The 144179-nt window shown below is 41.1% G+C and overlaps 1 protein-coding gene across 2 annotated transcripts; it reads right to left on the bottom strand.

The window, feature by feature from the left end:
- Positions 1-38849: 38849 nt before the first annotated feature.
- SESN3 (sestrin 3) lies at positions 38850-124701 on the bottom strand. 2 transcript variants are annotated; one of them, XM_088842898.1, is made up of 11 exons: positions 124467-124701; positions 94843-94944; positions 68162-68227; positions 65370-65567; positions 62150-62332; positions 59306-59542; positions 58543-58717; positions 53939-54057; positions 52923-53113; positions 49303-49447; positions 38850-46712 (listed from the first exon to the last, which is right to left on the bottom strand). In XM_088842898.1, the coding sequence occupies exons 1-11, from the start codon at positions 124542-124544 to the stop codon at positions 46626-46628; spliced, it is 1581 nt and encodes a 526-aa protein (XP_088699024.1). In that variant the 5' UTR covers positions 124545-124701; the 3' UTR covers positions 38850-46625. The 2 variants fall into 2 exon arrangements, with proteins under 2 accessions (XP_088699024.1, XP_055278891.1); XM_055422916.2 differs by lacking the exon at positions 94843-94944.
- Positions 124702-144179: the final 19478 nt, after the last annotated feature.

Here is a 144179-nt window from a genome sequence, read left to right as displayed (position 1 = left end):
CCTATTTTGAAAAGCAAAATGATTTTTTAATGCAAAATCATTACTAAACAACTTGTTTTTAAGAAAGGGCTGGTTTATAAATGCCTTCAACCACTCTGACTAGAGGTGAGGTTGTAGAATGGGGTTCTACTGGTTTCAGTTTCCCGCTGTGAAACCCCCATCATTGTGGACAGGTGCTTAACTCCTGCCTTTTTCTCTGAGCAATTCTAGCCCCTACATTTGAGTTGTTTGATTTCCAAAGACCATGAAGAGTCCTCTGCAGGAAAACCAAGGTTGAGTATCTCTGATCATAAGTATTGTGGGGACCCAATGTATTAGAACTGGATTCCATCAAAAGAGAGACTGCCCCAGGTCATCTTGGGGCAAGAGACTTGCCAGACATGTGCCCAGGACTGTGCTCATAGCCTTGCCAATTTGCAGCAAAATGGTACAGATGGAAAAATCAGAGAAACTGTGGAGAAAAATCCAATCTCCCTTTGAGAAAGACTAAGGACTTTGGCTCAACTGGCAGCCTGTGTTGTCGCCTAAGCCCCTTTGGTTCCCTTCAGCCTGGAGGCATGTTTAACCTGCCCAGAAACTGTCCTGAGTCTTCCAGTGTTGCAGTCTGCAGGGATTAAACTGAATCAGATGAGGGACTTCCCTGGTGGTCCAGGGATTCAGAATCCACCTTCCAATGCAGGGAATGTGGGTTCCATCCCTGGTCAGGGAAACTGAGATCCCACACGCCAAGAGGCAACTAAGCCCACACACGCCACAGCTAGAGAGTCCTCATGCCATAACTAAGACACCACACAGGCAAAAAAAAAAAAAAAAAAAGAATTGCTTTCTTTAAAAAAAAAAATTGAGTCAGATAAGGAATTCATCCTCAAAGAACTCACGGTCAGGTTGATCGACCAGTTCGTCAAGAGCCCCTGCCTCCCAGCCTGTTTACTTACGTGTTACCAGAACAACGTGACCCTGGAAATTTATTCATTTACTGCCAGCTAGTATTGCATTGTAGGAGTGAGAAAATGGATGAAAAGTGCTGAACCCATTGCTGGACACATAGAAAGTGTTTCCAAAACAGCCTCTGTTATGCCAGAGGAGTTGCGAGCAATTATGCCCTCCTTCCTAACTCCACGGTAGGCCATGGACGCCCGGTGTGAAGTATAGCTTTGGAGTCCTGTTGCAAGTGGTCACACACCACAGACCTTGAGCCATTCTCTTCCTGGGAGAGGCGTTCCACGCTACTCCATGCAGGGCTCCAACTTCCAGATGCTGGATTGAACAAAGAAGACAAAGAAGGTGATCCAACCATCAACATACGTCTCTCTAGTACACTTACCTAACGACTGAATTTCAGAATCACTTATTTTGAGAAATTCAGTATTCTGTAGAAGTTTCTCCAAATGCTAACATTATGTAAGGACACACCATTGCTTTCTTTGCAAGGGAGAGTTAAAAACAACTTTAAAGGGTTGGTTTAGATGGAGTCAGTGAAAAGAGCAAAGAAGAAATCAACTTTCAATAATGAGAAACTATGTGTATCCCCAGGAGGGAGCTAGTGTTTTAATGAAAATGCAAACTGATCAGTGAAGAAACCCTCACAGCCTATCTGGATTTAATTACTGAACAATGTAAGTGGATTTTATCCCTGAAAACCATTTTACTCCTCATCACACAAATATTCTTTTTCTTGAATGAGTATCTCAATCAACTGGACAATGACAAATACCTAGTCAGGCTTAGCTGGATGTAAGTAAATACTGTAATCATGGCTAAACATCTTTTTAAATTGAAGTTTAGTTGATTTACTATGCTGTGTTAATTTCTGCTGTACAACAAAGTGGTGAACTTATATATTTATACATGCACATATATACAGACACACACATTCTTTCCTTATGTTCTTTTCCATTATAGGTTATCATAGGATATTGAATATAGTTCCCTGTGCCATATGGGGGGCTTTCCTAGGGGCTCAGAAGGTAAAGAATCTGCCTACAGTACAGGAGACCCAGGTTTGATCTCTTGGTCAGAAAGATCCCCTGGAGAGGGGACTGGCTACCCACTTCAGTATTATTACCTGGAGAATTCCATGACAGAGGAGCCTGGTGGGCTACAGTCCATGGGGTCACTAAGAGTCTGACATGACTGAGGGACTAACTCACTCACTGTGCTACATAGTAAGACCTTGTTTATCCATTCTACACATAATAGCTTACATCTGCTAATTCCAAACTCCCAGTCCATCTGTTCCCCCGAGCCCTGCCTCCTTGGCAACCACAGACCTGTTCTCTATGTCTGTGAGCCTGTTTCTGTTTTGTAAATAGATTCATTTGGATCAAGGCTACGCTTGATCCCATTATATGCACTGCTTAACAAAATAGAGATGATCCTCTTAGGGACTGCAGGAGGAGTTTCCTGAAGCCCTGGGGTTCAGAGTGGACCCCGTCTGCTGCATTCCCCTTAGGGCTCTCTACATGCACCATCTCGCCTGGGGACTGAACACTCTCCAGTGTGTTTTCTCTTCCCTGCCTGTTTAAGCACAGGAGCCTGACATGCTACCACCCTGTCCAGGGCCTTACTACTCTCAGCGGTCATGTATTGGAAGTGTCACTTGTATCTAAGAGATCGCTGGGCTCAGTTGTAAGTATTGAAACAAGCAGCTGGAGTCTGGCAGGGCCAGTGGGGGGAAGATGAAAGTTGTGGACCATTATGTAAGCTGATCATGGTGTGGACTGTCTTCATCATTACACTGGGGAGGGAGGAAGAGGAAGATGATGGAGACTTGCTTCAGGGGAATGAGACAGATGGGGAAATAGGTGGAGGCCTTTTGGACCAATAACAAAAGTAAGCAAGAATGAAAGTGGAAAGTGTTAGTCACTTGGTCATGTTCAACTCTTTGTCCCCTCATGGACTGTAACCTACCCGGCTCCTCTGTCCATGGGATTCTCCAGGCAAGAATACTGGAGTAGGTTGCTCTTCCCTCCTCCAGGGGAACTTAGTGACCCAGGGAATGAACCTGGGTCTCTTTACCAGGCTGATTCTTTACCATCTGAGCCAACAGGGAGGCCCAAGCAAGAATGAAGTTCTGACTTTTCACAGACCTTCTTGCTATGACTCCAGGGATCCATCTCTCTAGCGGGGGTGGCACAGTTTTCCAGTTCCTTCCCATTCTAGGAGGCCTTATAAAAAGCATCTCAGACCAATCTCCCTCAAAGGGGGTCCACCAGGGCCCTCTAGACACATGTCTGTCTGAGAGGGCTCTTGACTCCTCAGAAACAGTGTGAACTGGGAGAACGTATCAACATTCCCCAGATGCCTCTCTTAGGAGAGCTAATGGTGACTTCCCAGGTCCATCTCTGTCTCCAGAAGGACCTATCATACTATCCAGACACATCTCAATCCAGGAAAGTTCGTGACTCCTCAGACACTTCCTTGCAAGTCAAGGGGACCTACCATGATTCCCCAGTTTTGACTTTTCATGTCCATCACTTTCTGCCCCAAACTAAAAGTGGTGAGATACTAGAAAGAGCCTCTAGCAAGTCCTTTCCACACTGGAAGAGCCAAGGACTCTCTCATCAGTCACTTCCAAAGGAGAGTAAATATAAATACAATAGGGCTTTCCAGGTGGCACTAGGGGTAAAGAACCCAGCTGCCAATGCAGGAGACCCAAGAGACATGGGTTTGATCCCTGGGTTAGGAAGATCCCTTGGAGGAGGGCATGGCAACCCACTCCAGTATCCTTGCCTGGAGAATCCCATGGACAGAGGACCCTGGCGGGCTACAGTCCATAGGGTCACAGGGAGTTGGATACACCTGAGCAACTGAGCATGCGTTCCAGGGTGGGAAAAAAGTAAGCAAAATCCTAATCTGCTTCCCACCATAATGAGAGCAGGATGGCCTCTGACCCAGACCCCTCTCCAATGTGGAATAGACCTTAACTATGGAGCTTTGATTCTGACTCCAAGAGGAAACAGAAGGCCAGCTCTTCTGATTCCAGCTGGACATCCTTCACTCCAAATGGGTGTACCTCCTGGGCACAGGTTTTCTGGGGCCCAAATAGACTTGGTGTTAACTGACACACAAGGACAGTCATAGAGACTGAAGAAGCGAGATGACGAAAGCATGGAGTTTGAGGCTGATTCTAAATTGCCAGAGTCTAAGATATGGCAGAAAGTGAAGAGGAACTCAAAAGCCTCTTGATGAAAGTGAAAGAGGAGAGTGAAAAGGTTGGCTTGAAGCTCAACATTCAGAAAACAAAGATCATGGCATCTGGTCCCATCACTTCATGGGAAATAGATGGAAAAACAGTGGAAACAGTGTCAGACTTTATTTTTTGGGGCTCCAAAATCACTGCAGATGCTGATTGCAGCCATGAAATTAAAAGACGCTTGCTCCTTGGAAGGAAAGTTATAACCAACCTTGATAGTATATTAAAAAGCAGAGACATTACTTTGCCAACAAAGGTCCGTCTAGTCAAGGCTATGGTTTTTCCCGTGGTCATGTATGGATATGAGAGTTGGACTGTGAAGAAAGCTGATCGCCGAAGAATCGATGCTTTTGAACTGTGGTGTTGGAGAAGACTCTTGAGAGTCCCTGGGACTGCAAGGAGATCCAACCAGTCCATTCTGGGGGAGATCAATCCTGGATGTTCATTGGAGGGACTGATGCTAAAGCTGAAACTGCAATACTTTGGCCACCTCATGCGATGAGTTGACTCACTGGAAAAGACTCTGATGCTGGGAAAGGTTGGGGGCGGGAGGAGAAGGGGACGACGGAGAATGAGATGGCTGGATGGCATCACCGACTCTGGACATGAGTTTGAGTGAACTCCGGGAGTTGGTGATGGACAGGGAGGCCTGGCGTGCTGTGATTCATGGGGTCGCGGAGAGTCGGACACGACTGAACGACTGAACTGAACTGAACTGACTGAAGATAGGCCCAGACAGGTGGGGAACTTGAGACTGGATTGTTTGTGTTAAGAAAGGGAAGCAGGGAAGATGGGGCATTTGCCACGTGGGGAAGGGGGCCAATCAGAATGAAAGAATGCAGAGGGAAAAATGACGGAGATGCGGAAGGCACTGGAATGTTCCTTTGATTGGATGCTCAGGGGAAACGAGGGGGATCCATGGCCAAATTCATTGAGAAGAATAAGACCAAGGAGAACAGGAATAGGGATGGGAAGCTCTGTAGCAGTGGCCTGGCACCTCTTCCCAAAAGATTTGAAATCTAGCCTGGGTGCCACAGAATGGAGTTGACAGATCCAACGCATTTGAACTAAAGCATTTTGCAAGCTTGTAAGCAAGAAGGTCGGGAAGATCCCTTGGAGAAAGAAATGGCAACCCATTCCAGTATTCTTGGCTGGAAAATCCCATGGACAGAAGGAGCCTGGAAAGCTATAATCCACGCGGTTGCGAAGAGTTGGACACGACTTAGCAACTGAACAACAACAGCAACAGGCAAGAAGGTGGTGGAAGAACTCAGCGGTAAGGCGAGCGCTCAGTGCAGCCGCCCAGTCGTGTCCGACTCTGTGTGACCCCATGGACTGCAGCACGCCAGGCCTCCCTAACCATCACCAACTCCCGGAGTTCACTCAAACTCATGTCCATTGAGTCGGTGATGCCATCCAACTCGGCGGTAAGGCGAGCGCTCAGTGCAGCCGCTCAGTTGCGTCCGGCTCTTTTTGACCCATGGACTGCAGCACGCCAGGCCTCCCTGGAGCTTGCTCAAACTCTTGTCCACTGAGTCGGTGATGCCATCCAACCATCTCATCCTCTGTCACCCCTTCTCCTCCTGCCTTCAATCTTTCCCAGCATCAGGGTCTTTTCCAGTGAGTCAGTTCTTTGCATCAGGTGGCCATAGTGTTGGAGTTTCAGCTTTAGCATCAGTCCTTCAATGAATATTCAGGACTGATCTCCTTTAGGATGGACTGGTTGGATCTCCTTGCAGTCCAAGGGACTCTCAAGAGTCTTCTCCAACACCACAGTTCAAAAGCATCAAATCTTTGATGCTTAGCTTTCTTTATAGTCCAACTCTCACATCCATACATGACTACTGGAAAAACCATAGCCTTGACTAGACGGACTTTTGTTGGCAAGGTAAGGTCTCTGCTTTTTAATGTGCTGTCTAGGTGGGTCATAGCTTTTCTTCCAAGGAGCAAGCATCTTTTAATTTCATGGCTGCAGTCACCATCTGCATTGGTTTTGGAGCCCTCAAAAATAAATTCTCTCACTATTTCCGTTATTTCCCCATCTATTTGGCACGATGTGATGGGACCAGATGCCATGATCTTAGTTTTCTGAATGTTGAGTTTTAAGCCAACTTTTTCACCCTCTTCTTTTACTTTCATCAGAAGGCTCTTTAGTTCTTCACTTTCTGCCATAAGGGTGGTGTGTGTTGAGGATATGTAACTCTTGTGGCTGAAGGTATGGTCATAGGGAGGAAGACACCCAGCTGCTACATCTGTGTCAGCTAACAATCAGGGATCTCCGGAATCAGCAGCAACTTCTTGGGCATCTAGTTCTTCTACAGACTGGCGCTCTTAGAATCTGTATCCTCAGTATAGAGGAAACACTGATTTTTCAATAGGACATCTATAATTTGTTATGGTTAGGGTTTTTCTCTCTTTTACTTTTCTTAATTAAACAAAGGCACATTTATAAGAGAAAATAATCACAAAGGCCGTCAACTTGTGCTTCTGGCATCAGTGAGGGGCTAGACTCAAAACCAGAATTTGGAGCTATCCTCCTCCTTAGAGAGCACAGAGAATGTATCTGGAAGTTTGCTATAAAGAGCATTGATATTAAACAAGTTCCACATTTTATGAACAATAACTTGGGCTCATATGAATGCAAACTCAATTGGACCCTTCGTAACAAAAAGGTGAGTTACCTAATACATCAGGAAAAAAGCAAACCAAATTGGTATAGAGATGAGCCAAGAGATCTGCAGCTCAGCTAGTGCTGAATAAGGTCAAGGTGATGAAGAAGTTAATGAAAATCAGCACTTTGGGCTATAAGAGAACCACACAGAGATGTTTAATGGTGTTTCAGTCTCCCCTTCCAGACTGACTATCTAGAGCTTGCCAAGGGCACCATACTCAGTCGTTGCTTCCTTTTGCTAAGGAACAGAGGATTGAACCCCCAGAAGGGTACCAAAAGTACCCACTGATAAGGTCTCACAAGACCATCACCTTCAAAGTGATGAGCAGAGAGAGGCGGACTAGGCAAGTTTTGGACACTCTGGAACTATTTTCCTCCTACTTCCCCTTTAAGAGGGAGGAGCCACCGTTGGAACTCCTGGTGTGAAGTGGCCCTGCTTCTGCTGATAAACAGGTTTCCCCCTTGGCCATCACTGCACCCATGCTCCCCATCACCGGTGAACTCCTCTGTTACTGCTGCAGCTCCCTGGAGCTAATCTTGGCATCAGGAATTCACCGCCAACTTCTGGGATCTCTTCCCAGGTCCTGGGTGCATCAGTGTTCACACCCAGGCCCCAAAATCCCTCCACCAATTCTTTCAGTGCACTCCCAGGCCCTAGAGGTCCATCAGCTTTTGGGGTTTATCTTGGGCCTCTGTGGGTGGGTCACCTCAGCCTCTTAGAGGGCATCCCACTGACCTCAGACTACAAAGTGATTACCAGCTCTCCAGTCACTGCTCACTGAAGAGGAAACATTCCTATTCTTCTTCCTAATGAGAAGTTCTGCCCTCTCCTCACCCCAAACTTTCATTTTCTTCTGATTTCCTGTGTTTTCCTCCATAGGAAAGTTTTGGTGATTTTTGTGGAGGAGACTGCATTATCAACAGAGCTGAGGATATAGATTCTAAGACCCCCATAACTCCCACCAGGATATGAATACATTGTAGCAACAAAAATAGAATAAGTTGCTAAGTAAAAGAGGCCTGTGGTATGTTTTATGTAAAATAGAATTACAGCCATGCAGAGACACAATACAAATAAAGAAGTACAGATGGCTAACAAACACATGAAAAGATGCTCAATACCACTCATTATCAGAGAAATGCAAATCAAAACCACAATGAGGTACCATCTCATGCTGGTCAGAATGGCTACTATCCAAAAGTCTACAAGAAATAAATGATGGAGAGGGTGTGGAGAAAAGGGAACCCTCTTACACTGTTGGTGGGAATGCAAACTAGTGCAGACACTATGGAGAACAGCGTGGAGATTCCTTAAAAAACTGGAAATAGAACTGCCATACGACCCAGCAATCCCACTGCTGGGCATACACACCGAGGAAACCAGAATTGAAAGAGACACGTGTACCCCAATGTACATTGCAGCACTGTTTATAATAGCCAGGACATGGAAGCAACCTAGATGTCCATCAGCAGATGAATGGATAAGAAAGCTTTGGTACATATACACAATGGAGTATTACTCAGCCATTAAAAAGAATACATTTGAATCAGTTCTAATGAGGTGGATGAAACTGGAGCCTATTATACAGAGTGAAGTAAGCCAGAAAGAAGAACACCAATACAGTATATTAATGCTTATATATGGAATTTAGAAAGATGGTAACGATAACCCTGTATGCAAGACAGCAAAAGAGACACAGATGTAAAGAACAGACTTTTGGACTCTGTGGGAGAAGGCAAAGGTGGGATGATTTGGGAGAATGGCACTGAAATATGTATTTTTATTTATTTATTTTTTGGATGCTTTTTAAAAATTTTTTATTGGAGGCTAATTACTTTACAATATTATATTGGTTGGTTTTGCCATACGTTGACATGAATCCGCCCCGGATGTACATGTGTTCCCCCTCCTGAACCTCCCTTCCACCTCCCTCCTCATATCCCTCCCCATGCACCAGCCCCGAGCATCCTGTATCATGCGTTGAACCTGGACTGGTGATTCGTTTCACATATGATAATAATGTTTCATGTTTCACATGTATATTATCATGTGTGAAGTAGATTGCCAGTCCAGGTTCGATGCATGAAACAGGGTGCTCGGGGCTGGTGCACTGAGATGACCCAGATGGATGGGATGGAGAGGAAGGTGGGAGAGGGGTTCAGGATGGGGAACACATGTACACCCGGGGCGGATTCATGTCAATGTATGGCAAAACCAATACAACATTGTAAAGTAATTAGCTTTCAATTAAAATAAATAAATTAAGTTTAAAAATACGTTAAAAAACAAACAAAACAAGTAATAACATTTTCAACTAAGGAGGGAGCTAGTGAGCAGGAGTATGACTTAGGATGAATGGAAACTATACAGCAGTGAAGCAAACTGCTTCACTGGTCTGCTGGTGTCTTCATGCCCAGGGTTATGGGTTCCCCACACCTGTGAGGTATGGGCGGGACTCGCAACAGGTGAGTTAGGCTGCAAAGAGAAGGCCCAATCAGGTGCTGAGCGCTCCGCCCTGGTTGGTATAGTGTTCTCTTCCTGTTTCTCAAGAGACCACAACATTCTCAGCTGTGACACAGAACTTGTATTTCTTTTAGAATTCAAAACAAATTCTAACCTGCGTATTTGTGTAAAGTTCCTGGCTGGTAAAGCATTGTCTAAAGATAGTTTTATGAAGCCATAAAACAGGGCTATGTGTGGGAAACAGTGACGGCTCATAAATTGCAGCAGCTATTAACTACCTTGTTGGAATGAACTCAAAGTGAACTTTTTTAGAGTTTTCAAAAACTGGTTTCACCTGACTGTTAAAACCCCAGCCTATTAAAAACGTAGATGCAATTGTGGAGCCTGAGAAAGCAGCTTATACTGGTAATTCTCCCTGATGTTCTTGCTTGAAATGCGCTTGAATTAAAGGAATTTTTGGCGTGTTTCTGAACCCACACATAACAGGATGCATTTTGGCTTGTTGTGGCTTTGTTTTCTTTTCTCCCCTTCCCTCTCCCCTTCTCCCCTCCTCTTTCTTCTTTCCTGGCCGCTCTAGGAGCTGGGGCCCCAGCAACGAACAAGACCCAGGCACTGGCCTCAAGGAGCCCACACTGGTGTTCAAGTGCCAGGCGAGCCCTGCCTTCCTTGACGAGAGTGAGCGTGCGCAGAGGTGAGTAAGTGGGTGTGTAAATAGGCGACCTCAGGATGTGAGGCAGGAAGGCAGAGTCTGAAAACCGCCGTTCAAACTACAGACTGAGACGCAGAAAATAAGCAGCCGGAGCCAGCACACCGGGAGGTGCGCTCAGCGCGGGCACGCATCCCGCGTCTCTGCGGGTGGCACCCCGTGCACGAACTGCCCAAGCGTTTGCTTCTGGCCCTGCTCTGGGTGTTCCCTATCTCTGTCCGACTTCCCAGCATTACCGTCTACCGCCCTTCCTGGCCAGGACCAGGCGTTAATAAATGCTGGGTTAAGCAAACATTTAAGAAGGACTATCCCACTCAGTGGGAGGTGGAGCTAGAAGATACCTTCCTACTCCGAGATTCTCTGCTTATAGAGAGGGCCTGGCATGTGGCAGGTGCCCACTAAATATTGAGTCACATGATGCCTGCCTAGGATTGAGTTCATGTGCACCTGTGTTTTATCTTTCCATGTAAATCAGCTTACCTTTTCTGTAAGTGTAGGAATCCTTTCACAAGCACTGTGCTAATCAACTTGCATGCATTACCTCATTTACTTTTCACAACAACCCTAGGAGACAGGGCTTTGTTGCCATATAACAAACTGCTCTGTAATTTAAACAACAGTTTATTATTATCCATCATGGTTTGTGGGTTGACTGGGCTCAGTGGGGGTGAAGGGGTCACAGTCAGATGTTGACTGGGACCACATGCATTTGAAGGTCCAGTGGGGCTCGACGTCCAAGATGGCTCATTAACTTGGCTGGCAGAGATGCTGGCTGTTGGCTGGGATATGGTGAGCAGATGCCTACGTCATGACCCCTCCAAGGGCTTGGGCTCCTCACAGTAGCTGGCTGGGTTCCTCCAGGGCACATTATAGCAGACCCAGAGGTAATGACTTACTGTCATATGCTCTAACCTTGGAAGTCCTAGAAATTGGTTCTTTCCACATTCTCATGGTCCAGCAAGTCACTGAGGCCAGCCTGGAGGCAAGGGGATGAGAAGTAGACTTCATCTTTTGATGGCAAGATCATTTCAGAAGAGCAGCAGGGATGGGCAACACTGTTGTAGGAATTTAAGAAAGATACCATCTGCCCTTTGCTGTTATTGTTCAGTTGCTCAGCTGTGTCCGACTCTTTGTGACCCCACGGACTGCAGGACACCAGGCTTCCCTGTCCATCACCAATTCCCGGAGTTTGCTCAAATTCATGTCCACTGAGTCAGTGATGCCATCCAACCATCTCATCCTCTGTCATCCCCTTCTCCTTCTGCCTTCCATTTTTCCCAGCATCAGGATCTTTTCAAATGAGTCAGCTTTTCCCATCAGGTGGCCAAAGTGTTGGAGCTTCAGCATCAATCCTTCTAATGAATATTCAGGATTAATTTTCTTCATAATTGATTGGTTTGATCTCCTTACAGTCCAAGGGACTCTCAAGAGTCTTCTCCAACACCACAGTTCAAAAGGATCAATGCCTTGGTGTTCAACCTTTTTTATGGCCCAACTTTCACATCCATTGGAAAAACGGACTACTGGGAAAAGCATAGCTTTGACGATACAGACTTTTGTTGGCAAAGTTAATGTCTTTGCATTTTAATATGTTGTCTATGTTTTGCCATAGCTTTCTTCCAAGGAGCAAGTGTCTTTTAATTTCATGGCTGCAGTCACCATCTGCAGTGATTTTGGAGCCCAAGAAAATAGTCTTTCACTATTTCCACTGTTTCCTCATCTATTTCCCATGAAGTGATGGAACCAGATGTCATGATCTTAGTTTTCTGAATGTTGAGCTTTAAGCCAACTTTTTCGCTCTCCTCTTTCACTTTCATCAAGAGGCTTTTTAGTTACTCTTCACTTTTTGCCATTTGGGTGGTGTCATCCATATATCTGAGCTTATTGTTATTTCTCCTGGAAATCTTGATTCCAGCTTGTGATTCATCCAGCCTGGCATTTCTCATGATGTACTCTGCATAGAAATTAAGTAAGCAGGATGACAATATACAGCCTTGATGTACTCCTTTCCCAATTTGGAACCAGTCTGTTATTCCATGTCCAGTTCTAACTGTTGCTTCTTGAACTGCGTACAGATTTCTCAAGAGGCAGGTCAGGTGTTCTGCTATTCCCATCTTTCAGAATTTTCCAGAGTTTTTTGTGATCCACACAGTCAAAGGCTTTTAGCGTAATCAATGAAGCAGAAGTAGATGTTTTTCTGGAATTTTCTTGCTTTTTCAATGATCCAACAGATGTTTGCAATTTTATCTCTGATTCTTCTGCCTTTTCTAAATCCAGCTTCAACATCTGGAAGTTAATGGTTCACATACTGTTGAAAGCTGGCTTGGAGAATTTTGAGCATTACTTTAGTCGCGTGAGAGATGAGTGCAATTGTGTGGTAGTTTGAACATTCTTTGGCATTGCCTTTCTTTGGGATTGAAATGAAAACTGAACTTTTCCAGTCCTGTGGCCATTGTTGGTTTTCCAAACTTGTTGACATATTGAGTGCAGCACTTTAACAGCATCATCTTTTAGGATTTGAAATAGCTCAGCTGGAATTCCATCCCCTCCACTAGCTTTGTTTATAGTTCCTAAGGTTCTGTAAGGCCTACTTGACTTCGCATTCCAGGATGTCTGGCTCTAGGTGAGTGATCACACCATTGTGGTTATATGGGTCATGAAGATCTTTTTTGTGCAATTCTTCTGTGTATTCTTGCCACCTCTTCTTAATATCTCTGCTTCTGTTAGGTCCATACCATTTCTGTCCTTTATTGTTCACATCTTTGCATGAAATGTTCCCTTGGTAGCTCTAATTTTCTTGAAGAGATCTCTAGCCTTTGCCATCTATTCTGTTCCTCTATATCTTTGCACTGATTGCTGAGGAAGGCTTCTTATCTCTCCTTGCTATTATTTGGAACGCTGCATTCAGATGGGTATATCTTTCCTTTTCTCCTTTGCCTTTAGCTTCTCTTCTTTTCTCAGCTCTTTGTAAGGCCTCCTCAGACAGCTATTTTGCCTTTTTGCATTTCTTTTTCTTGGGGATGGTTTTGATCACCACCTCCTGTACAATGTCACAAACTTCTGTCCATAATTCTTCGGGCACTCTGTCTAGCATATCTAATACCTTGAATCTATTTGTCACTTCAATTGTATAATTGTAAGGGATTTGATTTAGGTCATACCTGAATGGCCATGGGACTTCCCTGATGGCTCAGTTGGTAAATAATCCACCTGAAATTCGGGAGATCCCAGTTTGATTCATGGGTCAGGAAGATTCACTGGAGAAGGGATAGGTTACCCAATCCAGTATTCTTGGGCTTCCCTTGTGGCTCAGCTGGTAAAGACTCTGCCTGCAATGCGGGAGACCTGAGTTGGGAAGATCCCCAGGAGAAGGGAAAGGCTACCCACTCCAGTATTCTGGCCTGGAGAATTCCTGCCCTGAAAATAGGTTCATTTGTACCATTTTTCTAGATTCTACACATATGCGTTAATATATAATATTTGCTTTTCTCTTTTCTACTTACTTCACTCTGAATGACAGACTCTACGTTCATACATATCTCTACAAATGACCTGACCCAACTCAATTTTGTTCCTTTTTATGCCTGAGTAATATTCCATTGTATATATGTACCACATCTTCTTTATCCATTCATCTGTCCATGAACCTTTAGGTTGCTTCCATATCCTGGCTATTATAAACAGTGCTGCTATGAACATTAGGGTACATGAGTCCTTTTGAATTATGGTTTTCTCAGGGTATATTGGAGAAGGAAATAGCAACCCACTCCAGTATTCTTGCCTGGAGAATTCCATGGACAGGGAAACCTGGTGGGCTGCAGTCCATGGGGTCACATAGAGTCGGACATGACTGAGCAACTAACACACACAGGGTGTATGCCCAGGATTGGAATCCACAGTCTCTCTGATTTCTTTACCATGATGCTTTACCTAAGACAGTGTTCTAAAACTTTGATAACAAAAGAGTCACCCCTCTCAAAGATGCAGTGGTATTTTCAAAAATGTAAAAACATAAATTCTAGTAAAAATTTATAAACTAGAAATATAGTCTATCAGAAATATAGTTCTAGTGGGCTTTGGGATGTTATGTTTGAGAAATACCATTGAAAGAAGGACTAACATTTGTTGAGTGGCTTCAGTGATCCAGGTTCTTACACACTCTTTATAAACTCAATTAATTCTCACAGTAATCTTTTTCTCTCTGAGGAAAAGTGAAATTTTGGGAGGTTAAATAACGTGCCTAAAGTCACACGGCCCCTCAGTGACAGGCAGGGTTTAAACACATAGTTCCTTTTCTATGTGCTTTCCATGCAGCTCCACAGTACGGCACCCAGCAATCAGCCTCTGAGATGAGATGCGTGAGAAGGAAGTTAGCCTAGGAGTGCTCAGGGGTCACACCCATGAGGGAAGGTAAAGACGCAGGACCAGGCACAGGAGAAGGCGGGCTGTGGTGTGGCCAGAGAGGAGAATGCAACAGGCCCTTCAGAGTCGTCCCAGGTAGAGGGAAGGGGTCGGGACCTTTGTTACCCCCCAGCCCCCATGGCAGGCATCGCGGTAAATGGTTGCAGAATAAGCAAATCCATCAGTGGCCAAACCAGACAGAACTATCAAGGGAAGTGCCAGGCAGAGGGGAGGCCCACAGGGGTAAGGGCAGCCTGCTACATTTTTAATGTTGTTGAGTTTAGGCCCCACATTGAATCAACTTACAGTATTGAATTTATTCACTGGAGGATTCCAAGTGGTGATACACACCCACTGAGGAGTTCCTAAAAGTAAATAATTCAGGAGATGTTCACTCAGAGAGGCCAGTGCTGGGAGATGTTTGGCTGATAAGAGATTAACAGCCAGTCACAAAGAGAGGCATCTTCAAAGGCCGCCGCTAATGAGGTTGGGATGGAAGAAAGGAAGCACGTCTTTCCTGTCCTCTGTCTGATCCAGCCTCACCTTCGATCTCCATGGCAAAGGGGAAGAGGAGAGTGGGGAGGTCAGAGGTCAAGAGGGAGGAGGAGAAATGAGGCAACTTGAGGGAAACAGGACTGGTTTATCGAATATATGTTATCTCATTTAATCCTTATTGTTGCTATTTAGTCGCTAAATTGTGTCTGGCTCTTTTGCAACCCAATGACCTGACAGCTCCTCTGTCCGAGGGATTTCCCAGGCAAGAATACTGGAGTGGGTTGCTGTTTCCTCCAGGGCATCTTCCTGATCCAGGGATCGAACCCAGGGAACTGCTTTGGCAGGTAGCTTCTTTACCACTGAGCCACCAGGGAAGTCCTTAATCCTATTACAACCATGTGAGCTACTCTTTTTTAAAACATTGTTAATGGAGTATCGTTGCTTTAAAAACTCTGGGAGATGGCGGAGGACAGAGGAGGCTGGGTGCTACAGTCCACGGGGTCACAAAGCGTCAGACACGACTTAGCAACTGAACAACAAATAGTTGCTTTACACTATTTCTGCTGTACAGCAAAGCGATTCAGTTATGCATATACATATATTCACTCTTTTTAAGATTATTTTCCCGTATAGGCCATTAAAGAACATGGCCTGTTCTGTACAGTTGGTCTTTATTAGTTATCTACTTTATATTAACATATAATAGTGTGAGTGCCTGTCAATCACAATCTCCCAGTATATCCCTCTCCTCATGTTCCCCCTTGGTAACCATAAGTTTGTTTTCTACATCTGTGACTCTATTTCTGTTTTGTAAATAAATTTATTTGTACCATTTTTTTTAGATTCCACATATAAAGTGATATTATATGATAGTTGTTTTTCTCTGTCTTACTTCACTTAATATGATAATCTTTAGGTCCATCCATGTCACTGTAAATGGCATCATTTCATTCTTTTTTATGGCTGAGTAATTTTCCATTGCATATATGTACCATATCTTCTTTATCCATTCCTTTGTAGATGGACATTTAGGTTGCTTCCATGTCCTGGCTATTGTAAATAATGCTGCAATGAATATTGGGGTGCATGTACCTTTTTGAATTATTATTTTCTCTGGATGTATGCTCAAGAGTAGGATTGCTGGATCATGTGTGTGTGTGTGTGTGTGTGTGTGAGTGTGTGTGTGTTAGTCGCTGAGTCGTGTCTGACTCTTTATGACCCCATGAACTGTAGCCCTCCAGGCTCCTCTGTCCATGGGATTCTCCAGGCAAGAATAGTGGAGTGGGTTGCCATTTCCTCCTCCTGCTGGATCATATGGTAGTTCTATTCTTAGTTTTTAAAGGAACCTCCATACTGTTCTCCGCAGTAGCTGCACAATTTTACGTCCCCACCAACAGTGGGGGAAGGTTCCCTTTTCTCCACACCCTCTCCAGCATTTAATATTTATAGACTTTTTGAAGATGTCATTCCAACTTGTGTGAGGTGATACTTCATTGTAGTTTTGATTTGCATTTATCTGATAATAAGTAACATGCAGCATCTTTTCACGTGTTTTTGGCCATCTATCTTCTTTAGAGAAATGTCTGCTTAGATCTGCCCGGTTTTGGATTGCGTTGTTTGTTTCACTGACATAGAGCTGCATGAGCTGTTTGTATGTTTTCGAGATTAATCGCTTGTTAGTCACTTTGTTTGCAAGTATTTTCTCCCATTCTCTGCATTGTCTTCGTTTTGTTTATGATTTCCTTTGCTGTCCAGAAACTTTTAAGTTTAAGTAGGTCCTATTTATTTATTTTTGTTTTTATCTTCATTAGTTTGGGAGGTGGATCAAAAATGATATTGCTGTGATTTATGTCAGAGTGTTCTGCCTATGTTTTCTTCTAAGAGTTTTGTAGTGTCTGGCCTTATATTTAGATCTTTGAACTACTCATTACAAACTTTTTAAAGGAGGAAATTGAGATTCAAAATGACTAATTGAGATCTCACACATGTGGGAAGAAACAGAGAGAGGAGAAAGGAGTGATGGATGGAGGCAAGAGAAGAGACTGGAGTTGGGCACGTTGATCAGAAAAGGGGGACAATTTTCCAAATGTTGCCAAAACATACTCATGCTGCCAAAACACCACGCTTCCTGCCTGTGCATCCAAATTGGGAAGCTGAGAGGGAAGTAAGTCCTTGAAGTCCAGGCTTCATTCTGCCTTCTTCCTCTGCAAGTAAGCCGATCCTGCTCATGGTGCCCTGAGACCTCTGATGGCCTGTCTTTCCAGAGGTTCTAAACATGTGATCACAGAAATCAGTTTTGGTTTCAGTTCTAATAGAATTTTCAACAATGAAATGAATGCTTTCTGTAGGATAGGAACTTTCAAAGGATTTAATTTCATGTTTATTTCATTTACTCTGCACAATAATGCGTGCGTGCTCATTCGTGTCTGACTCTTTGTCACCCCATGGACTGACTGTATCCCACCAGCCAGGCTCCTCCGTCCATGGGATTTTCCAGGCAAGAGTACTGGAGTGGGTTGCCGTTTCCTCCTCTAGGGGATCTTCCCGATTCAGGAATCACACCTGCATCTCTCGCATCTCCTGCATTGGCAGGCAGATTCTTCACCACTGCACCATCTGAGAAGCCCAATAACCCTGCCAAAATAAAGAATTCTTTCCATTTTTGTAGAAGATGAATCTGAAACTCTGAGAGGTTGAGTAACTGATCCAAGATCACACAGCTTGTGCCAGAACCAGAATACTAAGCCAGGTTTTTGCCCACACAGTCTTTTCACTTAATCATCCTGCTTCAAAGTTACTGAGGTCTATGAATCCCACATATATCACTCTGGCCTTACTTTTGGTTGATCCGCACATTCAGGGTCCATCAGGGGGTGCACATTTTGCATGAATCAGTTACCCAATATTGGGCATTTTATTCTTATTTGGCAGATTTAATTTTTATTTTTTGGGTGGGAGGGGGTGACTGTTGGTGCCCAGATAGCATACTGGCCTCCCTCAAATAAATTAAACTTCCCATCTGTACTGAATCATTTGGCAAGAAGTGGTCCATAGCCTGGAGAAGGGAATGGCACCCCATTCCAGTACTCTTGCCTGGAAAATCCCATAGGCGGAGGAGCCTAGTAGTCTGCAGTCCATGGGGTTGCGAAGAGTCAGACACGACTGAGCGACTTCACTTTCACTTTTCACTTTCATGCACTGGAGAAGGAAATGGCAACCCACTCCAGTGTTCTTGCCTAGAGAATCCCAGGGACGGGGGAGCCTGGTGGGCTGCCGTCTATGGAGTCACACAGAGTCGGACACAACTGAAGCGACTTAGCAGCAGCAGCAGCAGCAGTCCATAGCCAGTGCAAATATAAGAAGAGTGAAGGAAAGGGTGGTTGGGGGGTACTGGGGAGAAGTTTATAATATGTGGAGCGGACTGCAAGGAGATCCAACCAGTCCATTCTAAAGGAGATCAATCCTGGGTGTTCATTGGAAGGACTGATGCTAAAGCTGAAACTCCAATACTTTGGCCACCTCATGTGACGAGTTGACTCACTGGAAAAGACTCTGATGCTGGGAAGGATTAGGGGTGGGAGGAGAAGGGGATGACAGAGAATGAGATGGCTGGATGGCATTACTGACTCGATGGACATGAGTTTGAGTGAACTCCGGGAGTTGGCGATGGACAGGGAGGCCTGGCGTGCTGTGATTCATGGGGTCGCAAAGAGTCGGACACGACTGAGTGACTGAACTGAACTGAACCGATGAAAGCTTCCCAGGTGGCGCAAATGGTAAAGAATCTGCCTGCCATTTCAGGAGGCACAAGAGACTCTGGTTAGATCCCAGGGTGGGGAAGATCCCCTGGAGGAGGAAATGGCAACCCACTCCAGTACTTTTTGCCTGGCGAATCCCATGGACAGAGGAGCTTGACAGGCTACAGTCCATAGTGTTGCAGAAAGTCAGACATGACTGACCCAACTTAGCAGGCACGCGTGAGTGAAAACATCTCATCTTTGCCTCCCACTAAAAAACAGCACTCCCACATCACTGTTTGCCCAAGGAACAATTCTTTCTCTACTTTGAACCTGTAGTTCCTTAGCAACCCCACAGCTAGCACCCCTGCCCTGTGCCTTTGGCAGTCATCCTGAGTCCGGGAATGACTATCTCCTGTGTGGACACCTGTGGATGCTGCCCAGAGTTCCTGAAAGGAGGATGGATGGTTAACCACGGCCCACAGCTCCTGGGGGGCTCTGCACTTCTGTAAGCCAGCCGGGAGGAACCGGGGGCTCCTGGGTCCTGGCAGTGCACTGAGAAGTCAGAGCTGGAGGGAAAAGGACCATTCTGGAAGCACACCTAAGAAAAAGGAACTGTCCTCTCAGAACCCAAGGAGAAGACAGAGGGCCCCAAAACAGTCACACTGTGACCAGTGCTGCCAGGCAATCAAGGAGGTGGGCGAAGGAAGGGATGGAGAGATGTTATTTCTGAGGCAGATGGAAGAGCTCTGACAAGCAAATGCCAGGGTCAGTGTCAAAATGACATTCATCTTCAACCCTTGGTGGTGAAAAAAAATGTATATATAGTTTCTCTGAAACAGCACTGAGTTTGAGATCTCCTGTGGTTCAGTGGTAAAGACTCTGCCTGCCAAGCAGGAGATGCAGGAGACGCGGGCCGGATCCGTGGATCGGGAAGATCCCCTGGAGAAGGGAATGGTTACCCACTTTGCTGTTCTTAAGCCCAAAGGGTTAGGAAAGATGCTGGGTTTTCTTCCCAGGTCCAGAGTTCGAGGAGGAGCCAAGCTTGAGAAGGTTTTTGGAATTCTCTAAAGGGAGGGCCCTGGGTGTGGAGGGCAGTTTCTGCCAGAGGCACGCTACAAAGAGGCTTTGTTCCGGGAGGCCGCGCTGGGGCGGGCCTGGGAGAGGGCAGGTTTGGTCCCACCCAGAAGCAAACACTGTGGCCAGCCTCCAACAATAGTTTTGTTAAAAATCAGGAATGCAGGAATGTGCCGGAGACCGTTTATTTTCCTTTGGGGTGGGACAGAGGGAAACCCGCTCCCTTTCTTGAGCCGGCCCGAGTGTTGTTCCTGCTTGCAGCACAGTGTTCCCAGGTCTCCAGGGAGGAGGCCAGGTGACCACCCGCCCCTTCCCTTCGGAGACCGCGCTCCTTTCCCAGCCGCGATCATTTTCTCTGGCGCTAAAAAGAGACGCTCAAGACTCCCAGGCCCGAAACCCGGATAAACAGCCCACATGGCTGCGTGGGCGTTCAGGCTTGGCTGACTCTTTGCGACCCCATGGACTGTAGGTCGCCAGGCTCCTCTGTCCATAGAATGTTCCAGGCAAGAGCACTTGAGTGGGTTGCCATTCTCTTTTCCAAGGGATCTTCCTGACCCAGGGATGGAACCCGCGTCTCCTGCATTGGCTGGCGGATTCTTTACCACTGGGCCACCTGGGAAGCCAATTCTTACCCAACTCTGGTATCGAAAGATGGAGCGATGGTTGGTCTCCAGAGCAGGCAATCCTGCAGCTGCTCCCAGAGGAGACAGACACAGACGCACACACAGACACACACACACTTTGGGAAACCCCGCGCCCCCTTGTGGTGCAAAGAGCTTCTCCGCTCGAAGGAGGACTCCTGGGTTCGCCGCCCAGGTCTCCGTTTGGGGGTCCACTGCTGTCTCCAGGAGCCTCGTCCATGGTCGGGGCTCGAAAGAGAAGTGGAGCGAGGTTTGAGAGACCCTTTCTTCCCTGGGATCGCTGTCCCCCATGCCCGCCTCCAGGTGGCTCTGTCAGCCAGAGCAGGGGACCAAGTTGTAAGGCGACAGCCCCAGTTTGGAATCCCATCCCAGGCGGCCTCCCTGGTGGCTCAGACTGTAAAGTATCTTCCCTGCAATGAGGGAGAAGCGGGTTTGATGCCTGCGTCGGGAAGATCCTTTGGACAAGGGAATGGCAAGTCACGGCAGTATTATTGTCTGGAGCATCCCAGGGACAGAGGTGCCTGGTGGGCTACAGTCCATGGAATTAAGGAGCGATCAACACTTTCAGCGTTAACACGAGCCAGGAACACTTTCGGTTTCCCTGTGACGCCCTGGGTGTCCTAGCGCCGCCGGCTGCATCCACCACACCCGCCACCCACCCGTTCCCTGCGTCTCTGGTGACATTCGTTAGGAGGATGAGCTCAAAGAAGTAGACGGAGTGAAGCCGGGATAGCCAGGTTCCCTCCCGGTGGCCGGATAGGGTCTTTCCTCCCCTCCGAAGGCTGGGGGCTTTTGGGCTTCTGAGGGCAGCTTCAGACTCTCCTCGGAAAGTTGCGCTCGCATCCGTCCAGTTCTGCGTGAACCTCGGGGCCTCCCTGGACCCGCTGACGCCGAGGGTGGGGAGAGAGAGCAGCCCTGGAGGGCGCGCCGGCGGCCAGAGCGTGCCGCAGGACCCGGGCGCCACAGTGGCTCAAACGGTGAAGTGTCTGCCTACAATGTGGGAGACCTGGGTTCGATCCCCGGATCGGGAAGATTCCCTGGATGAAGGCATGGCAACCCACCTCAGTATTCTTGCCTGGAGAATCCCCATGGATGGAGGAGCCTGGCGGGCTACAGTCCATGGGGTCGCAACGGATCGGGCGCGACTGAGCAACTTCACATTCACGTTCATTCACTCGCCCTCACTGGCTCCAGTGCGCGCAGTCGCAGCGGTCCCTGCCCGGGAGCCATCTGGAAAGGCCGCGCGGCGCTCCCCGCGCGCAGCATCCTTCATTCCCGGACGCCGGGAGGGGAGGCAGCGCCCGCACCCCTGCATCCTCTCGCAGGTGCGGCTCCTCGGGAAACCCGCGGGGGAGGCGGGAGCCGGAGAATTGCTGGAAGTCGGTGAGCCCAGAGCGGTGGCAGACGGCTCCGACCCTCCGCTCACCCACCTGTCCCCACGTGACCAGATCTCCTGTGAGCCCCGCGAGGCGCGTCCCCACCGAGACCCGCGTCGGCTTCCCCCCTTCTCTGTGCTGCCCCCGCGCTGAAAGACACGCACTCGGCTTCCCGTGCGCTCCGTCCCTCCTGCACGCGATCTGGGCACGCTCCCGCGTGGGCTGACTCCACAGGGTCGCCGGCAGAGGGCAACCCCCTTCCAAGTTCCTGAGGACCCCAGCCCTGTCTCTGTTCTCCACCGGCCCACGAGGTGGGACTTCCGTCTTGCCTGTTTACAGCCGTCCTCATCCCGGTCTCCCAGAACATTTCCCCCAGCAGGCCTTCCTCACCTGCCGTAAGGCCGAGAGGAGAGGGTCCCAGCGCGTCTGCGTCTCTAGCACAGTATGAACTGCCATCTGTCCCGATGACTGTGCTTTTATTCTTCCCCTTGCCACTCGTTTTTGGGTTTCCTTGGCGGCTCAGGGGGTTAAAAAAAAATCTGCCTGCAATGCAGGAGATCCAGATTGTATCCCTGAGTGGAGAAGAACCCCTGGAGAGCGGAAATGGCTACCCACTCCAGGATTCTGGAGAATTCCACGGACAGAGGAGCCTGGAGGGCTGCAGTCCATGGGGCCACAAAGAGTCGGACACAACTGAGCCACTGACACTGAGACCTGTTGACGTTGGAAGGAGCCACAGAATCGCCGGCCAAAGGAAAGCAGGCCTGGGAAGGCAGGGAGTGTGGTCGGGTGCGCTTGGGTGTGGGCAGAGAGACAGAGGAGGAAGGCTGGGCAGCCTCTGACAGAGGGTGAGCCAAGGCTTTTCCTGCTTTCTGACATTCCCTCAGTTTCCAGTTTTGTTGGTGTGTGGGAGCCCCTGCTGTGCCCCAGGCATTCACTTGCCCACTGTCTTCCTTAGTGGAACAAGCTCTGGGCTTGGAGCTGTGAGATCTTGACTGGATTCTGGCTCTTTCTCTCCCTATGAATTTCCTTCTAGAGAAGCACCTCTTATTTATTGAACTCCCCACTATGCAATTAAGCACATCAGTTTATCCATTCAAGACATATTTCTATGTGCCAATATATGTCCCCTTGCCGAGCTTGTAGTCAGACAATAAGCAATAAATACACTAACTATACTGTGTGTTAGAAGGGGGTTGGTTGTACAGGGCTTTGCAGACATTTTATGAGCTTTAATGTGAAAGAAGTGGTGAGCCATTTGTGCATTTTGCTCAGCAGGTAGGTACTTACTCTTCACAAGGATTGCATTTGGCTCTGAATAGGGAGGAACAACAAAATGGGGACCATGGTGGTGATCCGGGGAGCTTCTTTAGGGCCACGGGTGAAGAGAAGTGCTCAGATTCTGCATGTGGTTTTCAAGGTAGGAGAAAAAAGATTTTTGCCCTCTTGTGTTTGATCCCTGGGTGGAGAAGATCCCCTGGAGGAGGGCATGGCAACTCATTACAGTATTCTTGCTGGAGAATCGCATGGAGAGAGGAGTCTAGTGGGCTACAGTCCCTAAGGTCGCTAAGAGTCAGAAATGACTGAAGCAACTTAGCATGCCCTCCTGTGGGATGTGAGGGAAATTGAAGATGACTCCATACAGCTGGAAGGATAGACCTGCTGCTGGGACTTGAAGACTGTGGAGGAAACGGGGAGAAAAGTTCAATTTTGGACATATTCAGGGTGCTGTGTCTTTTAGAAAAGTGAGCAGAAAGGTTGGCTAGGCAGACACTCATGTCTTGGGAGGGCTGGGCTGGGGATAGAAATGGGGGTGGATGTCGGGATGCATGCACGCCGTGCTGAAAGCCCTAAGGCTGGAGAGAGGAGTGTGAGGATGAGTGGGGTGCAGGAGTCCATGCCTGGAGCCTGGGCTGTCATTGCACACATCACAGGGGAACCTGTTCGTGTCTGGCCCCAACTCCCATGAACCCACCTGGATCGCGGCTCAGGCACAGATCTGCTCAGAGAGCATCCGTTAAATGGACAAGCCTAGCCTCTCTGACTGGAGAAGGCAATGGCAACTCACTCCAGTACTCTTGCCTGGAAAATCCCATGGATGGAGGAGCCTGGTAGGCTGCAGTCCATGGGGTCTCGAAGAGTCAGACACGACTGAACGATTTCACTTTCACTTTTTACTTTCATGGATTGGAGAAGGACATGGCAACCCACTCCAGTATTCTTGCCTGGAGAATCCCAGGGACAGGGGAGCCTGGTGGGTTGCCATCTTAGGGGTCATGCAGAGTTGGACACGACTGAAGTGACTTAGCAGCAGCCGCAGCCGCCTCTCTGACTCTTGCCATCACATCTCAAATGAACATAAACCTGGGACCCACTTCATAGGGTTGTCCTTGAAAAGTTAAATGAGGTAATGAAAGGGAAAATGCCTTACAAGTAGTAGGCACTCCATTGTATTTTAAAGATACAGGTTTGAGGACCTCATTGTCTCTATTTTTGGAACTCAGTTTTGTATGAACTTTACGATTTATATCTCTTGATGGTGTCTTCAAAATTATTCATAATTCCTGATGTGTGCATGGTAAACACTGTTACTGTCATTTTATGGATGAGGAATGTAGGTTTGGGAAGGTAGTGATTTCCTGAAGGCTCACCTCTGATAGCGACTCCAGCAGCTAGTGTATCTGGGCATGTCTGTGCAGGCACTGGGTTGACGATCTTGCTTGCATCTTGCAACAACACTCTGAGGTGGGTATTTTATCCTCTTTTGTAAATAAGAACACTGAAGCCTGAAGAGGATGGTGCGCTTAGTCAAGGCCATGAGGTAAGTGGTTGGCAGAACCAGGTCATGAAGCAGACCTCCCGGTCCTTGCCTTGAAGGATCTGTTCGCATCCTTGGAGGTCCTTTTTGTGGTTGGCATCCTAGACTCCAGCCAGAGCAGGGCCTCGCCATGGGCAGCAAGAGTGGCCGTCTCCTGGCTTTGGGATTGGCCAAATCCTCTCTCCTCACACTTCTCTCCTACCAAGCCTGCTGCAGGATGTGGAAGTTCATTCACTTCTTGGGAACTTCCTTGAGCAAGCTAGGGCAAAGCATTTTGGTTCATTGCTCCCTCTCTTTGAAATGTTCTTTCCCTTTTTGATGTGTGGTCTTTCGAATTCTGGGGAACTCCTGGGTGTTTTTCCAAATCCAGCTCTACTGTGATGCCTTCTCTGCCTGTACCAGAGTTAGTCACTGCTTAGTTCCCATGACACTTTGTTCATACCTTTGTCCCAACAGTTAAGAGTCTTCTATGCATTTGACTGATACCACCGTAAGATTGTGATCTTATTTTTTTTTTAGGAGAACTTATTTTTTCATGTCTTTGTATCTGATGTGGTCTTTGCTTCTGAAACACATAAATGAATGAGTGACTTTCAGTAATCACCATCAAAATGATTTTCTGGATATCAAATACTGTTGCAGAGATGAGGAAATAGACTCACAGAAGTGACTGCCCAAAGCCATTCAGCTAATTAAATATTGGAGCCTGAGCGCCAGAGAGGTGATAAGGTTGTGCCTTGTGAAATCTCTTGACAACTGGTGAAGCCCAAAGGTTCCACACCAGCCTTGCTTTCTCTTTGTGATGCCATCCAGGGTCCTTGAACTCTCCCCCAAATGAACCTGCAGGTGGCAACAGAAGCTAAGGAAAGGTGCTGTATCCTGGCCTGAGCTGGTCTGAAGGTGTGTGTAAGAAAGGCAGAGTTTTCTACAGGTGGAGCAGGGTGACTTAAAGAAATCCAAGCAAGAAAGAACATCCTATGCCCCGTTGTGTGGAACGCAGCAGCTGTTTAGATACTTTCAGGGGTAGCACTGGTCCTAACGTGGAGAAACGTGCAACATGAAGAAAAGGAAAAGGCAACAGAAATAAAAGGACATCAAATACCAAAGTGAAACCTTATGTTTAGATGGAAAAGCCTCAGAATTCACCCCAAGTCACAGAAAGTGGGACAGTGAGGGTCAGTTTCCGGACCACTATGCCTTGTTATCTGCAGAGCAGGCTTCTGTCTGGTGGCTGAACTCAGAGGAGCAGGTGTAGGTTCGAGGACATTTGACATGACCTAGAGGCTGTTTGGTCATGGGCTGATGGCCACCTGGACCATTGGAGCTTCTGGCTTGTGAGTCTGTGTTCCCATCTCTGGTCTTGTGTACATTTACCCAAGGCTCACTAAACAGCAAAGGAAAGGTCATCGGGTTTGCCAGGACAGGAAACTCTGAGTCCTACAGTACCCAGAAGGAAGAATGGTCGGGGGGAGATGGAACAAGGGGACATTTGCCCTATACTCAAAATAACTGGGAGCTTCCCAGGTAGTTCAGTGGTAAAGAATCTGCCTGCCAATGCAGGAGCTGCAGGAGACACAGGTTCAATCGCTGGGTCGAGAAAATCCCCTGGAGGATGACATGGCCACCCACTCCAGTATTATTGCCTGGAGAATTCCATGGACAGTGGAGCCTAGTGGGCTACAGTTCATGGGGTCGTGAAGAGTCAGCCACAACTAAGCAATTGAGCGACTGAGCACGCATGCATGCAAAGTAACTGGAGAAGGGGACTGCATGGAAGTGGCGTGGCTGGAGCTGTGGTATATGTGGGGAAGAACGGGGCTGAGGCTTTCGTGGTAACAACTCCTGTTTGGGCAGTGCTTGTAAGGCACTGCCATGATCTCTTTACTTCTCTCCACACTCTAGGAGGTGGTAATGGGGAAATTGAGGCTGGGAGCATCTTGTCTACCTGTCTGCTTACTGTGGAGCTATAATACTGGTTGTGTTTCTGTGACGGATTATTCTCTGCTTTGGCTCCACATCTTTAACCAGGCTACATGATCTGCTCCTTCTTTTTTCAGAACGTCGCTCATCTCCAATCTCTCCATCTGCCTTCGTATAGGAGCTATTATTATCTGACTCTTTCTGGGACTGTTCAGCCTCTGCATTTGGTCTCATTCTTTCTTTCTCCATGTTAGTTTGATATATGCAATAGGAGTAGGGTTGCCAGATTAAGCAAAAAACAAATAACAAAAAAAAAGGGGTGCTCGGTTCAGTTTGAAATTAAGAAAATTAATTTTTATTGTAGGGACATATTAAAATGTTTCTATTTATCTGAAGCTCAAATTGAACTGGATGTCTACATTTTATCTGGCAACTCTACATGCAGGTGACTATCCTGAACACCATTTCCATCATTCTGAAAATGTCCAGTTTCCCAGGAATCAATAGGGCGGGGGCCACAAGCGCCTATGGGGCCTGGGCAGGGAACGTCAGTGTCTGCACTGGGAGATGAGTAGGAGGATTGGTTGTGGAGCTGAGTCGAAAAATGAAGAGCGGATGTTCTCCCACTCCAGACTTTCAAATTCAGAGTTTTATAATATCATTAAATATTTTAAATAAAACATTAAAGGGAAAAGCAAGCCAGCAGGCACATAGGCACACACATGACGGTCGGAGTCTGGCTTCTTCTTGAAGCCCAGGCTGGGCTGAACCACCAGGTTGGGCTCGGTGGCCCCCAATCACATGTCCCACCCTCCCCTTCCTCCTTTCCTGCCCCCCACCTCCCCATCAGCTCCTTCTTGCTCATCACACACCCCTGGCCATCTTCCAACCTGCCAGCCCCACTGGCCACTCAGATCCCCAGTGATCTTTCTCTTTCTAAGGTCCAAGTGCTCTTCTCCTCCCAGGAACCCTCCCCGTGATCGTATCCAGAGGCCAAAGGAGGCCAGAGAGTGACTTTGAGAGGCCCCCTACCATATACAAGACCTTTACATACAGATCTTTGCTTCTGTTTGGTCTCCTGTCCTTTGTAGGATGGTGAATCGCTCGAGAACCACAACCCCGTGACATCCACCGCTGATTTCCGTATTGCATTTTGATATAAATATGTGCTCAGAGTACACTGAGCAATGGGGTCAGGAAGGTACAAACTCGTGGCCTCAGTAACTGCAGGCTGGAGACAAGGTCCCCGTGCCTCCCCACCCCCGCATTTCCTCACCACATCTCCGTCCCCTCCCAATTCTAGTTTCAAGCATTTTTCTAATTTGAGGCTTGCCCAAGTTAAAGCCTTGGCTCACACATCCATCTTTTACAGAGCTGATGAAGACCTGAGTTGGAAAGATACCAATTCTCTTTTTGGCCTCAGTCCAAAAAAGGTTAGTTTTATTATTTATTTATTTATTTAACCAGAGCATCTTATAGACCTCCTCTTGTGCACGGTGAACTGAGTTATACTTGGGGCTTTGAGAGGAATGTTGTTTCATCTTGACAAAGCCCACCTTTTTGTTTCTAAGGAAAAAGTCCTGAGGAACATGGGTGACTTGGGGCAAAGGGCCAGTGGGCCCCAGGCATGATCTGCTTCCAATGGGAAAAGGACAAGGATCCTGGAAACACCTGATTTAGGCTTGGAAAAAGAAAAAAGGCGCGAGCACTGGCTGGGCAACCTTCCAATCTTCCTAGCTCCAAAGATTTCTCAAATGTTCTTTCCTTAGGATTCCTGGCCTCCCCACCTGGGCTGGCTGAGAGGTGTGGAGCTGGGCTGGGGACCCAGGCTGCTGCTTGGGCATGCCTTTGTAGCCAGTGGTGCCTTCTTCACAAGTTCCATCTTAAGACTTGCTCTGGGACCTGCCCTGACAGGGAACTTTCTGGAAGCCTGGTTGCCTTTGAATTCTGTTATTACTCTTTTTTAATATATGCCTTTTAAAATTGGAATATAATTTCTTTACAATGTTGTGTTAGTTTTTTCTGTACAACATTGTGAATTCTCTTCCTTTCAACAGGAAAAGATCTCATGACAAAGATCTGTTTTATCATTAGGCCTCAGACCTCTCCATGGGGAAACAATAGCTGTTTTTGTTTTTTTTTTAAGTTCAATAAACTTGAAGAAGCTCATTATTATTCATCAACTTCAAAGAGACTGTCCTGAGCCCCTTGGACAGGACTCAGTTTCCTAATCATGGGCAGAAAGAAAAGGAGACCAGGACACATGGGTGAGTTTTCCTGGATTAGTGGTTTTTCCTAAAATAGTCTCTGGTTTGCTGTCTGGGGGTGGGGGGAGGTGGGGAGGGGGCGTTTGCACATGCCTGAGTGCCAGCTGCTGCTGGGATCAGGAGTTGCTGAAATGCACGAGGTGCAATCCCTGGCTCTCTCCCTCCCCGCTGGAGGAGATGGGCTTGTGGGGAGAAGCTGGATAGCACAGTGGTTACCGGCACCGGCTCTGGGTCGGAAGGCCTGTGCCCTGGCTTGGCTGTTGCTAGGCAAGTTACTTAGCTTCTCTGGGCCTTAAGTTTTGCATCCTAAAATGGGGTTCATTGCAATACCTACATCCGTTGAATGAGCTCAAATAAAGTGCTTCCACCCAGTGCTTGGTCCTCGTGTTTATTATGATCATTCAGAGGGTGGGGAGGAAGTGTGTGGGAGCATGGAGGAGCGTGGAGCTGACTGCCTGAAGGCGGCAGGGGTGGCTTCAAAGAGCAGGTGACATTTGAACTGCACCCGGAAAGGTGAGGAGGAGTTCGGTAGACCAAGGTGGTGCCGGCTGAACCCAGGGAGAGGGGAGCGTGGTCAGAGGCATGAACTGTCTGGAAGGAGGGCCAGGGAGGCCAGTGGAGCTGTAGCCGAGGACTTGTATCTGGCCTGGGGAGGGAGTGAAAATCACAAAAGTAGTCTGGAAACGCGGGGTCAGGCTGGATTGGGAACAGCCTCCAGTTCCATTTGTTCGGTCATTAAGTCCCTGTGACCACATGTGATGCACTTGAAGTGCTCAATAAATATTAGCATTGTTATTATTACAATGATTTTCAAGTCTTCTACAGATATCGTCTCACTGAATTCTCACAACACCCCTGCAAAGTAGGTTCTATCATCCCCATTCTGTAAAACCAAGAAGGAAGGCAGAAGAAAGTTTCAGAACCTGCCCAGCATCTCTGAACCTGTAGAGTGGAGCCAGTGGATGGCGGAGCTGGATTTTGAACTTGAGTTTGTCTGACCCCAGAGCCTAAGCTCTTCCCCGTGACTTTGTGCTTTCTCACAGTGCTTAAGGAGGATGCCTTCAAACAGGGCTTCCCATGTGTGCAGTTAATGGGATTGTATATGAATGACTGGGGCTTCCCAGGTGGTACAGTGGTAAAGAATCTGCCTGCCAATGCATGAGGCACAAGAGACATGAGTTCGATCCCTGGGTCGGGAAGATCCCTTGGAGTAGGAAATGGCAACCTACTCCAACATTCTTGTCTGGAGAATCCCATGGACAGAGGAGCCTGGCAGGCTGCAGTCCATAGGGTTGCAAAGAATAGGACATGACTGAGTGCACACACGCGCACATGCACACTCACACACGCACACACACAAATAATACTATACTGTTTACTTTGTAAGAAATTTAAAGAGATCCAATAGAGGAGTCTGACAGGGGCCTTGAGAGAATAACTGCACCCTTCGGTTGGGGTGTCTTTCAGACAGCCTTCTCAGGTAGGGAACTCTTGGGCTGTATCCTCAAGGCCAGGCCCCAAGGCCCTGCCATCTAACCTCCCAATGCCTGCAGCACAAAAATCACTGTGGCAACCCTGGTTAGCATTTCTTTGCAGACTGCTTGGCAGGGCTGAGTGGTACCTGACACCCTCTGGGGCACTCAGCTTTGAGCAAGGACTTGGCTCCCTTAGGGGCCAGTGCAGGCCAGGTCATCAGGTCTCCAGGCTCAGACAAGAGCCCCAAAATCTGATTGGCATAGGGACTGTGACAGCTTCTCTCCCACCTATTCACAGCTGGCCAGGCCTTTGTGTCCGGGGTCACAGTTCTGTTAAGTAGTCTCCTGTTCTTTGGGGAGACTCACTGGGTGAGGACACTTAGTCCCTGGGCTCCCAGCAACCTCAGGGAAGATGTTGGGGAGGAAAGAACATTCTCTAGTGGGGAAGCAAGTGGAAGGCAGCCAGGAATTCCCCTTTGTCTAACACCTCCCTCCTCATTGTTCCCCGGTGCTGCCAATGCCAAGGCTTTAAGAAATCACAGAGGAACCGGTGACCTTGGCCCTGGGACAGCTGCCCCAAATTAGCATCCTGTGCAAGTGAGCTAACTTGCATAAATGTCACCTCCTCCGAGAACCCTGCCAGACCACAATTCACTCTTGTTCCCTGTCTTATTGCGATTTCTAGGCTATGATACTAAGATTTTCTTGCTTACTATTCCCTGCCCCCTGCTCCTGACTGTAAACATCTTGAGGGCAGAGAGCTCCTGTTTTGTAGTCTGTTGCCCACCGGCGGCATTGAGAACAGGCTCTGCACGTGGTGTATGGGTCCAGCCTCTGGCAGCCCCCGCCCGCCTCCTTCCCTGGCCTTTTCCTCATGTTGGCCTTGACTGTTGAGTTTCTCAAGATGGGCTCTTCTGTTGCACAGCCTTTCTGGAAAGCAATTCGGCAATGAAGAGCATTAAGAGTGGTCTTGCCTTCTGGTCGAGAAGTTCCCTATCAGGAATTTCCACTTCAGGAGATGTTTGTATCTGGAGTTTATGGTGGGGGGTTCATTTTCACCGTGGGAACCCATCTCTGACACAGCTTCTTCTGGAGGCCTTTGGATTAGCTGCTTTGTTAACATGCAGTCTTCTTTGGTTTCTCTGTCATATACTGAACATCCAGAGGGGGTGAAGACAGTCAAAGTAGATTTATCACTGTGTAACTCAGTGCTCTTGCCTGGAAAATCCCATGGATGGAGGAGCCCGGTAGGCTGCAGTCCATGGGGTCACACAGTCGGACACGACTGACCTGACTTAGCAGCAGCAGCAGCTCTGTGTATAAAGTTGTCCAAGGGAGTGGGTGTCCCCAAAGATAGATGGCTCTCAAAAGGAGCCTCTTGTGATGCAGAGTGCATACAAGTTGTGTGGGGAGCTTGTAAAAAGGGACATTGTGTTGGCCCCTTACCTCCCATTCTGATTCAGTAAGTTTGGGTGCTTTCCAGGAACGTCTGTTTTTAAAAAGCTTCCCTGTAAATTTCAGTGCACAGGGAGGTGATTTGAATACCATTCTTTACACTTGTAATCCCCCAGAGTGTCCATTTCATTTTTAAAGAATTCCCCTAGGCCTTATTTTCATGGGACTATTTTATGTCATACAGGATCTGTGCATTCAATAAATACTGAAATGCCAGACAAGCATTCTTACCACAAAGTTAGATAGAGAAGAGTTAATTGTCAAAGACACCATGTAACTTGTATACCACGCTTTCAAGTGTACACCCTGCATATAGGGACAGAGACATCTAGAATGACTTCAGTAGGCAAAACTCTCACTGCTCACAAGCAAGTGTGAGCACTTGCCTTCTTTTCCTGGGGTCACGTGAACTGGTTGTATGTTTCCATGTTCACCACCCATCTCAGCACTTCTAAGACTGCCATAAAGAGTGATTTTAGAAGGAGCTGGGAATTCCTTTTCGTCTCTCCTTAACCTGGCTCCCTTCTCTCTATGCTGCCTGGAGGTCGGAAATCAGGCTGCAGTTCTTTCCGCTGTTAGGAAGAGGTTTACTTGCTGGGAGGGGTTATTAATTTCGCCCACTGGTTCTCAGAATGTGCTGGACATTGGAATGACCAGGAGAACTTTTCAAAATCAAATGTCTTGCATGAACCTCAGACTAATGCCACTAGAATCTTGGGGTAGGATTGGGGTTCTCAGACATCAGTGTTTTTAAAGTCCTCATGTGATTCTAGGTGCAACGTGGTTGAGAACTAATAATTTGGCCTAAACTTCACTTGAGGTAGAAATCGAAGTAGTGCAAGAAACTTTATTGAAAAACCTGGAGAAAAACATTTCTTTTCCTTGTACCTTATTTATGATTATTTTCTGGGTCCACTTGTCTTCCTGTTGATTGGTTTGCTTTTTTTTTTTCACAGCCTTCAATTATTACCCTGTTGTATCACCCTGTGGCCTTCCCAGGGAGTGCTAGTGGTAAAGAACCCGCCTGCCAATGCAGGAGACCTGGATTGGGAAGATCCCCCAGAGGAGGGCATGGCAACTCACTCTAGTATTCCTGTCTGGAGAATCCTATGATGGAGGAGCCTGGTGGGCTATGGTCCATGGGGCCGCACAAGATTGGACACCACTGAAGTGACTTAGCATGCATGAATGCATGACTCTGTAGTGTAGCTTCATTCCATTCAGAACTGGAAAGCTAATCTTGTAACCCAACCATTTCCCTCCCGAAGTCTGAGCATGTGGCCTCCCAGTTACCACGGATGCTTTTTAAAAATGGAGATTCCTGGTCTCCGCCCCATATTCATTCAATCAGAATTTCTGGGGATGGTTCCATGAACCTGGATTTTTAGCAAGTTCTTCAGTGATTCTTATAGTCTAGAGTTTGGGTATTTTGGCCCTAACCTCTCCAGCCCAGTTATGAGTACAGTCATACTTTGGATCCAAAATATTGAGGATGAAGTCTTAAGAACAAGCTTAACAGGGATGCCATACATTTTACCCTGTGAAGATGGACATTCTAAGGACAAGGATGAACAAAGGACTGATCATTAAGTTACCAATGACATTACTCTAGAGATTATAAATGGAAACCCCTATGACTATTTTTAAGGCTGTCCTTCATTGACTGTGATAAAAGAAGGAATTTCCCAACCTAGTTTCTCTGAGGATGAAGAGCTAGCTGCCTCCAGCACTGTCATTCTATCAGTTATCTGTTGCCACAGACATGCTGTGTGACAAACAACCGCAAAACCTCAATGGCTCACAATACATACTGAGCTCTGCTCATAAGCCTGTGGGTTGGTGGGGTGATTTTGCTGACCTTAACTGGGCTGGGTGAGGCGCCACCCCCAAGTCAGGAGTCAGTTGTTAGGCTAGCAGCCAGGCTAAAAGACTTAACTGATCTTGGGTGAAAAGACCCTGATGCTGGCAAAGATTGAGGGCAGGAGGAGAAGGGGATGACAGAGGATGAGATGGTTGGATGGCATCACCAACTCAGTGGACATGAGTTTGAGTAAATTCCAGGAGTTGATGATGGACAGGGAAGCCTGGCATGCTGCAGTCCATGGGGTCTCAAAGAGGAGGACACGACTTAGTGACTGAACTGACCTGACTGAATCTTGGATGAGCTTTCTCACATCTTAGCTAGAACCACTGGGGCAATTCAGCTTGCTCCAAGTGGCTCATCCTCTGAGAGGGTGGAAACACGCAAGGCCTCTTAGAACCTGTGTCTGTGACTTGTAGATTGCACCTCTGCCACACTGTTGGTCGGCTCAGCCACCGAAGGAGCCCACGTCCAAGGAGGAGAAACAGACCCTTCCTTTTGACAAGTGAAGTTGTCAAGTCACGTTCCAAAGCATGTGGCAATAGGGAGGACATCCGTTGGTGCCATTTATGCAAACACGTCGATCACTGAATCTTTTTCTCCTTAGGAACCACATGGTTAGAAGGCATCAAGCTCTGAAGGGTCTTGGTTCCAGACATCAGGAGTGTCTGTGTGCACACAGGTTGGAGGGTACACCAACTTGAATGCCAACAGTTTCCTTCGAGTGTCTTAGGCTTTACCAGTCATGGCCTGGAATGTATCACTGAGGGGGATGTGCAAAAGCGTTTGAGAGATTACTCAAGGCATTCAGAAAACATCCCAAAGAAGGCATCACAGTCACCTGGCAGATGCCGTTTTTATGCATGTGTGCATGCTCAGTCACTTTAGTCATGTCCGAGTCTTTGCATCCCTTTAGACTGTAGCCCACAGGCTCCTCTGTCCCTGCGATTCTCCAGGCAAGAATACTGGGGTGGGTCGCCATGCCCTCCTCCAGGGGATCTTCCCGGCCCAGGGACAGAATCTGCATCTCCTGCTCTGCAGGTGAATTCTTCACCGCTAAGCCGCCAGGGAGGCCCTTCTCTTTCTACTCTGCCCTGAAATTCTAGTCGGGCTCTGGTGCCAAGGGGATGCTATTGTTTCAAAATATGGGACAACACCATGCCAGTGCTAAAGACCCATGGAAAATGGTTTCCATCTCCTTCTCCAAATGAATAAATACAAGTTCTTTAGCCTGACCTTTCAGACCCTGCACAGTCGGATCAAATTACAGCTTCCAAATCCACTTTCTAATGTAGATCCTGCACAGGCGCACTCCACATTGCAGTGGACTTTTGCCCTCTGTCCTCCCTTCTAAAGGTGTAGCTCCTTCATCACTGCAAATCCAAATCTTAGCAATTCTACCAGCACCTGTTTCAATAATGGCTATTTGAAAAACCATCACCATTAACAGCTAACAAAAATGCATGATTCTCCCAAGTAAATGGCAACCCACTCCAGTATTCTTGCCTGGAGAACCCCAGGGAGAGGGGAGCTTGGTGGGTCAGTCCATGGGGTTGCAAAAAGTTGGAAGTCACTTAGTGACTGACGCACACATATCTCTTTATTTGGCATTGAGGGAAAAGACGAGTGGTTAAAGCCAGACAAACCTGAGGATAGTTCTACCGTCCACTTGTTTGGCCTCAGACAAGTTGCTTCATTTTGCTCTACCTCTATTTTTAACTCTCTAAAATGGGGAAGATACCCGCATTCAAGGGGATGCTGAAGCTGAAGCTCCAGCACTTTGGCCACCTGATAATAAGATTTGGCTCCTTGGAAAAGATCCTGATGCTGGGAAAGATTGAGGGCAGGAGGAGAAGGGGATGACAGAGGATGAGATGGTCAGATGGCATCACCGACTCAATGGACATGAGTTTGACAAGCTCCGGGAGACAGTGAAGCACAGGGAAGCCTGGAGTACTGCAGTCCACGGGGTCACAAAGAGTCAAACACGACTTAGAATCTGAATGACGACAACAATGTCCTTCTGGTGCCCTGCCACAAGAACTCAGAGCAGTCCCAGGGCAGGAATCCAGACCTAAGAGGTGCTTTCCCACTCTCTCTGGGAAAACCTGGCCCCAGCCTGTGTAGAGCTGGTGGCCACAGCATGGGGCAGGAGGCGGTTAGCAATGGGCCATGGCGATGGTGAAGTGGTTGGTGTGTGTGAAGCAGTTGGCATTAATGCCTCAGCAAATAAAGGAAATAGTCAATGGGTGGTAAAAGTATAGCCTGGAGTCTTCCTGAATTTCATGTTGATATGAGGATGAAGGGTTCGTTTATGTTTATTTTAGAAGCAGGCTAGTGCAAGAGGGATTATTAAGCATTCTTGTCTCAGATCCCTTTACAGAATTCTATGGGTGAATTAAAATAAAAGAGTTCTATCGAAAGGTGTGGACCCACCTGTGTTTTGAAACATGTCAAGTATGGGAGATTATGGGAGAAGAGACATTTTTCTGAGACTGACTTTCTTTTCAATTCACAGTTAGAAAATTACCTGAGTTAGAAACTATGCCTTTGCATTGTTAACTTCCACCACATAGAAAGGTCCTAAAAATTAAAAAAAAAAAAAAAAAGCAACACAGTTTTAAGCTTTTCTGGGTCTTCCTTAAGAAAAGGATCAGTCGCTCTTTGCAACTGCATGTATAGCTCGCAAGGCTTCTCTGTTCATGGAATTCTTCAGGCAAGAATCCTGGAGCGGTAGCCATTCCCTTCTCTGGGGGATCTTCTTCACCCAGGGGCCGCAGCTGGGTCTCCTGCACTGCAGGCAGATTCTTTACCATCTGAGCCCTCAGGGAAGCCCAAGTCTTCTTCATGATCAGGCTTATTGTTCTCTTGAGAAAAACTTCCAACCTTTAGGCTGACAGGTGAACCTCCCCCCTAAGATATCATCTTTTAAATCAAAAGGCTTATTCAGGACTGAAGGGGGGAAAAATCTATTTTTTAAAATTAAAAAAAAGTTGCAAGTTAGCCAGAAAAGTAAGTTATCTAAACTTTTGTTTGGGAGCTTGAACTATTCTTTAATTTTTCAAGCAAGATGCCATGTTGCAAGCATAGTCATTTATATCATTAACCAAGAAACTTAGGCTGGATTAAGTTAGTGAAGTTCAGTGTAAAAGTGGCATCAGAAAGACAGTTCAGATCCCCACTGTGCTGATTCTAAGGCGCCAACTCTTGAGCAAAGCTCTCAAGACTGTTTCCTCTTGTGTAAAATATTATCAGTTCTTTACAAAGTTATTATGAGGATTAAATGAGACCGTATATGTGAAAAGACCAAGTACACACATAAGGGGTTTCATTTACTTTTAAAAACAGCCAAAGTTATTAATCAGTTCCTAGGGAAATAGGGTCAAAAAGCTGGATCTTGAATTGGGGAAGCAGTGGAAATTTAGCTGTTGGCTGCGTGTGGTCTGACGGGCCCTGTCCTTCATCTCCCCTGCTACTGCTGCTGCTGCTTGCTCACCAAGTCTTGTCTGACTCTCTGTGACCCCATGGACTGTAGCCCGCCAGGCTCCTCTGTCCATGGGATTTCCCAGGCAAGAATACTGGAGTGGGTTGCCATTTCCTTCTCCACTATCTCCCCTACTACTACTACTACTAAGTCATTTCAGTCGTGTCCGACTCTGTGTGACCCCATAGACGGCAGCCCACCAGGCTCCCCCGTCCCTGGGATTCTCCAGGCAAGAACACTGGAGTGGGTTGCCATCTCCTTCTCCAATGTGTGAAAGTGAAAAGTGAAAGTGAAGTCGCTCAGTCATGTCTGACTCGTAGCGACCCCATGGACTGCAGCCTACCAGGCTCCTCTGTCCATGGGATTTTCCAGGCAGGAGTACTGGAGTGGCTTGCCATTGCCTTCTCCGATTATCTCCCCTAGAGGTCACATATTATTGAGAATGACAGACTCTAGTCATCAAGAAGCTGGTTTTTGCTGATCTCCCAGTACAGCTGGGGGCTTCCCAGGTGGCACTAGTGGTAAAGAACCCACCTGCCAATGCAGGAGCAGCAGAAGATGTGGGTTCCGTCCTGGATCAGGAAAATCCCCTGGAGGAGGGCACAGCCACCCAGCCCGGTCTTCTTGCCTAGAGAGTCCTGTGGACGGAGAAGCCTGGTGGGCTACAGCCTATGGGGTCACAAAGTGGTGGACACGGCTGAAACAACTTAGCACGCATGCGTGCAGTATAGCTGGACACATGGCACAAAGGGACAGTTCTTGCCTTTGCTATGAGTTTTTCTGTAATTAGTGAGCTAAGAGAAATAGAAAGTTAAGGCTCTCCTTGGAATACCTTGCACAAAAGACTTTGTCCCCTCTAGCTTTCCCAAAGGCTACCTTACATTTCTACTTGACAGTCTCACTATCACCTCATTACACCTGTATACTCACCCCCTCCTCCCAAACTCTCCTTCCTCTTTATTTCAATTAGCAACAGCACTATTCTCTGGGTTTTCTCAGGCATCCAATCAGACTCATCACTGTACTGCGTATTTCAAATCCCTTCTTCAGTTCAGTTCAGTTCAGTCACTCAGTCGTGTCCGACTCTTTGCAACCCCATGAATCACAGCATGCCGGGCCTCCCTGTCCATCACCAACTCCCTGAGTTCATTCAGACTCATGTCCATCGAGTCGGTGATGCCATCCAGCCATCTCATTCTCTGTCGTCCCCTTCTCCTCCCGCCCCCAATCCCTCCCAGCATCAGAGTCTTTTCCAGTGAGTCAACTCGTCGCATGAGGTGGCCAAAGTACTGGAGTTTCAGCTTTAGCATCAGTCCTTCCAATCGCCCAATCTCAAGCAACTATCTCAAGAAGGCAATTATCTCCCTCAGATTGTGGTACAGAAACCATGGATCCTAGAAATCAAGTTACTTAAGGTCACAAAGCTTAAGTGAAAAAGAATAAGCTTTGAATTCAAGCTCTGACCCCAAGTTCAATGCCCCCTTCCCCATTCTACCTCACTATTTTTGGTTAATAAGAGATAATAGTGAAATTAATTTTCTTATTGCTGAGATCACAATGGACAATTTCAAAGGTAATAATAACTCTATATTTTGCACAATTTACACTATTCCATTAATGCAATATTAAGTGGTTGTAATAAAGGTCACAAGAAAACTGTGGGTCAGGAAGAAATAAGAGGGAAAATGACTCTTACAACAATGCTGATATCTTTCAGAATGCATATCCAATAATTAACAAACAAAACCTACACAAGAATGATTCTTGAATATTCAATTAAATATATATAAAAGCAAATAGTCAGTGTTCAGTTTTGCCAATTTTATTGAACCAATAAAATTCCTACTAATAACAATGAAATAAATTTCTGCAAGTATAAATGTGATACAGTTTAACAAAACCCATTGTTCTGTACCTATAAATAGATTTTCAAAATGTCATAAAAAGTGCAGTTATGAATTGTTAACATGTTAATACACAGTTGCTTTATTTCAAATGTGTTTGCCTTGACTCACCAACAGTTCCTTCTGTAGCTGTTCAAATAATATTACTCATCCCTCCAAAAAAAAAAAAGAGGCATTAAAGCACTAGAATATTACACATAAACTGATCCATTGAGGTCAGCTTTAGTCAGAATTGTAAAATCAGCAACATAAGAAAAATAAAACCTAGTTATACATACAAAAAGCTTTCATGGGTTCTATACTCTTCTTAACTGCTGACTCATGTGGAGGGCATAAAAAGGTTTATATGGTTAACTAACTTAAGACTACATCTACAGCAGGGTCTGATTCGCCAGAACAAGTTTAAAGTGGCTGTTTATCAAGTTTGTTGTCTTCAGAATTGAAGCTATAAATGTAAGATCGCCATTTGACACTGAAAATTGTGTGAATCCTAAATTGCATCAATGATCTATTTGATAAAAGCTTATTCTAATTGAAAACCTTATATAGTAAGAGACTGATAGATATATAGCAGTCTTAAAGATCACGTCATCCGCCTCACATTAGTCCAAAGTCACGTGCTTCGTAAAAAAGAAAAAAATTACAGTAACAAAGCACAGGACTACAAAGGCAAAACATCACAGCTTCTGATTATATGGAATAAAAAGTACCAAGGAACGCAAAAAGATAATTCTGTATTAATACTGATGAATTAAAGAACTATAACAGACATTTCACAGCATGCTACATATATCACTCACAACTTAAGGATAAAATGATGTCTAAAATTGAAAGATAAGAAGTTGGCAATCTGATTTCATGTGCAATTCAGCTACAAAGTCTTAATATATACATTCATGATGTAGCTGCCCTGCAAAACCAGGTTCTTTTTTAAAAAGAGAGATTTCAAGTTCAAATCCTATTTCATAAGCTAAAGGATACATCCAGTTCTTCCATGACCAGGAAAGTTATTTTCAGGGTTGAAGGAGCTAATCCAAGTAGCAAGGCCATGTTCCACGCTGACCTGACAGGGTTCTGTGTAACCTTGCTCCAACTGTGCATGTGGCTGTGAGCATTCTATCAGCATGGAGAAGATGCCAAACTGGCTTGTGGTTTGCTTTCTGTGTCTATCTTATCTGACTGAAAAGAGCAGATGTGAAAAGAGGAAGGGAAAAAATGATATTTTATTTCCAGGGAAGATATATGGATGTAAAGGGAATATCTGCACTAGGTACAGAGTTGGGATGACCTCCCTTGGTGAACAAGGGGAGCATTTAACTCTTTCCCTTTATTTTAGAGAATCAGTGAAATTCAGGAAGGAGAAAACAAGTCTCAATGCTATAAAGGAAATTTCTTGGCTACCCAACTGATGAAATTTCCTTGATCCTACTTTTTGATCCTTCCTTATCAGATTTGGGAATCAGTCAACAACTTGTAAAGACTGATTAACTTAAGAAGGAGATGGATAATCAGTTTCATTCAGTAGGTGTCATAATGCATAAACTTAAGCTAATCAGGATTGACAAACAATACTTTAGCATTAAAGACTAGAGAGTCTCTCTCCTTTTGATTTTTTTTTATGAAGTTAAACTGAGGAATGCAAGAAAATAGACTGCTTTAGCAAGTTTATATACTCAAAATTACATTTATCATAGCTAGACTTACTAACATTTGATGTTGTACTAATAGCTGTAAAATAGGGTGTTTGTTCTAATGGCCATCCTATAGTATGAATTCATTACTTCAAAGACTTCCACAAGCATTGAAAAGAATCAGGTATTCATCCCCCAACCGCCCCCCCTCCCCCCACTGCCCTCATATTCCTTCTTTTTCAACTCTGGACCTCACGGTGGTGCACTCATAATTAATTTAAAACTAGAAGGAACATTTTATAACATATGATTTAATAAAAACTATTCCTTCAGGCTCTATTTATTCAAGTCTCATTTTTTTACTAGGCATATATTCATTTCTGAGCCCTTAAAGGTATTTACTGGACTCTGTTTTCGAGTTGGGTTGTTCACAAATGGGCGTGGAAGGCACCCGGATACCACTATAGATCATAATATTTTAATCTGTACTTTCAAACAGGGTGGGGTTTGTCTTCAGGTCATACAGCTGTCTACAGACGAACATGCCCCACGTGAGAAACCTGACAGCGTTCCTCTATGGACCGCGCTAAGCAGGCGCTGGCCAGACCGGAAGTGCTGCGGCTTCTTCCCCTTCTGTGCGCTCCCTGTTCCTGGATGATACTGCCTGGATATCCTGGAAGTACCGCCGGGGGAATAAGGACTATGAAGGAAGTGCATTCCCTTTTCATCTCACAGCTCATTTTCCCCAGGGAGAAACAGGGTAGGAACAGGGGTTACAAGCTTAGTCTAATGAGGGAAGCTTGATCAAACCCTTAGGTAGCCAATTTTGTGGTATTTTATCTATATTATAAATCCAGTGGGCTTCTGTGATCCAATGGGACCACCTAAACGCCATTTATCGTATGTCCTTCTATTGGAAATACATTTCAAGGCCCAAATGACACCCACAAAACAAATGTCAGAAACACCACCCATGTCTATGCCAGAAATTTCCTGTTCCACTGATTGGTTACAGATTAGTCTGGACTGCTGGAGAATTTTCACTTTACATTCAAATAACTTGGACTAATGCAGGTATTTACTACCTAATATAGATCCAGGTTAGGATGGCATTTCAATCACTTTAAAATCCTGCTAAATGCTAAATTCTGCATGGTAGAAATAGTTTGATTTCTTATCATGTATAAATATAAAGATTCCTACTTTGATAGAAGGCAAAACTCTTCTATGATTTATTTAAAATATGGAAGTAGTACTTCTGAACAACAGAGAGTGAATCCATGAAAATGGTTGGATACTCTGAGTTTATAGGCTCTTTGGGGATGAGGTAGAGGAGAGCAAGATATTCTGGCAGCTGGGAAAGGGCAGAACAGTACGGGATAGACGCGATCACACGTGGTGCTACTTAATTTCTGGTAGGGATCGAGGGCAAAGGTGAGCCAAAACATGCTTAGATGATTGAGGGATTTCAAGGGAGTTGGGACAAGTCATATTCCTCATGACTGGAGAAAAAGTAACTAGGTAAAGCAAATGCTGGTGATGATCGGCAGGTGGCTGGTGATGTCTGGTTTGTCTGGTTTGTGATGTCTGGTTCACACCAAGATGGGCCGAGGGGAGGGGAGGAGAGTGAGCATGGTTGAGGCTGAGGCACTTGGGAGGAAGAGCGAGCAGGCAGGAAAGGAGGGGGCTGAATGTAGGCAGGAGCTCCCACAACAGGAAGGGCTCCTTCAGATCACATGTGTGATGCTGAGGGCAGCCACGCTACTAGAGTTATGGTCCATGTGTTCTTTGAAAAACTCTTCCTTCCTCACAGGGCTCTGCCTCGACAGGTACCTCTACCTCTGCGATCATTTCACTCCAGCTGTTTTTGTTCTAGGTCTTACCTGAGCAGACACTACTGATGAAGCCAAATTAGCATGGAAATAAGTTCCACATGGAGGGGGCACTGGTTCTGCTGACTGAGATGAATACATTCATATTACAGTACTGTTTTAAGGAAAGACTAATTTGATTCTCAGTCTTCAGATGGATATAATCGGGAAACAGAGTTTATGATGATGGCCACCTAGAATAGGTTTTGACTATGAAATTAGGTAACTTAAAACTCAGTCTGAATAGAGGAGCCACATATCTTTCAGTTTCCTGTTAAATTATACTATTAGCAAATTTCATATACTATTTATATAACATTATAGTTGCATAATTTTCACTCCATGCAAGACCATCTATTTGCATAAAAGAAGAAAAAGCCCCCCTAGATAATGAGTTTAAGGTCTTGCTTTCCAGAAGAATGATTTAGAATTGTCTTTAAAATGCAACATAAAACAAAAATGAAACCTCATTTTACTAGCACAGTGCAAATCATTTTCATAACATGCACTGAAATTTATTTTTTTCCCTGATTAACTGCCCTTAGAGTTTAAAAGAATCTTACCACCATATAGGCATGTACTCTGCACAAAAATGGTGAACTATTTTTAAGTACACATTTTAAACTGCTGGTTGATAATTTCATTTTGCTGTAGCATAAAAATTTAAGATTTTGGATTTAAAAACTCTGTAAGGTGGGAAAAAAGTTGCTCAAGAATAATGTTAACTAGGTTTTAGAAGCATTTGAAATCTTTAAGGGACTTTATAGCACAATTAAAATAGGGGCTCTGGTTCAAATATGATTTTGATATAGAGCTGACATTGAGAGTTCTATTCTAAGACAGTCTTGTGTTGTTATTATTTGGGTTTAAAGCTATAATTACAGGCCAAGACCATGCCTCAGATTCCACATTAGCCATCTTTTACTTAAAAAGGTACCCCAAATGGGAGAAAGGTTCTTCCTGAGACTGAGACAATATCCTTAGCTCAAAAAAGTGAAGAAAGTTACAAGTTGTCCCATCTCAAAAGCCTGCTTTCCTCTAATTATCATGAGTCCATCTGAGGAAGCTGAATCCGAAGGATTTAAGGAGGCACCTGTCTGGCCACTCCCACAGTCAAGGGACTGGGTTCCCCACTTACTTTCAGAGAGAAGAGTATTTGGATTTTCTTAAGGTGATCCGAGAAAACTGAGCATTCTAACTCTAGCAGGAAAACTCGAAATTCGAAAGTAAACAGAGAACCATTTCAAGCATATACATCAATGGATTATTAGACTAATTTGAAAATAATAAGCAACGGAGTTAGGGACTTCACATTCACATGTGCTTTTTGTTTTTTTCATGTACACGTGCACATCTCAGTTTGGCACAATGTGAGCCCAAGGGGTAGGTTAGCAGATCGTATAGTCACATCATGACACCAATTGAACCAGAGAGCTCTTTTAAAAAATATCACATTTTAATATAAAAAGCTATACTATAAATTACTACATAGTAAATTCAATACTCTGAAAATATACCACCCTGGAAAACCGCATCGGAATTTCAAGTTTGCAGTAGCTGAAGTTCACAGCAAACTCACTGTACAAACGGTATTCACAACCTAGAAGGCTGTGCAGGCTGCATCTTGGCAGGTGCTTTGGCACCTCCAAAGTCAATTTTTCTAGGCTGATTCAGTGAGGTTCATAAATATCTTGTTTTATTTTTGTTTATAGTTCCAAGTCAACTGATTTTCCTGATTAGCGATAAGATACATCCATGCTAAGCTAAAAAGAAACTCTGCTAGGAAAGAGATCTAGTAAAGGCACTAATAATATTCCCATAACCCAAACTTCAACTACTTACATTTCTGGGGCGGGGAATGCAAAAACAAAAACTAAGTGGCCATTTTAGTTACTTAAACCTTGTTTCCCCTTTTGGTTTAAAGCTCTTATGATGTTCTATGAGAATTTTTCCTCCTTTTCAATATATAAATTATTTTTCAACCTCTAATACAGGTCACCTGCACAAAAACAAAGGGATATTAGCTGAAAGAATTCTAGTTAAAAAAACAAAATGTCAAGAATAAAGGGTATCCTCAACTTGAAAGTTCTAAAATTAGGGAAGTCAAATGGACATGCGTGTTGTCATTCGTATTTTGCCATTCCCCTAAATACTTTCTTTGTAGTTAGTACCTATCTATATAATGTGATATGGAATAACATCAACATATGGTATATGCAATAAACGAAACAGACTCGATCTGACATGAGTTCTTTGAATAATCTTTTTAAATAAACCACCCTGTCTTTAAAAATATTAGCAGTTTTTTTCCTCACATGCAAGATTTCAAACAAGATCCTGGAATCTAACAATGCAGAACTACCTTATATTTATAGGTGTACAGTCATCTTTCTATTTTCTTACCTAGAACAAAGCCTAACAGAAAGCAACCTGATGGATTGTACCAGAAAAGGATGATATATGGAAGGGGAAAATGATTGACGAGAACACTAGCCCACAATTCTTTCATGAGAGGAAAGAAAAAGTTAAGTCCTAGATAACAAGTCTAAAATGCAATCTTTGTGGGAATGCTAACACAAAAATTTAACTATCTTCTTTACTGTGAAAAAAAATGGATTTTTTTAAAAAAAAAATAGCATGTTTGTGTAAAATTCAAGTCACCCTTAGTTAACCAAAAAGTGTTTAAGCAGTGCAGTCGTGTCCTACAGGATAGCTGTGAGCATCTCTTTAGGCACTTCACTGGTTCATTAACATAATACAAATTAAAGCTATAAATGTACAGCCTTGTGCTCTGTGAAGATAGTCTAATCAAGCAACATAAACCAATGCAAAAATGTGACTTTTGGGATGCTTTTTCCTCCCTTAAGACTTGAGATCTTTTTTAAACCAGTTGTCCAAAGAGATTGTTCTGGGAATGGGGACGCTTTGGCATTGTAAAAGGAACATTGTTCAACCCCAGGAAGGCAAAAGCCCTATGCGATAAAGAAATCTTTGAACTAAATTTCCTCATAGCTCTGTGGTAAAAGGACACTTCTGCAGTGACACACATAACAGGGGGAAAGTCTGCTGAGTCTTTCTCTCTCTTTTTTTTTACATATTGCACTCTTGTGTTGTTCAATCACATTAATGCATAGAAACACAATTTTTACCTTTGAATAATCAACTGTTTAACCTGTCGTAAGAAAAACCGTGGAAAGTAAGTTCGAGAATCCTAACCGGAAAAAAATATAGGCATATTAACCTTCCTCTGCTTACTGTAATATAGAAAACACTATGAGAAAAGAAAAATGTGCAAAGAAAATTTTTGGTCAGTCGTGTGTGGGTACATGTTTATATGTGCCAACTAAATGAACTGTAAGCAGTCCTGTGAGCACTAATTACTCTGATGACTGAGGATTACTGTCAGTGATAGAAAGGAGTGTGCATAATTCCACTTTGAATATATACATCTGATATGGAAAACGGAAGCTTCTGTTTCAGAAGAGAAAGAAACTAGCTGAATTTGGCATTTCAGTAGCATGCTATAGAATTCATCATGATTAATTTCACATTAAATTATGGACAATGGCTGTATCACATTTTCATGTTATTGCCAATAGCAGTAAAAAATAAAAAATAAAAAAAAATAAACAGTGCCTGACAAATAAACTCCTGGAGACACAGATGCGTGTCCTGTGAGCAGCTTAGTTCAACAGCGCATGCTTCTCCTCCACCAGGTGTAGGACACAACCTTAAAATTCTAGAATGGCCAGAGGAGGTCATTCATTGCTGAATTCTGATATCTGAAAAACAATTGCTCGAGCAGACTGTAAGCGCTTTTCCTTATTAAAAAAAAAAAAAAAAGGAAAGAACAAAAATACACATACACACAAACCCCAAAGCACTGAAGTTAAGCATTAACAAACCAGGTTCATGATTTATGATCAGTATCCAAAAACCCAACTATAAACAATGCCAAGTAGTGCTCCTCAGTATTATTTTTGCAATTGTTAGTCATGTTAAGCATCAAGGAAAAGAAAACACATCATTGCACATTACAGCCGCCCCCAAAAAACGGCTAAAACTTTGACACTAGAGAATTGAATAATGTTTGATGCTACATCACAAACAGCTTCTGATGTATATCCTATGTGAAAAGGTCTTTACACATATATGATATCTTCCCTGGGTGATGCTTCAGGTCAAATGCCGAGTTATGGCACGAAGAGCATAGAGAAGCTCAGCTTGCATCCGTGCTTCCATTAGAAGTAAATTGACATGAACCTAGAAATCAAAGTGTTACCAATTTAGTGACCATTATAAACAACTGAAAGAACTTTGATTTATTTCATATATCAGACATTCACAAATGTATTATAACATTAGGTATCATAATTTCCCCAGTTTTATAGACACACATACAGACACACTTGCCTGTGCATGTTTATGTGTGCACATGATGTAATACTCATAAGAAAACTGTTTATTAAAGAAATGGGATCAGTAAAAATGACCCCTAGAATCTTAAAAAGCCCAGTAATTTTCTTAGGATAGCTGTAAAGCCAGACAATCCTTTGGGTTATAAAACAAAAATAATTTTTGCAAATTACAGTTCTCCTACCAAAAAATACTTTCTTCCAGATGTAAAAGTTTATATGGCTGAAAATCAGCCTGTACTTATTCCTTGGAAGGTTCTTAAAAACATTTTTTACTATTTACAGGCATACCTCATTTTATTGAGCTTTTGCTTTAACGCACCACATAGACACTGCTTTTCTTTCTTTTTTCACAAACTGAAGGTTTGCGGCAACCCTGCATTGAGCAAGTCTATTGGCGTCATTTTTCCAACAGCATTTGCTCACTTCTTTGTCACATCTGGTAATCCTCACAACATTTCAAACCCTCTACCACAAAAAAGATTATGACAGTGAAGGGTCAAATGATGGTTAGCATTCTTTTATCAATAAACTATTTTTTAATAAAGGTACATATACTGTTTTGTTTTTAAAGACATGATGCTATTATACACTTAATAGGGTACAATGTATTATAAGCGCAACTTTTACATGCACTGCTGCTAAGTCACTTCAGTCGTGTCCGACTCTGTGTGACCCCATAGATGAAAGCCCACCAGGCTCCCCCGTCCCTGGGATTCTCCAGGCAAGACCACTGGAGTGGGTTGCCATTTCCTTCTCCATTACATGCACTGGGAACCCCAAAATTCATGTGGCTTGCTTTATTGTGATATTAACTTTGCTGCAGTGGTCTAGAACCAAACCCAGAATATCTTTGAGGTATGCCTGTACATGGGAGAAACGAGGGTGAAAATCTGAAACTTAAAGCAATCTGAAATTAGTATCTGGTAACTGCAGTCCATGGGGTTGCTGAGGGTCAGACATGACTGAGCGACTTCACTTTCACTTTTCACTTTCATGCACTGGAGAAGGAAACGGCAACCCACTCCAGTGTTCTTGCCTGGAGAATCCCAGGGACAGGAGAGCCTGGTGGACTGCCATCTATGAGGTAGCACGGAGTCGGACATGACTGAAGTGACTCAGCTGCAGCAGCAGCAGTTTATTGAGTGGTGACGAAATTTGGGTTCTGGGTTTTGTCCAATGTGGTATGTAAAGTAAAAGTTTAGCATTGGGCTTTGAAGTATTGGATCTGACCCTGAAGCTGGGAGATTGAGGGCAAGAGGAGAAGGGGGCGACAGAAGATGAGATGGTTGGATGGCATCACTGACTCAAAGGACAGGAATGTGAGCAAACTCTGGGAGATAGTGAAGGACAGGGAAGCCTGGAGTGCCGCAGTCCATGGGGTCGAAAAGAGTTAGACATGACTAAGGGATTGAACAACAACAACTTAGATACGCTTAGCTTGCCTAGAGTCTTTCATATACAGCTGTGAACAAGCATCTGGGGGAATTTCTGAGGGGGATACATCTCACCTGACAGGTTAGAATAAGCACCCACGTATCTTCAAAAGTTTTTACAAAGAAGTATGATATATTTAAATTATTTTGATATCTTTCTGCAGGTTACATATATCATTGGGTCTATGCTCTTGATGAGTAAGGAGAATTTCTTGATACCACTGAGTAAAGGGAGAAACTGTAATGCAAACTTATAAGCAGAGCATAACGGTCTATCAAGGAGAGATGCTGGAGGTAAATGGGTGTTTATCTGATGTGTGACTGGCTCTAAGACTTCAAGAAAGATTGCTGGGATCAAGGTCATAACATTCTCTATCAAAGTCATAGAGTTAATTAGTGAATATTAGGACTCTAAAAAGGTTTTCTTACTCTCAAGCTTAGGAACTGTGGTAAAAATGGAAGACTCTTGGATTTAAAGGTCAATAGACCCATGATTTAAGGCCATACTTTTCTATACTATTATACTGGTCATTTATTAGGTCTTAAATAAGGTTTCCTATATATGGATATTTCAATCAAAAAAATTCCTCATATAATAATATACTTGGCTTAAAGGTCTGCATTATATTGTCAAAACACTAAATTACCAAATTGGAATGAGAACTATTATTCTGATAGGTTAACTGTAAAATGGCTAGAATGAAAAAATCTCTAAATGAATATGTCTTCTGGGCCAAGATCCAGTTTTCAGATCCAATCTTTCAAAGGCCAGTGCTAAGCTTTTACTTTATACACCACACTGGGCAAAACACATAACCAAAATTTAGTCACAATTCAATAAATTTGAAATTTAAACCATTGTAAAAAAAAAAAACTGATGGCCAAATGATGCCACTTCCAACTTCTCTGATGGTGCTGATTTATTAATATTTTCACATTTAATTTTTCATAATCGTTACTCCTTACATGGAATATATGTCTATGTTAAGTCATGAAACACACCTTTTCTGAGTGTTTGAACTGACGCCAGTAACTGTCATACATGCGCTTGGTAGTCCTCTCAGGATAGCAGGTCACTGTCTTAATGTAAACCTTCAGGCTTCGTTCAAGTAATTGATTAACTTCTCCATAATCATAGTCATCATACCTATAAGCAATATGATAACAAGCTTTAGAATGGCAGAGTCAAAATTTCTGATTTCTAAAGTTATACCAAGACACAACAATTATCCAGTAATTAAATACCAAAAGCTCATTCATTAACTCATTTAAATAATAAATATTTGAGTGCCTACTATAAGCCATGTAGTTTCCATGTACTCCTTTAGGCACTGATGAAACACAAATGAACAAAACAGATAAAAATCCCTAGTCTCGTGGAATTTGAATTCTACTGGAGAAAAAATAAAAATGAAAAAGAAAACCATATAATATGTCCGATGGTGACAACTGCTATGGAGATAAAATACAGCTGGGGGCTGGGAGGAGAGTTGTGATTTTAGATAGAGTGGGCAGGAAGGTTTCTCTAAGAGATTGACATCTAAGCTAATACTGGGAGTAGGAGAAGGAGCAAGTGTGAAACCCTAAGGTAGGAGTCTAGGGTCTTAGTGAAAGTGAAAGTCGCTCAGTTGTATCTGCCTCTTTGTGACCCCATGAACTGTAGCCTACCAGGCTCCTCTGTCCCTGGAATTCTCAAGGCAAGAATACTGGAGTGTGTAGCTATTCCTTTTCTCCAGGGGATCTTCCCGACCCAGGGATAGAACCCGGGTCTCCTGCTTGGCAGGCAGATTCTTTACTGTCTGAGCCACCAGGGAAGCCCCTAGTGTCTCAAGGAAGAGGGAATAATCAATTATGTCTGATGCTACTGAGTAGGCAAAGAAGACACCACGGAGAACTGGTCGAGGCAAGAAGCTATGGAGACGTGAAGGGCAACCTCAGAAAGAGTAGTTTCGTAATTTTGCTGCTGTGCAGGAGTAAAGGCCTGACTCTGCAGCCGGTTCACAAGAGAACAGGCGAAAAGAAAATGGTGACAGTAGATATACAAAATGTTTTCAAAGGAATCTGCTGTGCATGGGAGCAGAAGTGTGAGGCAGCAGTCGGAGGGAAATTAAGGATGAAGAAAGGATTGTTTTTGAGATGATGAGAGAAATAAAAGCATGTTAACATATTGACAGGAAAAATCCGACTAAGAGAGTAAAGTTAAATATGCAGGAGAGAGAAGGGAGAGTTGCTGGAAGAGGGATCTTTAGATGAGAGGAGATGGGATTCTGTGCCCTAGTGCATAGGAGTGTAGATAGTTCATTCATAAGATGAGAGAATAACTGTGTAAACGGGCACAGAAATAGCTATGAGAGTAAATGTAGTGGTGGGAGCTTGTGGGCTTTATCTGTATTTTCAGTTTATTTTTAACTCAAACATAATACTTAGTTAAAAAAAAAACTCTGGGATTTTACATAAGCTTTATTTGGTAGCACCCAGCAGAGAAATATCACCATAATATTTATTTATTGCTTGAAATATAATAATATTTTGAATATAATATTAATTTATAACATGTATTGAATTGAAATCTATTTGAATTAAAATCTATTAGTGTTTATTTTTCTTAATTAGGTTGGTATAATATGTTTTAAAATGTGATGATTCCTTCTAGAATAGTAAATGGGCAAACAGCGGAGCTACTATTTACCATCATAATAGTATCTTTTAGGTAGAATATTTCATATTAGTTGACTTTTCCAGGAAATCTGGGATTTTTTTTAAAGTCAAAGTTATAGAAACCACTTTGCTTAACAAATAGAATTCTAATTCCATTCCATAAGGGCTTTGTGATACTATATCAGAAAGCATACAGTACAGAGTCAATTGAATGTATTCATGACTGGGGATTTTCTCTTTCAGCAGATCTGTCTCCATCAGTTCAGTTCAGTTCAGTTCAGTTGCTCAGTCGTGTCCAACTCTCTGTGACCCCATGAATCACAGCACGCCAGGCCTCCCTGTCCATCACCAACTCCCAGAGTTCACTCAAACTCATGTCCATCGAGTCAGTGATGCCATCCAGCCATCTCATTCTCTGTCATCCCCATCTCCTCCCACCCCCAATCCCTTGATGAAAGTGAAAGAGGAGAGTGAAAAGTTTGGCTTGAAGCTCAACATTCAGAAAACGAAGATCATGGCATCTGGTCCCATCACTTCATGGGAAATAGATGGGGAAACAGTGGAAACAGTGTCAGACTTTATTTTTTTGGGCTCCAAAATCATTGCAGATGCTGATTGAAGCCAGGAAATTTTAAAAGACGCTTACTGCTTGGAAGGAAAGTTATGACCAACCTAGATAGCATATTCAAAAGCAGAGACATTACTTTGCCAACCAAGGTCCGTCTAGTCAAGGCTATGGTTTTTCCCGTGGTCATGTATGGATGTGAGAGTTGGACTGTGAAGAAAGCTGACTGCTGAAGAATTGATGCTTTTGAACTGTGGTGCTGGAGAAGACTCTTGAGAGTCCCTTGGACTGCAAGGAGATCCAACCAGTCCATTCTGGGGGAGATCAATCCTTGGTGTTCATTGGAAGGACTGATGCTAAAGCTGAAACTCCAAAACTTTGGCCACCTCATGTGATGAGTTGACTCACTGGAAAGAGTCTGTCTCCATAGAAGTCTTCAAAACCCAGCTCAAAAAGGATGGTCTCCAAGAAGAGCTTTCCTGATTAGACCATTCAGTCTTATTCACTCCTTCACTCTCAGTCCTCTCAATTCTAACTTTCTAAATTTAGGTGCCACTAGTTTATTCTGACTTACAGTTTCATTTCAGTATTCTTACATGAGCTTAGGTAAGTTTTATGAGGACAGACTCTTATCTTAGTTTCATTTATACCCAAATTATACCATACCTTCAAAAACCAACCAACCAACCAAACAGCACTTGCTATAGTTATCTAACAGGATATCACGGGCTTCTCCCATGGCTCAGCAGTAATGAATCTGTCTGTAATGCAAGAGATACAGGAGAAACAGGTTTGATCCCTGGCAGCCTGTAGTCCATGGGGTCGCAGAGTCAGACACTACTGAAGCGACTGAGTACGCCTGCACAATGGCATATCATCTATACTTCTGAAAGGTTCAGTTCTTCCAGGAGGGATTCTCAAATGGAGAGTTTTTCCTACTGTCCCCAATGATTACTGATGTTTTTTCCCTCCTTAGTAAAATTTTACTACTGTATTTGTGCATATTAAGACTTTTAAACAAAGAAAAATGCTCTTCAATAAAACAGAATTAATTTTTTATAGTCAGGAGTCCACATGTAATTTTCTCCCCAGAAGTAAAAGGTAAGAGTCCTGTCAGAATTTTCATTTAGAATCATGTACAACTGTCTCTGTATGGCTTTCCAGGTGGTGCTAGTAGTAAAGAACCTGCCTGCCAATGCAGGAGACATTAGAGACACGGTTTAATCCCTGGGTTGGGAAGATCCCCAGGAGAAGGGCATGGCAACCCACTCCAGTATTCTTGCCAGGAGAATCCCATGGACAGAGGAGCCTGGAAGGCTACAGTCCTGGGGTCTCAAAGAGTTGGACAGGACTGAAACAACCTAGCACACACACACCACTGTCTCTATGACAACCATACCTGATTCCAAACATACAGTGAACATAGTTAAATAAAGCTCTGCGCAGCATGGTTGTGTCAACATCCTCATGGGTGGCCATAGTGTTATAGGTGAGATTGTAGACCATGCGGAACTTCTCGTCAAGAAGATGTCCAATATCAGAATAAAGTCTGTTCACCAGGGAGAACCCGTGATTTTCCCAGGTATAGTCCTAAAAAAATAAAATGTGTCACAAAATGGTCACTCTCCATTTAAAGTCTATGTTTTTGTGAAGTATAATCACTGAAGCAAGTGGAGATATTTCAAAGTCTGTAATCCTTTCACGGATTCTAAGTTTGTCACTTTACCAAGATTGCTTAACCAACACATCAGTTTGTAGACGGGATGGATGTACTATTTCCTCACTGGGTCTAGGATGAGGCACACTGGTGATAAACTCTGGCTACTTCCTGTGGTCATGTACTATGCAAACTATAGCCTCATCAGGAAGAACCCCAGAAGGCCCTGGAATATTCCTATGTGACTAAACCTACTCAGTGACACGGATGGCTAGCAGATCATCTGAAACAAGCACCGAGGAGTCTGTCTTCAATCTCACCTGCACTGTATTTATGAACCACATCACTACTGTGGCTCTTATCTAGCGATGGGGAACAGGTGGCCCTTAAGCCCATAATTATAGACATATGGCCTTTCTATAAAAATGCCTTATTATAAATGTGAACATATCGCTCAATTTCCTCCCTCTTCTCTCCAAAACATGAACATGATACTACTACCATGCAATAAAGCAAGTAACCACATAAAGCAGTTTCCTTTTGCTTTCCTGGGGTTGGAGGTAGAGGGGATGCTGAAATAATAATCCATCAACTTGGACATCAAATTAGACATGGCTGAAAAGTAGGTTAAATAAAGATATTTATAGGTTTTTTCAAAATGATCTATTAGTTTCTTTGGGAGTCAACTTATTCAACATTCCACAGTTAAAATGACAGTTTTTCTTCTCCAATTTCTCTGAATTAAAGGCGTCTCATACCTGAGCTCGGAATGTTGGCAAATGTTCCTCCCCTCGTCTGGCAAAGTCTTCATAACCAAAACCAGGGTCTTCGATATATCGGGAGACATCAGATGTTATAATCATGTCATCCTCAAAATCTAAGGACAATAATGAACAATCTGGTATTAAGGAAACTGTACAGAGTTAGAACAATGAATTAACTGCACTTTCTTCCAATTGTTCACTACAGCTTTTCAAGGATTTCCATGGTGACAATATTGACTACATGCCTTACATTCACATAAAATACCTTTTGCTCAAGTTTTGAATACAATTTCACTACTAAATACTGGCAACTGTAACATTTAGCTGTAGCTATTCAGGCAAAAAAATTGACTAAATCAAAATATCTAAATATTAGTTTAGCCAAAAAGTTCACTTGGAATTTTCTGTAAGATGTCACAGAAAAATGTAAATGAACTTTTTGGTTGACCCAATACAAACATTTTTTTTCCTAAATTTACCTTAAGAAGTTAAATTTTTTTAAAAAAAGGAGTTAAAATTAATATTCTGACAAATCTAAAACTCTAATTTTAATTCTATTTAAACAAATATTTCAGACTCTGGACTCAAAGGAAATAGTACTTTGTATATTGCCCCTAGGAGATGGACAGAAATAAAATACAGAAAATACTATGTTACAGTAATTGAACATCATTCTAATTTGAAAAGCAAAACACTAATAAATGCTAGTCAACTGTGTTACCAAGCTATAGAATAGTACACTTGTAGAAAACTTCAAACATTTTCTTCAAAAGACTTGAAAAACTATTCTTAGAAGCTCTAAATGGAATCCAAAATGCTTTATCATAATGATCAAACCAAGAAACTTGTTATAGGGAAAAATAAGTTTCTATTTCCATTTTAAAACACAGTAAATCTACAAAAAAACTTAGGCACATACTGAGTCATTTTTCTCTTATCTTTGTGTGACCAGCAAATTTAGTACTGGGAATGGTGAAGAGTAAAGAATGAAACAATTTATTTCCTAATTTATAAATGATGTAGTCTCTTGTTAAAATCAGAATATAACTTTCCACCAAGGTCTAAGACTTGCTGGTCAAAATTCACTTTAGAAGGCAAAAGTCCTTGCTCAAGCATCCAAGAAGGGAAAGACTGACATTCTAAAATACAGTTTCAATAATAAGAAAAGGGCTTCCCCAGTGGCTCAGTGGTGAAGAATCTGCCTGCCAATGAAGAGAGTACAGGTTCAATCCCCGGTCTAAGGGGATCCCACATGACAGGAGCAACTGAGCCTGTGTGTCTCAACTACTGAGCCTATGCTCTAAAGACTGAGTGCTGCAATTACTAAAGCCCGTGTGCCTAGAGCCCATGTTCTACAACAAGAAAAGCCACAGAAATGAGAAGTCTGAGCACCACAACTAGAAAGTGGCACTATTACAAGAGCCAGGACATGGAAGCAACCCACGTCCATCAACAGATGCTTAGGCAAAGAAGCTGTAGCACATATATACAATGGAATACTACTCAGCCACAAAGGAACGGATTTGAGTCAGTGATAGTAAGAAGGATGAATCTTTAAAAAACTTTAAAAAGAGAGCAGCCCCCACTCACCACAACTAGAGAAAAAGCCTGTGCAGCAATGAAGACCCAGTACGGTCAAAAACAAATAAAAAATTAAAAGAAATAAAACATTTATGTCCTTCAAGCTCTAGTGGTCTTAGAGGACCTTTAAAAAATCAATGTCTAGGGAATTTCCTGGTGGTCCGTTGGTTAGGACTCTGAGCTTCCACTGCAGGGCACCTGAATTCAATCCCTGGGTAGGGAACTAAGATCTTACAAGCTGCCCAGCATAGCCAAAAAAAGATAAATAAATAAATACTGTCTGTGCCATCTTTCACTGCCATTCAGCCCCAAATATTTTCTAATTTCCAGTGCAACTTTTTACTTCCCTATGAAATATTTAGAAGTATACTGTTTCATTTCTAAACATTTGAGAAACTTCTAGTTATTTCTTACTGATTTCTAGCTTACTTCTGTTATAGTCAAAAGTTATACCCTATAAAGTTTAAATCTCTTAAAATTTGCTGATATTTGCTTTATTAACAGTATATTGGTAAATATAAATAAAAATAAATATTGGTTGATATTGGTAAATTTTCTATGTGCACATGAAAATAATGGTATAGGTTGCAGTTTGGGATATAGTGTTTTATTTATGTCAGGTAAAGTATGCTAAATAAGTTTACTCTCTTTTTCTGGATTTTGTGTCTACCTACTTTTAGTTATAAAGAGATGTATATTAGAATTTTTCACCCCATGTGACCCCATGGACTGTAGCTGCCAGGCTCCTCTGTCCACAGGATTTCCCAGGCAAGAATATTGGAGTGGGTTGCCATTTTCTTCTCCAGGGGATCTTCCTAATCCAGGAAAAGAACTTGCATCTCTTGCATTGCAGGTGGGTTCTTTACCACTGAGCCACCAGGCAAACCCAAGTTTTTCACACTTACAAAAATTAATGTCTAAAAGTAAATACATACTACTAAATTTAATACAATGTTTGCATTTTAAAATATTGGCTTCCCTAGAAGGTTTACCCTAGGCTCATTACTTTCCTTTGTCCCACTTGTTTTCTCTGGATGATTTTTTATAAAACAATTCTTTTGATTTTAACTCCCAAATATATACTGATAACTTCCAAAACTTCATTTTGGGCTTAAAACCCTCTCCTGTTCAACCCTGGCTCTCCAAGTGTGCAGACCAGGAGTGTGGGCATTACATGAAGACATGATTGAAACGTAGCTTCTCAGGTCCTGATACAGACAGACTGAACAAAAAATCTGCATTTCAACAAGATTCCTCAGTGATTCACATGCATATTAAAGTCTGAGAGGCACTTGTAGATGTTTCCAGCCTGGAGGTTTTATAGACATCACAACTCAACATGCCACAAAGATGGCTGGTTACATGATCTTTAAGGCTAGAAAGGTCATCATGATAAGGCCTCTATCTACCTAATCAGCTTCCTGTTCACAATACCTACCTCATGTGTCACGTCCTAACAATGCAGAACCAATTGCTCCTGCACCCACCATCCTGTTTCCTCACCATTGTGTGTCGGCTCAGGCAGGTGTGCTATTTACCACCAACTCCCCACCCGCTAGCCACTGCTTGACTCCCTTGCACTCAAGTCTCTAAGGTTTAGCTCAGAGCCAAGTGGCTGGAGGAGGTCTCTCCCTAGGATCCCTTCTGTCCACACCCCTCATTCTCCATCACTGGCTCCATTTACTCCTCACATCCTGCTTCGTATTGCATTTCTTTCTCTCCCACTAGCAATGAGAGCCTGCAGAGGGCAGCAATCACGTCTCATGTAGCCTGGAAACATTAGTGCCTACCACCCTGCTGAGACTATGTGGAGTACAATAAATGTCTGTAGTATGAATAGCAAACCAATAACCAAAACGCTTCTTTATATTTGGGATTTCCTGCTGGTCAGAAGTTCTGAGAAATCATTATTAAATATACTCAATTTGGTAGATAAAATCTTTCATAAAAGAAATCACTGGGGAAATGATAAAAGAGGGATCTTGCTCTTCCTGGTAAAATTTCTGAAAGCTATTGGTCAATGTCATATTTAATATTAACAAACCAGTCATGGCCAAATCAATTACCCTCAGGATTTATGAGACTGACTAACCTTACAACTAGTCATTCTGAAGCCCTCTTTTAAACCTACGGAGCTCTACTTTAAAAATAAATGTTATGTAGATTGATGACTTGGAAGGGTTTAAGCTTTCAAAGTCTACTGACTCCATGCTATTTTAATAACATGTACTATGTGGTGTTTAATATCTTTTAAAGTTGTAATTGAAAAGTTTCCCTCCTATTTCAAAGTCTCTCAGAGTATTAGGAAAAGAAATGTATTTTAACGACTAAAGCAAAGAAGTCTTCTGATACAGAAAAGCCTAACTTTTAATACAGGATGAATTCCTCCAAATTCAACCTAAGAAAATGACCTAAATAATATATTTTTATATAATTCCAAAGGTTTCTGCAAAGAAATGCAAATTCAAGTGCAGTGTAACTTTAGAAATAATCCGGAAAAAAGCAGCAGTGTGAGAACAATCCTCCCACATGCTCCACACCCACGAAAAAGGAAGAGATATTTCTTACAAATTACATCTATTGAAACAGGATTCTACTTATCATTAAAAAAGTCACATAAGTAGGATGGATTAAATACTCTTATCTAACTTTATAGGTAATTGGTCTGCTCTGAATAACATTTTATCCAGGATAAGAGCATGAACTACATACACAGCTGAAGTACCTGTCAATTGGATCTGAAATATATTCAAAGATGCAGCAACACAAGAGGGGAAGCAATAGCATCAGCATCAGGTAGAGGAGAACTAAATAAAAGGAACACGATAGTGGAATCATTCCATTATCCGTATGGAAAATACTGAAGGTGGTCTGAGGTGGTCAGTCAGGGTTCTAAGGACAACAGGGATCTTCCTGACCCAGGGATGGAACCCGGGTCTTCTGCATTGCAGGCAGATTCTTTATCATCTGAACTACCAGGGAAGTCAAAGGCAAAGACAGTGAAATAGAAAATGCACCTGAATGAGGAAACGAATGGAAAGTATCTCCAGAGACCACAAACAGACTTTCTTTCTTCTCCTTCTCAAAGCGAGTGGTCATTTCTTCCTGAGACGCCTCTTCATCTTCCCTTTCTTCTTGAAGCCTTTTCATTCTTTCCATTAAGGCCTCTAGCTCACTTAGAGAATCGACAATCTGGAGCCAGAGAAGACAATATTGGGTGTTATTAAAAGTTGTTCCGGTAAATGTCTCCATCTCCCAATGTCACCTTATGTACACTGGCACTAGCATAGTCATTAATCTCCTAAGTGGGCTTTCCAGTAACTCCAAAGAAAATTATATGGAAAATCAAACATTTTCAGAGGTATAGTGTTTCTGCTTCAGCTATAAACACAGAAAGTTTACATGAATGGATTTATTTAATCAATAATTCTACTGGGTTGGTCAAAAAGTTCATTCAGGTTTTCCCTTAACAGCTTTCAGAAAAATGCAAACAAACTTTTTGGCCAACCCAATACAACAGAATTTGATATATACTAGATTATATTATCACTTGTTTCTAAAACTGGGGCAGCCTTACAAGCCTTATGATTTGTAACTGCTTTAAAAGCCTCCTTAAGACAATTCAGAACTTCAGCAACAGGTTAAATTTTTAGGGTAATAAAAAATTATACAAAATATTTCAAGCATATAATATCCTGTTTAATCATGATTTCTCCAGATATTTTTAATGTAGCAAGTTTAAAGGCAACGTAGTAAAGAAAAACAGTTAAGAAAACGAACCCCAAAGTTGCTGCCTGTAAGGGATGCATTCTCTATGTTGTTGTCATTAGCGAGATCACACACACAGAAGTTGTTGACTGGTATTAGCCTGAATCCATTGGAGATTTCTGGATCTCTTTCTGGATTGATGCCACTACCAAAAACAAAGCTTGCCAAAGCATGATAATGAGCCAGTAGGACCACAGCATGTACCAGTTCAGGCAGAGACCAATTATTTTCTCCAGTTTTGACAAGTTTCTGAAATGAGAAAGCCAATCAAGAATAAAAGTGAAAATCATAGAATGTTACAAAGCAATTTTAGAAAGTATGGAAAAATGTATAAAATTTCATAAGTCCATTTATAGTAATAATACTTAAAAAATTCCATTTAAACTGTTTCATATATTAAAGATACAGCTTTGGTCAAACAATATTACATTAAACTTATCAAAACTAACAACAGAATTACATTGTGGCTTCTCTGAAATTCCTTATACATATAATGGAGTTTCTGTTTCCAAAGCACTTTTCTATATTATGCTATTTTAAGAAGGTATTTTAGAGAATCCAAGAACACTGACGCTAGAAGGGACTTTAAAGTTTCTCTAGCAAGACCATTCATTTGAAGGTTTTAAAGGTAGAGACTCTACCTTAAAAATAACATAAATATTTAATTCAGTAAGTCAACTTTTAATTGTCTTTTAGATATTGTTTCTGACAGAGGAAGAACCTACAGCAGATGTAGACACTGTAGAAAACTACCTCACATTTGAAGGGACATTTAAAGAAAATCTGCTCTATTTAAAATGGATAACCAACAAGGTCCTACTGTACAGCACAGGTAACTCTGCTCAATGTTATGCAGCAGCCTGGATGGGAGGGGAGTTTAAAGGAGAATGAATGTGTGTATATGTATGGCTGAGTCCCTTTGCCATCCACCTGAAACTATCACAACAATGTTAACTGGCTATAATCCAATACAAAATAACAAGTTAAATAAAAAAACCAACAAAAACAAAACAAAAATATCAGAGTACTTTTTTTACATGCTATTTTACTGGACCCTCCAGATGAATGGGCTTCCCTGATAGCTCAGTTGGTAAAGAATCCGTCTGCAATGCAGGAGACCCCAGTTGGATTCCTGGGTTGGGAAGATCCACTGGAGAAGGGGAAAGCTACGCACTCCAGTATTCTGGCCTGGAGAATTCCACAGACTGTATAGTCCATGGGGTCGAAAACTGTTGGACACAACTGAGCGACTTTCACTTTCACTTTTTCCAGATGAATGTTGGAATCGTAGTGAAGCCATTAAACTCAATAATCATTACAATTCCAGCTATTAATCCATTTAAGGTTTCCCCCATTAATCTTTATCTATTAATCGATCTCTCAGTGTGTGTATGGGGGTCTGTTCTCAAATCTAAAACTTTCACTTGGCTCACTTCACACTTAAAAACTAAAACCAAAAAACTGCTTTTGCTTTACTCTCCATTATTTAACTACATACAAATTTAATACATTACCAAAAGCTCAGGGGGGAAAAAGGAAAAATCAATCATATTCTACCACTTTAATGTAACTTTTACATATCTTCTTTTATTTTTAAAAGTATAATTAAATAATCAGAGTATATATCAATTTTTCTCTGCTTTTCAAACTTTTTGAAAAATCTGATTTTCATGAGGCTCCACTGTCTTCAATTAATTATATGCACAGGCATATTGTAGCCCAGAACTACATTTCCATTTCCTTACACATTTACATTGCTTCTAAATTTCTTATTCGCTACTATAAATAGCACTTTTCTGCTATAGCTATTTTCATATTTTATAAACAAGCCCTAATAGATAATACAAATCTGAGAGTATACAGACTGACAAAAGCTAAGTTTGGTTTAACTGGACAAATAACTAACAAAATGAGGAAAAAATAAAACCAAGGACATTTCCAATGCATTAGAAGAAGGGATCGTAAGTTCCTAAGGCTTCTACTGATAATGATTTAGCTGATGACTCCTACTAACTGAATAGTGCCAAGCATGGTGCTAAGCGTTAATTCAACAACCTCATCATGGAGGCTTTTCACAGATACTGCTTTTGAAGGGCAAGTGCTCCAGTCAATCACAGTTCTCTTTCTTACCTAAGTTCTAGTCTCTAGAGGCATGTAAGTATATACACACCAGTTGGCAAATCACTTTTATTTGCAAAATCATTTTTTCAAAATCTTAAAATTATGAAATATTAGAACTGCAAAAGAGTTTAGAACTCAATTAATCTAGGCGTCTCATTTATAGAAGGGTGAACTACCAAGGCCCACAAAAGTTAACTTACTAAAGGTTACCTACTTTGTAGTTAAGAGTTAAAGACTAGAACTTAACGTATGTTATCCTCCTAATGCATTTTCTTTGTTCTGCCTACTGCTTGAAAATATAAATCAACTTTTCTTATAGCTATGTGCTAATTACTGATTAATTAAAGAGAAGTGGACTTTCTTGGTAGCTTATCTGGTTAAGAATCCACCTGCAATGCAGGAGACCCCTGTTCAATTCCTGGGTGAGGAAGATACACTGGAGAAGGGATAGGCTACCCACTCCAGGATTCTGGCCTGGAGAATCCCATGGACTGTATAGTCCATGGGGTCACAAAGAGTCGAACATGACTGACTTTCACTTACAGAGAAGTATTCATTTATATTTAACTTAAACCCACTGACTTACCTTTTCTACACATTTTAATACACCATTTTATTTTTCAAATTTCTAACACGCAAGTATTTCAAATTAAGTCTTAAGCAAAATACTTAACTGAAAATAACTCTAAGAATCATTAGTAAAATTTCTTTCTCCCTTAAAGAAATACTCAGTACCTGAATGTGCTCTTTTGTGATCAGCCAGGGTCGGTGTGCTAACAGCTTGTTTATTTCATTAAGATTTTTCAGTCTTTGTGGTACATATTGCAAACCATTCAACCATTCAGCAATACCTCCTGTCTTTAAAAATTCATCCACATGCATGTTTATTAAGTAAGAACACTGATGTCTAGCTGCAGCCTATAACACAAAGAAAAGAGTTGGTGGATAGAACAGTCATGGTATAGTCTTATTCTACAATTACTAAGACAGTCATTTAAGTTCATTTTTATAGCTAATAATTCTTTTCTTAGAGAATGCTCTTCCTAAAACCTTCATCAAAATGTTGTCATAGATTCTTGAATCAATACATAAAGCTGATACTTTATAAAAGTAAATGTCACATGAAGCTAATTACTTCCTCATCTAGAAGTGGTAAGGGTCAATCTAGAACCCATTTTCTATTTATGTGAAGGAAGTATATGTTCATTTCATTAATGCAAGTGATAGCAACTGTATTCTATTTAAAACTCAATAAAATCTCATTAACTTGTACCAATTCAGAATATATACAAGTTTGAGTATTTTTCTTATTCCCTTTGAGATAACCGTGAATCAGGCTTATCTGTGCCCATCCTCCTATTGAGATGAAGGTGAAGCTCACTGACCCTTTCTTTCTTCAGTTCAGTTCAATTTAGTTCAGTTCAGTTGCTCAGTCGTGTCCGACTCTTTGCGACCCCATGAATCACAGCACGCCAGGCCTCCCTGTCCATCACCAACTCCTGGAGTACACTCAAATTCACATCCATAGAGTCGGTGATGCCATCCAGCCATCTCATCCTCTTTCATCCCCTTCTCCTCCTGCCTGCAATCCCTCCCAGCATCAGAGTCTTATCCAGTGAGTCAACTCATCGCATGAGGTGGCCAAAGTATTGCAGTTTCAGCTTTAGCATCAGTCCTTCCAATGAACACCCAGGATTGATCTCCCCCAGAATGGACTGGTTGGATCTCCTTGCAGTCCAAAGACTCTCAAGAGTCTTCTCCAGCACCACAGTTCAAAAGCATCAATTCTTCGGCGATCAGCTTTCTTCACAGTTCAACTCTCACATCCATACATGACCATGGGAAAAACCATAGCCTTGACTAGATGGATCTTGGTTGGCAAAGTAATGTCTCTGCTTTTGAATATGCTATCTAGGTTGGTCATAACTTTCCTTCCAAGGAGTAAGCGTCTTTTAATTTCATGGCTGCAATCAGCATCTGCAGTGATTTTGGAGCCCCCTCAAAATAAAGTCTTGCACTGTTTCCACTGTTTCCCCATCTATTTCCCATGAAGTGATGGGACCAGATGCCATGATCTTTTTTTTCTGAATGTTGAGCTTCAAGCCAACCTTTTCACTCTCCTGTTTCACTTTCATCAAGAGGCTTTTGAGTTCCTCTTCACTTTCTGCCATAAGGGTGGTGTCATCTGCATATCTGAGGTTACTGATATTTCTCCCGGCAATCTTGATTCCAGCTTGTGCTTCTTCCAGCCCAGAGTTCCTCATGATGTACACTGCATATAAGTTAAATAAGCAAGGTGACAATATACAGCCTTGATGTACTCCTTTTCCTATTTGGAACCAGTCTGTTGTTCCATGTCCAGTTCTAACTACTGCTTCCTGACCTGCATACAGGTTTCTCAAGAGGCAGGTCAGGTGGTCTTGGATTCCCATCTCTTTCAGAATGTTTCACAGTTTATTGTGATCCACACAGTCAAAGGCTTTGGCATAGTCAATGAAGCAGAAATAGATGTTTTCCTGGAACTCTCTTGCTTTCTTCATAATCCAGCGGATGTTGGCAATTTGATCTCTGGTTCCTCTACCTTTTCTAAAACCTGCTTGAACATCTGGGAGTTCACGGTTCACATATTGCTGAAGCCTGGCTTGGAGAATTTTGAGCATGACTTGACTAGCGTGTGAAATGAGTGAAACTGTGCGGTAGTTTGAGCATTCTTTGGCATTGCCTTTCTTTGGGATTGGAATGAAGACTGACCTTTTCCAGTCCTGTGGCCACTGCTGAGTTTTCCAAATTTGCTGGCATATTGAGTGCAACACTTTCACAGCATCATCTTTCAGGATTTGAAATAGCTCAACTGGAATTTCATCACCTCCACTAGCTTTGTTCTTAGTGATGCTCTCTAAGGCCCACTTGACTTCACATTCCAAGATGTCTGGCTCCAGGTGAGTGATCACGCCATCGTGATTATCTTGGTTGTGAAGATCTTTCTTTCTTAGGCAAGCCAGAATCAGCCTTGATAAATTGGTAAATCCATGCAAAACAGACTTTTCACCGCTCGTTTCCTCAGGGCTGCTTCTCGGTTAAATAGTACTGTTTTACTGTTTTCCACATCTCATTTCTCTCTTCATAGGTGACCATTCTAAGTTGGCTTTCAGCCTTAGTGTCGTCAAAACCTTAAGCTGAGTAATCTTAGTCAAGTTCATCATTTAATAAAACACAGGATGTGGTCCTTTTTTTGTTGTTTAAAACTTCAGTGAGAGCACAAACAAATTGAACTTGATAAAAACTAACTCCTGGCTGGCTTTGATCGCTCTGCCAGCCCAGCTGTTCCCCTAACGTCTCCAAATATATTGAACTTGAATCTTGTTCTTTTCTCCAGCAATAGTCCAACTGTAGCACTGTTTCTACCTTCTTATTCCTGCTGCCCATCATCCCAATTTATAATTTTCGCCCTCTCAAACATTAACTAGTTAACTAGCTTGTACCAAGTACTAAACTTAGAAGTAGTATAACTTATTTAAGAATTCTTCTCTGACAGAGTCGCTTTTGGTGCTAATACTTTGCTCTTATTTAGCCAAATTAGTGATATTCTTCATGTAAAGTATGACTAAAAAGTCACAACCAACGGGTTTTATATTAATACTGAAAGAAAACTATCAGGAGTAAAAGGAAAATTTGAGGGACAATAGGAACATTACTTTCGACCCGATAAACATCTTTAATCATGAGATTAAACATGGAAAACATTACTAATAATTAAATCAGAACCATTCAGTATATTAAGTGGGTTACAACTTCAAAATGTAACTAGTGGACTTCGAATCCAAAAGGTCACAAGCTTCTTGAGTTGTTGTTTCCGTGCGATTATACTTAGCTCTGCACCACACGTAATACCAGCAGGGAGAGGGACTAAATGAGGACAAAGTCACGTGAACACAAGAACCGGAAGTGAGCGCACCATGATGGCGATGTAGTGCCGGTGCGGTAGAGGAAGGGGGCCGTCCATGCGCAGCATGTAGAACTGGCTCCTCAGGAAGGACTCCAGGTACTGCGTGTGCAGGCTCATGACCTGGGTGATGTTGTCCAAGCGACCGGATGTAGAGTATTCTTCCACAAGAAAGTTAGTACGTTCATCCACTGTGTTTGCCTGGACAACCTTTCAAGCAAGAAACACAAAACAAAATCACGGCTGAGAAGTAAGCACGCAAGTGGTTTCATTATTCCACAACTGAAGCCGATGAAGGTCCTTTTGACATTAACAGACACTGAAATAATGCAGTTGTTCGTACTAGAAACAGAAATGAAAACGAAAGAACCATTCATTTTTGGCTCTGGGACCACAATTTATTAAACAACAAATGTCAAATTATCAAACATTATACACACAGCTATGAAATTGGAGAAAAGAAGCTTCCATCTGCTTTGCCAGGCACATAAGGCAAAAATATTCAGGGCCTGCTTGCCTGGCTATTGTCATACCGATTCGTGAGGAGGGAAAGCATTTAGAATTTTCTCTCAATAGCCTATGAACACACTTAATAACTATATCTTAGGACAGACATTTTTCAGTCTGATCCCTTGCTTGTTTTCATTATTCAACATTAAAAAAGCTTTCTGCAGTCTTTTTTTGGGACAAAGAAAAATAGGATAATTTGTAGGAAAGTGTTAATTGAAAAATCAATAGGACACTAGATTCCTATTTTGAGCCTATCATATTAATTACTAGAAATAAGGTAAGTTAAAATAGACGTGGAGCATCTGAGAAAATCAAAAGAACTTTCTCAAAAATAGATTATTTACATACAGGTTTATAAACAGTGACAGCTTGGGCGTCATACCAACAATTGGCTTCTGAAGGTGTTAAGAGCTTATTAGCACCCCATTGATTGATGTCCAGTCAATGGACATCAGATGTGTATTTCTCAGCTTGGTTCCTTATTTACTGGCATTTTAGAATTACAGTTCTAGACTTAAGAAGAATTTGTCCCTTATTTTAGATAAGGTAACAGACTCAAGATTAAATGTCAGCTCATAAAGCTATTTAATAGCAGAGCCTGGTCTAGAATCTAGATCTCCTCAAATCTAGACTCCTGGTCTTTCTAAAGACCACACTGCTCTTAAGGAGCTCTGTTTACTTTTCAGGGCTGGCCTCACAATCTCTTCTGAAGATTAAGTACAAATTATACAAAGGCACTATTGATTGAGGAAAATTTAATCCCAAAGGAAATGTAATGTTTGAAAAGTGTTAATTGTGAGGAAATGTTAATTACAACGGTGTAAAAAAAAAAAAGGCAATTCCACTTTGGCTCACTATAAAACCAAATGTATTTCCATTTGTTCATGTCCTCCCATTTTGTCAACTACAGGGAACCAAGATGACAGTTAAAAATGGAACAGGATCATGATAAACTCTATATAATTAGGGACGAATATTTGTTGTTTTTGTTTTATTTTCCAGCAGAAGATTCTTCTTCTTAACTGATGCCTAAAAGACATTAATAGATTCATATGATGCAACAGAGCCTGAAAACTGCCTTTGCTTCTGCAAACCAGATTGTCTCCAAATACATTCTGTGTAAATGGCAGTATTTCAGGAAGTCTTTATATATGTATTAGGCAATCACTCTGCTAAGAGCAGCCGTGTGCTCTTTGAGGGAAACAGGACAAGCCCAGCAGTTTCTCCAATGCATGGTCACCACCTAGATCAACTATAGTCCCTGAACTCCTGAAACATTACAGGTAACTTTGGAGTTTCATGTAAATGGCAAGGTCACTAAAAAGGCAAAATGAACATGATGGAACTGCTGACTCTAGTGCGACCTGACGTGTATTATTATTCAAATTGTACTCATTCTTTAAGGGATACCTGAAACATCACAGGTATTCTAAATATGTGTTGACTAATTTCTGAACAATATAGGAATAATGCCAGTGCTTTAAGATAAATGATATCCTTTTTGCAATCAATAGCAAATCAGTATATATAACCATGGTTAATATGAGTTAATAACTCCTTGAAGCAGAGAAAAATTCAATTAGTGGGCCTTAAATTTTTCTTAGCCCAAGTATAAGTTAAAGGCAGCTAGGAATCTCCAGGTCCTAAACATTGCTGTGATCTTTCATAGAGATGTATACCCGCTGAACAGGCATGCAAATTTTCTTATAATATGTTTTGTGTCATTTCACAAACATTCTTTCTGCGTTTACCATCTTGACTCCACCAGCGTCATCAAAAGTGCAGCTTGTAGTGGAGATTCTCTGGCATTCTGTCTCATCAGAGACTTAGAACCAAATGAAAAGATTAATTACTAGTGATATAATATCATGTTTTCTTCAATAGATTTAGTTGGGAAACTTACTTTTTCATTTTAAAATATCTTTTCTTAACATTTATGTAACCTATAATCACATTTATGTAACCTATAAACACTGGCCATTTTAAAATCTTAAACCTACATGATAATATTAAGTTTTATTACTTTTAGCAGCTTTGTTCAGAAATGTATTTGAAATCAAATATGGTAAAATTTATATTTTTCTAAACTTGCAGTACTGTCTAACTCCAAATAAGTGATTATTACACATACAATCTTTCAAGTGAAGTTGAAAAGAAAACACTTCTGTGGTTTTCTGAAAAATAAGAATAAGAGCAAAACACGTTTACTTCCATATTAAAAAATGCAGATATTCTTTGACATAATTGAGTTATTTTTAAAATCACTTTATATATATTAAGACAGATTGACTTACTTCCTTCTCTGGAATAAAGGCACTTGGTCCTCTTGTCAAGGGTTGAGATACTCTGATTCTTTTATCCTGTTTTTAAAATAAAAGATTTATGTATTAATGATGACTTTCTATGAAAAGTTAAATTGGTATACATTGCTGAAGTCTAAAATAAATGGAATAAGTAAATAGAATTATGTAAAATCAAAGTGTTAGGTCTTGGATTCCACTCCCTCTAGCCCCATAACAAACAACAACAATAACAACAACAGCAAACAACCTATGTGGTCATTGTATGAACAAGACAATGAGACAGGCAAGCTGATGCCGCGGTGCTGGCTACACAGGCAGGCTCCTCAAATATGATTTCCCTCAGTCATATTCTATAGCACCAGAGATTTGACATGACTGGAAACCATCAGCCTCCACAATAAAATCACATCTAATAGTATACTAGGACACTGTTGAACCTCAATTTGAAAGCTAAAGGAAAAGTTAGATTCTAAGAGTATTACATACAACCTCCTAAAGCAATGGTCTGATTTGTTTTTCTTTCTGAATAAAATAGGAATAAGCATATCTAATATAAACTTCTGAAGCTTTAGGTACGAAAAATGTAAAACATGGACAAGTAGAGGTTAATTTAACCTGAGAAATGGAGACTATAACAATGTTTATTGTTCTATCGCTATTCTACTTAGTATTAATAACTGCCAGATTACCAGTAGTATGTCTGTGTTCATTTTAACTTTTTAAAATATTGTTTTTGTGGCCCCATTTAAGTATATTCATCTATAAGTCAGAAAAATTCCCATCAGGAACAAACTTCCTCCTCTGTAGGCATAAGGAAGAGCAGGAAGAGTCAGAGGCAGGCTCTCAGGTTTTGAGATTCTTCTTACCAGGAGAAGAGACAGGAGGAATGGCCACTTGATTTTCTATAATAAAAGTAATAAGTCTGTGAAATAGAAGCCCTCCAAAGTCGTAACATAAAAACAGGGACTCTGCTATGGTTTATGAATATTATAAAGACTGAGTGAGAAACTGAAGAACGGGGAACAGATGTCTCCTGGAAAGGAGTGCTAACATTGAGCTTGCTCTTCTCCCCGCTCCCTTCTTCCCTATCTCTTTCTCCGCAAGGTAGCCTGAATCCTTCTTGTTCCTTACAATCCAAGAGCCTACCAAACACAAAAAAAGTATTTGAATCCCTTACTTCATTAGGAAGCAGTCAAGTATTCAACAGTCTTTTGAGAAAAGAACCAGATACTGTGGTAGCCTCAAGATACAGGGTGAGCAAGATGGACATGGGCCCTGCCCCTCAGAAGTTTGGCACACAGTCTCCAACAATTTTCAGGGTGCTGCTGAGATAAATATATTAAATAATGATCATCTTAAACTGCTAGTGCTTTAGGAAGAACTAATCATCTAGGTTGTATTTGTGAAGGGATGACAAAGAGATCTCAATCTGCTGGTGAAGTACATTAGAAGAGTCTATGTCAAAAGAAACAATTTAGAATTTCTAATATTGGTTTTTCTTGCCTGCATCAACCGTCATTTGGGTTTACCTACAAAAATAATTTAGAAGAAAATGACAGACTTCTTCCCCTTGCTAGTCTTAGTAAATTATAGGAAATGAAAGTCTGAATACCCTCTATATAACACAGCCTAATGCACCAGTATGCGAAACGCAATTTCCCTGACAACTGATCACTTCAAATAAACAAAGCAGTTAGAGGAACTGACTGTGAGGACAGATCACAGGTTTGAGGGGGAAAATGTCAATAGGGAGATAAGTAGAGTCTTTTATGTATATTTATTTTTAAAAATACATGATATTCAGAGAAAATATGGGGAGAGAAAAATAAACTAAAAGTGTACAATGGGACTTTGGAGATAGAGAATGATTTATTACTAATATGATTTATTTAAAAAAATCATTACTTATATATTTATCAACTGATTTATCTTTAAAGGTCTGATATAGTTATTTTGCCTAAAAAAATATTTTCTGGATTGGCCAAGGTTTAAATCTGAAATACATTTTCATCACAAGTGGAACTGCATACTACTGTATTTAAAAGAATATAACATCTGTTAATTTTAACCAGTTGATAAGAAGCAACTGATAACGATTTCATTTGTGTCAACACTCATTTGTTCATTTATTCAGTATATATTCACTGAGCATTCACAATGTGCTAAGTACAGCCAAAGAACTGATGCTTTTGAACTGTGGTGTTGGAGAAAACTCTTGAGATTCCCTTGGACTGCAAGGAGATCCAACCAGTCCATCCTAAAGGAAATCAGTCCTGAATATTCATTGGAAGGACTGATGCTGAAGCTGAAACTCCAATACTTTGGCCACCTGATGTGAAGAACTGACTCACTGGAAAAATCCTGATGCTGGGAAAGATTGAAGGTGGGAGGAGAAGCGGACGACAGAGGATGAGATGGTTGGATGGCATCACCAACTCGATGGACATGAATTTGAGTAAGCAGTGGGAGCTGGCAGTGGACAGGGAAGCCTGGAGTGCTGCAGTCCATGGGGTCACAAAGAGTTGGACACAACTGAGTGACTGAAATGAAGTACAGTGGGGACACAAAAAAGTAGTAGACTGGCAGAAAGGCATTAACTATATCATAGTTTGTATCAGTTCAGTTCAGTTCAGTTCAGTCGCTCAGTCGTGTCCGACTCTCCGCGACCCCATGAATCACAGCACGCCAGGCCTCCCTGTCCATCACCAACTCCCGGAGTACACTCAAACTCATGTCCACAGAGTCGGTGATGCCATCCAGCCATCTCATTCTCCGTCGTCCCCTTCTCCTCCCGCCTCCAACCTTTCCCAGCATCAGAGTCTTTTCCAGTGAGTCAACTCGTCGCATGAGGTGGCCAAAGTATTGCAGTTTCAGCTTTAGCATCAGTCCCTCCAATGACATCCAGGATTGATCTCCTTTAGAATGGACTGGTTGGATCTCCTTGCAGTATAAGGGACTATACGCATATACAAAACGGTATGGGAGCACATCATTTTATGAATTATCATTTACTTAGTCATTTGCATCCCCAATGGCTCAGCAAATAAAGAATCTGCCTGTGATGCTTGAGACACAAGAAATGTGGGTTCAATATCTGGGTCAGGAAGATCCCCTGGAGAAGGAAATGACAACCCACTCCAATATTCTTGCCTGGAAAATCCCATGAACAGAGGAACCTGGTGGGTTCTAGTCCATGGGGTCACAAGAGTTAGACACAACTTAGCCACTACACCACCACGGTTTATGTTGGTGTATAGTTTATGTTGGTGTATAGTTTATGTTGGTGTATGTATGGTTTCATTATTGTAAATAGTGCTATGATGAATATCTTTATCAGAGATAAAGAGACTTGGTGGCATATTTTGTGGTATTTAAGATGGTTTCTTTAGAAAGATTCCCAGATGCGGATTTACTGGGGTTTAGGTTATAAATCTTTATAAAGTTCTTGTTGCATATTCAGTTCAGCTCAGTTCAGTCGCTCAGTCGTGTCCGACTCTCCGCGACCCCATGAATCACAGCACGCCAGACCTCCCTGTCCATCACCAACTCCCGGAGTTCACTCAAACTCATGTCCACAGAGTCGGTGATGCCATCCAGCCATCTCATTCTCGGTCATCCCCTTCTCCTCCCGCCCCCAACCTTTCCCAGCATCAGAGTCTTTTCCAGTGAGTCAACTTGTCACATGAGGTGGCCAAAGTATTGCAGTTTCAGCTTCAGCATCAGTCCCTCCAATGAATACCCAGGATCGATCTCCCTTAGAATGGACTGCTTGGATCTCCTTGCGGTACAAGGGACTCTCAAGAGTCTTCTCCAACACCACAGTTCAAAAGCATCAATTCTTCGGCGATCAGCTTTCTTCACAGTCCAACTCTCACATCCATACATGACCACGGGAAAAACCATAGCCTTGACTAGACGGACCTTTGTTGGCAAAGTAATGTCTCTGCTTTTTAATACATTATCAAGGTTGGTCATAACTTTCCTACCAAGGAGTAAGCGTCTTTTAATTTCATGGCTGCAATCACCATCTGCAGTAATTTTGGAGCCCCCAAAAAATAAAGTCTGACACTGTTTCCACTGTTTTTCCATCTATTTCCCATGAAGTGATGGGACCAGATGCCATGATCTTTGTTTTCTGAATGTTGAGCTTCAAGCCAACCTTTTCACTCTCCTCTTTCACTTTCATCAAGAGGCTTTTGAGTTCCTCTTCACTTTCTGCCATAAGGGTAGTGTCATCTGCATATCTGAGGTTATTGATATTTCTCCCAGCAATCCTGATTCCAGCTTGTGCTTCTTCATTCAATTCAGTTCAGTTCAGTCGCTCAGTCGTGTCCGACTCTCTGCGACCCCATGAATCACAGCATGCCAGGCCTCCCTGTCCATCACTAACTCCCGGAGTTCACTCAAACTCATGTCCATCGAGTTGGTGATGCCATCCAGCCATCTCATTCTCTGCCGTCCCCATCTCCTCCTACCCCCAATCCCTCCTAGCATCAGACTCTTTTCCAGTGAGTCAACTCGTCGCATGAGGTGGCCAAAGTATTGCAGTTTCAGCTTTAGCATAAGTCCTTCCAATGAACACCCAGGATTGATCTCCCCCAGAATGGACTGGTTGGATTTCCTTGCAGTCCAAGGGACTCTCAAGAGTCTTCTCCAGCACCACAGTTCAAAAGCATCAATTCTTCGGCAATCAGCTTTCTTCACAGTCCAACTCTCACATCTATACATGACCATGGGAAAAACCATAGCCTTGACTAGACGGACCTTTGTTGGCAAAGTAATGTCTCTGCTTTTTAATATGCTATCTAGGCTGGTCATAACTTTCCTTCCAAGGAGCAAGCGTCTTTTAATTTCATGGCTGCAATCAGCATCTGAAGTGATTTTGGAGCCCCCAAAAAATAAAGTCTGACACTGTTTCCCCATCTATTTCCCATGAAGTGATGGGACCAGATGCCATGATCTTCGTTTTCTGAATGTTGAGCTTCAAGCCAACCTTTTCACTACCCATATGCTAATGAAAAAATGTTTTACCGATTTTATTTCATCAATTGAGAAAATGTTCACTTAACTCACTAACTTCAAAAGTGAAAAACAGCCTTCAAAAAATGTTTTTGAAACTTTTAATTGTATATATGGTACTGGTTGTGGTGACTTAGCCACTAAGTTATGTCTGACTCTTGTGACCCATGGACTGTGGCCTGCCAGGGCCCTCTCCCTGTGGGATTTCCCAGGCAAGAATACTGGTGTGAGTTTCTATGCCTTCCTCTAGGGGATCTTCCCAATCCAAGGATGAACCCTTGTCTCCTGCATTGGCAGGTGGATTCTTTACCACTGAGCCACCAGGGAAGCAATTGTATACATAGTTCAGATAAAAATTCCCTAAGCAGAGTTGTGGGTCAGATCTGTGTTTTTAATAATACAATTCTTGGTGTGATACAGTCACTCCAGAGGGAAAAAAAACAACAAACCCAAACAAACAAATAAAAATACCCCCAAAGAAACAAACAAACAAACCCCCAGCTAGGAAGCTACTGTAATAGCCAAGGGGAGATGATGTGGCCTCACCTAAGAGAGCTATTTATACACTGAAAAGTGAAAGTGAGAGTTGCTCAGTTGTGTCTGACTCTTTGCGACCCTATGGACTACAGCCCATGGAATTCTCCAGGCCAGAATACTGGAGTGGGTAGCTGTTCCCTTCTCCAGGGGATCTTCCCAACTCAGGGATTGAACCCAGGTCACCCACATTGCAGGCAGATCCTTAACTGTCTGAGTCACCAGGGAAGCCCACTGAAGAGAAGGGAAAACTAACATTTTACAATTATACCAACATGTAGACCTCTTCAGTTATAGTTTTAAAATGGTGTCACTATTGAAAGAATCAGCCTACTTCCTGCTTCTATAAAAGAAGCATCTTTTCTGGTGAGGATACTACTATCCTCTCAGTTAACTGGTTTGTACATTTATATGAAGGTGGAAAAGTTCTTTCAATGATCAAGGCAGTTTATAAATTCTCCTTAAAATTCATTTTACTGAACGTTTATTCCCCACCTACTTTCTATCTATATATGTTTTTAAAGTTGATAAAATAAAACATAAAAGAAGTAGGATAGTACTGTTGACTTAAAAAACAATCATAACCTAAAAGTTGAGTGAGTGAGTGAAGTCTCTCACTCATGTCCAACTCTTTGAGACCCCACAGACTGTAGGAGCCTACCATGCTCCTCTGTCCATGGGATTTTCCAGGCAAGAGTACTGGAGTGGGTTGCCATTTCCTTCTCCAGAGGGTCTTCCTGACCCGGGTTCGATCCCTGGGTAGGGAAGATCCCTTGGATGAGGGTACGGCAACCCATTCCAGTATTGTTACCTGGAAAATCCCATGCATGGAGGAGCCTGGCGGCCTACAGTCCATAGGGTCCAAAGAGTTGGCCGTGACTGAGTGGCTTCACTTTATAGCTCAGTTGGTAAAAAGTTGAGAGTTATGTTTTATTTGATGGAAATTTTTAGGATGTAAGCCCAGGAGGCAGCATCTCAAGTAACCCTGAGAGAACTGCTCCAAGGAGGCAGGGGGAGGAGCCAGGTTATATAGAGTTTGCAAAAAAGGGCAGGTCTGAACATTGAAAGTATTTTTGTGAATTAAAGAAAACCAGACACCTCAAGTCAAGGAATTTAGTGTTTTTCTACATATGGGAAGATGCAAGAGCCTGGGCTCACTGACATCATTCCTTTCATATGCATCTCAGCTCTCTGGGCCAGTATCCTGCATTTATTTACATCTTGAGCTTCTGTGCTCACCACAGGGAGTGGCTGCAGCCATGGCTGCCAGATCACTTCAGCTTCCTTGGTGCCCTCAGGGCTCAGAAATTCACATTTGGAGAGATGAAATCACTGATGACCCTGACATACTTTTTTACTGATATGGCAGGAAATATTCCATTTTCTCAATACCATATCCAAAAGATTCCATTTACAACCATAAGCTGGAGTTCTGGTCTCCGGTAATACTTTGTAAAACCTTTCCTCATCTTTAATTTCAAATCCAAAATGCCCAAGAACTGGGTTCCTACTTTACTCTTGCTCTGATTAACTTTCCTGAAGTCTCTGGACCTGCGTTGCCTTATGCAGTAGCCATCAGCCACATGTGACTACATTTAAATTCATTAAAATTAAATATAATTCAAAGTCCAGTTGTTCAGTTACACTGGTCACATTTCAAGAGCCCAAAAACCACCTGTGGCTCTAACTCTGACTGCACAGCCTGTGGAGATATAGCCATTGAACATGGCTCCACCATCACAGACATGCTACTCAAGACTACATCTGATTTTTGTGAAATCACATCTTCAGGCATCTTAATGCCTTTTGAAATGTTAAATGACTCCTCTGCAGAGTTATTGGTTTGATGGTCACACCTACTCAATCCCATAACCAAGCATTTTAATCTAATTGCAGAAATGCTCTCAACCATATTGAGAGTGAATTCAGACAGAAGCAATTTGGGAAAAGGAAAAAAAAAAAGAATCAGCCAGTTCTAAGAATCTTTTGTCTCAATGTCTGCACATAGGACAGTCTGCAAAAAAAGTATCAAGTACTTTGTCTTTTCCCCTTTTAAAACTTACGGTAAAAAATATATAACATGAGCTCTACCCACCTAACAAATTATAGTAATTACTGTACAGTACATTCCTGTTAACTATAAGCATAACATTGTGTAACAGATGTCTAGGACTTTGTCTAGCGTAACTGAAACTTCACACCCACTGAAGGGCAGCTCTTCACACTCTTCAGATCCTAGCTGAGATGCTACCTCTCTGATCTCCAGCCTTCTTGCCTCTGTGCAAAACTCAGAAGATCTGCCTTTTGCTAGGCAACTCTCCCCTAGTTTGGCTTTCCTGGCTCTGAAGCACCCAATCCTCCAACTTCTTTCACCACTTGTACCCTCTTCCTTGACAATTCCTGCATCTCCTTGATCAGCATTCATTCTCTCAAGTGAGTGTTCTGACCCATGGTTTGTATCTTCCTGATACAAACAAAACTCTGCTGGACTGTGTGAGCCTCACCATACTGGCAGGAGGAGGGTGGAGTGGGTAAAGGAGAGAGAAGGGTATGTGATATGAAAAGCAAGCAGGCCGTGTTAACAGACTCCTGCACCTTTGCTAAAGAGCTCGAGTTAGCACTGCTCTGCCCTTCCATAGGATTTGGGCCATTTTGAACTGCCTGTGACATGCTGGAGCCTTAAAATTAACATGTTTAAAACCGCCTCCTACTGTAAACCAGCTGGTCCTTACTTTCAAGTTATAAAATCACCACACAATACCAGTAACCCTGGCTCTGATTTACAGAGTTATCTTCGACCCTTTATCTTAGGAATCTGCATTTAGTTAGTCACTAAATCTGTTAATTGCCTTTTCCCAACAGTATCTTTCAGTTCTCCTTTCCCCAGCTCTGTCTCAACTGTAAGAGTGTCTCTCATGCTAAGAAATATTTCCCCCTCACAACTGAGAGTCATGTCAATTCTAGGTCCTATCTTTTGAGGAGATAACACTTAAAAAAAAAAACCCAAAAACACAAAGTGCAATACAAAAGAAGATTCCATTTTTATTCTTCTATCAATTTTCCCTAAAACAAAATAAAACACCCCAAACTAGAACAGCTGTGATATACTTTCTCAACATACACTACTCTGATAGAAGAATTCCAGGGTTGGTCTATATTAGAAGTGAAAATAACTTGCAGTTGCACTAATTTTGAGGAATAACATTGCCAAGTTTTCCTTTATTAAATATAAAACTAATATCCTGTCCTAGGGAATAAATGACTTTGATCATAGTAGTGAATCTTACACAGTGACCTTTAAGTCATAAATCTTGTTTAATAACTGTGTAAAAATAAAACCAAAAATCAAGTACGGGTTTGTTTGTTTAACTGTACTGTCCATTATAGTATCCTTTGGCCACATGTGGCTATTTAAATTTAAGTTTGTTGTTGTATTACTTGCTCAGTTGTGTCTGACTCTTTGTGATCCCATGGACTATAGCCCACCAGGCTCTTCTGTCCATGGAGTTCTCCAGGCAAGAACACTGGAGTAGGTTGCCATTCTCTTCTCCAAGAGATCTTCCCAACCCATGGATTGGTCTCCTGCATTGCAGGCAGATTGTTTACCATCTGAGCCACCAGAGAAACCCATATTTAAGTTGATTAACATTAAATAGGAGATAAAAACTAAGTGTCTTTATTGCACTGTTGCTGCTGCTGCTAAGTCACTTCAGTTGTGTCCGACTCTGTGTGACCTCACAGACGGCAGCCCACCAGGCTCCCCCATTCCTGGGATTCTCCAGGCAAGAACACTGGAGTGGGTTGCCATTTCCTTCTCTAATGTGTGAAAGTGAAAAGTGAAAGTGAAGTCGCTCAGTCATGTCCGACCTGTAGCGACCCCACGGACTGCAGCCCACCAGGCTCCTCCGTCCTTGGGATTTTCTAGGCAAGAGTACTGGAGTGGCTTGCCATTGCCTTCTCCTTAAGCTACTAAGTATCTTTAAAATAAATTATTCAATTTAATTTTTTACATTTTTCTTCTTGGGTTTATTTCATTAAAAAATGGAAAAGCAAAAAAAAAAAAAAATAACCCACAAATTCTATCCATTAAAATGTAAAAGAAAAACATACAGATTCTATCCATTCATGAATTTATATCCATAGGAGAGAATAATACTGAGAGTAATGTGTGTAATTAACTTTACATACAGACACTTGGAGAGGTTAAAAAATGTGGTTAACATATAAAAAATTCTGGCAAAAAAGAAATTTTTTATTCCACTGAACATACTAATCCCTCAATTTTTGAAGATTTTTAAGGGCATCCTTAGAAGATAGTTTAATAGCTTCAAGAAAAATTTAACACACTGCAATGATAAAATATCTTAAGTATAAAAAACATGCTCAAACAAGCATTTTAAGTGTGACTGTAAGAAAAGTAACTGAAATTATCAATACAAACAGTAAATTACAGTTGCTGACTCTCCTCTCCTTTTTAGATGTTCCATTTTGGCAGAAACCACTGCAAAAAGGACAGAGATGGGCAGGTGGCCCAATGCTTTGAAATAATACTGATGTCATCTTATTTCTTGGCAGACAGTTACAGAAATAAAGACTGAGTTTATAGAAATTGATGACATTATATATTTCAGAAGGAACAGACAAATGGAAAGGAAAACAGAGATGTTCTAAAAACTCTCTATCCCTAAATGAGAAAAGAATAGGTTTTAAATTAGATTGTCATAGATGTGTAATTTTATAGTAAACTCATATTTAAATGTCTGCCATTACCTGAATATACATTATTTCCCACTATTCCAAAATGGCCTAAAAGGTTATAAAATTATTACTTCTCCTACTCTAGATTAAAATATGTATTGACCATCAATACAATAAAAATATGTATTGTAGTAAGTAACTGAGATCTAAGGTCATTTAGTGAGAGAAGATTGGGAAGCAGAAAACTGTAATACCATCAGAGGCAAGAATCTTGCAAATTACACAACATCTCCTCTAGTTCTTGGAGCCTGAGTGGTACAGGGACCCCAGGAGCATCAGGAGCCCAGCCTGGAACACAGGGTGTGGCAAATAGTCGCTGAGGATCCAAAGAGCACTGAAAATTACCCTTCATTAAGTGGGGAATCCTGCTGCCTTCTAAAGGTCTGAGACTTCAGTTCCCCTGTTTAACTCAGCTCTTAAAACCAAAGCGACCAAGCCCTTTCTGCAAGAGCTCTACCACTGGGCACGATCATTTGAGGAACACTGCAAAGATCTTGTAACTAAGAGCATGGATTTCAGCTTTCTTCAACAACACATACCAATTAAGATTTTTAACTTCCAATCTCAAAACATTTCCACTAAAACGAGTACATTTGTCAGCTTCTCTACTTCCTTCTTACTAGTAAACTGTCAGGTGCCAGTGGACTCGGACAGTACCTTGTTCACTTTGGAGTACATCAACTTTAGTATGGAGTATGGTGTCAGGTAAACTTCAGTTCCATATTTTAAAGATTTACATAAGGCCACATTAGCTACTCCTTTAAACAGTAATTCTAAAATCTTGTTCAAGGCCAGTGCCATCCAGAGGTAAGCAGCAAAGAGCACACCTAGTTTCCCACTTTCCACGTAATACACCAGAGTAGCATAAATCAAGTTAGTTTCACTTGTAAACAAAAACTTGGGAGTTCTAACGTGGCAGATCTTTTCTGTGTTGTGCAGAATTTAGACATTTGAACTAGTATTTCCTGAGGCGCTGTCCTCCCTTTTTGATATCTATTGAAATACTACCCATTCTTCCTTTAAGACCCAGCTCAAACACCAACTCCTTTGGTCTTCCTCCACTCACACCAACTCCCAAGTTCTTCTAGGAAATTAAAATGATTCTTCTTAAGGTTCACAATTATATTTAGTTTTTCTCTCTCTCAGAGCTATTGAAGTATATCATTATCTTATCACTTTCTTCAGACCATAAATACCTTAAACAGCAGGATCAATTTCTAACACAGTATCTGTACCTTTACAGCACAGCAACATGAAAATAGTAGACCCCATGCGTATGATGAGTTGAACTGAGGAGACAGAAGTCTGGTACAGGTTCTCCCATCCCTTTTCCTTCCTTCAGTGGGGAAGAGTATCCTGTGGACTTGAGGCAGTTCTCTGTACTCTTATTGAGACATACCAATAAATTAAATTAATAACCACAGTCCTAGAAATCAGTCTACTACCTTCCTTGTATCATCTGGGTTCCCTATGTGACAAATATTCCCTTTTATTTATTTATCTTCTAGTGTTATTAAAACAAGCAGTACATGCAATTTCCTGTACTTTGTGCTATCTTCTTAAAAATCAGTAATGATACTTCATGCCTTGACATTGATCTTGAGCAACAAAGCTCCTATATAAACTTTTAAGTGTTAAACATGTTCTTTCAGTTCAGTTCAGTTCAGTTCAGTCACTCAGTCGTGTCCGACTCATTGCGACCCCATGAATCACAGCACGCCAGGCCTCCCTGTCCATCACCAACTCCAGGAGTTCACTCAAACTCATGTCCATCGAGTCGGTGATGCCATCCAGCCATCTCATTCTCTGTCGTCCCCGTCTCCTCCCACCCCCAATTCTTCCTAGCATCAGACTCTTTTCCAGTGAGTCAACTCGACGCATGCAGAATGACAAAATATACTTGTTAAATATATTAAAATTTTGGACTAAGTCCCCCCAAAATGAGATTTCTCTCAGGTACAGAGAGACTCTGCACCTGAGACAAAGTCCATAATAACTACTTAACTCAATGCTTCCCTAATAATATATAGATAATATACTTTTCTACCACTAATTATAAAAGTGCTCCCCAGCTTCCCATGAAGTATTAAGAACTGCTTTCAGTTCAGTTCAGTCGCTCAGTCGTGTCCGACTCTCCGCAACCCCATGAATCACAGCACGCCAGGCCTCCCTGTCCATCACCAACTCCCGGAGTTCACTCAAACTCATGTCTACAGTTTGATGCTTTACTTTTATAAAATTTTTAATGTTGTCTATTGTGTAGTAGTAAAAACTTTGCTTTAATTTTAGAAAGTTTTACCTATTAAAATTATGTCCCAATTAGATTAAAAATTTTTTTAAAAATGGGAACTTTTGAAATTAAGACTCCTATTAGAAACAGTTACAGAGTCCCTTGGACATCAAAGAGATCAAACCAGTCCATCCTAAAGGAAATCAACTCTGAATATTCATTGGAAGGACTGATGCTGAAGCTCCAATACTTTGACCACCTAATGTGAAGAGCCAACTCATTGAAAAAGACCCTGATGCTGGGAAAGATTGAGGGCAAGAGGAGAAGGAGGCAACAGAGGATGAGATGGATGGCATCACTGACTCAATGGACATGAATTTGAGCAAACTCTGGGAGATGGTGAAGGACAGGAAACCTAGCATGCTGCAATCCCTGGGGCCGCAGAGTCGGATACGATTGAACAACAGTTACAGAACATTCTAATATTACTCAGCATATGGCTGATAGTCTTTTTAGAGAAATAAAAAAATATGCTGTGAATGTAGCTACCTGGTGTATGAAAGAAAAGTAGGGCTTTAAGTCAAACCTCTGTACTTAGCATCTACTACCCAGGTTGTAACAAAATCAAAAGGTCTTCTAAGTTATTCTAATGAAACAGGATGACATGATAGTTTCCAGTTTTCTCAAAACAGTGATTAACAAAATAAAGGTCACTTGCTCAGCTTAGAGAAATTGTGAAAAAACATTAAAGCTGTGTTTTAATGTATACAGGTAAACTTAAAACCCATTGTAATCAAAATTAAAACATGACTTATTATGCTCATGTAAATAGTTCACAAACTTTTTGATATTAGAAACTCTTTATATTCCTAAAAATTATTGATCCCAAAAGCTTTTATTAATGTTTTTTTTTCTTGTTTTGTTTTCGTTGCTAAGTCGTTTCTGACTCTTTTTGCAATTGCATCGACTGTAGCCCTCCAGGTTCCTCTGTCCATGGGATTTCCCAGGCAACAACGCCAGGAGGTGGGTTGCCACTTCTTTCTCCAGGGGATCTTCCTGACCCAGGGATTGAACCTGTGTTTCCTGCATTGGCAGGTATATTCTTTACCACTGAGCCACCAGGGAAGCCCAATGTGAGTGATATCTATCAATAATTATTATATTAGAAATTAAATCAAAGAAAAATGTAAACACTTAATTCATTTAAAAATAAAAATAGAATAAGCCCATTACAAATTAACAGAAATGAATTTTTTGAAACTGCAATTTCCAAATCAAAACAAAAATTTTACTGAGAAGAGTAACATAATTAAACATTTGTGCAAATATCTGGCTTGATTAAAGACAACTGGATTCTTACATCTAATTCTATATTCAATCTGTTTCTATATGTTTTATAACATGAAGAAGACTCAGCCTCACAAAAGTATTTTAATAACCTTTTAAGATAATTTTGGATATTCTATGATACTACATTAAGACTTGACAAATAGTAGCTTTTAAGTTTGTTGGAATGTGGAATCTGAATCCACATCAATAATCATCTTACTTTGTTACATTAAAATCCATTGGTTTATCTTATACTTTGAAGAGATCGATTACTCATGTATGATTTTGTATTATTAACTATTAGCCATTTAGAAAATATTGAATCACGGAGGTGGGAGGGGGATTCAGGATGGGGAACACATGTACACCGTGGCAGATTGATGTCAATGTATGGCAAAACCACTACAATATTGTAAAGAAATTAGCCTCCAATTAAAATAAATAAATTTTATTGGATCACTGAGTTTAGCAGGCTTTCCAAATGCTGATATATTGAATGTACTATTTAAAATAAAATATGTTAATTTCACCACTGTTCATATCAGAAAAATCTTAAAGCTTTGAGAAATTGACAAGTTCATGGTAGAGGAAACCAGTTTTCCAAAATTGTTTTCTCCTCAAAGTCCAAATTTTATTTTGGCAGTAAATCCTATTGGTTGTTTTCCTGGAAGTGATGGATTCACTTTGTTTATTTTTGTAGAAATGTTTGCCAAATACCAGTCTGAATAACCATAACTATCAGTCAGTCATTTTTTCATATAAAGTAGTGTTCAATAAAAAGAGACTAGTTTGGCTCACAGCTCAGTCACACAGCTGCGTTTTCTCAAGACAACCACCATACTTTGGCATGGAGAAGAGCTTTATGTATACCCCCCATTTTGAAAACGATTAAGCATTTCATGGTCAAGATGTAATAAAATGCCTAATTTTTACTGTTTTATCAAGAATATTCTTCAGTGAAACCAACTTTTTTTTTTTTTTTTTTTTTTACTGTGAATACAGAGCAGTGAGGAAAATAATGATTACTATGTCAGTAGAATGCCATTGCTTTGTTTTGTGCTAAACATTTAGCCAGATGGGGTCACACAGAGTCGGATACGACTGAAGTGACTTAGCAGCAGCAGCACAGCCACACTTTGGGAAGCACTGATTGAAATGAATGTTTCCAATATACTCTGCCTCTCTTCCTTCTAATTATGTATCCTTCTGAAACAGTTTCAGTTGCAAAAAGATTGCTACAATTAACTTTCATATGAAGACAAGGTATGAAGGAATCATTATGAACAGTTTTTATTTTTTTTACTTTTCTCATTATTGCCATGGCCATAGACCTTCTATGGAAGTGTTCATTTCTTTATTTGTAAATAAACTTAATTATAAAACAATTAAGCATGAATGATCAAGAAGACCCTGTAAAAACAACGTAGGAGGGGTGCTAGCCTTTCCATATAGTAAAACATAATAGTTCTATATTTAAAGGAGCTGTTTTAGCACATAAACAGACAACAAATGGAACTTCCCTAATTATGACTCAAAATCCAGAAACAACAAACAATTGATAATTCAACTACACATATACATACACACACTTTAAAAAAAATTCTGTATGGTACAAAAATATGATAAAAATCAGAAGGCAAATGTTTGCACTTTAACACACAATGGCTAATATATTATATTAGAAGCTCCTGAAAATTAAAAGGGAAAAACCAACAACCAAATCAAGAAACGAACAAGGAATGGGAAATTAACAGAAGAAACAACTCATAAAAAGAAAAGCAAATGTCATATTTCACATAACAGATCGGCAAAAATCCAAGTTAGGCAACATATTTTTTGACAATACTACAGGGAAACAGGTATTCTCAAAAAAATTAAACAACCCTCCTGGATAGGGTTTGACAATGTCTAGAAAAATTACATACACATCTGCCCTTTGACCCATAAGTCTCACTACGAGGGTTCTAATCCATCAATACAAACATAAAATAGGATGAAGAAAATATCTATATACAAAAATAATTTGAACATGATCAGTCATGTCAGACTCTTTGCAACCCCATGGACTATACAATCCATGGAAGTGTCCAGGTCAGAATACTGGAGTGGGTAGCCTTTCCCTTCTCCAGGGAATCTTCTCAACCCAGGGATCAAAACCAGGTCTCCCACATTGCAGGTGGATTCTTTACCAGCTGAGCCACAAGAGAAGCCCGTTTAATCAAGCATTTAGCCCCAACTTCAAATTCATAGGAAACAGAAGTTTAGACGAACAAATTAAAAGACAACATGAGGACAACAAGCATAGAAAATGATCCAGGTTATGAAATATTCTAGAGGACAGCTGACAACAACCAGTTAAGGGCCTGAAAAACAAAAAGCAATGGGAGGAACAACTCCTAAGAGAGACTTAAAAGACCTAACTAGCAAATGGAATGGTGAACCTAATTCAGAAAAAGTTACCTCTAAAAAGACACCAAGCAATTGGGAGGAGATTGAATAAGATGAGGTATTAGATGATTTCAAGCAATAATTGCTAAGTTTGTTAGGTGTGACACTGGCATTATAGCTATATAAGAATGCATCTGTATATTTTAGAGATGCATACTGACATATGTAGGGGTAGAAGGAAAATAATTTTAAATTACTTCAGCAACAATAACAACAACACGCGTGCTCGGTCACTTCAGTCATATTCGATTCACAAGTTTGATAAAGAGTGGCAAAATCTTGTCAATACTGAATTTGATGATGGGTTTTGGAAGCTCATTACACTGTTCTTTTTGATTTTGTGTAGTTGGACATTTTTCACTATAGTTTTTTTTAAAGGTGCATAGCAAAGTCCCTGATATGAAATAGGCATTTAATAAATGGCATCTATTACAATAAAATTTTAGTACGAGTTTGAAGAGAAAACGTGTTAAGTATATTTTAAACCTTACTAAGATTAAACATTGCAACTTTTATAAAGAAGAACTATTAATGCATTCAACAGATTTTTTTTCCTTTTTTAAAAATTTGTTATCTGGAAGTTCTTGGGCTAAAAATTGGAAGTGTAAAGATAAATAAAGCATAGGCACTGACCTAAGAAAACATGAGGTAAATAAATTTGGATGCACAGTTACAAAACCTGTGAAGAGCTTTAATGGAGTTGAACAGGATAGGAAAGCATAATTCTGCTAGAGGATGAAGCAAAATTGCCCTCTTTACAGTTCTTTAGGAAGAAATAAAAATCTGTCAGATTACTTAGGAAAGAATGGCTAGGTCTGGGAGAGTACAACATCCCAGGCAAAAGGAATAAAAAATACAAAGACATTACACATTTGGGGAACTATATGCTGGTTCTACATGATCCCTGAAACTGTCTCAGGGACTAAGATTGATCCATAGGCAAGAATCATATCATGAATGTCATACTAAAGAATTTCAACTTCATAGAAATGATTTCCTTCTCCAGGATAGAAATGGTAGACAACATCAAAAGGATATTTGTTTTTTGAGAAAGCATTTCTGACATCAGTTAGAAAATGGACTGGGATGGGGGAGGCTGAAGGAAATCAAGTGTCTTAGAAGGCTACTATATGTTCTAGGAAAAAGATGCGACATAGCTAAGCAGTATAAATTTTAAAAAGGAATTAGGCTGAGAGTTATTTAGGAGATAGAATAAATGGAATTGACTGACTGTGAGGGTAGTGAGAGACGTCTAAAATGCATCACAGAATTCCACACTGGATGAATGGATGATGAACAATGGTGACACCAGCTGGTATTAAATAAATCAAGAGACTGAGGCAGCTTGGATTTAGGTTGATTCTAATAATTCAGGGATATGTGTTTATGAGGTAGATGTATGGAAGGATATGGGCTTCAGGAAGATGAAATTGCTGCCAAGAGTCAAGAGTTTCATTCTTTTAATCTGCATCTAAAGTCCCAAATTTCCTATCATGAATAACATCCTAACATCTAATAACAACTTCTCATCAGGTTGTTTACTCCCTGTTCACAAAGTTTCTCTCCGTGACTCCAATATGCTTTCCATTTCCATCATCACCACTCCATTCTGGGCTATGATTTATCCCCAGCTTCGGTGGGGGATGGGAGGACATAAGTACAGTAGAAGCAAAAAAGGAAGGTTTTCAACATTCTGGCCCATACCCATGTTTGTTTTTCAAGCATTTCTGACATGAGCACTTCACTTCACCTACACTGACTCCCCCAAACTCCCGTATTTCTGCTCCTTCATCCTTGGAACCCCCAAGTGGACTACCACATACCCTCTTCATATTTATTACAATGTTACAGCTCATTCATCTCCTAAGATCCAACTGAGTTCCTACATTCACCATGCTGAGTCATTCAAATCCTGTAAATTGTCTCTTTTCAGGTTCTCACTTATACAGATACAGAGGTATCTTTATCTTCTATATTATTATCTTTATCTTCTCTGTCACTAATTTGGTTATGAAAGAAGTGTTCCATCTTAATTAATTTGAATAATTAATTCAAATCAGGTGCTCAATAAATGCTGGTTGATCACAATTTTTCTATATTACTGAGTCTATTACACATTTAATGATACTAAGCAATAATTTTTGGACAACCACCACCTTAAAAATTGTTTCTTGGCATCTCGGACTCATTCCTGTCCTAAAAAACAAACCACACACACAGACATATTATCAACGAACAGGATTGTTTTACAACATCCAAGATTTTGAATTTGTTTTGACAAAAAATTCTCATAGTGTAGTTTCTGATGGAAAAGAAAGAAAGTGAAGTCTCTCAGTTGTGTCCGACTCTTTGGGACCCCATGGACTGTTGCCTACCAGGCTCTTCCCTCCACAGGGTTTTCCAGACAAGAATACTGGAGTGGGTAGCCATTTCAAAGAGCTATAATTACGCTACAGTTGAGACCTGTGAAAATAATCATTTTCTAATAATCAAAAGACTTTCCTTAATTTGTCATTCTCCTGACAGCTCCTCCCATTTTACAAGCTGGCTTATATACAGACGTTATCCATACAACTTTTTGTCCTTTCTTATTCTATCTGAACTAACTTCACTTATTTTAACTAAGGATGGCCTGTACTTAAGGTGTCAGTATTAGCAGAATGGGTTCAGTGTTCTAGTTACCTTGAAATAAATAACAATCATTCATATAATTTAAGCATTACCAAGTTTTAAGCACTGAAATGATATTTAATGGGAACCAGAACACTGCACTAAGCATTCTAAGTTAAAAACACATATTCAAATCAAACAACCACCCAATCAATATGCATTAACTGAATTGTTCATTGTTAAACAGTTTATGCAATAGCTCTTTTAGGAATATACAAAGTATAAAAGCTACCCAAAAGAAACTTACAAACTAGCTGGTGAAATTAGGCACATATACCTCTAACGATAATAAATAGAAATATAACTGAACGGTATAGGCAAGGTGATACAATGAAAACACTACAAAAAACCTGAGTTCTTTTCCCTTCTCAACACTGGGAGACCTTGACCAGTTTCTGGGGTATCAATTTTCTCATTTGAAAAACAAAAAATGAGAAAGATGATCTCTAAGGGCCTTCTTGCATTAACATTTTCCGGTTAATCACAATGGGGTGACAGGTTCTAAAAGCTGGTAGAAAGTTTTCAGAAGAAAAACAACCAATTTGCTTTAAAATTGCTTTATTGTTGCTTTCACTAGTTTAAAACAAATATTGTTTTAAAAGTAACACCTCCCTGAATATTGGAAATAAAAGCAAAAATAAACAAATGGGACCTAATTAAAATCCAAAGCTTCTGCACAGCAAAGGAAACTATAAGTAAGGTGAAAAGACAGCCTTCAGAATGGGAGAAATATAGCAAATGAAGCAACTGATAAAGGATTAATCTCTAAAATATACAAGCAACTCCTGCAGCTCAATTCCAGAAAAATAAATGACCCAATCAAAAAATGGGCCAAAGAACTAAACAGACATTTCTCCAAAGAAGACATAAAGATGGCTAACAAACACATGAAAAAAAGGTCAAGATCCCTCATAATCAGAGAAATGCAAATCAAAACCACAATGAGATACCATTTCACACCAGTCAGAATGGCTGCTATCCAAAAGTCTACATGCAATAAATGCTGGAGAGGGTGTGGAGAGAAGGGAACCCTCTTACACTGTTGGTGGGAATGCAAACTAGTACAGCCACTATGGAGAACAGTGTGGAGATTCCTCAAAAAACTGGAAATAGAACTGCCATATGATCCAGCAGTTGCACTCCTGGGCATACACACCGAGGAAACCAGAATTGAAAGAAACACATGTACTCCAATATTCATTGCAGCACTGTTTATAATAGCCAGGACATGGAAACAACCTAGATGTCCATCTGCAAACGAATGGATAAGAAAGCTGTGGTACATATACACAATGGAGTATTAGCCATTAAAAAGAATGCATTTGAATCAGTTCTAATGAAGTGGATGAAACTGGAGCCTATTATACAGAGTGAAGTAAGCCAGAAAGAAAAACACCAATACAGTATACTAACGCATATATATGGAATTTAGAAAGATGCAAATGATAACCCTGTATATGAGACAGCAATAGAGACACAGATGTATTGAACAGTCTTTGGGACTCTATGGGAAAGGGTGAGGGTGGGATGATTTGGGAGAATGGCATTGAAACATGTATATTGTCATATGTGAAATGAATCACCAGTTCAGGGTTGATGCATGTTACAGGATGCTCGGGGCTGGTGTGCGGGGATGACCCAGAGGGAGGATAAAGGGAGTAGGGAGGTGGGAGGGGGATTCAGGAGGGGGAACTCATGTACACCCGGGGTGGATTCATGTCAATGTATGGCAAAAACCAACCAATATAGTATTGTAAAATAATTAGCCTCCAATAAAAAAACAATTAAAAAAAATAAAGTTAAGTTTGAGACTCCATAAAAGTCTCAGAAAAAAAAGGGGGTCTATGGTTATATAAATAATCAGGTCAAGTTTATTGAGAACAGATCTATTTTTTAAACAAGTCTTAATTTGGTTATATTTGGTAAAAATGAGGGTGATTTTAGGGAGAAAAGGATGTTTCAATAAATGTTAAATCCCAGTTTGTTAATGGCAGTCTACCAATGGAGGTAGTAAGGCTCATTTCTTGGACAGTTCCTTGCTGTTATGTGATATTAATGTAAAATTTAATTGAATTCTTAAAGAACACCCTAAGTTTGTTTCTGAAGCTTATCTCAGTGATCTATCTTTGGATGAAGATCAGATGCCTCGTGACCTGCAACCAGGACTAAAAAAAAAAAAAGGACATAATCTAAAGGACTGTCTCCAACATGGATGGAAGGACTTTTTTTCAGAAGAAACTACACTACACCAGGATGAGAAGACGATGACATCAGAGGTAGACAGCTTGCCCAAGATGCTGGACCTGATTCGTATGATCATTTATAATGTTTTCTTGACTTCTTAGCCCTCTGCATATAAATCAAATGCTTTTCTACCATAGGCCTGATCCTATGCTAGTTTTAGAAATTAATCCAATTGTCAGGTTTGTAGACATGTAAAAGCTCATTCTGCTTATACAAAAACTCTGTTAGACTTGTGCCATCCTAATGTCCTTAAACCATGGCAACAGTCTGCTTCTAAATTGGAAAATTAAAAACAATAGCTGGAAATCAGAGTCAGGGCTATGGGAAATCCAAGATGGCTGCTTGGCTTTTCCCAGCTCCCTGACAAACCTCATTTTTTATTTGACGGGTTAAAGCCTCCCTGGCTACAGGGCCTCCATAATGAAAAATCACGGAATATTAAGTTTTGTAAATTGTTAAATTAAGTTTCTAGTTTTGTTAATGTCTAGTGTTTACTAAGACTCACTGCTGAGACAGTTCCTTATTATGTGACACTGCTAAAAGATTTAATTAAGTTATTAAAAAAGGACACTCTAGGTTAGTTTCTAAGGCTTATCTCAGTAACCAATCTTCAGATAAAGGTCACATGCTCCATAATGTACAACCAGGAGATTAACACCAGACTATAATCATTTAATGAATGAAGTCAGGTGACTTGGGGTATACCAGGCTTTATCTAATGCAAGTTCTTGACTTATAATTCTTATTTTACTAATAACTGCTAGCTATGGCTATATTATTTTCTATGTCACTTGTTTCACTGAGCCTGTGATAAAATGCTGAACTGACAGTTCCATATGAGATCAATAATTGTAATAATGTGACTCTGGGTATGAGAAAAAGCAACAAGAGGAAATATTTTCCTGGACCAGGAGGCTAGTAAGACAGTGGTCCAGAGACTTTTGCTACTTGCAAGGCCTGGTCCAATTTTAGCACACTGAGTGGCCCATCATTTCCCTAGACCTGGGAATGAGCCTTCCCAGCACCGTGGGACACAATGGCCATGAAATGGTGTCACATGGTCAGATATGTGGCTATGAAGGGACCCTGCTGACTGGAAGTTGGTACTTGCCAGCTGCCTCTACAAAGATTACATCATGACCATTGCAAGCTGCTGAACTTCAACACCCCCTGAAAGAAGTTCAGGGTGAAAATCAGGAATGAGGCACTCTGTGCTCTGGAAAAAAAAAAAAAAACTGGCAGAACAGGCCTTCAGATAGTTAGATCTTTTCAGAAAAAGGTTTTATGAGTTCCAATTCTTGCATCTTCTCATACCTAGAAAAACACTGATGTCATTAATGGTGAAATCTGCTTTGGCTATTAAATTAAAAAAATTTTTTTTTACAATTAAAAGTCAAAATAGAGTAGCTATGGTTCAGACATCCTGGGAAATAACTATTTCCCAGATATCCTGAAAAATGATATTATGGGTGTGATTTCAGATTAGATGCTGTGACCTAATGTAGAACTTAATGCTCCTGTAATGCATTTTTGCTTCTGTACTTTGCTTGCTGCTCGTAAAACCAAAGTTACTCCATTTTAAGATAAGGTTGTTTTTAAGTAAAGATTCCTAAAATTGTTTTTGAAAAAATAATAAAATAATAATAATTAAAAAAAAAAGTGATTAGGGCTCTACCCTCAAGAGTCTCCTTAGCAATCCTACAGGCAGATCACGCAGGCAAGATAACATCTGAAGAGTCAGCCAATCTGCATGCAATGGAGTAAGAAACAAAACCCAACCTCCCACCTTGCTGAGTCACTGAGATTCTTCCCTCTTTCTCCCCTTCAAAAACTGTCAAGGCTGGGCAGAATCTTTGGATTTAGTCTCTGGACATGAGTTCACCTTCTCCCCAGATTGCCATTTTTTTTGATTAAAGCATCTTTCCTTTCTACTGAAAAAAAAAAAAAAAAGTAACCATTTTTCTTATAGTCTATTAATAGACTGAGAAAGAGTTTTTGGTAAAATGTTATAAAGCCAAGATAACCTACAAATATATACTATAAGCTGAAACTCCAATACTTTGGCCACCTCATGTGACGAGTTGACTCACTGGAAAAGACTCTGACGCTGGGAGGGATTGGGGGCAGGAGGAGAAGGGGACAACAGAGAATGAGATGGCTGGATGGCATCACTGACTCGATGGACATGAGTTTGTGTGAACTCTGGGAGTTGGTGATGGACAGGGAGGCCTGGTGTGCTGTGATTCATGGGGTCGCAAAGAGTCGGACATGACTGAGCGACTGACCTGAACTGACTGAATGTATACATCTTTATAAAAGAATGACTTTAAGTATATCTAAGATTCTTTTCAATGATCCAGTTAAGAAAACATACCATACTCTAAAAACGCTAAAGAGAAAAAGATCCATTTCTTGTCAGGATACATGTTGCTTAAAGGTTTTCTTCTTTCTCTTGTTTTTTTTTTTCTGGCCAGATAAATCAAGGGATCATGATAAACTCTTTGTGTGAATGATGAAAGTAGCCTTTAAGTCATCCTCATAAGATTTATAGTCTTTTATAAATATCATAAATAATTTTTCAAATTCATCACAAAATAATACACGGATTTGTTGACTTGTTGTTCTCATATAATTCTACTTAACGACGTATTAGAGTTTTAGCTTTGACATTAAGAATTACTAGGCCTGTCTATGGGGCTTCCCTGGTAGTTCAGCTGGAAAAAAATCCACCTGCAATGCAGGAGACCCTGGTTCGATTCTGGGGTTGGGGGTGGAGGGTAAGGGTCCCCTGGAAGAAGGGATAAGGGATAGGCTACCCACTCCAGTATTCTTGGGCTTCCCTGATGGCTCAGATGGTAAAGAATCTGCCTTCAATGCAGGAGACCTGGGTTTGATCCCTGTGTTGGGAAGATCCCCTGGCAAAGCACATGGCAACCCACTCCAGTCTTCTTGCCTGGAGAATCCCCATGGACAGAGGAACCTGGCGGACTACAGTCTATGGGGTCGCAGAGAGTCGGACACGACTGAGTGACTCAGCACAGCACAGCACAGGCCTGTGTATACTCATGAATTCTAATTTTCACTAATGTATTTTAAGGGAATTTACACAATCTTAAGAGGTCTTCAGCTGTTTCTTCCCTAGAACACAGTAACCAAAAGATACAGGATTTTTCTCTTCTATGTTGTTGCTGCTGTTTATTTGCTAAGTCATGTCCAGCTCTTTGCAACCCCATGGACTGTAGCCCATCCGTTTCCTCTGTCTATGGGATTTCCCAGGCAAGAATACTAGAGTGGGTTGCCATTTCCTTCTCCAGGGGTTCTTCCCGACCCAGGGATCAAACCCACATCTCCTGCTTGGCAGGCAGATTCTCTACCACTGAGCCACCTGGAAAGCCCCTTTCTCTTCTATAGCAAGAGTCATACAACCATTGCTATGCCAAACATGCATACAACTATCAGCACGCTGGCCGACAGGTCAACATGTCTCACTCAAATGCTGGCATCTGTGCTGGCTGTCTAATGGGTGTCTTGCTTCCTCTCCACTTGGGCTGTTTTTGCTTCCTCCAAGAATGGCAGCTAGGTTCCAAAAAGAAGCCTATGAATGGAAAGTTGAAGCTGCAGATCTTCCTCATGAGTTTTTAGTGTTAGCCCTTTGAAGTGTAATTTTACTTTGTAAAGCAAAGAATTTTAGTTTTCCTAGTCATTCTCCAAACTATCTTTTCTCTAAGAGGAGTGTACAAGAAGCGGGATCAAATCTTAAGTTTCTTCAGGACAATTATATAAGTGATTACAAGATCTAAGGATTAAGTTCGCATGACAAAGTATATGTCTAAATCAATAAACTAGTCACAAAGATAACTTTTAGAGGATTTAAAGAAGAATCAAATGGTGATTTTATGTCATGCTTGAGTGGAAGTGAAATTAATGAAGCTAAGACACTTATCCATGTGAATACAATTATTTTCAATAACATTTGAAATATGATAACATTTGAAATATGATCATCTAATGAGTAGAATTTAGTTGGCAAATATTTTTAAACAATTTCAAGGTACCAAAGGACAGCTGCATTTTTGATAGCCAACAATTTCTTTTATATTTTGTTAATGTTATTACTTGATTTCACGGAGAAAAATATGAAAATATCAAATAAGAATGCTATATGGAACAGAGGCCCCAGTTCAATTTCACAGATAAACACTGAAGCAGTATTTATTCCTATTGTGGCAAAACATGAAATATAGATTCATGAGTCTTGAGTGGCAATGTTCTACAATATTTTAAGGCAATGAGTTTCAAACAAGTGTTTCAAAAATACACTTTTCCTCAGAGAAAAAGTAATGCATTATCATGGTAATAGTGCAGCACCCAAGGCAGCAGGTAAATAATCTCTTCAAGCCTTGATTTATTCTTCGGTCAAGTGGGGATGGAACCTCAACTTTATAAGTTATGTTATGAGGATTAAATGAGATAAGGTATGAAGAAAAAAATCTAGTAATTTGTCAAGAATATAGTGGGCACAAAATAAAAAAGTAGCCCTATATTTAAATTTTGGATAGAATTCCTGGCAAGGTTTACTAATTTCCCTCCATTATGGATTACGTCTTCCTTAAGAGCTTCATGAAGAAATATATTACATTATTGTTAGTACAATACCCTCCCATATTTGTGTGCTCTCCCCACCTCTGTAGTTTTTCTTTTTTTGATTTAACTTTTTATTATCACTTTTACTCATGATGGAAAAAAAATACAGAGCAAACAAAAGTTCCTCATAATTTTATCATACTAAAACTACTACTACTAATGTGGTGATTTCTATCCTTCCAATATGGTTTTCTAGGCTTATATAAGCAGATGGATAAAAACAAATGTACTAGAGATCATTATTTTTTATAATTTTTTAATTTCTTTTTACCCCAAACATATATTTTAATAATGTTATAATAATAAATTATGCTTTTAGCCTTTAATTTGGTTGATGGGTTCATGATAGTTCCCTCTGGGCCCCTCACAGGTGACATATTTTAAAGACATCTGTGATCTCTAATGGTCCAATTATTTTAAAAAGTCTACTGAATTCCTATATGCAATTTATCACATCTATAATTAGTAAATTTACTAAATTAATCACACTATTACAATGAATTAACTAAAAGCCAAGGGTAATTTGGAAAGAAAAAAAAAAAGAGGATAACCTTTTCAATTACAGTCATTCTGCTGTATCACAATATACATGCCCCTAAAAATTTCACTGAACTGTGCAAAATCATGCAATAAAACTATCGGCTTACAGGGAAAATGAAGTTAAGGGCACAATACTTAAAAAACTGCATCAGTTTTACATTTTAAAAAAGGAACCTAATAAAAAATGGTATCAAAAGTTTCATACATGTTAAATTGCTAAAAATGACATAGGATTAGAATAAATGTGGCACATTACCTTGAAAAAGATCTGAAGGTTATTTGTGGAAGTGGATTGGGAGTTACAAAGCAGTAAGGAGGACGATGATCTGAAATTGGATGGAAAGCTGTGACACCAGACCTGGAGGGTGAAGGTTTGAGCAACGTATGTGTTTAGGGTATACCTAGGCAGCTCAGGTCAGCTGTGTGGTTCTCTGAATTCACTGAACATTTCTCTCTGATGGAACTGCCCATAAGCAAATGCAAAATTCACCATCATGCTCAAATTATCAGTTGGAAGAAATTGACGTATTACAATAGAACTAACAGCAGGTTGCACTCTGACACTACATCAATGAGGTACAACTCTCATTTAGACAGAAAGGAAGACTAAAAAAGTTTATTATCCCTGTGGACCAGATGACTCAAAACTATTTAATAAGTAGATGTGAAATCATTTTTATTTTTTTAAAAGTTAATTTGACAATGTTCACAGACAAGGGGAAGGCAATGAGAAAAACTCAAATGTGGGAATTCTGTTTTTGATTTTCAGACAGTTCACGATAAGTAAGTCTATAAATATATAATTATCTTCCTTAGTATCAAAGATTTGGTCATACCAAAAAAAAGTAAAAACAAAACTAGAGTCAATTCAGGCAGTTTATAATTTGATTTGCATTACTTGAAGACCAAATCTGGAAAAATATATCCAATTTTATCAAGAAAAATGAAATATTCTGATATTATTAGAGTGATAAAATAGGATATACATTGCAGATAACCATCAACTACTTCCTGTTGCAGTGTTAAAGTATGTTTGTTATAATAAAATAATGACAAATTGCGTTTGGGGGAGAATGGATACATGTATGTATATGGCTGAGTCCCTCTGCTGTCTACCTGAAACTATCACAACATTGTTAATCGGCTATACTCCAATATAAAACAAAAAGTTTAAAAAAAATAATGACAAGTAGGATTTTCAAATTCCAGAGTTGTAACCCAGTAAAGGGGGAGCCTGGTGGGCTTCCGTCTATGGGGTCGCACAGAGTCGGACACAACTGAAGTGACTTAGCAGCAGCAGCAGCAACCCAGTAAAATCTCTATTGATCAAAAGTTATTTTTTCTTATAAGAAGTATAGCTAAGTTAGTCATACAAACACTAGATCAGTGGACTGTTCCCTCTCATGCTAGACAGAATAAAATCCAAATAATCTTAATATTTCTTCTGCTTTTAAAGGTCCTGCTGCTGCTGCTGCTAAGTCGCTTCAGTCATGTCCGACTCTGTGCAACCCCATAGACAGCAGCCCGCCAGGCTCCCCCATCCCTGGGATTCTCCAGGTAAGAACACTGGAGTGGGTTGCCATTTCCTTCTCCAATGCATGAAAGTGAAAAGTGAAAGTGAAGTCGTTAAGTCGTGTCAGACTCTTAGTGATCCCATGGACTGCAGCCTACCAGGCTCCTCTGTCCATGGGATTTTCCAGGCAAGAGTACTGGAGTGGGGTGCCACTGCCTTCTCCTTTAAAGGCCCTAGAAGTAGAAAATCAAATCTATTCCCTCTCTTGATAATGACTGTGTCCAGCAACTCTCAATCAAGAAACGAAAACGTATTTACTTAATTTCAGAGTTTATATATTTATAAAGAAAAACAAGAATCATGACACAGAGATGAAAACTCCTTGACAACTAGTAAACAAATGTGAAAGTAGTTCATTTCTGTTTACGAGATAGACATGGGGGTGACCCACTGAATTTCTATATGCCTTCCTTTTATTTCTGGATATTGAGAATTTCTATCTACACTAAGGGAAAGCAAATATATAAGGAATAGTTGGAAGTGTGGTCATCATAGTGTTAAGCAGGTTAGCTTGTGTACCTGCTATTCTCATCTATGAAATGGGGTTAATATTCTACCTACCTCATAGGTCGTATGGTGTAAAGCCTAAAATTAAGGCCCAATATTATGTGCTCCTTAGTTATACATGAAATCAGTTCAGTTCTGTCACTCAGTTGTGTCCAACTCTTTGAGACCCCATGGACTGCAGCATGCTAGGCTTCCCTGTCCATCACCAACTCCCAGAGCTTACTCAAACTCATGTCCATTAGGTCGATGATGCCATCCAACCATCTCATCCACTGTTGTCCCCTTCTCCTCCCTCCTTCAATCTTCCCCAGCGCTAGGGTCTTTTCCAGTGAGTCATTTCTTCACATCAGGTGGCCAAAGTATTTGAGTTTCAGCTTCAGCATCAGTCCTTCCAATGAATATTCAGGACTGATTTCCTTTAGGATGGACTTTTGGATCTACGTGTAGTCCAAGGGACACTCGAGTCTTCAGGAAGACCTCAAATGGCCCACTTTACAAGTTCTCCTCCTCACTCTGCTCATGAAGATAAGGTCTCTTAGCCAAATAACCCTTCTTATCAAATGGACCAGGTGCAATTCCTGCTGATCCCTGAGTAGTAGGTTTCAGTTCCCTACCAGCCCATGGAATTACTCAAGCAAGCCATGCACAGATTCCCACAGGAACCAGGAGGTACCTCACTCTCTCGATACAACAAACTCTCCCTCCCACGGCCCCTGATTGCTCGTTCCTGAATACAACCTCTATATGAACTGTAAGGCATGCAATGTTTTCTTTCCCTGGGCTGTGGTATATGTAACTAATAAGCTGCTGATCTCATCTGTGTAGTTTTGAGTGTTGTTTCTCTGGTGATCCCCATGACCTAAAGCTAGGAATCCCTTCCTCACTAATGGGATGAATGGGAGGCTATTGAAACAGGTAGTAAAAATACTATACAAGCTAATACCTGTCAAGCTCTTAAAATAGTGTCCTATTATCTACTATATATGCGCTTGCTATTGTACTTATGCAACACTGAGTTCACAAAGTTCAGTGTAACTAGTCAAAGAGTTTAAACACTAAGTTAAAGAAAAGATTTATAGCACAGACTGGGTTTAGAAAGCTATTAATTGACTCACAGTAGTCCCTTAGTTCAATATTTTGCTCAACAAATAATCAAATTAAAAATGGAAAATAAAATTAGAAAATAAAGCTACTTAAGTGAGAAACACTCATTTACAAAATAATTGATTATACTCTATAATGAGATGATCACTTTCAAGAATTAAAATAATTAAAAATGTGGAAAGTCATCAAGATCACATCACTCCACCTTAAAAGTAAGAACAAGTATTTGATATTTAATACTTGACTAACCTTCTTGTCCATACACTAGCATATTTGGGTAACTGAAGTTTTACTCATGCCTTCATAAATAAAAAGATAAATAACAATTTATGAAAATCTATAAAAACCAAAAGTATATATATTTTCTATTTTTACCTGACTTCATAATAATTTAGTAAAGGTCTTTCTTTCCAACCACACAGTAAGTTCTCTAAAATCTAGTTCATATTCTGTATACTTTTGTATTCTTCAAATGCCCTAAAACATAAATACTAATTAAATACTATTAAATTAAGATTAATACATAAATACTAATTAAGCTGTAAATTAAATTACTTCACAAATTAACTTTTCTTATCTTCAGGTCCTAACTGAAAACACTTCTAGATGACTATATAATGTTCAAATTACAGATTTCACACATTTCTGAAAATTATACAAGTCTCATCTATCATACAGTATACAAAAGCAGAATACAATTGTAGCTATCTTTTGAATTCTAAATTAAAGAGAAAAAGTAGTTTTCTGATTAAATATTAGTAAAACATAAAAAAGAAAATTCTGGAATGACTGCTATAACATAAAGGAATACGGTATAGAAACAGCTACAATACTGTCATTCATTTCCAGATTATATGTATCTGTGTCTACATATCTAAGCACCCATTAGTGTCAACTACAAATTGGCACTTACCAAGAGCATTGCCAATGACTGAACTATAAAGGCATTTGTCATCTGCCATGGAGACTGAACCCCATGCTGCTATAGCTGTTGACCTTCAACAACCCCTGAGGGAGATCAGGGTGAAGGGAGGCATTCTGTGTTCCAGGGAATCTGGTGGGACTGGTATTTAGACAGTTGGATGTTTTTAGGAACAAATTTTATGATCTCAATCATTGCATCTCCTCAGATCCAGAGAAGCACTAAAACTCTTCATGGTGACATCAAATCCTCATGACTAACAAAAAAACCTTTTGAAAAGTAAGTGCTTCATGGTATTGAACTCCCCTTTCACCAAAACCTTATATATAGACTTTCCCCCACTGCCACTTTGGAGCAGTCTCTCAGAGCTATCTGAGACGCTACCTCCCAGGCTGCAGTCCTCTTTTTCCCGCAAAGAACTTAACTCACAACTCTCAAGTGGTACATCTCTTTTAGTCGACATGAGCCACCTACACACGTTATTATTCCATCAGCAATCTATCCATAGCTTCTATTAGTTCAGTAGCTCATTCGTGTCTGACTCTGGGATGCCATGGACTGCAGCACACCAGGCTTCTCTGTCCATCACCAACTCCCAGAGTGTACACAAATTCATGTTCATCGAGTTGGTGATACCATCCAACCATCTCATCCTCTGTCGTCCGCTTCTCCTCCCACCTTCAATATTTTCCAGAATCAGGGTCTTTTCAAATGAGTCAGTTCTTTGCGGCAGGTGGCCAAAGTATTGGAGTTTCAACTTCAACATCAGTGCTTCCAATGAACATTCAGGACTGATTTCCTTTAGGATGGATTCGTTGGACGTCCCTGTAGTCCAAGGGACTCTCAAGAGTCTTCTCCAGCACCACAGTTCAAAAGCATCAATTCTTTGGTGCTCAGCTTTCTTTATAGTCCAACTTGCGCATCCATACATGACTACTGAAAAAACCATAGCCTTGGCTAGATGGACTTTTGTTGGGAACGTAATGTTTCTGCTTTTTAATATGCTGTCTAGGTTGGTCACAGCTTTTCTTCCATGGAGCAATTGTCTTTTATTTCATGGCTGCAGTCACCATCTGCAGTGATTTTGGAGCCTAAGAAAATAAACTCTCTCATGGTTCCCATTGTTTCCCCATCTATTTGCAATGAAGTGATGGGACCAGATGCCATGATCTTAGTTTTCTGAATGTTGAGCTTTAAGCCAACTTTATCACTCTCCTCTTTCACTTTAATCAAGAAGCTCTTTAGTTCTTCTTTGCTTTCTGCCATAAAGGCGGTATCATCTGCATATCTGAAGTTATTGATATTTCTCCCAGCAATCTTGATCCCAGCTTGTGCTTCATCCACTCTGGCATTTCACATGATGTACTCTGCACATAAGTTAAACAAGCAGGGTGACAATATACAGCCTTGACATACTCCTTTCCCTATTTGGAACCAATCTGTTGTTCCGTGTCCCATTCTAACTGTTGCTTCTTGACCTACATACAGATTTCTCAGGAAGCAGGTCAGGTGGTCTGGTATTTCCATCTCTTGAAGAATATTCCACAGTTTGTTGGGTCCAAACAGTCAAAGTCTTTGGGGTAGTCAGTAAAGCAGAAGATGTTTTTCGGGAACTCTCTTGCTTTTTTGATGATCCAATGGATGTTGGCAATTAGATCTCTGGTTCCTCTCCCTTTTCTAAAACCAGTTTGAACATCTGGAAGTTCGTGGTTCACATACTGTTGAAGCCTGGCTTGGAGAATTTTGAGCATTTTGTGTGTGAGATGAGTACAATTGTATGGTAGTTTGCACATTCTTTGACCTTGCCTTTCTTTGGGATTGGAATGAAAACTGACCTTTTCCAGTCCTGTGGCCACTGTTGAGTTTTCCAAATTTCCTGGAACATTGAGTGCAGCACTTTCAGAGCATCATCTTCTAGGATTTGAAATAGCTCAGCAGGAATTCCATCACAACTAGCTTTGTTCATAGTGATGCTTCCTAAGGCCCACTTGAATTCGCATTCCAGGATGTCTGGCTCTAGGTGAGTGATCATACCATCACGGTTATCTGGGTCATGAAGATCTTTTTTGTATAGTTCTTCTGTGTATTCTTGCCACCTCTTCTTAATATCTTCTGCTTCTGTGAGGTCCATACCATTTTTGTCCTTTATTGAGCCCATCTTTGCATGAAAAGTTCCCTTGGTATCTCTAATTTTCTTGAAGAAATCTCTAGTCTTTCCCATTCTATTATATTCCTCTATATCTTTGCATTGATCACTGAGGAAGGCTGTCTTACCTCTTCTTGCTCTTCTTTGGAACTCTGCATTCAAATGAGTATATCTTTCCTTTTTTTTGCCTTCAGTTTCTCTTCTTTTCTCAGTTATTTGTAAGGCCTCCTCAGACAACCATTTTGCCTTTTGGCATTTCTTTTTTCTTGGGGATGGGCTTGATCACTGCCTCTTGTACAAGGTCATGAACCTCCGTCCATAGTTTTTCAGGCATTTATCAGATCTAATCCCTTTATTTGTCACTTTCACTGTATAATCATAAAGTATTTGCTGCTGCTGCTAAGTCACGTCAGTCATGTCTGACTTTGTGCGACCCCATAGACGGCAGCCCACCAGGCTGCCCCATCCCTGGGATTCTCCAGGCAAGAACACTCGAGTGGGTTGCCATTTCCTTCTCCAATGCATGAAAGTGAAAAGTGAAAGTGAAGTTGCTCAGTCGTGTCCAACTCTTAGCGACCCCACGGACTGCAGCCTACCAGGCTCCTCCATCCATGGGATTTTCCAGGCAATACTGGAGTGGGTTGGGATTGCCTTCTCCAAGATATCTGATTTAGGTCATACCTGAATGGTCTAGTGGTTTTCCCTACTTTCTATGATTTAAGTCTGACTTTGGCAATAAGGAGCTCATGATCTGAGCCACAGTCAGCTCCCAGCCTTGTTTTTGCTGACTGTATAGAGCTTCTCCATCTTTGGCTGCAAAGAATATTATCAATCTGATTTCAGTATTGACCATCTGGTGATGTCCATGTGTAGAGTCTTCACTCAGGTTGTTTGAAAAGGGTGTTTGCTAAGAAGAGTGCGATCTCTTGGCAAAACTCTGTTAGCCTTCAACCTGTTTGGTTTTGTACTTCAAGGTCTAATTTGCCTATTATTCCAGGTATCTCTTGACTTCCTGCTTTTGCATTCCAGTCCCCTATAATGAAAAGGACATCTTTATTGGGTGTTAGTTCTAGAAGGTCTTGTAGGTCTTCACAGAACTGTTCAATTTCGGCTTCTTCAGCAGTACTGGTCAGGGCACAGCCTTGGATTACTGATATACTGAATAGTTTGCCTTAGAAATGAACAGAGATCATTCTGTCATTTTTGAGATTGCATCCAAGTACTGCAGTTTGGACTCTTTTGTTGACCATGATGGCTACTCCATTTCTTCTAAGGGATTCTTGCCCACAGTCATAGATATAATGGTCATCTGAGTTAAATTCACCCATTCCAGTCCATTTTAGTTCACTGATTCCTAAAATGTCGATGTTCACTCTTGCCATCTCCTGCTTGATCACTTCCAGTTTCCCTTGATTCATGGACCTAACATTTCAGGTTCCTATGCAATATTGCTCTTCATAGCATTGGACTTTACTTCTATCACCAGTCACATCCACAACTGGGTGTTGTTTTTGCTTTGGCTCCATCTCTTCATTCTTTCTGGAGTTATTTCTCCACTGATCTCCGATAGCATATTGGGCACCTACCCACCTTGGGAGTTCATCTTTCAGTGTCCTATCTTTTTGCCTTTTCATACTGTTCACGGAGTTCTCAAGGCAAGAATACTGAAGTGGTTTGCCATTCCCTTCTCCAATGGACCACATTTTGTCAGAACTCTCCACCATGACCTATCCATCTTGGGTGGCCCTACATGGCATGGCTCATAGTTTTATTGAGTTAGACAAGGTTGTGGTCCATGTGATCAGTCTGGTTAGCTTCTATGGATATCGATTAAATCCATGAACTTCTGTTTTCACCTCAAAGCATCTTCAATTTTCCATTTCACCTGGACTTGCTCTCTGCACTATCCTTCACTTAATTTGTTCTAGTCTATTATTTCAAAATGCTGAGCTCTTAATATCTTTATGAAATACGTATTTATTGTTAAAAGGAACAAAAGGTAATGAAGAGAAAGATATGGTAAAATAAGCTTCAGTAACCACACTACCCAGAAATAAATACTATTCATTTTGGAGTCTATCCTTCTTTATTATCTTATTTTTAAAAAATTAAAAAAAAAAACCTTAATATTCCTTAAAAGGTCTTTCCCACTCAGTAACCTATTATGGACATAAGTTCATGTCAACACATCCTAAGAGTTGTCCAGTATTCCATGGTTCTTATGCCACAGAATTTAATCAACTCCCTTCTTAATAATAACATCACAGTATTAAGTATTTACAGATGATATTTTACAAAAAAGAAACCTGTATTCAAAAAAAGATCTTATGACCCAAATAACCACAATGGTGTGATCACTCATCTAAAGCCAGACATCCGAGAGTGCAAAGTCAAGTGGGCCTTAGGATGCATCACACGAACAAAGCTAATGGAGGTGATGGAATTCCAGCTAAGCTATATCAAATCCTAAGTGATGCTGTGAAAGTGCTGCACTCAATATGCCAGCAAATTTGGAAAACAGAGCAGTGGCCACAGGACTGGAAAAAGTCAGTTTTCATTTCAATCCCAAAGAAAGGCAATGCCAAAGAATGTTCCAACTACTGCACAACTGCACTCATCTCACATGCTAGCAAAGCAGTACTCAAAATTCTCCAAGCCAGGCTTCAAAAGTACATGAACCAAGAACTTCCAAATTTCAAGCTTGTTTTAGAAAAGGCACAGGAATCAGAGATCAATTGCCAACAACTGTTGGATCATCGAAAAAGCAAGAAAGTTCCAGAAAAACATCTACTTCTGCTTCATTGATTACACTAAAGCCTTTGACCGTGTGGATCACAACAAATTGTGGAAAATTCTTTAAGAGATGGGAATACCAGACCACCTGACCTTCCTCCTGAGAAATCTGTATGTAGGTCAAGAAGCAACAGTTAGAACTGGACATGGAACAACAGACTGGTTCCAAATAGGCAAAGGAGTATGTCAAGGCTGTATACTGTCACCCTGCTTGTTTAACTTATGTGCAGAGTACATCATGTGAAATGCCGCAGTGGATGAAGCACAAGCTGGGATCAAGATTGCTGGGAGAAATGTCAACAATCTCAGATATGCAGATGACACCACCGTTATGGCAGAAAGTGAAGAGGAAATAAAGAGCTTCATGATGAAAGTGAAAGAGGAGAGTGAAAAAGCTGGCTTAAATCTCAACATTCAAAAAACAAAGGTCATGGCATCCAGTCCCATCACTTCATGACAAAGAGATTGGGAAACCATGGAAACATGACAGACTTTATTTTCTTGGGCTCCAAAATCACTGCAGATGGTGACTGAAATTAAAAGATGTTTGCTTCCTGGAAGAAAAGCTATAACCAACCCAAACAGCATATTAAAAGGCAGAAACATTACTTTGCCAACAAAGATCCATACAATCAAAGGCATGGTTTTTCCAGCAGTTATGTATGAATGTGAGAGTTGGACCATAAAGAAGAGTGAGTGCCAAAGAATTGATGCTTTTGAACTGTGTTGTTGGAGGAGACTCTTGAGAGTCCCTTGGACTGCAAGGCGATCAAACCAGGCAATCCTAAAGAAAATCAATTCTGAATATTCATTGGAAGGACTGATGCTGAAGTTCGAACACTTTGGCCATATGACGTGAAGAACCAACTGAATGGAAGATACTCTGATGCTTGGAAAGATTGAAGGCAGGAGGAGAAGGGGACAACAGAGGATGAGATGGTTGGATGGCATCAGCGACTTGATGGACATGAGTTTGAGCAAGTTCTGGGAGTTGGTGATGGACCAGGAAGCCTGGCGAGCTGCAGTCCATGGGGTCGCAAAGAGTCTGACATGACTGAGCGACTGAAATGAACTTTTGAGAGATGATTCAGCTGGAAATTAATTCCATAGTTAGATAAGGTTTAGTCAAGGAGGAAATGAATATAGTAAAGGACAAAAGATTACAAAGGATAATGTGGTCTTTTTCCTTAGCCTCTAATACACAGCACACTGACTGACATTTCCTGAAGGCAAGGTGGCCTTCAGTGAGAACTATAGGGCTTTTCCTCTTCAGTGGGTATGGACACAAGAGGTAATAAGGGCGGCAAGTTGCCAAGGGTGTCTTTAACAAGAGAAGTAACCCATAAATCCCAAATTGTAGGTACTGGTTAGAAAAAAAAAAAAATCGCATATTTTGTTAAACTTTTGTTTTTAATCTTGTCATTGCTTTCAGTGTTCCAGAGATAATTTGGTTTAAATATAATCAAGAATAGCCCATAATTTAGTCAGTATTTTTATTCTTTATGAGAATAAAATTACAGCCAGTTCTAGGCAAGTCTTTTTTCTCAGGGTCCCAATTCTAATCTTGGATCTGAGCTCCTCAAATTTTCTATTAATCTGAAGATAATGATTATCACTCATTAAGTGAAGGAATTGTTCTATAGCATTTTGAAATATTCAGACAAAAAGTGCTATGTGAAAAAAAGATATGTTAGCTTAATCAGTCATGAAAAAACTGACAGGAAATATTCTCATACCTTATTTTTGCTGTACTGCTATTTTAGACCATGAAAATGCCTTTTAAAATTTCCTTTTTTATAAGTCTCAGAGTCAAAAGCTGACTGGCCATTGCTATGGAGACAGTTCTATTTAAGGTACTATATTAGTCCTTTCCTCACAGAAGGAGGATAAAAAAGTGGTCAATAAAAAAGCATCGCTCTCCATGGTTGAGAATTAAGTCAGTAAAAATGCTTCTTGGGCAGGCAACATAGAGAAATTTGGGAGTGGGGTGGGAGGGGACAATTTAATATGGTCCATTACTTTTCCTGAGTAAGATCAACACAGGTTAAATTTTAGTACTAAAAGCAGAGAAAGTATGAGGAAAACTCCATTACCTCAAAATTAGATGCGACCAAATAGCAAAATAAAATTTCTTATATTCACTATCCTAGATAGAACTGCAACTAACTGAAATGATCTTTCCTTTTCAAAGAGTAATCTTTTTTATTCTTTTCATCTAGCTAGGGCCCATGTATAATTCCTTGAGTTTGCTTTGTTTTAATTTTCAGGCTTCCAGACATCCCATTTGTAATTGAAGAGTAAGCTACCAGTTTACAAGTAAAAAAGAATAGTCATAATTCATATACATATTTAATCTCGTCTAAGAGACTCACAACAATTTTTAAAAATGTGCCTATTCTAAATCTGTCTTGGAGACAAATATAGTCATTTCTCCTTCTATTTAAGAAAAGACATTCAAGATAATTTTATTTTCCATGAAAATAAAACATCAATCTTCCTTGAAATAAAAGTAACCTAAGATGATAAAACCCATCAGAGTCTACCAATGTTAGCAGTAAAACACTTACTTTTATGTAGAGGAGGGATTCCAAGAGATATTTTCACTTGATTTCAGTCATAAACAAGTTTACAAAATCCATCTTTATTTTTCTTAGAGTTCAGTATCTAGCAACAATATAATGATATATTTTTCTCAAGGTGAGAGCATATTGTACCTGAAAGTCTGAAATCTATATTTTTTAAAAAGGCAAAAGAAATCTTCCTGATTCTAGAGCTGGTACTTGTCATTATTATCTCTAAAGAGTAGAGATTTAGCATTGATTTAATTGGAAACAATTTCTTCCTTTTACAATATTTCTCAAATAATTGATAACACATACTGAACATAAAATGGATGTATAAATTTTAATTTGCAGAAGTATTTAGTTATTAATCCTAGACTAGCAATTTTCAGTCCAATTTGAGTGCTTCATGATCACCTGAGGGTCTTATTCAAATCCAGATTGATGGGTCCCTCCTCCAGAATTTCCAGTTCAGCAGGTCTGGGATGGGGCCCAAAAATCTGCATTTCTAACAAAAGTCCCAGGTGATGCTGATACTGCTGGTTCCAAGACCACCCTTTAAGAACCATTGTCATAGACCTTAAACAAACTTTTCAGACTAGAGAATTGTTATTTCTTATTAATAAAATACTTCATCTTTCCCCTAAATGAACCATTTAAAATAGAACAACATCTTCAGTCCCCGGGGCAAAACAGTTAATCACAGCAATTTGGAGTGGCTATTCATTCAATCAAGACTATGTTAATTCCTAAAAATTACTATATAGTGGCTGGATAACTGCTGTGAGGTTACAGTGATATTCAGGAAAATAAACCCCTGACCAGGAATAAATGGCTTGTGTTCCCTGTGAGAAAAACAAGTATCTACTATTAAATCATGCAGAGGAACTCAGTACTTGAATGTAAATTTTTCTTAGAAATAACTGCAAGCCAATTATGCCAATTACATAGGTTCCAGAAAAATGTATGTGTATTGAGTTTCTGTGAATCCAATGTAGCTTTTCCACTGATTTACATCTTCATTTTAGAAATCTTTGATCTTGGATTGATTGATCCACAACTGACAACACATTATATATATATATATATTTTTTTTCTTTGTGTCTCATTTTAATGCAATGAAAGACATCATGGATATAGACAGAGACACTGAGGCAGGCACAATTAATATGAAAATGGACTTGTTCCTTCTGTGACACTGTTACTGTTGGCATTTGGGTTTATCTAGTTGGCAACCCACTCCAGTGTCCTTGCCTGGAGAATCCCAGGGACGGGAGAGCCTGGTGGGCTGCCGGCTATGCGGTCGGACACAGACGACAGACACAGAGTCTATGTCGGACACAGAGTCGGACACGACTGCAAGCGACTTAGCAGCAGCAGCAGTTAGGAGATAATCTAGGTTTGGGTTTGTTGTTACTTTGGTTATCCTTCAATGTACCACACGCTTCACCCATCTCTAATAATGCCTTGGACAGCACTTTATATTTTAGTTTTCATGTGTTCTACAGCTCTGTCAGACAGTTAATTACCCATAAACACTAAAATGCATTAAAATGACTATAAAGATAGAATAAAAAGAAAAGACCTTTTTATAGTAACAATGTACTCCTCTCCTTTTTTTATGGTCATGAAAAGCATACCTGTCACTGAACAAGAAAGTGATGGACAAGTCAGGAGTTCTAGAGGACAAATTACTTCATTTTTATGACATCAGAGTACCTTTCAGGAAAGGTAACACAGCGGTTTGTTAAAAGCTAAAATGACTAAATGCACACTGATTCAAATTCTACTGGCACTCTAAAAGATGCAACACCCAGTAGCACACTGATGGTAGGATCCTCAGTCTCTCAGTAAAAAATGGCTTCTATAAATATCTGAAGTTAAATGAAGCTATCACCCAGGTATCCATTAATTTTCAATTCCTTCCATTCGTCATTGTGGCAAATACATTCCCTGCAGAATCTTTAATACAGAACATTAATAAAGGAAGAAACAGAAAAACACATAGATGTCATGTACTTACCATTAGAAGTCTAACATCAATTAAAAGTAAAATATTTTCCATTAATGGCTGCTTAGACATTACGGAAATTTGTTTTTTTTTTAAATCAAGTGCATAAGATTCAGGATTACTTCATAAAATAAAAGAATAAGAATGATCATTTCATTATCAATACATGGGTTATGTAATTTAATTCTCCCATATATAGTCATAAGTAAGCAATCATAACAAGGGTTGGTCAAGAGAACTCTCTACCAGATCTAGTTTGAAGGACACATTATTAAAATGCATAGCTACCAATCATCATCTCAATGAAAACTCTGACTGACCAGGGTTTGAATCTTGCCCACAACACTGACTGGGTCATTGCTGTGGGTATCAATAGATCTCAACTGCGGAAAACATCATATACTGATGCTTTTAAAATGTGTGACTTGGATAAATGGTGTCATATTATATTCACTGATTAAATGCTCAGTGTGAAAATTTTTTTAACTTCATCTCCATAATAAGTATTCTGAATAGTTAATGATTTTCCATGCTTAAATTATTGACAGTCATCACTTCCACTCACCATCGAAGGGTTCTGTTTTGATGGAATCATCCTCCCCTCACACAGCCTCCAACACCAACATTCGGCTATCACTGCATTCAGATACCACCCTTGTCAGCTGTGGAGTATGTATTTATTTCACTTATATGACACATTTCTTGAGTGTCACTCTGTGTGTGTTTGTGGAAGGTAGGTAGGGACTTAGGACTTTAATGGAATAAGATGAGTTCAACACTTCAAACTTATTTACTATAAAAACTACAGTGCTAGTTGTCCCGCCAGTTTGTAGTCACAAGGAACGTCTATGGAATTACCGTATATGCTTTCCATGTGAGACCTCAAAGATGGTAAGAGTAACAGAGCTCTGAGATCCTAACAAGGGTTTTCTGACCAGCACAAAACGAGATTCTTAACTAGTTGTGCGTTAAGACATATTGATCCAAATAACTCATATTAGATTTTGGAAAACTCTTGAAATGTACCTGCAATTAAGATGTAAGCCTCTCTAATATATAATGGCACTTGCACGGAATTCAAACAAGGCATGACAACTTCCAAAGAGGTAAACAGCACTGTTGACAGATACCAACTGGCCTGGCAAATATGCTTTCAAGTATATTCAATGTCTACAGATGCAGATCCATTCAAATTACATGCCATCTTTCCAGGTACTAAATAGGCAGGTCATCCCAGTTACATGGTTTTATAAATGGTAGTGCTTATTACCGGAGAAAGCAATGGCAACCCACTCCAGTACTCTTGCGTGGAAAATCCCATGGACGGAGGAACCTGGTAGGCTGCAGTCCATGGGGTTGCGAAGAGTCAGACAGGACTGCGCAACTTCACTTTCACTTTTCACTTTCATGCACTGGAGAAGGCAATGGCAATCCACTCCAGTGTTCTTGCCTGGAGAATCCCAGGGATGGGGGAGCCTGGTGGGCTGCCGTCTATGGGGTCACACAGAGTCGGACATGACTGAAGCAACTTAGCAGCAGCACCAGCAGCAGTGCTTATTACATAGTTGGCTTCTGATTAATTTTGTACACCAGTGAAAGTAGATAGAATTACATAGAAAAATATTTTAATAGGTCCTATTACTATTGATATTTTAATAATAAGCAAAGCATAATTCAGAAAGGTCACCTAACCGAGGTGATGCAAAAATTCCATGTACTGATTCTATACCAAGAGGTCAGCAAACTCCTAACTGCTGCCTAAATCTGGTCTGCCATCTGTTTTGCTACTACGTGTGAAGTGAAAGTCTCTCAGTCATGTTCAACTCTTTGCGATCCCATGGATTGTATAGTCCGTGGAATTCTCCAGGCCAGAATACTGGAGTTGGTAGCCTTTCCCTTCTCCAGGGGATCTTCCCAACCCAGAGATTGAACCCAGGTCTCCTGCATTGCAGGTGGATTCTTTACCAGCTGAGCCAAAAGGGAAGCCCAAGAATACTGGAGTGAGTAGCCTATCCCTTCTCCAGTGGATCTTCTGACCCAGGAATCAAACTGGGGTCTCCTGCATTGCAGGTGAATTCTTTACCAACTGAGCCATCAGAGAAGCCCCCCTTTTCCTACCTTACTGCTTGGGTGCTAAGCATGGGGTTTATATTTGTAAATAATTGGAAAAAAAATCAAAAGAATGTTTACGATGTCGAAATTATATAAAATTTCAAGAGCCCTAAATAAAGCTGTATTGGAGTAAAGTCATGTCCATTCATTCTCATAGTCACGTCTATGGCTGGTTTCACGGTACAGAGGCAGATCTGAGTAGCTGTCACAAAGAGAGCTAGGTAGGCTTTACTCTAGACTAGCAAGCCTCCAAAGTTTACTACCCACCTCTTTGTAGAAAAAGTTGCCAAACCCTGATCTACACTATCTGCCAAGTGAGGGGCATAATCTTGAGGATCTCTTTGTGAGATCAGAGGTGTGACACAAATGATCACACTGCTTAGGCAAGAACCCTCATGTCCGCACTTTGTGCTTTTTCTGTGTCTAACAGGCGGAGAGTCGGACACGACTGAGCGACTGAACTGAACTGAACTGAACTGAACTGAACAGGCAAGGACACTTAATGTCTTTTGAATGAATAAATACATGAAAGATATTCACATAGTATGTGAATGGTTTCTAAATGTTTACAGCTTTTACATATCTTGCCTGCTTAAGAATATGGAGGCAAAACCAACCAATATAATATTGTAAAATAATTAGCCTCCAATTAAAAAAAAAAAAGAACTCTCAAAAACAAAAAAAATAAAGAAAATTAAAAAAAAATAAAAGAAAAAAAAAGAATATGGAGGCAATTAAACAGTAATATCAGTGAGACCAAGAATAAGTGTAAAATGGCAATCCATACATTTTTACCAAAAAAGGACAATTGTTTCTACATTCTTATTTGCCAAAATAAATATTTTCCCTCATTTTAAGGGCACTGAATACTAAATAATTCTCTTGCATAGTCAAAAAAAAAAAGGTTTTTAAGTTCATGCTAACTTTGAGTACTCAATAATCAATGTACTTTGTATAAAGAAAATTAGAACCAGGACCTTGTAGTCATTTTAATAGCTACAGAATATACAATAACTAATATTTCACAAGATTATTAACTATATTGTCATACTTAAAAAAAACTATAACGCAATCCTATAAATAGTATTCCACACTTCAGCTGAGAATTCATTAATTTCAAGAAATATATTGAAAAAAAAGCTTTGATAAAAGAATTTGAACACTACTTGGAGTTTAGTGCTAAGATACCTATAGCTTACATGACTGTTTTAATTCTTTCTGAGTGGAGTAAATTTGCTGGCGTAATTTCTTTATTTGTTTACACTGAAAGAATTAAGATACACATATTAAATTCCTAATTGCAAATAAAAAGGAAACTTTCTTGGGAGTTAAAATTATGTTTCATTTATAATACTTTAAAGACATCAGCAGGTAGTGATATGCCAGCATATGCCACCCAGCTTGTAATGAACCATTCTGGGCCAGTTTGACTGAGTACAACGTGAGCAAAGATGGGCAAGCTTGATGGCGGCCCTTGGTTATCTCAATACCCTGATTATCACCCATTTTTAATCCCTCCCATCAACTCTTACTTGAATGTTGGCTAAAACTGCATTAACACAGCTTTCTTATGAGACACAACAACCAATAACCAAACATATCCTCAGAGTCAACATACTAAATCATTAACCTTCTTGGTATTAAGCATACAAATTAGGAGAGATAGCGCCTGTGAAGCAGTTACTTAGATTTCACAATGTATTTTTTCCCCTGGAAACAATGTTACCTCTAGTGGTTAGGTTTCTTGCCTAAACAGTAAAAGTCTATTGAATATACTAGTTATATTAACAGTCCTCTGGAACTAAATTAGATATCTTACTGTGTTTCTACAAAATTCTCAAGAGCTTCAACTAAGAAATAGCAAAACCACATCTTCCCACATATCCCTCTCCCTAACATAAATCCTTTGTAAGACTAAAAAATTCTTCTGGAGACACAGTATTGTAGGGATACTGGTAGGGGAAGGATAAAGTCCCAGGGTTTCTTTGCCTTTTTATAATCATCATTTCTTCCTTAAAAGCCAAAATGAATAGCAGGAATAAACGTTCATGCTACTTCTTATCTATGTAAATTAACTCTACTGCAAAAAGTTTACCAAAAAGCGAGACTTTCTTAGAGGTCCTCTTTAAGAAATACAATACTTAAGCTCAAAATGTTTCTAGACAGCATCTTTTGTCACAGACATCATAGCAGTATTGAATGAATCAGTATTAGTGAACTAATGAATGGCTGGTTGGCAAAAGGAGTGGGTCAAAGTTTGCTAGGAAATTAGGAAAAATATATTCTGGGATTAGGAAAGAATGGTCACATGATTAACAACAGATCTACATAGATAAAATAGTGAACTAGATAGGTCAAAACTGTTTGACCTCAATTGAATTTATAGAGGGAAAAATTTACATTTTTCATGTAAAATTAAAGTAGTAGAAAATCTCTGAACTTGAAATTACCCCTAGTAATCTCTTAGTAACCAGGTCCTATTGCTGCTGCTGCTAAGTCACTTCAGTCGTGTCCGACTCTGTGTGACCCCATAGACGGAAGCCCATCAGGCTCCCCCGTCCCTGGGATTCTCCAGGCAAGAACACTGGAGTGGGTTGCCATTTCCTTCTCCAAGGTGTGAAAGTGAAAAGTGAAAGTGAAGTCGCTCAGTCATGTCCAACCCTTAGTGACCCCACAGACTGCAGCCTACCAGGCTCCTCCATCCATGGGATTTTCTAGGCAAGAGTACTGGAGTGGCTTGCCATTGCCTTCTCCGCCAGGTCCTATTAAGTTTTGTTAATTCTTACATTTTCTGAGTCTTGTACATAAGGAAAACATGTGGAGGATAAGGGAATGCAGGGTTTATAGGTGTATAAAAGCCAGGCTTTGGAGTCAGACTGGTTTCAAATCCTGAGCCTGCCACTTATTGGTACTATGACCTTAAGCAAGTAACCAAGGTTCTCTGAGTTACAGTTTCTTCATCCATAAAGTGTGAGTAATAATTCTTTATGGGTTTGTTGTGACAATTAACGTAATATACATGTAGGGCTTAAATACTTAGCACAGTCCATTGCACATACATGATATTCAATAGAAGCTATTATTGTTGTTGATATTATAAAATACAGTTCAAAACTAAGAGTTACAGTTTCAGGTAATTATCATAATCTTCCACAAAATCCAGCTTTAGTTCCCAGTGAGGTAAATTTGACCTTTTAAATTCTGCATATAAAGAAATATATTTCATTTAAGTGCCAAGTTCCATCTTTGCAACATAGGAAGATGCAAAAATAAAACATGAATCTAGAAATGAGAACATATACCTCTAGTACAAGTAGTTCAAAGCTATACTTTAAGAAATCCCTGTTACAAGAAATAATATGGCCCTAGTCAGCCAGTTTTATGGCCATATTTGTTATACACAGGATATGTTCAATACATTCTTTGTGAAACATAGGCAAAATGCCTGTCATTCATTCAGCAAAATTCAAGGTGTTTCAACCCACTGTTGAATAACCTGTAATATTCATGTGCTCCTTAAGTGGCAGTCAATATTCTGGTCCATAGAGCAACAAATGACTTCTGGGAGGATCAAAAAGCAAAGGCTAGCTAAAGGGTGGAGAAGGCAATGGCACCCCACTCCAGTACTCTTGCCTGGAAAATCCCATGGGCAGAGGAGTCTGGTAGGCTGCAGTCCATGGGGTCGCTAAGAGTCTGACACGACTGAGCGACTTCACTTTCACTTTTCATTTTCATGCATTGGAGAAGGAAATGGCAACCCACTCCAGTGTTCTTGCCTGGAGGATCCCAGGGACGGGGGAGCCTGGTGGGCTGCCGTCTATGGGGTCGCACAGAGTTGGACACGACTGAAGCGACTTAGCAGCAGCAGCAGCTAAAGGGTAGTCCAGGCCAAGAACAAGTCTCTGGTTCACAGTTGCCAAGGGAGTGCCTGTTGGCTGAAGAGATCACACTTGACTCTGGAATATCCTGGTGGGAAAGGAAGTAGAAGAGGGAAAGGCTTAGCCAGAATTATCCGATGAAACAAACCCCAGGAGGAGACTTGCTGTGAAGCTTGAGGTTTTCAAATCATACCTCTAAAATAGACTTTTCTGAGGGAGCTCTAGCTGACTCCAGGAGGTGTGGGATGTGTCCCCATCAAAGCAATGGCCATTTCACACTTCTGAGAAGGACCAGTCCCTAAGGGCTGTGTCCTGATCCTCTTAGTGATTAATATTCTGACTCCCTCCAAAAAGGGATATGATATTTAACAGAAACATTCTCATGGTCACAAAGATGACCCTGGTCACAACTTCTCAAAGTGGAGATGTCACAAGAGTTTTGAAGAAAACTTTTGAGCAACAAATAGAAAATTTGAGCAACAAACAGAAAATTTTAACTTTTGTTATTAAAATTCTCAAAGTGTTCAGATAAACCTTATTGATAAAGAGGGCAAAGTATGGCTATAAAGAATAGACATATCCTGGAAAGTGAGAAAAATAATTGTCATTTTCTTGGATTATACTGTATCCAATATAAATGTACTGCCAATACGTGCTAAAAACAAGCTTTCCACTAACTAGATCACAAATAAGAAACAACCCAGTAGAGGAAATATATATGTGTGTATATATATATATATATATATATATATAAAGAAAACTTTTGGGCAACAAATAGAAATTCTACATGTTAACTGTAGGTTTAGACGGGGTGTGTGTGTGTGTGTGTGTGTGCCCAGTTGCTCAGCTGTGGGTTGCCATTTCTTACTCCAGGGCATCTTCCCAACCCAGGGATTGAACTCATGTCTCCTGCATTGGCAGGCAGATTGTTTACCACTGTGCCACCTAGCAAGCCCTTAGATGGGACAGAATAGACATTTTCAAATAGTTTATAATGCAGCCACTTATAGATTTAAGGTAATTGTTTTACAACACAGGATTACATGTCTTGGTTTGGCAATGTATGCATTATGTATTATGAATTCCACCTCCTCCTTCTATCCCTACTCCCACCACAGTGATGTCTAAAAGGGACAGGTCAGCTACTGGTAATCATTTGTAGGTCTCACCAGATCTAATCAGGTAGATCCTTATGCCCATGCCTTGAAGACCACGCTGAATTACAGCTGCCATAGCTTTGTGTACAGTGTAAACCAACCCCCCAACCACACTCCCACCCCCTAAATAGAAAACGCACTATACCTTAGCAGGCTGCAATATTTAGGGACTTTCACATTTAGAGCTATCCTACCTCCTATTTACCGTAGTGGTTTTCTTTTTCTTTACTGAAGCAAACTAGTTATCCGTTGTCTACACTGATACACCTCTTTATTCTGATTCTTTTCCCTTCTTCTGTATTGCTTCTCCCACACTTCTCGGCTTTCAAGAAAAATAGGCTAACCTTGCTACTTAGGGCCTTTATTTCCTCTCCAGCCAAAAACTGACCAGTTAGAGCACAATGGACATAATCTTTGGATCTGACCATTCTTTGCTCGTTGCATAGTTAAGTACTAAGGAGAACATTCCTTTAGAGCCAAAGAGCTTTGTTTTTGTCCATCTTTGGTTTCTACCAGGTAAAAGGATGCTCACAAAACTTAAAGATCATCTCTAGCTAGTCTAAGCTTTTACTCCACTTATTGGGATACATCCCAATAAACTCACTGCAAGTTGAAAAATATTGTAAGTCAAAAATGCATTTAATATACCTAGCCTACCTTCAATGTGCTTAGAACAATCATCTGAGTCTACAGTTGGGCAAAATCAGCTAACACAAAGCCTGTTTTATAATAAAGTGTTAAATCTCATGTAATTTATCAGACACTGTACTGCAGGTGAAAAACAGAATGGCTGTATGGGTTTGAAAAGGTTGCACAGTAAGTGAGTTGGTTAATTTATGATCGCATGGCAGACCTGGAACTCCACTCAGTGCATCATAAAACATATGGCTATCTCACGAAAAGATCGAAGCTCAAAATTCAAAGATACAGTTTCTACTGAAAGTCTATCACATTTTGTTGCTGTTCAGTCACTAAGTCCTGTCCAACTCTTTGTGACCCCATGAACTGCAGCACTCCAGACTCCTCTGTCCTCGACTATCTCAAGGAGTTTGCTCAGATTCATGTCCACTGAGTCACTATGCTATCTAACCTTCTCATCTTCTGCCACCCCCTTCTCCTTCTGCATTCAATCTTTCCCAGCATCAGTTTTTCCCAATCACCTTTGCACCACAAAAACTGTATTGAACCATCCTCAATCAAGGACCATCTGTACTGTGGTACTAGAGAAGCTTCTAGTGTGCTTCACTGACAGGTGCTAGGCAGCATCTGGAAGTGATTCCCACATAGAACAGAGATGGCTGGGTTGGGTTTGTCTATGCTTTCTGACAGTGGTATTAGCCTTTTATTTCTCCCATAGTCACTCCAGAGAATTACATGCATATGCACCATATGCTGCTGCCAGGAACTCACTCAGCAGTTCTCAAATGTTTTGGTCTTGGAACTCCTCCACACGTTTAAAGACACCTTAAAAAACATTTTTGCAAATCTCTTCAATGTCTATTTAACATAAGACAGCTAGATTTCATATCTCTTCTACATTCTGTTGTGATAGGTTTTGATTGAAGGTATGTAAGGAAAATCTCATCTCACACAGATATGTAGTTGGATGATGCAAAAGATAATTGTGAATGTTCTGCTTTGATAATACACCAAAACTCGACAAGCAGAACTTCTGAAAGGTTAGCTGCAATGTGGAATCTTAACCCCAATCAGTAAACTTAACTTCCTATATTAAAATTTATTTGTCTATCTTGTACTTTGAATGGATCTTTTACCCATGCATGATTTTGAAAAACTAAAGTCAGCCTGACAGGTGTTAAGTAAAAATGGGGTTCATTTTAAAAGTGGCTAGTTTAGCCTGCAACTGAAACAACCACACAAATCCTTTCCCTAGAGACAACCAGATTGCTGTGCAGTAGAAACACAAAGTATACTTCTCATCACTCAAGGATCAGGATTTAACAAAATTTAACAGTGATTACTGTTTGGTGCCACTACCTTTACTTATTTTAAGGGGCCAGTACAGTTTTACATCCATTGCTTTTGCACAGTGAAAAAAGCAATAAAGTCTCGTATAAAAAGGCCTCCAAGGTGGTGCTAGTGGTAAATAATCCACCTGCCAATGCAGAAGATGCAACAGACATGTTCAATCCTTGGGTTGGGAAGAGCCGCTGGAGTAGGAAATGGCAACCTGTTCTAGTATTCTTGCCTGAAAAATCCCATGGACAGAGGAGTCTGATGGGCTACAGTCCATGGGGCCAGAGTCCGAAATGACTGATCAACTGAGGGTACACATGCATGCATGCACACACACACACATGATCATAAAAATAGTTGTGACTTCCCAGACCCTCTGAAATGGTTTTGGACACTCCCAGGGTCTGAAGATTGTATTTGAGATTTGCTGCTTTATATCACTCAAGAATTAACCAAACAACAGTTAAAGAGATAATAAAAATAGCCAACTAACTCTTCTCCTTCCCCTCCAGATGATCTGCAGTCATGCATCAAAGAATGGCTAAAAGTCAAATTTCTGACTATTATTACCTGGAGAGATTTAGGACCTTTAAGCAGTCCACAGATGCTGAAGCTGGCAGAGTGGGGATGGACGTTCCCTGATAGCATCAATACTGCAGGGGACAATTCGAATGTAGTTTTATTACAGAGGCAGTATTAAAAATTAAATGGACTTCATACTAGTTGCATGACAGAGTCCAGTCCTCTTAAATTTTCTCAGTTTATGAGAACCAACTGATAATGTGAAAGCAACTGTAAAAATTGTGAAAAGTGAAAGTCTCTCAGTTGTGTCCAACTCTGCGATCCTGTGGACTATACAGTCCATGTAATTATCCAGGGCAGAATACTGGAGTGGGTAGCCTTTCTTTTCTCCAGGGGATCTTCCCAGCCCAGGGATCGAACCCAGGTCTCCTGCATTGCAGGCAGATTCTTTAGCAGCTGAGTCACAAGGGAAGCACAAGAATACTGGAGCAGGTAGCTTATCCCTTCTCCAGGGGATCTTCCTGACCCAGGAATTGAACTGGGGTCTCCTGCATTGCAGGCAGATTCTTTACCAACTGAACTACTAGGGAAGCCAAGGTCTACACAAACATAAGTGATAATCCAGTCCGTTCAAAGGGGAAAAAAGAGGATGAAGAGATGGGGAGAAAAAGGTTAAAGCATTTTATTTTCCTAGCTCTTCTCCTAAATTAAAAGTTAATCATTCTTTGCTTTACCCTAGATTTGTCCCAGATTCTAGTAAGCACAATCTTCCTTAACTCTTAAGTCTTTTCAAATCAAATACCAATTTTCCTCATCTGCCGAAGTGTCCAAAAGGCAATTTTTTTAATTTGAAATGCCAGAAACACATTCAGTTCAGTTCAGTTGCTCAGTTGTGTCCGACTCTTAGCGACCCCATGAACCACAACACGAAAGGCCTCCCTGTCCATCACCAACTCCCGGAGTTCACTCAAACTCATGTCCACAGAGTCGGTGATGCCATCCAGCCATTTCATTCTCTGTCATCCCCGTCTCCTCCTACCCCCAGTCGCTCCCAGCATCAGAGTCTTTTCCAGTGAGTCAACTCGTCGCATGAGGTGGCCAAAGTATTGGAGTTTCAGCTTTAGCATAAGTCCTTTCAATGAACACCCAGGATTGATCTCCTTTAGAATGGACTGGTTGGATCTCCTTGCAGTCCAAGGGACTCTCAAGAGTCTTCTCCAGCACCACAGTTCAAAAGCATCAATTCTTCAGCGATCAGCTTTCTTCACAGTCCAACTCTCACATCCATACATGACCATGGGAAAAACCATTGCCTTGACTAGATGGACCTTTGTTGGCAAAGTAATGTCTCTGCTTTTTAATATGCTGTCTAGGCTGGTCATAACTTTCCTTCCAAGGAGTAAGCGTCTTTTAAGGAAAGGGAGGGGGTAAAATACAAATATAAAATATGCAAATAAAAATTAGTAGTTGATCACCCTAATTAAAAGCATAATGTCACTACCTCTCATTTGCAGGCAATAATTAGATAAGATAGAAAAGTGAAGACTAACCAAATTACTCAGTATGTATGCTACAACATACAAAGGTCCTACTCTAGGAATAGGGAAAACACATAGACTTGTCCTTCTTATATTTGTAGTTGTACTTTATGGTTCATGAAGTACTTTCACACACATTACCTCTCTCCAGCTATGCAGCAACCAGCAAGGCAAGTAGAAATGATCTACATTTTCCAGAGAAAACTAGACTCCAAGAAGTTAACTAAGTTGCCCGATACTCACAGACCTGTCAGAGATGTAAAGATGAGCAAATCTTGTGACTTCCAGTGTTACTATATTTGCAGTTACATTTTAGCAATTTATTTATTTAGCAGGGGCTTCCCTGGTGGCTCAGTAGTAAAGAGTCCACCTGCCAAGCAGAAGACCCGGGTTTGATCCCTGGGTCCAGAAGATCCCCTGGAGAAGAAAATGGCAATCAACACACTCCAGTATTCTTGCCTGGGAAATCCCATAGACAGAGGAGCCTGGTGGGCTACAAAGGGTTGCAAAGAGCAGGACACGACTTAATGACTAAACAACAATTTATCTGGTGGTGGGGAGGTTGTGGAAGCAGTACCATCCCTTTTATAAATGAAATCTTGTATTGAACCTAAACTGTGAAACACATAAATACACTAAAGTCCTTTTATAAGTGTTTAATTATAAACCAGCAACTACTGATAATAAGTTTGTGTTCTCACAAATGAAAATTGATCATGAGCAGATATGTAGAGGAAGGTTTTTCTGAAGGCCTGTGCCTTCATAATCAATGAGAGTCTTTCTCATCAATGTCTTATTAGCAAAATTGTTCAATACATGTACAAAGTGAGTAGAACAAATTTTTCAAGGACTGCACAAGAATAGTCTTGCAATGAATGATTTTGGGGTAGTTGTAATTTTGTACTTAAAATTTAATTCAACTCAAACATTTTTGAATACTGAAGCATCATCAGTTCAGTTGCTCAGTCGTGTCCAATTCTCCGCGACCCCATGAATCACAGCACGCCAGGCCTCCCTGTCCATCACCAACTCCCGGAGTTCACTCAAACTCATGTCCACAGAGTCGGTGATGCCATCCAGCCATCTCATTCTCTGTCGTCCCCTTCTCCTCCCTCCCCCAATCTTTCCCAGCATCAGATCTTTTCCAGTGAGTCAACTCGTCGCATGAGGTGGCCAAAGTATTGCAGTTTCAGCTTTAGCATCAGTCCTTCCAGTGAACACCCAGGATCGATCTCCTTTAGAATGGACTGGTTGGATCTCCCTGCAGTACAAGGGACTCTCAAGAGTCTTCTCCAGCACCACAGTTCAAAAGCATCAATTCTTCGGCAATCAGCTTTCTTCACAGTCCAACTCTCACATCCATACATGACCACAGGAAAAACCATAGCCTTGACTAGACGGACCTTTGTCCATCATAGGGCTCCATAAAAAGCTGTCTGAAAACCACTGCATAATGACTTGCTGTCATAAATTCACTTGCTTGCTCTCCACTTGGCTCATTTTGAGATAAAACTAAAACCTACTTTGACAATCCAAAAAATGTATATAAGAAACCTGATTAATCAAAACAAAGTACGATTACTATTTCACAGTCAAAGCAATACCACTCTTTTGGTTGAACTATATAAAACTGTCATTAACTGACAATTTTGACAATAAAAATAAGGTTCACATGGCTTAAACTAATATTTCTCATTTTATTTTCCCAGTCTCTTCACTCATAAAACTATCAAAAAATTGTCAAAAATAAACGGATATATAAGCAAAGTGAAAAAAGTACAATATCCAACAACAACAAAAATCACTGGTACTACCTAAACATATTAAGCATTTTAAAATGTTAAACCCTTTAACATAATGTGTGGAGTTTTATTCACTTCAGTAGCACTAACTGCTCAACACTCAAAATACACTGCCATATGCCCACTTTTATTTACTGGAGGATGTGTGGGTTGACAGTTACCTACCTTTCTTAATGTAGATTGACACTTCACTTTGAAATGTATCTAGTTGTCAGTGGAATTTCTTCAAGCAAAACATATAACACTTCGGAACTCATCAACTTTTCCAAAGTAAACAGAAGCATTTCCTTTTTTATTAACAACTTTATTGAATTATTTCATTGATAACAGAGCAAGTCAGAATAAGTAGGAGTTATAGATTTGAAGAGAGTTTTGTTTCTTCATTTCTTTCCCTATCTGGTTTACCTCTCCATTCTTCCCACTGACCTAAGGTTACCAAATTAGGTATATTCAATACTTGAAGAAGTTTCTCTTTTTTTGGAAGACACTGAATAAAAATTATAAAGGTACTTCTAAGAATAAATGTGATTCTCATAAACCACAGAATTCAATTTTCAGATATTGGGTTGAACCAAATCATTTACTTTGATGGAGAATCCAGTTCTTTTTTAAGTTCCCCCTCAAATTCAATACACTGCAACAAATTAAGCCACTTAGACAAAAAGGCCTCATGCCACATAAATAAAGGTGACTCTTTCCCCATCATTAGTGAGGATTATACAGCAGAGTAATTCACACTGGGTGTGCATGAGTTTCATTCTTCCATCATGAACTACACTGAACTAAAATTCAAAATGCTGTGACTCACATGGTTATTACTGAACACTTAATATTAAGTGGAAAACAAGATAAATCCAGAGAATCCCATTTTGAGAGTTACAAATGAATTTTGGCTTAGTTATATACTTTCTATAAAAAAAAAACCCATTTCTTTATTAGAAAAGTCTTACATGCTATTTTTAGAATGATAAAGAATTTAAAATGCTAAACATTTGATATCTTTTAAGAGCACTTAAGGCACTCTTAAAAAGCTACAAATGTTGCCAAGTCATGTCATAACTGGCTCAAACAATCCCATTCCCATCTAAAGGTATTTCATGCTACTGCATGAATCAATATTAAATACCTTGGAGTTACCAAAAACTGGAAACTGGCATAGATGTGCACGGCAATTTTAAGATATGAAAATGGTGAATATTCACTTTCCATATATTCTTTCTTTTAATAGGAGGATGTTTCCCTTCTAGGTAAAAAGAAATAATTTCTTAAAAGCTAAAGAATCTGCCTGCAATGCAAGAGACCCCGGTTCGATCCCTGGGTTGGGAAGATCCCCTGGAGAAGGGAAAAGGATACCCACTCCAGTATTCGCCTAGAGAATTCCATGGACTGTATAGTTCACTGGGTTGCAAAGAGTCAGACACGACTAAAAGATGTTCATAACAGAAAGATAAAAAGATGTCTTGAAAGGTAGCAAAATGTCATGGATCATAGCCTTGGTTCTCTCAAAAGAAAAACAGACTTTGAAACTTAATACTACCTCCAAACATTTTATTAGTCTACCAAATTGCCAGAATCATTAAAAAAAAAAAAAAATTCCAAGTTAATACAGGTCTTTCCCCCCCTTATTCAGTTAAAAAAGAAAAAGTTGTTTTTTAAACCAGGCTTGAGTTTAATCAAATGTGTCTCAAAAAAACACTTTTTTTTATATTAAAGACATAACATCACTTTTAAAGCTGGAAAATCATCATCATCATCATTTTTAAAAAAGCTAAGTTCAGATGACATCTGGCCCAGAAATGAAAGAGTTAACATTCAACTAAGCTGCTCTGCACTTCTGATCCTTTACATTTCTCACAAGCTGCCCTACAATGAGCTGAGCAAGTATCAACTGTAATTTGATCCGGGAGTTTATGGAAAAAAATAACTGCACATACTCAACATGCACATTTAATAAAAATCTGTTTCAAGAAAAACATACCCGATAAACACAATTTAAGGCATATTTAACTGTTTGATTAACTTTAAATATGCAATCCCTTTGCTTTCTTCATGCTCTCAAATAAAACTGGGGGGAAAAAAAGCAGCCGCTCTACTGCAGGGAAAAGAGGCTTGAAAAACAACTTTGATTGGCACTTGGCCTGACCCACAGAGGAAGAAAAACAGTTTTTGGACAAAGAGCGCAAATATTTGAGCTTGCTTACTTACATGTTTCTTTCTTTTTTTAATATAGAAAGAACAATCTCAATTGAACTGTAGTTAAAGAAATTGACTAAAAACGGTGCCGTATTCATCTTAGCCTTTCAGTCCCGACGCATTTGCACAGCTCAGCAATTTTAATTCATTTGTACTGGACAAACAGAAGCACCTCAACTACTGTTTCCACTTAATGAAATGTAAAAATAGTCTCAAGAAGAATAAGCTAATTATAATACAACCCAGTGGCGGCTGTTAAAGTCTGATTAAAAGCTTTTCTCGGTCTAAAGCGACATCTTTTCATACTGTAACCCCCCCCCGCCCCCGCCCCAACCCTTAACGGAGCGATTAAGCCAAGTGAGCTAAACAAAACTGGAGTAAACTTTCTATCAATCACTCTGGGAAGCAATAAACTGATTGCGCGTCTGATTTTTCTGGAGCAACACCAGGGTGCGAGGGTTGGGGGGTAACGGGGGATGGCGGGGGTAAGCGCTAAAAAGGGACAACTCACGTCCACCCTCGTCTCCACCTCCCCCAGCCCCAGCTTGAGGAACCGTAACGTCGAACAGCGTTTCCCATGGGCATAAAGTTCAAGCTGCTTTACCAGTTTCGGGATCGACCCGGAGCCACAAGACGACCATCAGAAAGAAGGTTTTAAAAAAGAAGAGTATTCGGGTAGAGCGTGCAGAAGCAAAACCGAAATAAACAAAAACAACACCCGCAGGAGTTAGGCGCAGCCGAGAAGGAGCCAGGTTCCTCTGGACCAGACCAGTTCTGATTTCACACCGACTTGCACCCAGAACACCGCGAGGAGGACCGAACAGGTCCTTCACCCCTCCGCCCGAGGAGCGGCAATGGGGGGGCGGGCGGGGCAAGGTAGCTAGGTGAACGGAGAGACGGACTGCAAGCACCCCCAAACCCCCGTGCCCCAAACCCCCAGCCCCGGGGGCCAGCGCCGCCCGGCAGGAATCAAAAGCCCAGCAGGCTAGCGCCTCCGCTCGCGGCTCTGGCCCCCTTCTGGGGGTCCCTCGGCCGCCGCGGGCAGGAAGCGCCCCTCGGGGCCGGCCCCGGGCCGAGCCCGTACCTTCCGCAGCACTTTCCGGCAGTTGGTACAGAGCAGGTAGCTGGCGGCGGCCGACGGGCTGCTGCCGCCGCGGTTCATCTCGGCTGCGGGCGCGCGGGCACCGCGGGCGGCGGCGGGCCGGGGCCGGGGCCGGGCTGTCACTGCGGCCGCCCGCGCCGCTGCGGGGCCCAGACTGTCCCCCTCACACGCCCCGCAGGCCGCGCTTCTAGCCTCAGCCTCCTCGGGGCGGGATGACGGGACGCGGGGGGGGCGACGGCCGGAGAGCCGGCGGCTGCCCGCAGCGACCCCCGCGGCGGCTGCCGGAGCGACGGCGGAGACGGCGGCGGCGGCTCCTCAGCGGCGCGTCGTCCCGCCCGCCCCCATCCCGCAGACCCCCGCCCCCGCCCGGCCAGGACCAGCCGCCGCCGCCGCCGTCGCCGCCGCCGCCGCCGCCGCAGCGCCTCCGCGCCTCCGCGCGGCCCCGCCCCCGCCGCCTCAGCGCCTTCACCACCTCCGCGGCCCGGCACCGCCCCCTCCCGCCAACCGGGCCGCCCCGGCCACGCCCCCCGGCGCCAGCCCGCAGCCAATGAGCGGCTGTAGTTGGCTGGGCGCGGCGCCGGCCAATCACAGGAGCCTAGGACGCCCCGAATCTCCGGGCAAGTTAAGTTTGTCTCCGAGGCTCCGAACTGCAGGGAGACGGCGGGTTAGTTCGGTAGCCGGGTGGGAGGGAACCGAGTTTGTGCCGCTCCGCCAATAGGAGGAAGGGGTGTGTGTTATATGCAAATAACCCCGTGAAACCCAGCCCCTCCTCTAAGGCCAGCCACAGCCCCTGCGTTAGGTCCCTGCAGAAATGGGGAGGGAATGAGATAAATAGCTGGGAGCTAGAACTCGCTATAGGGTCTAACACTCGACTAAATGATTCCTGATTTCTTGAGAAAGACGGTGGGGGTGGGGGGAGCTAAAGCGTTCATACCGATCCACCAGGGCAGTGGTTAGGCTTTTTCTTACCCAGAATCTTAGCTGGAAAAGAAGACTGCAGTCCTGTAGCAGTTGGCAGCCAAGGATCTCAAAGAACTTTATGCATCCCTTATCCTTGTTTTGCAAAAGACCAGTTACTTAAAGCTTCGGCAGCGGGTGGGGGATAGATGTTTAAGTACATTTACACCATTAGTCGGTTAGAGGGAAACAAAAGATTCAAAACCTGTGGGTTAGCGGTTTCCTCCTCCATCTAAAGCCCCTTCTCGTCGTAGTCTCTCAGCAACGAAAATTCTTTTATTTGGCCAGCTCGAAAAGGCCAAAGAGACAGGTTTGTCTTTCACCCCAAAGTCCTTCCGGGGTAGCTGGTTAAATAAACGCAGAGCTCGGAGCCCTGCCTGGGAACGAAGCTTCAGAGAACAAATTGCCATTTAAAGCTGTTGGGCTAGACCTGCTTCTTGCAAAGCTACAAATGAATTCAGGATTTTGGTGTTCACTCTCTGGGGAGAGAAAGCAGATGTAACTGGGGGAAGCTCAGGCTGGCAGGGTGTCGGGGGGGACAGACAAGTGGGAGAGTCAGGTCTCCGGAGGGGCTAGCGGCGCTCATGCTGGTCGAAGGCGGGTTCCGACGCGGGACACCCCGAAACCTGCTCCCCCGTGAGAACAAAGGCAGGTGCCGAGCGAGAGCCTGGTTGGTGCTGGGCGCTCCCCGGCGTCCTCCGGGCCCCGGAGATTTCTTGCTCTGCCCACTGGAGCCGAGTGCCGTGCACACTGGAACACTGGAAGCCCAGCTCCCCACCCGGCCCTGGCTGAAATCACACAGGACTGTGCGTTATGACATCACCTGTTTTCGCGCAGGAGAACGCGATCAGTATTCTCGGCTTCTGCTTTTCTTAAAGGTCGCTAGCGTACGAGGATCTGTGAAGGCCTGCAGTTGGCAGAATGAAACTGTGGAGATGATTTACACGAATGATTTCACTGGTTTGCATTTCTTTCTTTTCTTTCCTTTCTTTTTTAATTTAAAAAACTACCCTGGTTGCCTTAGGGATTCAGTGTGGTGTTGTGATGCAAAATCAGAAAGGTACACTTGGAGGAGCTAGCAAGTTTAGCATATCAAAGCTATTAGACCAAATTATGTGGTTAAAACTGCCAATCTCCTCATTTTTCGACAGCTGCCCCCTCTCTGTCCCTTTTAGAGACCAAGGGGCATAAACCAAGTCTACACAGGAACAAAGGAAATGGAAATCTGCCAGTGTCAGGTTTAAATAGATTAAAATAGACTGGAAAACCCCCAAAGGGTCTAAGTGATGTGGTAGGGTAAATGTGTCGATCCATTTAACTAGTGATAGCTAAAGGTCTCTTGGTGTTGTGTGGGTTTATACAGCCTAGGAGAGCAATGGCATGGGGAAGGTGTATAACGTTCTGTTAGAAGAAACTAAAAAAGAAGATTCAGCAGAGAGAGAAATGACTTACATATACCCAATGCAGAACCAAGAAATCCAGGGAGAAAGTTAGGAAGGCACAGTTGTCCTAAGAACTGAAACACATATGTGTCCCCATTTAGTGGTACATTTCTTGAGTTATATTCCTGGCTTGGAAAGCAGATTTTATGTGAATCTGCTTAAAGGCAAGTTGAAATTAAAGGATGAAATGAATTTTTGTGCAGAGATTGAATTTTCTCAAATAATAGTTTAGCTTCAGATTATTTTCTTATATACTTTTTATATCCTTTCCTTTTATTTAATAGCTAAAATTCTTTCACAGCGAAGTCCCTTAAGTTCTTCAATAACCCCGAGAGGAAGGCCCAGAGAGGCCAGCCTCATACAATTATACCTTCTAACAAACCTTGCTAAAAGGAGGTTTTAGAAGAATCTCTTCGTTGAACCATGGTCATGTACATGTATGTGACCAAATGATGCATGTCCCTCTCCTCCAAAGTTTTATAAAATTAATTGTCTACACTGTCATTTATTTGGCAGTCAACCATGTAACATTTCTCTTATTGAATCATGATGTATGTGTAATATTTCTTCTGTTGAGCCACAATATATGCGCTTGTGTCCCACCTCTGAACTTTCCAATCCAGTAACCCATTCTCAACACACAATGGCCATCCTTTCCTCCATCCGGTTTCTCACACCCTCAATTCCCTCATCCTTCTTCTCCCCTCTCCTGGTAATGTTCAGCTTCTAGACTCTTCCTTTCTTTTCCATCCCTCACCTGGCCTCTTTTTCTTTCCCAGCCAGCCTGTATACTAGGAGACTGTGACTTAGAAAATGAGTGACTTGCAAATCCTGGACCTCATTGTTAGTTAGAGAGAAGGAAACAAAAGCCCATTCTTTGAACTTGTACAGAGCAAGGAAAAACTCCACCCCTTTCGTTGTCTGCTTGTCTAAAACAAGAAAGAACTTCAGGAAAGTAAGACAGCAGTGGAAATTAACAACCAATGTTGAGCACTCCTTTTTAAGTTTTTAATTATAAATTGAGAATGATACTTTGTTAAACATTTTACACCGTTTAAAAATAATTTTTGCTTGTTTTGAACTATTTTTTCAAGTGTGACCTTTTTTTCCCCCTAGTCGTACATAAAATCACATGGCTTGGATGGATAAATTATTTAACCATTACTCCATTATGGAACATGTAGATTATTTCCAGTTTCTCGTGATTATAAATAATACTCTGATAAGCTTCCTTATATGTAAGTTTCTGGCAGCATCTTTGATTCCTAGATAGGAAATTTCTAACCAGAAGGATGTGAATATGTTTTAAGACTCTTGATATAATTTACTAAAAAGTTTTGTGAAAAGATTTAACCAGTTTGCACTCAACTCATCATAAGAGGGCTTCCCAGGTGGCTCAGTGGTAAAGAACCTGCCTGCCAGTGGGGGAGACACAGGTTCAATCTCCGGGTCAGGGAGATCCCCTGGAGAAGAAAATGGCAATCAACACACTCCAGTATTCTTGCCTGGGAAATCCCATAGATAGAGGAGCCTGGTGGGCTACAGTCCATGGGTCCTGAAGAGTTGGACACAACTGAGCACACACACATACACTCAATGAATAAGCACAGAGGGGAGAGATCTCTTGGTAGATTAAGCATCTGTCAAAGCTTCCTTTCCTATACTTCTTCCTTAGCATCGAACTCAATACTGATATGACTGGTTCAGATTCTATTTTCTCATTAGACTGTGAACCCCTGAAGGGCAGGGAATGGACTGCATTCACTTATTTACTCCCAGCTCCTAATTCAACCCATTTTAAGAGAAATGCCTTAAAAATCTTGGAGAAAATAAGGAGTTTTCACTCTGACTTTCCTCAATATACTGTAAGTCTAGGGCATCTCTTTTTAATCTCTAATAATAGCTACAGGATCTTACAAAAGGATCCCAACACATATCTGTGAATTGAATGGTTCAAAATGACTATTGCTGCAAAGCAGAGATTGGGTTCATGTCCTTACCTGTCACCAGGTCCTCCTTGACACTGAACATCATGATCATAACTGAGCCTTGCTATCTCTCTTATAAAATGAAAGTTCTTACCACAAACCAAGGGGATAGGGATAGAGGGTTGGGCACATTTTTATGTTCAGCACTTTTGAAAGAAGATACTGTGTTAATAACATGCTGTGACTTTTGGACTCGAAATTGTTTACTTGTCTAGATATTCTCATTCTAATGACCTAAGAACTGGGCCCCTTTATAGTTCCTAAATAAGGATTCAATTGAAAAAATAAATTACTGAAGATATTTTTAAAATTCCAGTTCTGGAGACAATAGGTCATTTTCTAATATTTTGCCTTCTCAGACTTCTTTGTCTTTCCCCTGGGGGTACCCAAAGCCTTGGATTGCAGGGCAAGTACTGCATTATTTACAAATTTGCAAATACTGTAATTTGTTTTGTGCACAAAGGAATTTACACTTCACACAATGGTAAATTAATTGCTCCCTTTGAGCTGTTAATTAGATTCCTGCTAATTTTTCCTAGGGCCCAAGACCAGTACTACTTCGAAGGAGGAATTAAGAAGATGTGATCCAAAAGTGGCACTGCTTGAGTGCCCCTTCCCTTTCTACCCTCTCCATCGCCCACCTCCACCAGCAAAATTATTCTTACCGAAGCTCGTTTTCCAAAGAACAAATAGTCCATCAAGAGCAGATTTCTGGCAGCTTTCTCTTCTAACTTCCCCTTCCAGAGCTTCCTGCATTAAACCCTGTAGAAAGCAGACTGCAAAGGAGAGGCCTATAGATGTGGATTTGTCATTGTTTGGCCTGCAAATGTTAGCCAGCACAGTCCTTTTTAACATTGAATTACTTAAAAATACTTGTAGGAGATTTTTGCCGCCACCTGCACCCCCACCCGCCGGCAAGTTTAGATTTCTGGTGTCTCTTGAAAAACGATTAGATCTGGTTACACTGGATGTATACTGGTATATGGCCACCATCTGCTGGAACCCAGTACCTGTTATCTGTGTTTGGACATGCATTTTCTAGTTTACCAACATTTCTGTCACTCTTCTGGGGTTCCATTTTGCCACTTTATCTACATTATCTTCTTGACCTTTGTAAGGATTTGCTATCTCTAAACTTTCTCTGGCACTCAAATTACTGATCTGCTGACTGATCCTCTTAACTTTATCATAGAATATGAGTTAAAAAGAAACTTGTCATCTCTTGGCTATAGCAAAAGTTGAGGAAAAGGATCCAATGTAAAGAATATCATGATATGCAGTTGCCTGGGTGATAGTAAATAAGGGATGGATTGCAAAGTGGCCTGAGGAATCTTTTGTTGGTGGTGGAAATGGTATGTATCTTGATTGTGCTAATACTTTCACGGGTGTACATAACTGTCAAAAGGCAATAAACTGTACAGCTTTATTATGCAGTTAACTGTGTATAAGTTATGTCTCAACATAGTGGATTTTTAAAAAAAACAGAATAATGGTTGTATAATATTTTAACATTTGTATGCATAACAGTCTGTTCAGTCAAAAGTATATAATTGGATATTTGTGGGAATACTTTTAGTGAAAATAAATAATATCAAATATGAAAATTCACAAAAAGTATATCATGATATGTATATCAATTATACATCAATTAAAAATAAATTAAAAAAAGAATACTCTGGTACTCTGACACATATGTGTGTGTGTATACATATCTGGTAATCTGACACATACGTGTATGTGTGTGTGTGTGTATACACATCTGGTACTCTGACACATACGTGTGTATGTGTGTGTATACACACAAGGGGAAGGACAGTTGTCTAAGAAGGGACTATTATGTCCTTTACACTGGTAACCTCACTCCTTATTCTAACTCTGTCTAAATTCCCATTCAAATTGTAGCTTTAGGAGAAAGGGACCAAGGGGAACGTGACAATAGTAGGAGGACCACGAGAGTGTTTCTTCGATAAGCATTATCGTGTGGGGATTAAGAGCCTGGGCTCTGGAGTCAGATATGGATTTGAGCGCTGACGGGCCCCTTACTAGATATATGACCTTGGGCAAGTCACTTACTGCCTCTAAGCTTCAGTTTTCTTATCTGTGAGACTGAGTGATAATGGTTCTTTCTCAAAGGCTGATTGTGAAGATTGAATGAGACAATGCACTGTAGTGTTCAGGAAGCGACTAGAACCTTGCAAGCCCTCAAAAAATGTTTGCTGCTAGTTGCCGCAATACAAAGGATGTTATGCTCTGACATTGGTCTAGTTACCTAACTTTTCTGTGTCTCAGTCTTTGTCATCTAAAAAGAAGATATTAATATTGGCTTAGATATAGACAGCTGTTTTGAGGAGTAAATGAGTTGTATGCAAAGCACTGTAAGACAATGTCTAGCATATAAAATGCTATATGAATATTTACTCTTATTATATACTGTGGTCAGGAGATCTTTTTTATTTTCTTCTTTGTTTTTCTGTGAAGATCTTTGATTTTCAACGTACTTCTCAAAAGTAAGGTAACGTAGTGTTGCAGACGTAGCAATGGACAGAAAGTCAGAAGACCTAAGGTTTAGTTCAGTAGTGCTGTAAACTAAGTGATTTTGGGCTTCAGCTTCCTTATCTGTTAAATGTGGAAGGGTCATTAAGTGGGGTCAGGGCCAATCCAGATTGTAGGAAAATTGAAGCTTATGTAATATGGAGACCTTCCTTAAGAAAAAAATTTGAAACTATGGGTGAAAAATTATTTATGAAAGTGAATACTTATTTAAAATCAATAAATGGAATCAATAAACTTTAAAAAGCTGAAAATACTATAAACATCACAAAATCCAAATAAATAACAAAACTTTATCAATCGACTACCTGACACAACCCTATATTATTTTTCCCCCTACATATTTTCGGCTGTATATTTTGATTTCCTTTTCATATGAGAATGATTTTTGCAATATTATCTTCTATGGAAAAAATAGAAGGATGATTCATTTTTTTCTCTAGTCTAGTGCCCTAGGACACTTATGCATCATAAACATTTTCCAACCTACATCTTTGTTACATGATGCATGTGAATTGACCTGGTGGCAGTAGAACTATTCCTAGAATCCATTCTTGCTGCTGCTGCTGCTAAGTCGCTTCAGTCGCGGCTGACTGTGCGACCCCATAGACGGTAGCAGGCTTCCCTGTCCCTGGGATTCTCCAGGCAAGAACACTGGAGTGGGTTGCCATTTCTTTCTCCAATGCAGGAAAGTGAAAAGTGAAAGTGAAGTCACTCAGTCATGTCCGACTCTTTGAGACCCCATGGACTGCAGCCTACCAGGCTTCTCCGTCCATGGGATTTTCCAGGCAAGAGTACTGCGGTGGGGTGCCATTGCCTTCTCCCAGAATCCATTCTTACATTGGGACAACTCAAAACCAACAACCACACATGAAATGACTATTATCTCTGTCTATATATATAACCCACTAAACACAAGCTAAAGGGATCTCCATCTCAACTTCCCCTTACCTAGAATAACAAAAATACCCATGGCTTCCCAATTTCTCCAGCATGAGGGAGAGTTTGAAAGAAGTAACTTGAGTGCAAAGAGTTTGTGGTCCTTATCAGTAATAGTTAATAGCTTATTTTTAAAATTTAATTAAGAATATGACTATGTGAACACACTTCTCTGGCCTTTCCAGGGCCTTGGAAGGGGCCAGTGCTAGTGATGGACACTAAGGTTTAAATGTCATTAAATGTGTGGTTAATTCGTATCTGAGAATCACAAAGACCTATTCAAGCTCTAAAATTCTGTGAATTTGTTTTGTCTTACAGTTTCCGTGATAATCTAGTGCAAGCAGGATTACTAGGACAGGAGAAGCCGGAGAATATCTGCAAGTAGGCAGGGAGAAAGTAAAAGCAGATCTAGTCTCAAAAAATCCCCTAAGTTGCCCGGGTTTTCCTTTGTTCCCTTATTTCTTCTGTGAGTCTATTCCTTTTTTTATTAATCTATTTGTAGTCTCCCTAGTTCTTGATATCTTTCTTATAGATGTGAGGAAACTAAGAGAAATAATTTTATGTATTTTAAAGAAAGATCATTGTGGACTACACTAGTTGTCTGGGTGTTAAAAAGGAAAGTGGGTGAATGAAACAAAAATCCACATTAGAGTAAGGGAGTTTGGAAATAAGATCCTGTTAATCGGAGTATAGAGAAGTTATCATTTTTAGACTCAAGTGTCTTAGATAACATATAACAGTATTTATTCTATTGTTAAGAATTTGCAGGAAATCAACGCATAGTTGAAGGGACCCTTAGAAGGGAACAGCCTACACTTCAATTTTCATCCCTTCTGAAAGTGACAATTACATACAGATTTTGAGCATCTTCAAGGATGAGCCTTTATTCATCTGAGTATGTCAAGTACTTGGAACCTAAGAGGAAGTGCTTGAAAAAGTTTGTTGGATGAAATAATTGGATGTATTAGAGTTTGTTAACTAGAAAGTAAATATATTTTTACCATCAAAAGTTCCCAAGTTGTCTTAAAATTGTAAAATGATTTTCATGCAAATGTAAAATTTGCCTTGGTAGCAAGAAGCAACTTTCAATAATTATATAAATGGTAATAACAAACAGCAATTTCAAAGATAAAATGTTGGCATTCCTACATGAGCTGCTAGCTTGGAATCACAATAGCGTCTCATAAGATTCTGGAAAGCTAGAAGCATTTTGGAAGAGTATGCTTTGAAATACATGCTGTCCAGATATTATTTTATTCACTCATTTATTTATTGGATACTCAGCAAGTAGTAAGTCCTGGTGATTAAAAAAATAACAAAAGATAAGTTTACAATTTAATAGACTAAGGTATGATCTCTGCACTGGTGTAGAAGATAAATAGAAAATGGAGAACAGAGGGTAAGAGAATTATTAGCAAAGAATTCAGGAAGCTCCTTTGAGTAACTGTACTCCTCTTATTGGTAGTGGTGGAAATTCATTCCTGCGTTCATGAGTTCATTTGCTCAACGTGTGTCTGTGCAGTACAAGCACCAGGCTCTTGGCTAGTTAGGGAACATCAGAGTCAGGGTCTTACAGCACAGATAATCTGCCAGAGAAGATGGACTTCAAACAAGTAACGCCAATATGTAATAAGTTAATATTTTTATTTTTGGCCACAGTCTGTGGCATGTTGGCTCTTAATTTCCCAACCAGGGATCAGACAGGTGCCCTCTGAAGTAGAAGCTTGGGTTCTTAACCACTGGACCGCCTGGGAAGTCCCTGTAATGATTATTATAGTAGGGAAAACACAGGAAGGAAACATACAGCAGGGGAATCTAACATAATCCAGGCTTCCCTGAGGAAGTAAAATGTAAGCCCAAGTAGTGGACTGTCCACAGTTTATGACAGTGACTGCCCTGTATGCCAGCCAGTAGGTCCTTTCCATCTGCAACTCACATCTTAATGTTTCAGTTCCTCTTTTAATATAGTTCCTGTTACAATTATAAAACTCCTATTAATCCTGAGTTTTTACATTACAGTAAACAAACTTTGGGCTTCCCTGGTGGCTCAGATGGTAAAGAATCTGCCTGCATGCAGGAGACCCGGTGGGAGACCCAGGTTTGATCCCTGGGTCAGGAAGATCCCCTGGAGAAGGGAATGGCAACCCACTCTAGTATTCTTGCCCGGAGAATCCCATGGACAGAGGAGCCTGGTGGGCTACACTACATGGGGTCGCAAAAAGTCGGACATGACTGAGCGAATAACAACTGACTTTCAAACAAACTTTAATACTGGGAGCAAGCCTCCTTTCTTTTTTATGAGGCACTATCCTTATTTAACTTCTTTTTCCTAATTAAAGAATAACATTTAACATCATTTCACGCTTGATATTTCTCACTTAGCCCACCACCATGCTGAGTTCCATCCGTGTATGTGCAAGTTAAATGTAGGCACCATTTCTAAGAGGTACATCTATTTTCTCTCTCTTAAGACTCTCAGGCATTTGAAAGTAATCCTCCTATCTCTAATCTATATTCTCTAATCCCCACAACACCCATTGTAATGATACTATAATCATAATAGATAGAGTAATAGAAGCAACCACTACCATTTACTGTTACTGTGTACCAGTCATTTCACAATATCCTTTATACATTATCTTACCTAATATTTACAAAATGCCTATGAATAGCTATTATTATCTTCATTTTTACAAACAATTTATAGGTATTAAAAGTTTGGTCAGAGTTATTACTAGACATTTGAGATTTGAACCCAGGTTTGCTTAATGCCAGTATTTATAGATAGTATTATGCAATCCTGTCTTTGCATTGTACAATCAGAATATTTATGATAGTAATTATTCTTTGAAATAATTCTCTGATACCAAACTATGAGGTCTGCTGACTTAGGTCTCCCAGTGTCCACCAAATACAGTGTGGGCATTTCTGGTAGCTGGATTACTATTGAAATCAATGCTATAGGAGTAGAAAAAACTATATGCATTATTCTCTATTCTAATATTTTATTGCCCATTGGCATGTTACTCTAAAATAAAACAATTGAATGATCCTGGGATTCGAAAAATCCTTTTGTTGACACTCCAAATGCTGAAATTCCAAATGTTTTTGATATTTAAATCTGACGATCCCTAGGCAAGTGGTTAGTCATAGAGGTAAAATGGTGTATATACTGGAGATAAAGTTGAAGGAGAGGGGAGATGAAAGAAGTTACCCTTGTTCCTCTTACGTGCTGTGTCAAGGATGGTCCAGGCCCATTGTGATTGGTTGAAACTAGCTCGTCTAACAAAGAGGATGAATGAACTGGTTTCCATGTAATCTGCTGGTGAACTAGAGGTTCATCTCAACCTGGCCCATCCAGATTCTCCTCTCAGGAAATCTTCCTTTCGGTGGGCTCATTCTAAACAGAGATGCTCTGTACTATGTGTTTGCTCCCTGTCTCACATGAGTAGACCAAGTGGTAGGCACTTGGGTGGAAAACAGCCATTCTGTGACCTGGCCAACCATCCGGATGGACTAGCTTAAAATGATGATCTGGGCCAATCAGTTCCCTTTCTGGAAAATTCGGCAGTTGGAAACTAAAACACCAAGCCAGCTGGCAGCAAAGTCAGATTGTGAGATGATGCCATGAACCAAAAGGAACCTAAAACTATGAAGGGTGGAACAGATAGTAAAGGTTGAGGAAGCAGCTTGGACGAGAAGGATGGAGGCAAAGAAAGTGAAGACACCGACACCGGCACTTAGAGGTGCCTTCAGTCTCGGGTATTTCTAGTTCTGGTCCCTGCCATGTATCCTTGTGACGATCCACCCCCACTCCACTCCACCCCTCCCCCATCTAAATCTCCTTCCACCACTGATTTTGCGAACTTGAGTGTGCCTGTTTCTTTCAATCAAAAGAGATTGATTGAAACCTTCTTCCTTCCCTTGCATGTCAAGCACTTACAAATATGAAGTATTACTCTTAGTTCTCATTAGCAAATGGATGTGAAAGTCTGACATTCAAAAGAAAGAACTAGAATGCACTGAGCCAGAAAACCCCATTTTGGTTTTTGCACGTAGAAAAAAATCTTCCAATGTACGCTTCATTCAGAAAGTCTGCTCTCGAATTTTTAGGACGTTTTGTGCCTCCAGTTGGAGAATGAAGATCAATAATCTATAATCTGAACTGCTTCTCTCCAAGTTTAACATCAGCGTGATTCTAATGTGTCTATCTGAGCAACCGCCCATGAAGAAAACTCAGAGATAAAGTCTTTTTCTCTTTCTACTTTTTATCCTTCATTCAGACCTCATGCCTGCTGGCCCAGTTTAATGATTGTCTAAGGCAATGGCCAACATAGATAGCATATTAAAAAGCAGAGACATTACTTTGCCAACAAAGGTCCGTCTAGTCAAGGCTATGGTTTTTCCTGTGGTCATGTATGGATGTGAGAGTTGGACTGTGAAGAAAGCTGATCGCCGAAGAATTGATGCTTTTGAACTGTGGTTCTGGAGAAGACTCTTGAGAGTCCCTTGTACCGCAAGGAGATCCAACCAGTCCATTCTAAGGGAGATCAGTCCTGGGTGTTCATTGGAAGGACTGATGCTAAAGCTGAAACTCCAATACTTTGGCCACCTCATGTGACGAGTTGACTCACTGGAAAAGACTCTGATGCTGGGAAAGGTTGGGGGCGGGAGGAGAAGGGGACGACCAAGAATGAGATGGCTGGATGGCATCACCGACTCGATGGACATGAGTTTGAGTGAACTCCGGGAGTTGGTGATGGACAGGGAGGCCTGGCGTGCTGTGATTCATGCGGTCGCGGAGAGTCGGACACGACTGAGCGACTGAACTGAACTGAACTGAAGGGAGAAATTGAAAACTCTTTTTTCTATCTCAATATTATATAGTCTAGTCACTGTTGAAAAACTCTTCAGATTTCATTTTTTAGTAATTACTTTGTAGAGTTTTTTGAGGATTAAATGAAAAAATTTATGTAAAGTACATAGGACAGTGTCCCTCCTGTTATGAGTACTCAATAAATGTTAGCTATTATTATTACTTTAAAAAGTTTTCATACAGCAATAATATATTTGTTCAACTGCAATTGAAATTTATTTGAATTTTAATGTTTTGGGCTCCCTGGTGCCATTTACCACTGTATTTGACTTAAAGGGCTCAAGTACTTGATAACATGCAAGGTGTTTTATCAAGCATCTTTATTGCAATTGTGTTTGCAAAGTACATTTTGGTCTTCTATTAGTCTGTTTGGTTACATAATAAGATAGAGAATTCTGTGTCAGAGATCCTGTTGGAAGATGAAGAATCTATGTGTCGGGAGAAATTAAATGACAGCAATTAAATGACAACATTCTAACCTCTCTCTAGATGAAGAAAAACCATCTTCTCTGGGACTTGGCCTCATACCTGAGGAATCTGCATCCACACTGGAGTAGGAAGTGGCAACCCACGCCAGTATTCTTGACTGGGATATCTCACGGACAGAGGAGCCTGGAGGGCTATACAGTCCACGGTGGTTGCAAAGAATCAGACACGACTGAGTGATTAGACAACAATAACAGTGCATCCACACACATGAATATACGCCTTTATGTGTCCTACTCTCAACAACTTCTCTTTTTTTTTTCTTTTTCGGCCATGCTGTGCAGCTTGTGGGATCTTATTTCCCTAACCAGGGATTGAACCCAAGCCCTCTGTAGTGGAATTGAGGAGTTCTAACTCCTGGCCTGCCAGGGAATTCCCAACAAATTCTTTTTCCTAGAGTATGAAAAGGCAAAAAGCTAGAGCTAGTGAGTCATAATCATTCCTTAAGCTTTTGACTGAAGAGCTACAGCTTGTCAGCTAATGAAAAGGAAGTATTATTCCCATTTAAGAGCTGGAATCCTAAGATAGAGTGCTCTGGCTCTTGCCATCAAGATCTTTGCCTGCTTGCTAATAGCTGATGATCTCAGTTTTGCTCTACAAGAGGCAACTAACTACCTTTAGGAATATGGATAATGTCATAAAAGATAACATGCCTGATGACTCTAGTAAGAAGCTAACCATACTATAAATAGGTCTGGGTTTTTTTAAATATAGGTCTGGGCTGAGAGGGTCTTCTGGGAAGTGTAAATGGTGAGGATATATAAAGCATGGACCAAGCCATGGATTCTTTCATCTTTGCCTTTTACAATTGCCCTCTGTTTGTAGAAGTCTATGAGTCTGTCTTGGTCATCAGGCAAAATGCCTTATTTATTTCCTGGCTGTTTACAAAACCAAGGACCCAGGCTACAGGATATTTATACTGTTGTCTATCAAAGCATTCACTGGGAGAAGAGATAAGCAATTCATCTGCCAAAAATATTGCAGCCTGGAAAAGTAGGAGCACCCATGAAAGAAGTCACCACATTACCATGTCATGAGAAAATTCTCTTGGATGATGTAGCTCATTTAGGTTGATATCAACTTCCTCAGATATCATGAACATAATTTTTGTTTTTTCACTATAGTTCTTCATTGCTTGGACAGGGACATCTCAGGTGGAAAGGGCCTGAAGCCAAGTCTGAGTTAGATCCTCCTGAGAACATCAAGAAGAGTTTACTTCCCTATTTTTTTCAAAGAACTGAGGAGTATATTTAGCCAGACAAACATAAGGTTCCAGATGTGGAGGATTAAGGGGGTGGCAAGATTTTTCTAGGTGGAAAAATAGGGAAGGCAGATGCTTGGGTGTGTGCAGGGGCTTATAGCCCTGGGGCTGCCCTAAAGAGCTTCAGGGTGAAGTCCAGCCATGTGACCCCCAGGGCAGGACAAGGACCTGGGGTGAAGAGCTGCTCCAGCCCCACCTGTGGTTTCCTGAGCCAGCTCAGCACCATCTCAGCTTTGTTCTATTTGCTGTTTGTCTTCAGGGCTTCACTGACATCATTCGACCCTATTTCTGAGTGAGATCAGGTTGATTCCTCAGAGCCCAAGGATCCCAATGGCATGTCAGCTTCACCAACATGACATGTTGAGTCACCTCTGCTTCTCCAGAAACACATGCAACAAGATCATTATGATTTCTCAGAGCCTTTTAAGATTATCTGACCTACTTCTGACTTTTCATGTGCCAGTGGACCATCCTTTTTATTTCATCTGGCTCTTTTCTCCATCATCAGCCCTGCTTCCTGGCCCCTTTTCGCCAGAGCAAACTGCCAACTCCAGGGATTTTGCTCTCCTTTTCACATTCCCCTCAAAAGTCACCCAAAGTATCCTGGAAGCAAAGTAGAAGAGATTATACTATTTTTGCAGTGGAAATCCTAGCGATGACTTGTCTAAGCATGGCCTATTTGCCAACTGAAGTGGTTCATGCTCTGGCCAGGGGGAAGGTACGGTGGGATTTTGCCCAGGCACATTTTGGCCATCCTGTGTGTTATGCTGACTGTGCTGAGTCAGCTATTGTTTTTCCTTGAGGAACAGTGTTGGAGGCATGGGTGGAATTCACATAACTGTAACCTTTCAGGTTGTCTCTGGTCCTGTCCAAGAACAGAAACTCAACTCCAGTCAAATACTCCCAAAAGCAAAGATCATTTGTCATAGACTGTAAGCACCCTGAGAGCACATATTTCTGTCTGGGTTCTCTTCATTCCAGGCACACAGAATGGAGCCTGTCCCTAAGCCTGTCCTGATAAGTCTTTGTTAATTTGAGTTCCTGCCTGATGAGATTATTACTGTAGTACTCTAGTACTGCATTGCAGCAAGGCTCTGCTCCATTAAATAGTGCAATATCAAATGAGTATGGCAGGGTAGATTTTAATATGCTAACTAATATACACAAAGGAGAAAAAGATTTTTGTATGTATCATGTGCTTTGAATGAACATGAGCTTCTGAGGTCTGTAAATATCTTTCAGAGAACAGTACTGAAAAGGGGGAGAAATATAATAAATTTTAAGGAGCATCTTGAACATGAAAGACAGTTGACAAAAAGAAAGTTAAGCTTTTTAATTATAAAAATATGAAATTGATAGAGTTCCCTGCTTATTTGAAACACCAAGTTTTCCTAGGACCTTAGTATTGCTATTTCCTAAAAAAGGAGGTGGGTGGGGGGTGTTTATACTAGGTAAAATTCCCTCCAGTTCTAAAAAGTTGACAGACTATAATTATAAATGATCAAAAATCATAAAAAAATTAATAAACTGATGTCTTTATTCTTTCTCAGGAGAATAAGTCTAGCCCTAGAAGAAAAATCCTGAAATAACCTGAAGTCTATGGTTGTACTCTTTTGTGTATTTGAATTCCTTAAACTGTGTACAAAAATTTTATTTTTTTCACTTGAGGAACAAGGATCCATAATTTTCATCCAATTCCCAAGGCAGTTTGAGACTCCCCAAAACCTTAGAAGCTACTGGATTATAATATTTTAGATTGTTTCCTTATAAGGCTTGAAGTAACCCTTTCCGTATGTCAGGCATTATGCTATACATTTTATATGTATTTCCTCATTTAACCCTCACTTTGCAAGACTGCTGCTTTTCTGAGAAGTTAACTTTCTCAAAGACTTAACAGCTGATACCTGGTGAAGCTGGGACACCTACCCAGGCTGAACCAGGGTGCCAGGCTTTTATTCATTATATAGAACTACTTTCTTTTTGGGAGACAGAACATCTTCCGCAAACCAGAGCCTTTTCATTCTTAGCCATTATTTTCCCTGTAATTCATCTTTTTATTTATATAATAACTGCTTTCTGAACACTCTAAAGCCTTTCTACACCCAGGAAACATTTCTCTGTGGAACCAGCCTTCTGAAGCACTGAAGCAACCCTCTCCATACCTCTTACCTCCGTTTTTTTCCATTGTACAAGAAGGGCAGTAAGCATAATTTTGCCTTTACCATCTATTCTAGACTCAAGTCTGGCCACGTGGCACTAATGGACAACCCATACATTTGGAGAGACTCCAAGAAATCCATCCCAAGCCCTGAATGGTCCTGGCCCCGTTCCAGAATTTTACTAACTTTCCACAAATTGTGATTCCAGACACGTTCATACCTTGGCCCCCAGGATAATGGAAGCCACAAAAGAGACAGAAATTAAAATGTCAGCCCAGCTGGGCCCACAATATGGGCCAGTAATTACAATGGAACCCTTTGCCTCTTCGATCACCTGAGTGGAGCACATCTGTGCCTCTTGCAAAAAAGGATAACAGAGTAATTCAGAGCAGTTTTTTTAAAAAAAGATATCCCTTAACTCAGCGTAAGTAGAGTGAGCTATTTAACAGTGGTAACTAAGGTTTTAATAAACCACAGGAAAAATTTTTAAAAGCAAGGTGAGAAGCAGAGATAAGTCTTCTGATGAGCTTTGTAATTCAGTAACCACCGTCATCACTCAAGACCTAAATTACCTGAAATGTGTCATCAAGGCCTCAGCAGCAAGTAAAAGAAAGTGCTGTTATTCTCTGCCAGAGAAGAGTTACCGCCCAAACCCTTCAGCTACAGCAGATTCTGAAGGATGAATTGTATGCCACGTCACTACGGACAGAGAAAAAGATGCCCACAGCCAAGGTGACACCTGAGAGGTCATATACTTTGTGGGATCATGATAGACGTTCAAAACATCAACCTGAGGCAGGTAAGTGAAACTGACAACCAAGTGTGAAGTAGGAGTGGACAAGGGATTAAACGGTGTGGGAATCAGGACATTGGCTATCTGCTTACTTTCTCCTTTAAAAACAGAATTTTTTTAGACCCAGCCACTGATAGGAGTGGCTCATTATACACAAAGTGATCTGTTGTTTTCTGTGCCCTGAAGGTGCTGATTTCCAGCATCTGTGATGTTACATCCCTGAGTTTTTCCAGCTTTGAAACTGAGTGCTCCAAGCACTTGGATCCCTTTTCTTCGGCTGCTATGCCAGGGAAACACTGAGATGACTTTGGCCAAAATAACGTTTTTGCCAATTTATATCCTAATCGAGAGAGGCAGCCAGGTGTGTTAGCAAAGGACACTGATGTTTGGGCATGAAGAAGTGTGATGACACTTTCCCTGTATCTTTTTCTCTCTCAATATAACAAGATGGAGATGGGTTGTTTTCTTAAAGTGCTTGTCACCGACTGTTGTTTTACTTCGCTGCTTTCTCTGCAAGATTACAGGTTTTATGAGGACAATTTTCCCCCTCAACCTATCTTCAATACAATAACAACTTTTTTTTTTTTTTGAGAAACGAATAAAGAAAATCTTCTAGTCTATGTTATGTGAATAGTGACGTCTTTTCAGGTTAGTAAAATATGGGTTGAAATGCTCAACCAGTGGTTGTCAGCTGAGTTTATATTCTGGGTGAATGTAATAGTGAATGCAGCTTCAAGTTCTAGAACAGGGACAATGACAATGCAGTTACAAGTTCTAGAATGCACAATAAGCTCGGGCTGTGGTGGCTGAGTGCTATGTTTGTCCTCCGGCTCTTATTTTGCCTTCAGGTAACTCTTAGCCAGCGTTAGCCTTGGAAATCGCCCCTCCTTCATCCTCAGTCACATCCTGTTCTCCCCGCTCAGGTACGCGGGGTCCTACACTGGTAGGTGGTCCTCTGTGCAGCAGAGAGCCACCTTCCCAGGGCCACTGGGCTTTGTTCAGTCACGGTCCCAGCTGGTCCCATCAGCGGAGCGTGTCCAGTCTTTGCTCTGGTGAGAAGTGAGTGGAGTTCTGAGGTCCTCTACACTGAAGCCGACACAGGGGAAACTGGGGAGTGGGGAGAGCAAGGGAAAGGGAGATCGCGGGGAGAGAGTGTCCTGATGGCATTATTGGAGACAAAAAACTACCCACAACTTAGCTTCCCTGGTGGCTCAGATGGTAGAGAATCTGCCCGCAATGTGGGAGGCCTGGGTTCAATCCTTGAGATGGGAAGATCCCCTGAAAACAGGAATGGCAACCCACTCCAGTATTCTTGCCTGCACAGTCCCATGGACAGAGGAGCCTGGCAGGAGTCCATGGGGTCACAGAGTCAGACACGACTGAGTGACTAACACACATCCACAACTTAACTTTTCTTCCTGACATTTGCCACAAAAATAACTCTAACTTGGTTCAGAGACTCTGTTGTGTTATTTTGTTTTTATCTTTGTAAAAGAAAGATAATCATTTAGATGACTCACAAAGGAAGCGCAACTTGGTACATCTTGGTCTTGTTAGGAAATTCATTATTTTCTTGGACGGAAACCTCTGCCTTAGATGTCATGTTGGAGCCTCTGGAACTACAGGTGACTCAAGATGCATGTACACTCTTCTACCTGAAAGCTCCATATGAAGAGAGCCGTTTTGACTCATTGGTTCACTCATTCAGAAAACAGCTGTTGAGCAACTACTATGTGAGGGCACATCTTTTCTTTAGGATTTATGTTTAGATTTTCCTTTGAATTGTTTCTCACGTCACAGGGACTCTGGACCAATGCTGGAGTTCCTTCCTTAGAAGGGCTCCAGTGTGTCAAAGGCTCCTCCTTAAAATATAGCATCTGGGGCAAAGCATGACACCACCCATTCATATATTTTACACATGAAACTTCAGTGTCAACTGTGTGCCAGGTGTGACGGTAACAGTGAAGGAGGGACAGTTGTGTGCTCAAAGGACTCACTACCTAGAAAGAGGAGTGCATGCATGCATGCTAAGTCACTTCAGTACTGTCCAACTCTTTGCAACCCTATGGACTGTAGCCCACCAGGTTCCTCTGTCTGTGGGATTCTCTGGACCCAGGGATCAAACCCAAGTATCTTAGGTCTCCTTCATTGGCAGGCAGATTCTTTACCACTAACTTCACCTGGGAAGCCCCTAGAAAGAGGAGGCTGCCCTGTAAATAAGATAGGGAGCTACAGTGAAACCCA

The sequence above is a fragment of the Moschus berezovskii genome, chromosome 14 (genome assembly GCF_049115385.1).
Source record: "Moschus berezovskii isolate FMDL1 chromosome 14, NW_MosBer_1.0, whole genome shotgun sequence".
NCBI classification, from domain to species: Eukaryota; Metazoa; Chordata; class Mammalia; order Artiodactyla; family Moschidae; genus Moschus; species Moschus berezovskii.
Note: the sequence above shows the minus strand (reverse complement) of the source record. Positions and strands in the feature narration are given on the sequence as shown.

Bases quoted from the DNA above. Each gene is read 5' to 3' on its own strand.
- SESN3 (XM_088842898.1), bottom strand. From the start codon at position 124,544: ATGAACCGCGGCGGCAGCAGCCCGTCGGCCGCCGCCAGCTACCTGCTC. The intron at 53,114-53,938 runs GTATGAGACGCC...TTATTTTTTTAG, and splicing joins TGCCAACATTCCGAGCTCAG to GACTATACCTGGGAAAATCA. The intron at 49,448-52,922 runs GTATGGTTGTCA...TATTGCTTATAG, and splicing joins CACTGTATGTTTGGAATCAG to GTATGATGACTATGATTATG.